The 128,757-nt window shown below is 50.3% G+C and overlaps 2 protein-coding genes across 2 annotated transcripts; both read right to left on the reverse strand.

Annotated features, from left to right (window-relative positions):
- Nucleotides 1-48,275: 48,275 nt before the first annotated feature.
- LOC133277463 (hydrocephalus-inducing protein homolog) lies at nucleotides 48,276-58,051 on the reverse strand. Its single transcript, XM_061469303.1, has 8 exons — nucleotides 57,865-58,051; nucleotides 56,937-57,099; nucleotides 56,071-56,218; nucleotides 52,587-52,721; nucleotides 51,836-52,035; nucleotides 50,634-50,758; nucleotides 49,326-49,527; nucleotides 48,276-48,556 (listed from the first exon to the last, which is right to left on the reverse strand). Exons 1-8 carry the CDS (start codon nucleotides 58,049-58,051, stop codon nucleotides 48,370-48,372), a joined length of 1,347 nt encoding a protein of 448 aa, XP_061325287.1. The 3' UTR covers nucleotides 48,276-48,369.
- A 9,919-nt stretch (nucleotides 58,052-67,970) lies between these two features.
- Nucleotides 67,971-119,976, reverse strand: LOC133277461 (hydrocephalus-inducing protein-like). The gene is made up of 44 exons (XM_061469302.1): nucleotides 119,790-119,976; nucleotides 118,862-119,024; nucleotides 117,996-118,143; nucleotides 114,512-114,646; nucleotides 113,761-113,960; nucleotides 112,559-112,683; nucleotides 110,877-111,082; nucleotides 110,731-110,738; nucleotides 109,940-110,111; nucleotides 106,592-106,691; nucleotides 105,371-105,489; nucleotides 104,779-105,002; nucleotides 103,273-103,340; nucleotides 101,655-101,890; nucleotides 100,971-101,071; nucleotides 99,678-99,813; nucleotides 99,054-99,218; nucleotides 96,331-96,483; nucleotides 93,318-93,556; nucleotides 91,545-91,785; nucleotides 90,319-90,462; nucleotides 88,533-88,676; nucleotides 87,437-87,750; nucleotides 85,365-85,404; nucleotides 81,838-82,047; nucleotides 80,819-80,956; nucleotides 79,808-79,985; nucleotides 79,204-79,334; nucleotides 78,357-78,490; nucleotides 77,338-77,474; nucleotides 76,306-76,517; nucleotides 76,111-76,263; nucleotides 75,563-75,712; nucleotides 74,598-74,825; nucleotides 74,325-74,435; nucleotides 74,001-74,159; nucleotides 73,154-73,434; nucleotides 72,584-72,803; nucleotides 71,621-71,833; nucleotides 70,731-70,894; nucleotides 70,281-70,431; nucleotides 69,802-70,032; nucleotides 68,966-69,190; nucleotides 67,971-68,499 (listed from the first exon to the last, which is right to left on the reverse strand). The coding sequence occupies exons 1-44, from the start codon at nucleotides 119,974-119,976 to the stop codon at nucleotides 68,041-68,043; spliced, it is 7,653 nt and encodes a 2,550-aa protein (XP_061325286.1). The 3' UTR covers nucleotides 67,971-68,040.
- Nucleotides 119,977-128,757: the final 8,781 nt, after the last annotated feature.

Raw genomic sequence — 128,757 nt, forward strand, 5'->3', positions numbered from 1 at the left:
TCACTCTTTTCATTTCTCACACTTTCCTTTTTAATTTGAATGCTACCACTAAGGACCCAGGATACTGATACCCAGCAGTAAAGAGATTTCTATCAAACTGTTGGTATATCAGCATTCAGAATGTACTACTTCTGGAAGTTCAAGTTTGCAAACAAGCCTGATTTATTGAGCTGATATTGATTTACCATGCCTTATATGCAACATTTTATACAGCTGTTCTGGGCTAATTACATACTCTGCCGATCCCCAAATGATTAATAAAGTTCCTGACTAATTTTCTGTCTCTTCTGAGCTGCCAGAGGGAGCACAGAAAACTCACGTATATTGTATAATACAGATTTTCACATTAATTAGTAAAACTTACAGCTAGGAGAGAAACTACAGTAGATTTTCAATCTGCTTTACTTTTACATTCTTAAAATAATACAAAAAGACCCACATATTAGGCTTTTCCTGTCCTCACATTTTCCACATAAGGTTGGAAATCTGTTTGTATTGGCCTTCGTTTACACAACACTACTACTATGTTAGTATTTGAAGATTAAAAAAAGTATGGCTTTCATTAAACAACTCAGAAGCTATCATCACAGTGCCTTTGTAGACATGCCATCTAGAGCTGAAAGAAGTCCCCCCAGTCCTTTCAGTCTCTGTTCTTTCCTAAGCACTGGGTAAGTGCAGTTAGCATCACTTTCCTTTGCTTTTCTCACAAATAAAAATCATGCTGAAGGTGACCTTGCTGGGTTTTGTGTTTTGTTTTGGATTTAATTTCATAATGAATCAAAAAAGTATCAGAAAAAAAAGATGCCCAGTGATCTAATTCTTTAGAGAGTGATTCAAATTCATTAGTCCCTTGTAACACCAAAAAGGGGGAGGGTGAGGGGGTGGAAGCAAGCCATTATTAATTAGGCAATTAAGAGCACTTTGAAAGGAATATCTAGTACATTACAAAACCTGTGTCTGGAGTGCTGCTTACTGACTATGAAAAGTTAATTTTAGAGCATTTCAAATGAAGAAAGGTCATTTTGTTGATGTGCTTTATAGAATATCATAATTTTTAAATTGAAGCCTAAATGAGAGGTGTTTTTTTTTGTAAATATGGAGTGAATCGTTAACAGGACTAGAAACAAAATTAAAGATGTATTACATTTATCATCTAATTTAAAATTAGATTATGTATAGCAATATTTGTAGTCTCTTCCTCTTACATATGAAAGAAGAATCCGTTTTTCTTCCTGAACATTACACAGAATAAAGTGCAGAAACAGAAACACTTAAGTGAAAACATAGCATTTACTGGTGGTATTGATTCTCTGATAGTACACATCGCATTAAGTGCAAAAGAAATGACATTATGTACAACTCTCCAAAGTTGTATCAAGAAATAGAGTCCAAGACAGACATAGTAGAGGCTTTTAAGCAAATTTCCCCCATAGCAAAATCAGAGAGATTATAATACAGTCACCAAGGCAAAGGGCTGTGCTTAAGGTTTCAAATTCTTTCAGCAATAGACTGACTATAAACAGTGCACAACCACACATTTACATTCCTCGGTGTCTCATTTATAAAAGAAGAGTAATCTTTTTCACACAAAGGTAGAAATGTATGTTGCTTTTAAAAAGAAGCTTCAGAAGCATATGAAATTTATCACAAAGTACAAAGCTGGTCCTCACAGTAGTGAACATGTTTATGTGTGATACTATTGCTCAGCAAATGCATTATTAAATGCACTGGCATAATCCTTGTGGAAGATAAGGTAATGCTGTGAGGTAATATTCTCTGACAAGGTAATATTCTCTGAGTTTTATACAAGTATTAAAAAAGAAAATATGATTGAGAAATTTCATGCATGTTCATTACAACACAGAAATAAAGAACTAGTACAGAATCCTTTCCAAGTTCACTCATACAAATAATGAAGCTAGATTAGATAAAAAGCACAGGATTTGTATGTGTTTTTATTCTGTATGTCTTCAACAATGCTCTAGGTCCCCACTCTGCTCTTGTGAGACCTCACTTGCAGTACTGTGTGCAGTTCTGGTGTCCTCAGCATAAAAAGGACATGGAACTGTTGGAACAAGTCCAGAGAAGGGCCACAAGGATGATCAGGGGACTGGAGCACCTCCCGTATGAAGACAGGCTAAGGAAGTTGGGGCTGTTCAGCCTGGAGAAGAGAAGGCTGCGTGGAGACCTCATAGCAGCCTTCCAGTATCTGAAGGGGGCCTATAGGGATGCTGGGGGGGGTACCCTTCATTAGAGACTGTAGTGATAGGACAAGGGGTAACAGGTTAAAACTTAAACAGGGGAAGGTTAGATTGGATCTAAGGAGGAAATTCTTTCCTGTTAGGGTGGTGAGGCACTGGAATGGGTTGCCAAGGGAGGTTGTGAATGCTCCATCCCTGGCAGTGTTCAAGACCAGGTTGGACAAGGCCTTGGGTGATATGGTTTAGCGTAAGGTGTTCCTGCCCATGGCAGGGGTTTGGAGCTGGATGATCTTAAGGTCCTTTCCAACCCTAACTATTCTACGATTCTATGATTCTATGATTTGAAGCCCCCTCTCAGACAATCATGGTAACCATAGAGAGTAATTATCACAAAACAGTCTTCAACGGAATAGGAAAACCATAGACAGAAATGCCAACATCTCAAAACGCTAACGTAGTACTCTAACCAAAATCACTTGACATTAAAAAAAAAAAAAAAAAGTGGAAGTTTGGAATAAAGATTTGTTTACAGGTATATGTAGTAAAACAGATTATCACATTCTTTCTACATAGAAAACAGTGACAGACTTCAATTTGATAAAGGAAAACTGTTTCATGGGACTAATTTTATATTTCATAGTAAAAAGTGTATCACCTTTGCAGAAATACACTAAGAGGTAATGGTCCCAGTGAACTGTATTTCCTATCTTGTCTGCCTATACTGGGGTAACAACAGTCCACTGACATTGTGCAAAAACTTTATGTGCAAGTTAGAAATTTCTTCCCCTCACACTCTCAAAAATATCAAGCAGGGCTTTGAGAACAGCTAGGCATTCAATGAAAGCATCACAGACTATTCCCTGAAATCGTTCTGACTTCTAGAAATCATAATTTAAAACATACACTACACACAGACAGATCGCCGCACAACCATGTGCACAGCTAACAGTGGGCCTTCACTGGTTACTTCGTAGAAGTGTGCCTGTCTTTAGAAGATAAGCCCAGTAAGACAGACAAAGAAGTTGCAAAGGAACAACTTGAACAAGTACTGTTTCCACCCAAGAAAAAGGCACACTTTTTCCCAGAGCAAGGATGTGGTGTTACAACCAACATCATGTTTGCTTCCTGATGTTCTCCACAGAATCTGCTTTTGTACAGTTTTTGTAAATAAACTGAACTGTATTAGAAATACTCTTTCTTCCTCTAACAGAAACAACAACCACCAATGGACAACACATTCAGAAGAAAGGGTCAGGATACATTTATTGGCAATAGGTAAGGACTAATAAGGTAACTTATTAAATGGCGAAGAAAAGCAGAAATGTAACGAAAGAATAAAATTAAAAACATAGGCTGAGAGGGCAGAACAGGGAACACATGGCTCAAGGGACTGGAAAAGCCTAGATCTGCAAATAAAATATGCTGAAATGGAAGACAGGTTGAAACTAAGGAATCTGAAGAATAAAACCTTGCTCAGCCACCCCTGACCTGCTGACAGTGCTCTTCTAAATGCAGCCAGGATGCCAGTGGCTGTATTTTGCTTCAAGGGTGCACTGCTGGCTCATGTTCCACTTTTTGTCCACCAGGACTTCCAGGTGGTTTTTGCAGAGCTGCTTTCCAGCTCATCAGGTCCCAGACTATACACCAATGAATGGCACTATTCCTCCCCATATGCAAGACTTTGCACTTCCCTTAGTTGCACTTGCGGAGATTTGTTCGTGCATTTCCACAACCTTTGGGGGTCACCTGTAATTCAGTACTAACACTGTGAATACTTTACCTTGAGTGACCATGCCAAAGACTATGGTAAAGCCCAGAATAAATCCACAGCAAAGTAGATCGTATATACTTTTACCAGCAATACCTCAGCAAAGGGCCACGGCAAGAGAATTGAGCTTTTTGTTGGCAACTTAAAAATAACAGGAAAATACTTCTGCACTCCTGAAGTGTTCTTGGAGTTAATTAGTTATTCACCTCTTACTTCTCTCTTGGTTGTATCTAAGACTTGTTCTCAGGCCTTTATCAAGAAGAGAATGCACCATTCCAGTAAACACAGCATGGGCAAGAGCTGGAAGTCATAGTTCCTTTTTTTTGTGACAGACACAGCTTGTAACATTATGCACTGGAGTGCCTCACAACATGTCTTTGTTTTAAAAGTAAACCATTTTGCCAGCCTTTGCCAGGAGTCATCAGAAGTATTCTCTATCTTGAGTAACAAAGGTTGAGTCAAATAATTGTTTTGTTTCATTTGGGCACTGCTAACTGCTTTAGTTCTTAGGCCACTGACTACAAAGCACATCACATTAGTCTGTCCTATGACACTGTGGTAAACCATAACAGTGCTTCATCTAAAACTAAGCAAACACTTTCTGTCTGTATCCTGGCTCTACTTCAGGTTAAGTACTACAACCTATGTCATCCATTTCCCTATACAACCTATGTGAGCACAGCACTACAGGATTAGTAATTTAAGAAAATGAAAAACAAGCAGCATTTGGCACACACATGCAGTCATGTTTGATTTGCTTTAAGCAGACATTCCAGTACAATCTTTTCCACCCAGTGAACATGGCTATAAATAACATTTAAAAAATAACCTTCTCCTGTAGGCACCATCTTTTCAAATACTTCAGTACACAAAGCATAAAAAAATCAGAATTAACAAAAGCCTCAGAGCTGTCCTAGACAACTAGTAGAAGCCAGCTCCTCTTAGGAGCATCTGCTGGAATTGTTGCTTAATAAAGATAAACCTGTTTTGCTAAAGTGCTTACCACACAAAAAAATGAGTCTGTCAACTTAAAGGTAATTTTCCCAAGTGTTGTTCTAGCCTTCCTTCTGTAACCTGGAGCATTACCACTGGTAACCAGCAAGGTCACCAACATTACCACTTTAAATAACTGACTTCAAATATGTTTGTTTATCAAGAAAGGAATCAGACATTTTCACAAAATAGTCTTGGTTCTTTCTGCTTCAGCGTAAAATTACCAAAGAGTATTGGAGGTAGACTACTTACTGCAGGAGCAAAAATATTTCCATTTCTGCAGTGAAGAAAATAAACTACAGCAAATGTAGGGGCTTGAACCTGCACTCATGTACCTGCACATGGAAATACAGAATCACAAAATTCTTACTCTCATTCAGTTGCAGATGAGTTTTATGTTTATGTGTCTGTTCAGGACGTAATATTCTTAATCCAATTTAATTTCACTGAATTCAATGGCGTTAACTGTTGAATTATGACAAATCACAACTGAAACTGTATTCAAGCTGGACACAGCTGTTTGCTTGCTTTTCCAGTAAAACCCATACTCAGCACACATTCTCTACATCAGAGAAAGTATTTGTGAAACTTTAATACACCACATGCTTTTGGTTCAGGCAAAGATTAAATACACCCACAAACTTGGAGGAAATGCCTTCTCCTCAACTGCTCAGTTTGAGATACCGGACATGAGTGGAGGAGCCCCTGAAAGACACATGACAGCAGTTCATCTGCTTGAGGGCCCCTGCTTCCCCAGTAACTTATACTAACAACTATCAGTGGGATTCTGCTGTGACCCAGATCAGGGAATGGGCTCAGATTAAATAAAATCCTTCTCAAGAAATTAATTTTTTTCCCCCTGTTGTTCAACAGGATGGTGAAACACTGGTATAGGTTGCCCAGAGAGGATGTTACATCCTCTGGAGACATTCAAGGCCAGGCTATATTTGGTTCTGAGCAATCTGATCAGGTTGATGATGTCTCTGCTCATTGCAGGGGGGTTGGACAAGAAAAACTTTATAAAGGTTCCTTCCAACCCAAACTTTTGTATGCTTCTATATCAGGCCAGTTACATTGCTGAAAAAAGGGCCCTAAGTAATCAAGAGAAGCAGAGCACCTATTGCAATGTTTAGAGATCATGTAGGCTTTACCAATTTCATGTCTTGAAACTGCAGTGCATCATAGAATCACAGAATCACAGAATAGTTAGGGCTGGAAAGGACCTTAAGATCATCCAGTTCCAACCCCCCTGCCATGGGCAGGGTCACCTTGCACTAAACCATGCCACCCAAGGCTCTGTCCAACCTGAACACTGCCAGGAATGGAGCACTTACAACTTCCCTGGGTATCCCATTCCAGTGCCTCACCACCCTAACATCCAGTTCATCTGAAACACTTTAAACTACTGATTAGCAAGGCTTCTAGAAATGGTTTAAAATAGGCACTGGCTTGTGCAAACCACAGTACTGAACCTCTCTTCTCACCATAGTTACAGTAGTGTGAAAGATAAGAACTCTTAAACTACCTCACCAATCTACACATGCAAAGAATTTATCACTTACCAAGTTGACTCAAAACTTACTTTTCTGTTTTTTTCCAAGTTTTCCAGTGTTCATATTCTCAAGTATCTTCTTAAAAATCTCCTAATATAGAAACTAAAATATGAGTTATTAACAGTAACAAACTTTTTTACCAAGTAAATAAAACAAGAAAAGGTAGGACTAAGGACAGTTTTAAAGCAAAGCGATTTACAAGACAAAATGAAAATAGGGATAGTTCTTTCTAGTGTATCTCTGAAGCCAGTGAAGCATAGGACTTGCTGACAACAGACTGGGATACATTTTTCTGCAAAATAAACAAGCAAGTCTTCTCCTTCCATGATATATTAAATAAAATGAAAAACAATCTGGATTAGAGCACTTGGATAACTGAAAAATCCAGAGCAGTTCTCTCAGAATGATAAAAAAACCCAGATGCTACTATTTTTCCTTTAAAATTTCTATAAAGCACTGAAAACTTCTGCCTTAGGTTCCTCTAAAAATCCAACTTTATTGCATGACAGACAGGTATCTGTAATATTTCATTTTCAGGAAGTTAACAACTTGGCTTTTAAAATCTTTGTTAATAGTAAGTACATGAAATGTACTATCTTCTGGTAACTTCGATTTAGACAGGAGGCTTCCTCCTTTCCTGAATAAATACACATATCAGGTTTTTCCACAGCTACTCATTAATCTATGAACTCAAATCACAGCGTTACCAGAATTTTTCTACGTATCTAAATAACTGCTCACAGATTTTTAGTATTGTCTTTTCCAAATATTGTATTGTAAAGGTATGCATAAGCCTAGGGACAATCCCAATAGGTTCTCCTTCAATCATTTTGGTTAGTTATGAGTTACAAGAAACATTTATAAAGGAAACCGTAGGACTGTTCATAAGGTGTTGGTTTCTGAAGTGAAAATTACACACACAAAGAAGTACAATCAATCACAAAAGATCACAGTAGCTAATTAGCCACCTGCAGTTTGTGGTATTTTGCCTCAGACCCCACTTAGATTTCACAATATGTTAAAAACAAGTTTGAATTTTTGACTTTCAGGATAAACTTGCATAAACCAAACCAAATCAAACCAAAACCAAAAGAACAGAGTACACTCCCCTGAAGGAAGTAACCTGTACTCTTCATTAACCCCATTATGTGCAAAATCATTTCATCACCCTCACACTCCCTGCAGCTGCAGCAGTCTGGCAAGTGCAAGTCACAAAAAAAAAAATCATTTACATACGGCTTCTGGCCTTGTTCACTAGAAAAATTTGCTACAACAAATTATAGTGCCAAAAAAAAGCTCATTAAATTTTTATATCAGATTGCTATGTTACCCTTCACTCCCTGGGCAACCATCCCTTTTCCTGTCGTTAGCTTTCAGTCCTTTAGGCTCAAATATTTTCAAGGGCAGAAGCAGACCAATTATAAAAAAGGAAATTATTTGCTTACTAGTATAAAATGAAGCATACAACCATCACTAATTCACATTTACCAAAAATATAGCTCAATTACCATGTCACACTAGACTGCTGAATAGCATGGTATTTCCACATGCATTTAATTTAGTACTGGTATTTGTGCTGAGGCAACAACAGCAATTAAATTTACTGAAAAGGGGTATTAAGCACATTTTCCACCATTTGTCCGTTTCTTTACAGAGATAATCCTTTTCCTTAAGAAAAGAAGGAACACCTAGCCCATGTATCTAGTGGTGTTGTTAATGTTTCAGAAGATTTAAAACTCCTTCGACCTCCACAAAGGTTAAAGCAGTTATTAGCTTCACCTACAGTTCTGTAGGGTATTTTCAAGGAACAGTCATTTGAAGAATTGAATAACAGGAAAGTCATATTCTCATACATTCATCAACAATGTGTTTAAAAGGTAGATAAAAAAATAGCTTTGTCTAAGAAGGGTAAACTAAATAGTGTTTACTGTTACCAAGAAAGAAAAAAACTAAGCAATTTAACACTTTCTTTTTCTAAACTCTGTTCCTGATTTTTTAATTGGGTTTGAAATATTTTATTTGTAAGCACTTCTAAATACCACCCATAACCAGTATTTCATCATGCACCTCAAGCAGCACTTTAGATATTACATATGCCTGGAACAAAATCAAGGGTAGAGTAACCTATTTCACATCTTCTTAGCTATAACTGCACAGCCTTTAATGCCGGAAATAGTTTGAAATTTAAAACTATTTGCTGCAGCCCAAAGACAATGCAGATGAACAAAATCAACAGCAGGTACTGCTTAAACACCTAAAGCTGTCTTCTAAATGTCCAAACACTAGCTACAGAATTACAATTTACTTTCTGCTGCTAGCTGAGTGAAGCGGCTCTTTTATCCAGAACCTGTCAGTCTCCTAAATCAATTAGTCAGTTCAATGGTCCATAACCAAGGCACTTTCCACAATCATTGACAACTGATTTCCGTCTCATTCACAATGGGCAAAGCTCTGGCCTTATGTAGGACCCAATACTCTTTCATTACCCATGTGTTACATGAGGGCTGAATTTCTATAAGGATTTCTAATCAGAAATCCATGTCATTGACATCTCAGCTTTCAACAAGCTAATTATGGTGTATTAACAAACAACATTTAGAGGGACTATTATGATGTGTTGTTTTGGGAAGGTTATTTTTGTTTTTTGTGAAGGTTCCTTTCCAAATTTATAACATTAATGAAGCAAAATTATCTGAATCATGCCATGTCACTTAAATAATGAATATTTAATCCATATGCACAAGTTCCATTGACTTTAATGAAAGCTCTACATAGTGGATGTGGCACAGAACACTAAAGAGCAGAGGAAACAAAACTTAAGTAGAACGATGATCTCTACTGCTATAATTTGACACAAAACGAATTCTTCATCATTATCCCACTGAACTGAGCTTTTACTCCCTCCTGAGTATCCGAAGCCTACTAATGTTTTTTTAAACATGTTCTTTTCAAACAATCCTGCTGATTTAGTGGAAAAACACAGTAGTTAACGCACAGCAGATGTCCCAACACTGACAGAAGCAAGATATTTTGAATCCCTGAAAAGAGAAGTACTCACTAGTCAAAGACAGGACAGAATATGGTTCAATTGAATAATGGGGCCTTTCTGTTGTATCCATTACACTTCTTATAACAAGCATCTTCATGGATCCTTCTGAAATTTCAGTCTAATTTATGAAAGCAGTGTTCACATGTCACGGTTTAAGCCCAGTCAGCCACGCAGCTTGCTCGTTCACCCCCCTCCCTTCCTCCCCCGTGGCTCCCGGAGGGATGGGGAGGAGAATCGAAAGAATGTAACTCCCATAGGTTGAGATAAGAACAGTCCACTGCAAACCACTGCTGCTACCACCAATAATAATAATGATAAGGGAAATAACAAGGGAAGAGAATACAACCGCTCACCACCCGCCAACTGATACCCAGCCCTACCGATCAGTGATATAACCCTTCCGGGTACCTGCTGGAAGGTTTATATAGTGGTCATGACATGCTGTGGTATGGAACACTTCTTAGGTCACTTTGGGTCAGGTGTCCTGTCTCTGCTTCCTCCTCGCTTCCCCTCCTCCCTGGCAGAGCATGGGACTCAGAAAGTCCTTGGTCAGGGTAAACATTACTAAGCAACAACTAAAAAACATCGGTGTTATCAGCGCTGTTCTGAGGCTGAAAGTAAAAAACACAGCACTGCACCACCTACTAAGGAGAAAAAAGTGACTGATACTTCTGAACCCAGGACACCAGAGAATAAGGTTAAAAGGGCTAAGATTTTAGCTTAAGATTGAAACATTATCTTGAACTACTGCCATCCTCCCCCCCACCACTAAAAAAAACATCATTTCTGAGGTACCACAGTGAAATAAAACATGACTCAAAGTAGCAACCACCTTACATTGCTGTGTTCCAATCTAAACTTGTCCTCATTCTTTCTGACAAACCATGCATCACATTTATTTCAAATGGCTAACTGACATGCTTCCAGAAAAGTTGTAGCATATACCCGTGATCCTCCATAGCCACTTAATCCACAAAATGTTCAACCTGCTACAGAATCAGATTCATTTGTAGAATGTAAGAGAGTCAACTGAGTCACATTTATCACTTGTAGCCCTGAAAGTCTTGAGTTTTATAGATCAAGACACCATGAATATTCCTTGGAATGTTAACGTATCAGTGTCAGCTCTACTCAAATAAGAGCAGTTCTCATTAGATTATTGAGTATTTTTTAAGAACACTTTAATACGGCATTGCTAGAAAGACTGGCAGTCTTCTGATTAAGATTAAAATGAGTTATTTTATTACTGAAACCTCATGAAACGCTGCATCTGAAAACATTTACTGTTTGTAACACTGGAAGCCTTTCATTCTAAAGAACAGCTTATTTGTGCATTACCTCTTAAACTGATTGCATGTTGCAAGCTTTTGTCTGTTTAAGAGCATGCCCACTGAAGAATTTCAACAACTTTGAGTTGCATGTTAGAATTCACAGCGCATCCACAGTTTGTCATGGGCGGTACCCTTGATACCATTTGATTTCAAAGCTGTTTGCTACAAATCCTCTGCAATCAGGTTGTGCTTGTTATTAATATCCTTAATCTGACCTCAGACAGGAAATCTAGTGCAGTGTGATTTTGCCAAATAGACTGAACAGCTATCAGCAACCATATCTGATGGATTATGTTCTTTATACACTATCTACAGTGAGCAAAGAACACAAAAACATGTACAGCCTCATGCCTGTGTGTTACTATGCATGCAGGCACTGGAGCTGAGTCCATTTGTGTTCTCACCATTATGTTCTTTGCAGCAAGATCAGCTGAAAAGAAACAGCGTTCTGGGAAAAGGGACATACTGCACCTCTAATGAAATTAAATATTCACAGGTTTTATTAGGTAAACATAAAACATGCTACTATTTGCATATACTATGCAGTAAACAGTAATCCTGAGCACTGTTACATGGACTGTTTTCTTTTGCATATTTGATTGAGTCCAGGGGCTTCCTGGATTATAGGAAAAATGGGAACAATTTCTACTCTCCTTCTGGAAAACGTCACTCCTCACTGCTACTCATCCCTTCAATTTAAGATTACTTCAATTAAGCCACCATTACAGTGGTAATTCTGAGACCATGTAACTGGAAGTCAGTACTGTAGTACTAACCTAAGTGAATTCCCCTTCCATGGAATTCATCCTGACAGCTGTTCCTCCCGACTCACCCTCCCCCCCCCCCTTTTTGTCTTTTTTTAATGTATAGCCAAAGGCAAGCTTCTATGTATACATGTGAGTCTTGTCTCTGGGGGACCCAGTGCCTATAAAATTCCTTTCCTTTGTGCACAAAGAGCACATTACTGGGGTTCTGATAGTACAGAGAACTCATCTGCTCTGCTAAACAGCACAAATTTATCACACACATCCCCCCAAGAAAACAAAATAAAACCCCACAAACTTTGTCATTAGAAGTTAAATGAAATTTCATAGCATGGACTTTTCAAACAATGTGAATCTGCTGAAAGCAATAGAACAATAAACTGAAATGTTGAAAAAGATAATAAAGAACACGTAAGATTCACTTTCCGCAAACACAGATTACTTAGACTACTTCCTCAAAATACAGGATATACTGGTGATGGATGAACTGGGAGACAGCTAAGCAGCCCCAGTTGTTTACAAAGCAGTAACTTCATGCATATACACCTTAGCAATTTTGGTTCACTATGAATCACTATCTCCAGCTGATTTTGCACAATTATTTTTCAGCTTCTACTTGAAGAAACTCTTACTAGAGACCATTACGTTTAATTCATAGCTACATAATATGTGAATAGAGTGCTGAGTTAGGAGTTGATTAACTACGCCCATTGAAAACTCTTAGCTTGAAGAATCAGAGAGGGAAAAAAGCCATGAATCAATGAAGTAGCACAGAGAAAACAAGTAAAACATTAGCTATTAAACAAAGCATGAGATTACACAGTGCAGGACTAGAATGTGTACCAAAGATCAAAATCAGGCTGAGGAATTTCACTGCACAGATCTGGTAGTATGGTGTATTACCCTGCCTGCATTTGGTGAATAAATATCTTGATCTTGTAATTCAAAAAACAAACTGGAAAGGGTCAATTATGTTGGTAGGATACAAGAAATTATTGTTAATCAACAACCACACCCTGAGATTAATGCAAGCAATCACATTCAAAATTTGTTTCAAAGCCCCTTTTCAGAAGAAGTTTTGCTTTCCACTGACACTCTGAAACATCTGTTAGTCGGGGACTTTAAAAACAAACACAGTAATTTTCATCTGTTGCCTATTGATTTTGTTCAACCACTTAAGCAGGTGTATTCAGCTGCATTTGATGTGTTCACTTCTACTGATCTCTGGAGGCCATGAAGTCAGGAGGGTAAAACAATAGCTCTTTTACTCTGTTGTTTAAATTTATTTAACAACAGGCTTTTACATGGTTCTTCTTGCTATTTCATCTAACTCTAATGGCTGTTTTCATGTTTTACTAGGGGAAAAGAAAATGGTTAAAAATAGCACTAGAAGGAACAGCAAATATTGGGAGAGAGGAAGGAAACTAATAATCTAATATGAATGCAAGTCTTAAAAATGCATACAGCTGCAAATACTATGTCCACCATGCTAATGGTACCAATAATTAAACACTGCATGGTAAAAAAGCAGTAGGTTCCCAGGCCTGACTCATGATCATTTAATCCAACTGCACGCATAACTTCAGACCAGAGATCCTGCAATTAATTCCTGCATCTACACTACTCCTTTTACTTGAGCTCTACAGAATGAAGAAGTTCATTATGGAAAACCAGAAACTTTTTTCTGTTTGTTTTTTTTTTTCCTAAATGTTGCATATGAGATGGAATTTTTTTCGTTAGTTTCTCACTATCGATCAGGCTTATGGTCACTTTTACAGCATGATCCCGTAAGAATCAGATTTATCATATATTTCAGGACAAATTATGTTTCATAAAGATGAAAAATACACAACTTGTTAAACATGCTGGAAGGATTATTGGATTTTTTTGTCAAAAATTAAGTCAGTAAATTTCTATTAATGCAAACGCAAACCAGTAAAAACGTCCATACATCTCATTTTTACTGGATACTGTTTCAATTAAAACTTTCCTAGCAAATTTAGCACACTGGCGTTTAACTTCTTGTCAGCTAACAGCAGGTTTTCACTTATGAACGAGCATCCTCACCATCAGAATTCTTTGTATTATGGAACTTGTTGTCATTTTCTGGTGTATTTTGAGGTTAGTTCAATTCCACAGAATTGTTAAAATGGAGGTGTACGCATTTACTTCATGGAAAGAGATATCTCGATCACCAAAGCTAATACAGACTGGATATAAGGAAGAAATTCTTTACTGTAAGGGTGGTTAGGCACTGGAACACATTGCCCAAGGAAGTTGTGAATGCTCCATCCCTGGTGGTTCAAGACCAGGTTGGACAGAGCCTTCAGTGACATGGTTTAGTGTGAGGTGTCCCTGCCCATGGCATGGGTTTGGAACTTGATGATCTTAAGGTCCTTTCCAACCCTAACTAATCTATGGTTCTACGATTTAGCACAAGACTAGTTAATATCAAAGCATGAGCATATTCTACATATTTGCCCTTTGCTTTACTCTGTTTTCCCCAAATTAATTGTCATCTGTAGTACAGAAATACCTGCTGAGAACTAGTAATACATGCCAGCAAATGAACTGGACCACAGTGATGACTATTTCAATCCTTTAAGCTAAACAGAAAAAAGTCCTTTTGAGTGGCAGGAGAAACAGAGACAGCTCAACCTCAGGAAGAGCAGCATGCCTGTGAAGCAAGGCCTTGAACCAAAAGGGTTCACACACAGTTACTGTGATATCAGAGTGTACGTGTTGAATATACGCGTATATTCAGATTTTCATTTACAATATATGCATACACATGCATCCAGGAAGCTAGGGACCAGGTTAGGAAAGCTAAGGCCCAGTTAGAATTAAACTTGGCTAGGGATGTGAAAGATAACAGGAAGGGACTCTATAGGCATGCAGCAAATAAAAGACAGACTAGGGACACCATGGGAGAACTGGCTACCCTGGATTTGGAGAAGGCTGAGGTTCTGAATGACTTCGCCTCAGTCTTCACTGGCAAAGGCTCTGACCACACCACACAAGCCTTGGAAGGCAGACACAGGGACTGTGAGAATGAAGACCTTGTGCTCACTGTAGGAGAGGAACTGGTTTGAGACCATCTTAAGAACCTGAACGTGCACAAGTGCATGGAACCTGATTGTCGAAATCCATCCGCGGGTCCTGAAGGAGCTGGCAAATGAAGCTGCTAAGCCACTGTCCATCATATTTGAAAAATGATGGCAGTCAGGTGAAGCTCCCAAAGACTGGAAAAAGGGAAATAGAAGCCCCATTTTCAAGAACGGGAAAATGGATGACCCAGGGACTTAGAACCCAGTCAGTCTCAGCTCTGTGCCTGGCAAATCTTGGAGCAGATTCTCCTGGAAGGCATGCTAAGGCACATGAAAAACAACAAGGTGCTTGGTGACAGCCAGCATAGCTTCACTGAGGGGAAATCCTGCCTGCCCAATTTGGTGGCCTTCTATAATGGGGCTATAGAACCAATGGACAGGGGTAGAGCAGTTGACGTCACCTACCTGGACTTGTGTAAAGCGTTCGACACTGTCCCACACGACATCCTTGTCTCTACATTGGAGAGACATCAATTTGATGGATGGACCACTCGGTGGATAAAAAACTGGCTGGATGGCCGCACACAAAGAATTGTGGTCAATGGCTCAGTGTCCAGCTGGAGACCAGTAACGAGTGGTGTCCCTCAGGGATCGGGGTTGGGACCACTCTTCTTCAACATCTTTATCACTGACATGGACAGTGGGATTGAGTGCTCCCTCAGCAAGTTTGCCAATCACACCAAGCTGTGTGGTTCAGTTGATACCCTGGAGGGAAGGAATGCCATCCAGAGGGACCTTCACAAGGTCCTTGATGCCAACCTCATGAAGTTTAACCATGCTAAGTGCAAGGCTCTGCACTTGGATGGGAGCAATCCCAGGCACAGCTCCAGGTTGGGCAGAGAAGAGATTCAGAGCAGCCCTGCGGAGAAGGACCTGGGGGTGTTGGTCCATGAGAAAATGAACATGAGGCAGCTTCAGTGTGCGCTCGCAGCCTAGAAAGCCAACCGCATCCTGGGCTGCATCGAAAGGAGCGTGACCAGCAGGTCAAAGGAGGTGATCCTGCCCCTCTACTCTGCTCCTGTAAGATCTCACTTGGAGTGTTGTGCACAGTTCTGGTGTCCTCAGCATAAAAAAGACATGGAACTGTTGGAACAACTCCAGAGGAGGGCCACAAGGATGATCAGGGGACTGGAGCACCTCCCATATGAAGACAGGCTGAGGAAGTTGGGGCTGTTCAGCCTGGAGAAGAGAAGGCTGCGTGGAGACCTCCTAGCAGACTTCCAGTGTCTGAAGGGGGGCTATAGGGATGCTGGGGAGGGACTCTTCATTACAGACTGTAGTGATAGGACAAGGGGTAATGGGTTAAAACTGAAACAGGGGAAGTTTAGATTGGATATAAGGAAGAAATTCTTTCCTGTTAGGGTGGTGAGGCACCGGAATGGGTTGCCAAGGGAGGTTGTGAATGCTCCATCCCTGGCAGTGCTCCAGACCAGGCTGGACGAGGACTTGGGTGATATGATTTAGCATTAAGGTGTCCCTGCCCATGGCAGGGGGTTTGGAACTAGATGGTCTTAAGGTCCTTTTCAACCCTAATTATTCTATGATTATATATATATATATGTTTCCTCTTTTAAGTGAATATTTTGAATTTAGACACACTTGTCAAAAGCCAACAGTAGTATTTAACTTTGTGAGTCTGAATAAGAACTACCAGATACATAAAAAACAAGTCTCTGTCATCATCATTTTATGCTGAAAACCATGCAACATCCCTTCAAAAATAAAAGATTTTGAAAAAAAAAAATCTCTAGTGTAAACGAATGGAAAATCGAAAACAAGCGTATGAACACTAATTCACAGAAAAAATAAACAGAAGCAAGTGTGCATTCCTACCTTCAGTGACTTGCAATATATCAACATCTATTACCCAATTAAAACCACAGTGATCCATACAAAGATTGGGTTTTTACCCTTACTCACAGTTGCTCAAGGTTTGTCTTCAAAACTGAAGGATTCTTTCATTCCTTCCTAAAATTATAATTCTAACAAAAGTTTGATTTTGTAAGTTTTTTTTCTGGTGTCTGAAAAACAACAGCAAAAATGCAAGCACATGTTGCATAGTACTTACAGGAGACGAACATGGTGAGGTTTTCCTAAAGATATCAGAGAAATGTGCAAAAACATAGTAAAAGCCAGGATTTGTGTTAATTTTGTACCCATGATAAGCCCAGGTGTTGTACCAGACCCTTTGACTAGAACTATCTACACAAAATTATATACAGCAAGATGGAAAAAATACTTATGCGAATTATTACATGACAGTGATGGTCCTTACTTAAAGTATTTCATATAGTTACAGCAGGGTGCAGACATGTTCCTCAAAGTGAAAGCATCACTTAAATCCAGTCTTCAGCAGCCCTGCAACCACAGGCCATATAGATGAAGAAATTCAAGCTCAACTTTTTTCTTAAATATTCATGTAATTATAAAAAGAATCCAATGATCTGGAAGTTGAAAGCCCAGGCATCTTCTCTAATGTCAGCTGCACTTACAGTATGGATTTTGAGAAATCATGGGTTTCTAGGTACCAGCTATCATGCACCTCTCAAGAGGCAAAGCATAAACTAGCCAGAGCAGAAGAATGGCATACTTGAATGACTGTGAATGCAAGCAGCTTGTATGATTTGGCTTTGAGGCCTAATGGAACTGCAACTCTCTTAACCCAACTGCCTAGAAAGTCTTAAATACCTGTTCCTAGGACTGTGCTTAAGAGACAGCGCCTGGCTGGACCCTCAGACTTTAGAAACAAACTCACCCACTGACTAAACTGTGACACGGTCCAGTTTCAAGCACTCAGTCAAAAGCACCTTGACTTCAAATAAATACATTTTGAGTGGCATTACCTGTAGCATGTGACAGAACCTCTTTCCTGATATTGACAAATACAAGAGTAACACACTCCTTGTAGTTCCCCAAGGAGGTGAATGGTATGGTACACTGCATGCTTGCAAGGTAGCAGATAGACAACATTGGTACACCTTTGATTCATCCTGCTGGTTAATAAAGCGTAACCTGATGTTCAAGTTACCACTCTATTTTCTAACCAGTTAATAGAGATCTCCAACATTAAAATTCTTTGGCTAGCAAGCACATTGTAGACTTATCACAATAAAAGAACTTATTTTTCTTAATTGGCTTTCATTTTCTTGGTAGAGTGCACAAATACAAGTTTGGGAGGCAGCAGAAGGATTCTTTACTGTTTCAAGTTATTGATCAGAAATAAGCACGGCTCAATATGATTCAGTCACAAAATCATGCATTATTTTGAACAGCTGACGAAGTTCTCTATAAAAAAAATAAAAATAATCAGTAATTGCATGACATCATACCTTAACTCTGATCTTATTTCCCCATTTACCTTCAACCATGTAGCATTCAAGACAGTAACAGTACCCCTTCTAACATTTACTCATCACTACAGCAATGTCAGACCACTCTGTATCATTTAAAATTGTAATGAAGCTCTAACAGTACTGCTAATTAAACTATTCACAGAAGTTTACTACAATTTTTCATTTTTGTTTCCATTGCAGTGTTTCTCTTCCACATTAATCATGTACATCATACAAATGGAAGATACTTTCATTAAAGTTCATTAGTAAACCAGGGTCTCTGTCACTTGCATCCTTACAGGTTGACTGTTCTCTCTTAAGGAGTCACTAGTCTCCCTGTATATTTTACCTGGTACCCTTTAAAAGCTGTCAGAGCATGAACGCAGATCAGTTACGACTACAGGAAACAGGAAAACCTTCTCTCATATCCCCCAGCCAACAGCTCTTTTTCAAAAACTGGTCAGTTGGCCTCATTCTCTTTTCTTCACTGCAAGACAATAATAAGTAATACCTTACTACTGGACAGAAAGGAAATTCCTTCATTCAAGTTAAAGCCTGGTCTACACACAGATTTTGCTCAACTGTAACTCATATAGAAATGAGAATAAGAAAAACCTCAAGCCTTAATACAAGTTTATCTTCACAACCTAACACCAGCACAAAGAGAGAAGAATGCCGACAGCCTCCATGCAAATGTATTTATAGTTGTCATTTTATCCACAGCATGCTTGTTCAGTAGAAGTAATAACATGACATGGAGACACACAGAACTTTATGTTCCTCTTAGATATAAACACAGCTACTACTTAAACACTATCAAAAAAGCAATTTCTGCATTCGTCCTGACACAGTAGTCTTCAACCACCACTGAAATAAGGTAACTTTCAACTGTCCTAGATTAGGGCTAGGTTTAGAGAGCTCTGCACTCCATAGAATTCCTTGTTCCTTCAACAAACAAGCAGATTTGGGTATCTTCATTGCTGAAACCTGGAAAGATGCTCAGGTTTTCCTACTAAGACACACTACAATGTCTGTCTTGACTTTTTTATTCTCCTGATTGATGACACCTTCAGGGAGACTCTTTCCAAAAAACTACACCAAATACAGTCTCTCCCATAGACACACCAGAGGACTTGCGTGAGCTGCTTATGCAAATGACTAAACTGGAGACAGTTCTATACAGACCACTAGTATCAGTTATAAACTGGAATTCAGAGAACTAAGACACAATAGGTACCCTTCTGTTTTCATGACATGTGATTTAAACTACTCCACTTGTACAGTACTTTCCACTGGCCTCTAATTCAGTAGACAATCTTACAGCCAAAATGTCTTACCAAAACTTATCACTGTTGTTCCTGCATGTCTTCTCACTAAATACTGGCAAGTATCAATTGCACTGTAAATGATTTCACAGAACACCTTTTAAAACATTGAGACTCAAAGTGATCCAGTATTGAATTCCAGAGGTCTGTTTTTTTTTTTTAACCCAATACACAACACTAGAAGATTCATCAACTACATATGACCAAAATAAAAAAAAAAAGGAAGTTGTATTAGTTTTAATAGTGTTTTAACTTGAAACTTGAAACCACTCACTGAACTGGAAATGTCTCATAACCTCACAAAAGACAAGCAATTTCCAAGTGTGACCATTCAGCATACAAATTTACTGTTCGTGTAGCAACATACTCATATTTCTAGAACTCTATTTCAACTGTGAATCCTAACACTGCACTAGTGCACTTTTACACAAATATAGAGTGTCGGAGTAACATCACTCCCACAGAAGGCAACAGAGAGGTTCAGTACAGAAAACGGTTTCACTGGTGTCATCAATGCGTTTAGTGTAGATGTGTACAGCCCAACCTCTTTCTGATTTCTAGGTGCTACATCATGAAACAGCAGTAATAATCAACACACTGATCACTATGCATACACATGCTTGCAGTACATGTGCATTTGAGCATAGCTCTGGTGAAACAGTAATTTGAAGGTTATCATCTCATACAACAGTGAACATAGCTATCTTTAGCAGAAAATTGCTTAACGCCAGTCATATTTCTTGTCCTTAGGTGCAGGTTTTGTTAGCTGTTAGTTTTATACCAGAGTGCCTTCTAGTGGTTAAGGAGCTACAAACCTCACCTTAAAATAGAAATCCTACTATGTATCGAGCAATTATTTAATAAATTAGTCTATATAAAAATATATTTATAGATGTCTTATTGGAAATATCTGTTGCATGTCAAAGCCACAGGTCTCCATGGTAATGATGTTTATAAAAATAGAAATGTAATTTAGGAATGGAAAAATACTACTTGCCAAACAAGTGAAGAAAAACAAATTCTGTAGACTGCTCAGCTTTGATAGTATACTTGACCTGGATTGCAGGTTTACTCCAAATGGTAAAAATAGCAATGTCATGAGTTAATTTCATTGAACAATTCTATCAGTATCAGAATGATTTAGCCATATGAGCCACACATGCAAAGTTTAAACATCAACCCATTAAAAAAAAAAAAATATATATACAGAACTGTACGTTTGGATCTGCTTAGGAATAGCTTTCAGCAGCCACCTATAAACACACCTGCTCAACATCTGGTAGACCAACACCACTGCATTGAACCCAACCACACAAATTTTAGATCAAAGAATCTCCACTGGTGAGGTACCCGTGTAATACTGGCTATTCATCTTACCTAAACAGCCACCTAAACTCCCGATCGTTCAGGTCTTTCCTAGGAAAAGGAAGTGTGAAGCAGTGAATGGATACTGTTGGCTCCTACTCAGAAACCCAGTGCAGGCAGATACTCATCGGGAAGGCGGTAACCACAGACCAGCACCCACTGCTCACAGTAACAAGTCCAGCCTGTGATGCTTCAAGCACACTACACAATGAGATTGCTCCTCCCCTCCCACGCTCGCCGCAGCGCAGGGGCACAGGCACACGGCGGGTGTCCGCTCCCTCCACGGCCTCACGCGTCCCACCACAACGCGCGCCTGGGGCCTGGAACCTTCTGGAAGCTGCCCCTGGCATGGACTCACGAGGGGCTGTGCCCTGAGCCAGCCCCGGGCACAGCGGCACCTGCAGCCACGCTGCCGCCTGGGCCACCACCAGTCCGCGGAGCTCCTCGTGCAGCGGTGCCTGGAACGGAACGGAACAGAACACGTTCACTTCACCAGCACACGGAGCCACAGGAGCCGTGCCTGGCAGGCCCCGTTTGTGAGCCCCGGTCTGCAGCACCAGTCCTGGAGACTCTGCTGTCCTTCCCCTCAGCAGCAGCTGCAGGGCAGGCCACGCATCTCACGGTCAAGCGAGCCCTGAGGGACCTGCCTGCACTCTGCTCCCCAGCACTGCAGAGGTGACAATGCCGTGCCTCATATGGGGCAGCAGAAACCCAGTGCAGGCCTCTTCTTCTTTAAAGACATTTTCACAGGCTAGGTCATCATGCCTGCGTTGGAAATGAATCCTAGGTCACACTGTCTTCTGTCTTATATTTCAGCAATACCTGTGTGTGTAGGCCTGGACCTCAGCAACATCTCCTTGCAGGAGCTGAACCATTTTTGTGGGGGTTGGAATGTATCGATACTGTCAGAGACCCAGAGACCATGGGAAGGAGGAACTACAGCAGGCAGTTAAGACTGACACATCCCTGACTGGTACTTGGAAGATGTTGAAACTGGCAAGGAACAAGGACATCGGAACTGGAAAGAGGATTTCTAGACCTTTCACCTGATGTAACCACAAGGCAAACACAGATGTGCTTATCTAATTGCTTGGAAGCATATAAATATCGTGTAACCTTTGCAATAAATGATACAGCTTGTACTCTACCTCTGGGTCTGTGCCTCCATCCTCACAAATGGCGCCCAAACAGGGACTTGCTGAAGAACTTGGTGACTCGGCGACCAGTGAGAATGCCCAGCCGAACTTCAAAAGGCTGCAGCAATTAACCGATACCTCTGACTGAGGTAAGTGGCTGGGAACAGGAACATGGAGAATTCAGTATCCCCTGAGCACAAATCGGTGTTCAGAGTGCTAGTAAAATTCCTACTGAAGAAGGTGGTTACTGTGAATGAAGACAGACTGAAAGACTTGTTAATATGGGTCTCGACCCATGCCCCTGAGGCGACATCAACTAATATTTATGAGAAGGGAGTGTGGGACAAAATTGGGGTCTACCTTTGGGACAGCCACAAGGGATGACGCGGCAGCACCCAAATTGCTGGGGGTATGGCGCTCAGTCTATGAGGCACTTGACGGGACAGTGCAGGAGGCATCGGCACTGTCAGCCCCTCCTGTCCCAACAAACAACATTCCGGACCCTCTCGACCCGTGGCCAGCAGACCCAGAAACTGAGCCGCCTGATCCTGGCATCGGTTGTCGTGAGGCGCAAGCTTTGCTGGTGCTCACACACCCTCCCGCGCGTATCGATCTGTGGGAAGATACCCGCCGGCAGGCTGCAACAGCAAACGAGCCAGGCAAAGATGACCCTTTTGATCCCGGACCAGTCGACCCTGACAGAGAACCCCACCTCTGCCCCCCTGACCCGCACGATACGTGGAAAAACATTAGAACAGAAGCGGAAAATCAAGGTGCTGTGAACCTGCCCCACAGCCTGAATGCTCCACATCCCGTCCGGCACGAGGCGAACCGCGGGCTGGACGGCGGGGAGGAAAACGGCGCTCCCGCGGGAGCCCAGCGGAGGCTGCGGCGGCGGCTCCCCTCCGGCCGAGGGGCTGCGCCCGGTGGCGGCGGGACAAGGAGCTGCGGAGCACGGGCGCGCCGCCTCCACCTCCCCGCTGCCGCGAGCTCCCTCACTCGCCCGGCGGCGGCAGCAGCAGGCTCCGGCGGGCTCCCCCCATTGCCTGCCCGCGGGCAGAGGGCTCTGATACTCGCCCTCCCCTCGCCTTTGTGTGCTCCGGCAGGCGCGGGTACGCGCTGCGCCCGCCAAGATGCGCGCTGCGGGGCGGCGGGGGCTCCACTCCTCCCGGTGAGAGGCGGGAAGAAACCCAGCTTCTGCCCGGAGGTTTTTCACCCCCAGCAATGGTCTGTTAACAGAGAACGATTCAGTCAAACATGCTACCCGTTATGAAATACGAATTCACTCCTTTAAACAAGATAACAAGGTTTTATTGAGGGACAAAGTCAATAAAGCAAAAGCAACAGCGCTGGGCGCATGACCGTAGCCAGAGGCGCGAGTGATAAGCATTTGTTACAAGTTTATATACTTTCACTATTACATTAGTTACATACATATTCATAATTCCCGCATATAGGCGGGGTATATCATAACTAGCTTCAAGAATTTTTTATCATAAGTGGTCAGGGGTCTTGAGGATGAAGTAAACAGTCTTCCTCTTGTGAGTAGGGGTCTTCAAGATGAAGTAAGCAGTTTTCCTCACAGTGTACTTTTCACCTTTGGCACAGTTGGACTCCCCAGTAATCACACAACCAGCTATACCTGTAATTATTCTGATAACTAGCAAAGATTTAAAACAGTGTGACCTTCCTGCAAAATTTATTGCAGGATGGGCAGACAAGGAGTATCCCATGATAGCAGATGCTTGGGAGGCTCTGTCTCTAACTGATAAGTAGAAGGATGGCGTGAAGTAACTCATTCATGTTTAGTGGGTATTATAAATTGGGACCACAACGGATCATAATCCAATTGAATTTTATTAATTATAGCAAGTAGAATATGAGCAAAGACAGCGCTGGACGACAGGGGAGTCTGTGCTCCGACAACTGCCGTGCTGAACAGTTCTAACAGTCCCTTTTTATCAGTCCTCCAGTTCCGCATTCGTATCTTCAACGGAGTACTCTGCGCATGCCCCAGTTGCTTGAGGCTGAAGGCTTGAAGTCCTCCTCGGTTACCTTTAGATATCCTTTTCCATATATGGTCTTCAACTTGCTGTGCAATAATTTTTAGAATTGTTTTGCAGAAGCCCTTAGTAAGCGTCTTGCGGTTTATAAGTAATTTTGGTGTCAACTTATGCAAGTAAAGCACTTAAGCAAAGCAATAGTTGCCCCCACCCATATGTCTGCCAGTTTTTTTAGAACATCTTGCAGATATTTCCTCAAAACTTGCAGATGTTTCCTCAAAACTTGCGCAAGCGGTGTCTGGTTTAATCTGCACAAGCGACCACGGTTATCTTTTCTTTTGTTGTCTAATCTTTACATCAGGCTTAGCATAAATCTTAATAAACAATACCATAGTCCCTAGTTTTTCACAATCCCCCCTTTTTCTTTTTATCCTATTATTGTTTATTACATGTTACTTTCATTTTCATTCTCAGTACTGTAAGCTAATTTGTTCCCACACTCCCAACACTTATCATAACATTCACAAGGTAATACCTCGCAGTTACATTCATAGCATTTTCGTGGTATAGTACATTCACAGTATTCTTCCTCTTCATTGATAGATACCTTCTTATACTTTGTTTCGAATTTTGTAGTTAGAATAAGCAATTTGGCTATGTCAAGCCTTTCCTTAATAAAATGTAAAATATAACGCAATATACAAGGTCCAAATACAAGTCCTAAGATTAGCATAATAAGCGGTCCTGCTAAAGTAGATAACAAAGTGGTTAGCCAGGGTGAAACATTAAACCAGTTCTCATACCATGACCTGCCCGTCTCACGATCTTTCTTACGTTGATCTAACCTTTTCCGGAGTTCAGACATGGTGTCCTGGACTACTCCCGTATGGTCAGCAAAAGAACAACATTCTTCATTGAGAGCTACACATAACCCTCCCTCCTTTAAGAACAACAGATCTAATCCTCTTCTATTTTGCAGTACTACTTCTGATAAAGACTTTACTGAAGTGGCTAAATTTTGGATAGATTGTTCTATTTTTGCTAAATCCTCATCTACAGCCATCTGCAAACTTTGTAATTCCTGACCTTTTACTAGGGAGGCTATGCCTGTGCCTGCTCCAACTCCGCCCGCTATCAGCAGTGTAGCTAAGGTTACCACTGTAATTGGCTCTCGTTTTTGTCTATTCAGGTCTCCTTCAAAATGGTGTAACACCTCCTCAGAGGTGTGATAGATCAGACGAGGAACAATAATCACCTGTACGCAAAACTGAGATTTATTAAACACCTTTAGGGATAGGCAAGGCGTTACTCCGATGTCTGAACAAACCCATTTAGCTCCTGGTGTCGGGATAGCCCATTTGTCATTTTTATTCTTGTGTTTCTCTATAGTGTGTTTTTCTATAGTGACTGTTCGGTTGCACAAAGGCTGATACTTTTTGGGCACTGTACCTATACATTTTCCTTGGCCTGTTACTAATTGAATAGTAATGCCTTGTGTATGGTTTCTCTGGTCATCCCATGGGCATTCTTGTGGGTTTGAACCACTAGACCATTGAATCTTCCCTACTTTTCCAATTGCCTCAAAATATGGTGGTCCAACATTGTAACATAACCAGCATTCCTTAGTTAGATCTGGTTTGCTTTCATTAAGGGCACGATAAGAGGCTTGCATTAAATCCCATAAAGGGTCTTTGAATTCTGACTTTCCTGAATCCCTAACTACAGAAGACTCAGTCACCGCGTCTGTTACTGATAGGGAGTTAACACTTCTGGGGACAATCTTTTCCTTAGGAAAAGTGGGTGGATTCAATACTTTATTCGGCCCAACAGGGAATGGATCATGTGGTATTTTAACTTTTCTTATGAGAAAGTGCCCTCCCCTGTCTTTAGGAATTCCTGCATGGATACGTATTCCCCATGTTCGTCCTATTAACCACTTGTCATCTTGGGGATTTAATACTTGAAATTTGATGTAGGTACAGATTTCCCTGTCACGTGAAGATACATATTTGTCATGTAGACCTGTAAGATCTACACCTGTGCCTTCAGGTACACATCCGTTAGGAGTCCAGGTTGCTTTTATATATTTATCAGGAGTATTTACTGACCAGCCTGAGGCTATTGTCTCACATCCCCAATACCCACAATAGTAATGTCCGGGATAATTACAGTAAGTTGGTCCAGAGGCCGGGCATATATAAAATGGAGGCCCCTTTTCACAAGGTATTGGTATTAATTCACAAAGTTCCACTATGAATTCAGGTGGCCCTGGGTCGCTAAAAGTGGCTATTGTTCTCGTTCCTTCCCAAGATACTAGTTCCCACTTAAATGGTTCATGTGGGTTTTCCCCTTTTGCCTGGGTTATTATCAATATCAAGACTAATGGTACACCAGGAAAAAGGGTGTTTGTCAATTTTGCCAATTTAAATATATTCTTACCAGTCCTGGGGAAGTTCGGCCATGGCTGCTTCTGCATCCCATTTTTCTGGCTCTTTTCTCCACGGTTTGTTTCTCTTCTGCCTCGCCCGTCGACTCGGTTGCTTCGAGCCACGGGGTGTACCACCTTCTCGGCAGCAAGGGAATTCTTCAGGAGAATAGCTGTTTCGGGCTTTTTGCCTGCTTACATAGGCTTCCCACTTTACAGCCTTAATTAATGGGGCCAAGCAAGACACGGTTAGTACTTCCCTCCGGCACTGGACATCCACGATTTCAGTCACAAAAGGGACTGGTTGATTTGAGTGGTAACAATAATATTGGGGGTGTATTCCCTTAGCAAAAATATCCCACCATTGGGGGGATCCTTTTACAATTTCTCGTCTTTGTTCAAATTGTTTTAATTTCCAATCGGTTAATGATCTTTCAAATTTATAGCACTGTTCACAGACTCCGTTCGGAGGGTACCCCTCATAACAGTGCACCCACCATTTGTCCTGGCATACCTTGCATTTAAAACATACAAATGGATAACAATCACACTGTGGGTTGCTACATCTTAATCGTAGGTTTTGTATATAATTGTTCCTTATTCCCGTGGGGTCTCTATAGTCTATATCAGGTTGCATGGGTATTTAACAATTTTTACGACCGCACCTGGTATGTTTCCACAGGTAATACACTATTAAAGACATTATAACAGCAATTGCAAAACAAATCACACACTTAACTCCAAAGGGTAAAGCTTTAAAATAATCAAACCAAGTCTCTATCATAACTTTATCTTCTTAATATTATCTTGGTATCACCTGGTGCACTGATTACTTTCCAGTGGGGTTTCGTCACTGGGCCTTTAATGCGACTGGCATGAGTCCATCCGCGCTCAGCAGTCCGGACAGCTGTTTCTGTTGTAAGTAAAACAAGATAGGGTCCCTCCCAGTTAGGTTTTAGGGTTTCTTCTTTCCACGTTTTAACCAATACCCAATCTCCAGGTTTAAGATTGTGAATTTTTAAGTCCAACGGCGGTCGTTGTACAATCAGTCCCCGTTCCCAAAGCTTATTACGATGTTCTGCTAATTGTAAAATATAGTCATTAATCGCACGGTCTCGAATTAAAATATTTGTCTGTGGGCTTTCAATTCTATAGGGCATTCCATACACCATTTCAAATGCTGATATTCCCACATCTGCTCGGGGTCGAGTTCTGAGAATCAATAGAGCCATGGGTAGGCACTTAATCCATGATAATTTGGTTTCTATCATTAATTTAGTTAGGATAGTTTTGATTTCCCCATTCATCCTTTCAACTTTTCCCGAACTCTGTGGATGCCATGGTGTATGGTATTCCCACTTAATACCCAAGCTTTCTGTTAGATCTCTAACAATTTTTGACACAAAGTGTGTTCCTCTGTCCGAGTCGATTACTTCAGGTACTCCATATCGAGGTATAATGTGTTCAAGTAACACTTTAGTAACTTGGTTAGCAGTAGCCCTGGAGGTAGGAAAAGCCTCAACATAATGTGTTAAATGATCCACCATAACTAATAAATATTTATAACGCCCTGCCCTAGGTAGTTCAGTAAAATCTACTTGTATGTGTGAGAAAGGTCTGTATGCTGGGGAACGTCCTCCAAGAGGTCTTTGTCTCATGTTGTTTCGATTAACCTTTTGACAGGTCTCGCAGGCTGCCATGACTGTCTTTGCTATATTATATACGCCTATACAGGCAAACTGTTGATTGAAATGATCAACTAACGCCTGTGTTCCCCAGTGTGTTTTACTGTGTATTTTTGAAAATATTTCGAGTGCTATGCCTTTCGGCAAGACTTCTCTCCCATCTGGCAATATGTACTTCCCATCTTGTTCCTTAGTTCCCATTTGTTCTAGTTTTTCCTTTTCTGCAGACTCAAAACTCAAATTCTTATTAACAGGTACTTGTTGCATAGTCAAAATCATACTATAATTGCCTGCCACTCGTTTTGCTTCTGTATCAGCTGCATTATTTCCCCTAACTTGATAACTTGTACCTCGCTGGTGTCCCTTTATATGTACAACTGCTATTTTATTTGGCATTTTCAATGCCCCCAGAACTCTCCGAATTAATTCCGGGTGTATTAGTTCTTTTCCCTGTGAGTTAACAAAACCTCTTTCCTCCCATATTTTTCCAAAAGTGTGCACTACTCCGAACGCATAGCGTGAGTCTGTATATATAGTTCCATCCTTTCCTTTTAGTGACACTAATGCTTTCCACAATGCATACAGCTCACAGGCTTAAGCCGACCAGCTAGCACTCAGGGGGCCTGATTCTATTGTCCTAAATTCCCCTTTTTCCAACTTAACAATGGCATATCCAGATAATCGTTTACCTTTCACTATTCGTGATGACCCGTCTATAAATAATACTTCTCCACATTGTAGTTCTTCTTCTTCTAAATCTGGCCTAATGCGTGTCTGTTGTTCAATTGTTTGAAAACAATTGTGCAATAATTCATTACCTTCTCCTGGGTACAAAAATTCAGCGGGGTTAACTGCTCCAATAGTTTTCAAAGATAGTTTAGGGGATTCTATAAGTATTCCCTCATATTTTAATAATCGGCTATCTGTAAGCCATTTTTCTGCTTTTTGTTGTAACACTCCCCGGATGTTATGAGGCGCATATAAGACAACCTCTCCATTAAAGGTAATGCGATTTGTTTCCTCAAGTAATAAGGCAGCGGCCACAATGATTTGTAAACAACTCGGCCAACCCCTGCTCACAGGATCCAACAGCTTTGATAGATATGCCACCGGTTTCTTTTGTCCGGCCCATTCCTGAGTTAATACTCCGAATGCCGTACCTTCATGTATGTTAACAAATAAATGGAATGGCCGCTTTAAATCTGGTAAGCTTAAAACTGGTGCTTGGCTTAGTTCCCTTTTGAGATTGGCAAACTGCTCTTGATCTTGTGGGGTCCATTTGGGTAGTTTGTCTTTAGACAGTTGTTCATATAAGAATTTAACTTTAAAGCTGTAGTTCTCTATCCACTGCCTACAATACCCAAATAGCCCTAATGCCTGCCTAATTTGCCTCTTAGTGACAGGCATAGGTAATTCCAGAATTCCTTTAATGCGTTCTGGATCCAATATCTTCTTGCCATTAAACAAATAATGTCCCAAATACTTCACCTTTTCCTCCACAAATTGTAACTTTTCCTGTGATACCTGTAGTCCTTTTTGTGCAAGAAAGTTTAGGAGTCGAATGCTTTCTTTTCTTACATCCTCCTTATTATTCCCTGCTATGAGTAGATCATCTACATATTGTAACAACACGTTTCCCGTTTGGACCTGGTATTCCTTTAAGAGCTCTTCCAGGGCTTGTCCAAACAAATTAGGGGACTCCGTAAACCCTTGGGGAAGCACGGTCCATCTCAATTGTTGTCTACGGCCTGTCTCTATGTCCTCCCATTCAAAAGCAAAATAATCACGACATTCCTCTGCCAGTGGACAGGCCCAAAAAGCATCCTTCAAATCAATTACACTATACCAGGAATTATGGGGTCCTAGTTTACTTAACAATGTGTATGGGTTTGCTACTACAGGGAACCGGGTAATAGTTCTTTTGTTTATTTCTCTTAAATCATGTACGAGCCGATACTTCCCATTTGGTTTCTTTACAGGCAGAATGGGAGTATTAAAGGGTGACATACAAGGCTCCAAGACTCCTTTTGCCAACAATCGATCAATTTCTGGTTTTAATCCTCTCCGTCCTTCTAGGGAGATGGGATATTGTTTCACCCTCACAGGTATGTGGGGTTCGGAAATCTGGATCTTAATTGGTGGGATTTCCAGTCTACTTATTGTATCCGGAGAGTACCAGACATCGGGGTTAATTTGTTTTTGATCATCCACGGTCAAAGGATAAGTAGACACTGTTAGTTCATTATTTTTTACTTTAATTTCTAATTGCAATTCAACAATTAAATCTCGTCCTAACAGATTAAATTCTGCTTCAGGGACGAGCAAGAGTTCACCTATTCCAAATTTATTTTCAGTTTCGAATACTACATTTTTGATTTTGCTTACTTTAAAGGGTTCTCCTTTTGCCCCAATTACTTGTACTTTTTCAGGGGAAACTTTACATCCCTCAGGTATTTGCTTAATAGTTGATTTTTCAGCCCCAGTGTCTACTAAAAAGGTGAACTCTTGTTTATGGGGACCTATTCTTAATTTTATCAAGGGCTCATGATGACTCCGGTCCCCTAAGATATAGAGCCCCTGACTCTCCTATTCTGTTTTCAACATTTCCTCATCCCTGATCCTTTGTCTGCAATTCTTCTTTATATGTCCCTTCTTTCCACAGTAAAAACAATATCTCTGTTCCTTCTCTACTACTACGTTCCCTTGTTTCGTTCCAGCAGATCTGTGTTCACCAGTTCGCCCTTTGCGATCCTCTCTGACCACTGCTACCATCATTTTTACTTGTCGCTTGCTGCTCTCTTCTTCCCGCCTTACATAAACTTTCTGAGCTTCTCTCAGTAATTCATCCAGCCCTCTATTCTGCCAGTCTTCTAACTTTTCAATCTTCTTTCTGATATCTTCCCATGATTTTGCCACAAACTGAGTTTTGAGGAGCGCTTGCCCTAAAGGGTCGTCTGGATTTACCCCAGAATACAGCTGAAGGGCTTTCCTCAGTCGTTCTAGCCACTCAGTAGGGCTTTCATCTTTCTTTTGCATTTCATTAAATGCTTTATTGATATTCTGGCCACGGGGTACTGCTTCTCTAATTCCCTGAATTACTATAGTTCTCAGATCCTGCATATGAGTTCTATGTACCGGATCTTGATTATCCCAATTAGGTCTTTGGAGTGGCCATTTAATATCTGCTTGGGGTCCCTGGACATGTTGAGCATCCCACAGTCTCATTCCTGCTCGTCTAATCATATCTCTTTCCTCAGTAGTAAATAATTGACCAAGGATAGATTGCATCTCATCCCAAGTATAAAGGTTTGGTCCCAAAAATTGATCTAATCTTTCTGCCACTCCGAGTGGGTCCTCAATTAAGTTTCCCATCTCGGTTCTTTTAAAATCTCGTAGGTCAGCCGAATTTAAAGGTACGGAAATATATCCGATCACAGGTTGAGGTCCCCCCATGGGTATTTCCCTTAGAGGGTACATCTGAGCTGCCCCTTTTTGACTTCTAGTTACGCGTCTAGGAGGAGGGGGAGACTCTTGTTCCGACTCTGGTGGGGGAGTGGATGCTCTGGGGGCCTCTGGAGGGGCTGTGGGAGCAGGAGGAGGAATATAAGGAGGGGGGGTCAGAAGGGTTTCATCCAATTCTTCCTTCTTTTTCTTTAATTTAGTTTTCAGTTCATTCAATGGATAAAGTCTAGTTCCTGGTTTTTCCAGCCAGACTTCTGCATATTGACTCTCCTCCGGGTTAAGGGGTTTTTTACTATTAACCCAGAGGTTTAATTGCTGTCTTACCCAATCTTCTTCTGACCCATAGACTGGCCAAAAGACATTTTTAAAAATCTTCTTCCCTCCCCATATCTTAGTACAATATTCTATCATCTTCTGCTTATCTTTCCCTTGGGTTCCAGGGAAATATCTCCAATTATCTAAGATATATGCCAGAGGGGTATTCTTAGGTACAGTAGGTACCCTTCCCATGGGAGCCGAAGGCTTGCTGCCCTTCGCCCCCATCTTCTGGAATATCCACAAACACACACTCAGTCACTCCCCTTGTTCCTGGCCCAGTCCCTCGCGGGAGATGGAAAACGCAGTACTTAAGGGTCCACACTCGCTTGGTTCAGTATATCAAACCTCTCATTTGTTATATTCCAGGAAACCCAATCCCGCCCGAACGGCAAACCCGCGAAAAATTTCGCAATATACTTACGCGTCCTGCGTCTTCGTCCGGACTCCTGTGCACAGAATTTTATGGGATTTTACCGGTTTCTCCTTTGCTCATTATTCTAGAATTTAGGTTCGTCGGTAAGGTTGGGGTGAGCTGTTGGTCGCGGGGCCGCGAAATGTCGCGGGGCGCCTCCCCGGAGGACCAAAGCCCACCGTTCCTTATCCGAGTCACGGCACCAAGAAATTATTATAAATTGGGACCACAACGGATCATAATCCAATTGAATTTTATTAATTATAGCAAGTAGAATATGAGCAAAGACAGCGCTGGACGACAGGGGAGTCTGTGCTCCGACAACTGCCGTGCTGAACAGTTCTAACAGTCCCTTTTTATCAGTCCTCCAGTTCCGCATTCGTATCTTCAACGGAGTACTCTGCGCATGCCCCAGTTGCTTGAGGCTGAAGGCTTGAAGTCCTCCTCGGTTACCTTTAGATATCCTTTTCCATATATGGTCTTCAACTTGCTGTGCAATAATTTTTAGAATTGTTTTGCAGAAGCCCTTAGTAAGCGTCTTGCGGTTTATAAGTAATTTTGGTGTCAACTTATGCAAGTAAAGCACTTAAGCAAAGCAATAGTTGCCCCCACCCATATGTCTGCCAGTTTTTTTAGAACATCTTGCAGATATTTCCTCAAAACTTGCAGATATTTCCTCAAAACTTGCAGATGTTTCCTCAAAACTTGCGCAAGCGGTGTCTGGTTTAATCTGCACAAGCGACCACGGTTATCTTTTCTTTTGTTGTCTAATCTTTACATCAGGCTTAGCATAAATCTTAATAAACAATACCATAGTCCCTAGTTTTTCACAGTGGGGCCACTAAATCCTGTTATCTCACCACAGACTTACAACACAAACATTGCTCTTTAAAACTACTTTAGAAGACTAGTGTGAAACAATTAATTCATGTTTAGTGGGGCCACTACATCCCACAGACTTACAACATAAACATTGTTCTCTTTCTACAACCTAAGTTAAGCTAAAAAAGTACTTTAACTCTATGTTTTCCAGGCACTAGCTTTCCTTATATCAAGCTTCACACCCCCCCCTTCTTTTACCTTTACAAATTCTTTTGCTATGTCACTCCATTTTGATCAAGAGATCTGAACCTTTTTAACTTGTTGTCTAGTCTTGTGTCTTTAGTGTGTTTTGTTTCTGTTACTGTAAACTCGTACAGTTATATCCACATAAGCACACCTATGATTTCCAAAAGCCAATACATTTATGTGTTTATCACACCTTCAAAATAGAGCTGCCACAGATTTTTTGCTATCAGCTCAAGGACATGGCTGTACAGACTTTGATGAGATGCGTTGCATGAACCTATATGATCATTCTGAGTCTGTCCATGGTACCATTCAGAACCTAAAGGAGTTCAGAAGTTGTGAGTGGACAGTAGCTGGAATTGGCTAGAAAGTTTGCTGTCAGAATAGGGCATCAGTGCATGCTTGAAAAACATTATTAAAATCGCACTAACCTGTGTAAAAATCTCTATGTATTTTAATCAAACTCCCTTGTTTAATTGCTTCTGTAAATCGTTCCATCACTACATCCATTAACAATGTTTTGTTAGTTTATAAAGAAGGGGGAGATGTGGGGAATGCTGCACAAGAAGCTGCTCCAGTAGACCTGGACAAGAGCCCAGACATTTGGACTTCTATCAGCCACAAACCTTGGAAGAAGTCAACAGGACAAGTCAGGAAGAACTGGAGAAAGAACTGGAGAAAGAACATCAGGTGGAATTGAAGAAAGAGCACCAGGATAATTTCTGAGGACTGTAAATTTGGAAATAGTAATGTGATTGGCTGGAAGACTGCGTGATCAATAAGATTGTTTTGTGATGCAAAAGTACCAAAGGAACTAACTGCTACTAACTGCTAGGCAGAATACTATGAAAGCCTGTAAACTCAGTCAATAAGGGATTTCGTTTGTAGCCAGAAACGGAGTCCATGCCTCAGTTGCCACAAAATTGGGCCTGACAGGCTGTGCCATCTCATACAAAGGGCAGCCCATGTGCAGTGGGGACCTTAGGCATGTTTATCCCTAATAACACTATGATAATAAATAAGCGAGGATTGCATTCTCGAAGGCCAACACATGCTTTTCAACTGAGCTGTGATGACAAAGTAGACTTCTGGAACCCAGTCTGCCTCAAATTTAGCTCCCAGAGTAGCTAGCGCTCAAGCTTTAGCAACATTGAGTAAGTTAGGATGTTGGCTTGCTAAACAAACTTAGGCTACACCATCCGCTCTCTCTGCGTTGCTCACTGATGTTGACTGTATTAGACATGCGACTTTGCAAAATAGGGCAGCAATCGATTTTCTCCTCTTAGCACATGGATATGTGTGTGAAATTTTGGAAGGAATGTGTTGCATGAATTTGTCAGACCATTCAGAATCCATACATGAAAGAATCTGCAAGTTACAACTGACAGTGTGACAAAGTTAGGGAAGGATGATACAGATTGGTTATCATCACTTTTCTCTGGTCGACATATAACTGGGGGGCTATTAACTTTGTTTAAGGGAGGAATGATCTTTTTGCTTGCTCTCTTTGCCATCATATGCGTTGTACCTTGCTTGTTACAATTTATGCAGCGAATGTTAACCCAAGATTTGAAAGACGTGTATACTGCACTGCAAAAACAAGAAGGGGGAACTGTGGGGGTTGGAATGTATTGAAACTGTCAGAGACCATGGGAAGGAGGAACTACAGCAGGCAATTAAGAGTGACCCGTCCCTGACTGGTACTTGGAAGATGTTGGAACTGGCAAGGAACAAGGACGTTGAAGTAACGAGTGGTGTCCCTCCAGGATTGGTGTTGGGACCGCTCTCGTTCAACATCTTTGTCGCTGACATGGACAGTGGGATTGAGTGCGCCCTCAGCAAGTTTGCCAATCACACCAAACTGTGTGGTTCAGTTTATCCGCTGCAGGGAAGGAATGCCACCCAGAGGGATCTCGACACGCTTGTGACGTGGGCTGATGCCAACCTCATGAAGTTTAACCATGACAAGTGCAAGGTCCTACACCTGGGTCAGAGCAATCCCAGGCACAGCTCCAGGTTGGGCAGAGAAGAGATTCAGTGCAGCCCTGCGGAGAAGGACCTGGGGGTGTTGGTCCATGAGAAAATGAACATGAGGCAGCTTCAGTGTGCGCTCGCAGCCTAGAAAGCCAACCGCATCCTGGGCTGCATCGAAAGGAGCGTGACCAGCAGGTCAAAGGAGGTGATCCTGCCCCTCTTCTCTTGTAAGACCTCACTTGGAGTATTGTGTGCAGTTCTGGTGTCCTCAGCATAAAAAAGACATGGAACTGTTGGAACAACTCCAGAGGAGGGCCACGAGGATGATCAGGGGACTGGAGCACCTCCTGTATGAAGACAGGCTGAGGCAGTTGGGGCTGTTCAGCCTGGAGAAGAGAAGGCTGCATGGAGACCTCATAGCAACCTTCCAATATCTGAAGTGGGCCTATAGAGATGCTGGGGAGGAACTCTTCATTACAGACTGTAGTGACAGGACAAGGGGTAACGGGTTCAAACTGAAACAGGGGAAGTTTGGATTGGATCTAAGGAGGAAATTCTTTCTGTTAGGGTGGTGAGGCACTGGAATGGGTTGCCAAGGGAGGTTGTGAATGCTCCATCCCTGGCAGTGTTCAAGACCAGGTTGGATGAAGCCTTGGGTGATATGGTTTAGTGTGAGGTGTCCCTGCCCATGGCAGGGGTTTGGAACTAGATGATCTTAAGGTCCTTTCCAACCATAACTATTCTATGATTCTATGAACTGGAAAGAGGATATCAATAGGAAAATTAGATAGACCTTTCACCTGATGTAACCTCAAGGCAAACACAGATGTGCTTGGCTAATTGCTTGGAAGCATATAAATATTGTGTAACCTTTGCAATAAATGATACAGCTTGTATTCGACCTCTGGGTCCATGCCTTCCATCCTCACACACTACAGTAGTCAAGGGGGCTTACACTTCCCTCACTTCCCAGTCCTTGCTGCCAAATCATGCTGGGAACACATTTCCTGGGTCAGACACACCAGAGCCAGGTAAGATACACTTGTTTTTCATGTCCTGCCTCAGTAACTTCTTGTGCAAGGACTGCACAGTTAAAATCAGGTTTGTGGCACGGGATGTCCCACCTGGGCACACAGTCAGGTCAGCAGCAGAGGCTATTCCCCAATTCCAGAGCTGTGCTTGCCCTGAGCAGGTATCAGAAAACAAGCATCACAGTAGCATAAAAGGGACAATTCCATGCCCCAGCATGAGTTCAGATGAAGACTCCCCTCTGCAGGAGCAGCGCTGCTCACACTGCAAGCTTCCTTCCCTAAGTTTTAAGGATAGAGGACCTCCACCTTCATCCAGCCCCAGCCCACCCAGGAGCTGTACTGCCCTGTTCAGCTGCTCTCTCTGCTACGGAGCAGTCTCAGTATCGAGGCACAAAACCTGAGACCACATCTATGCACGCAATCCTGGGTGCAAGGCATCCAGACCTACTATTCCATCAAAGCTGCAGAGCAAGAAAGTCTGCCTTACCCTCAGAGAGCTTCCAATAAGCATTAAGAACAGGTGTGCTGCCACTTTCCCTGCTTAGAGGAATCCTTTCCATCCCCACTGCCTAGGTCACTAAGAAAATACCTGCCCTGCAGCAACCCCTCCTTATTACCTTCCTTCTCCAGCACTGCCAGGTCCAGGTTGGACATTGTTTCTCTCCAGTCAGGACTTGTTGTTTTCTTTTACTTTTTACATTCTCTACTTGCTGTGGTACTCTCTGCTTTTAGGCTGCTGTTTTCAAATTCTTCCCAGCACTCACAGGCACTAAGTAGAAGAAAAACCAAACCAAACAGGTCCTTTAATTGTAACACAAACAGCCAGGAAAAGTCCAGTGCTGAAAACAAGTGAGGAAGATTTCAAAGGCTGCTCTTCTGCAATGCAGGCAGATTCCTCAAAAATAGCACAGCACAACTGTGGAGGGTGGGTCCCAATGAAACATGCAAAACCCTAATTCATGCCTTGCTTCTTTTTAACTCTCAGCTTCACAGGAAGACCAGAGTCCATCTCCATGCCCACCACACCTCCTCAACAGAAGCGTTCAGATACGTGTACCTCTTCCACTTGGTTTGCCAGCAAGGCCCTAGGTAAGCAGCGTCACTGCACACTACTCTGCTACACTGGGTCAGACGTTACCAAACTCATCTATCCATGTTTGTAAGCCCATTCTATATCACAGGGACCTGGGAAGGTTTCCTGGTACAGACAGAGTTCCTCTGCAATTAATCCATCCTGCATCAACATAGGCTAGGCCTTAACATTTCAGTAGAACCAAGATTTCACATGTTGGCCCCAGTCCAGAACCTTCTGCTTCCTACCTCACATGCACCGGAACCCAGCAAAGCAGTATGGTTCAGTTCATTTTCTCTGCTCCATGTATCTCCTCAGGCAAAAGAAACAAGCTCCTGAAGTTTCTGCAGAGCTTCACTTCCCAAAAAGACAGTATTTATAGCCACTAGCACTTGCTGCCTCTTTTCTCCTCCATTTCATTGCCAGATGCATTTTGGTACATCTGCTCTATTAATGAAAACTGATTTACATGAGACAAAAAAGAATCCATAATACAACACTTCAGTGGAAACCAGTGACATCTAAAATTGCAGTAACACCTCCCAAAATTCTCATATCCCATTTTCTTACCTTTGCTGCTTGAAAAGTGTTTTGCTCTGTTCAGATCCGCAGGGCATTTCTATAGCTGAAAACAAGACACAATTCAGCCCAACCTGACTCTCCTGACTCGCTCCTGGCTCCTGCCATCCATGAGGAACACAGTGGGGCTGAGTGGAAGGCAGATGCTCTTTGGCTGTTTCCATGATTTGACCATCCCTCAGGCTCTTCTTCACAAGAGCAAGGAGTGGTGATGGAGCTCGGCTTCTGACCTCAGCTCCCCTTCCAGTGCTCAGCAAGGCATGAACCAGCACATGATCGGTAAAGCAAAGCACCACAACAGGTCTGGGGACAAAGCATCTTTGCCCCTGTGCACCACCGTCACCACCACCAGCACCACAGGCATCCTCTTCCAGCAGAGAGTTACTGGCCTCTGGCTCTGGGCTTTGCCTGCTGCTGGTAAGCCAGTGGCAACTTCAGCTCACAGAGTTACTCAGCAATCCTTGCCTTCCATTATCCCAGTATTGGAAAGAACTTGGCATCTTCCAGACACAGCCCAGAAGCGCTTGGGGTGGGAAGGGGAGGGAAGAGAAGAGAATACAGAGAGAACAGCCTCAATCTGTACTCCCTCTGCAAAGAAGAAAAAAACCCTCTGCAAACTACAGAGGAGGTTCTGTCCATGTTTTTCCCAGTTCCTCCCGTATCCCAACACCTCTCTGAGACCTTGCTGCCTATTGTGCCTAAACCTTGCCCTCCCAGTCTCTGCAGGATACACCTGCCACAAAGGTTGTCTCAGTCCCCATATCTTAATGCCAGCTTCAGTTTAATCTCGGTGGTGAAAAGCCACAGAAGCAGATTCCTTAAAACGTCATCTGCCTCCAGGGAGGGAAAAGAAGTGTACAAGTTGCTCTAAGAGCAGATGGTGTCTGAAGAAAATGATGCTAAGTAAGCTTCAGAGTTGCAGCTTCCCAAGGGACTGCTTCACCCCAGCAGCGGACCTCTAGGCCAATGCACCAGTTAGTAAAATTCTAAGTTCCATCACCTTTCATTAGTTGCTACTTACCAAATCACTACTTCCACTCATGCTCCTGAGACTGTATTTTACTACAGAACTTCCACAAAACTAGTCACAAAATCACCAGCCAAACCACTCATATGAATATAAACTTATGGGCCTCTAACCCCCTGTTGTGGAATGGAAACAGCCTATTTGGGGTTTATTCAGTGCCAGTGCTATTAACTGTGCCTCTTAGGCATAAGTGGACCTCTCTATAAATCTAAATTTCATTAATTGCCCCAAATCCATTCCTTTGCTTTATAGTTAAGGCCACAGCACTGACAGTTGCTAACACCCAGTCTACCTTGGTATTTCAGTGCAAAGTGCAAGCTCAGCCTAGTTGAGGACTGGCCTCCCCAGTGCTCCCACACAGCAAAGCTTAAGTTTTTGAACCAGCTCCCCTCTGGCTCCTGGTGTGTTAGCTGCCTCCAGTCCCATCCAGTCTGTGCTAACACCCAAAGCCAGGGGTCTTTCCAGGTGTGACAGCAAGCCTCTGCTGCTGAACATCACCATTTCCACCAGCCAGAATCCTACAGCCCTGCCAGTCCCAGCTGCGTCAATCCCAAACATTTCCTGTGCCACTGATGGATGCCACACAGAGCTCTCCACACTGTCTGCGCAGCTTGCAGCCTGGTGTCCTCAGGCTATATAGCTGGGTACCACCAGTGCTGAGGCAGTAACGCAGGCTGGGAGCCCCAGAAGGCTCCTGTGGTTCAGATGTCCTCAGCAGTCCTGCCCCATACCCGCGCTCCTCCACTGAACACTCATCTCCCAGAGAGCATCATTATCGGAGGGAGCGTGTAGCTACTCAGCAGCCACCCTGGGGTTCAGTTGAATTGTGACCCCAAGACAGATTTCATTACATTTCCACTCAAGGGCGTCGAGTTGTGCTCTGTCATCTGGGGCACTCAACAGATTCTAAAGCAAGGATTTAACCACCTTAACTCTCTAGAGACCTACATTAAGGCACTTCACCACAGTCCCTTTGTACCTTAGTCTTAACTGAGGTTCCATTACCAACTGGCTACTGGGTCATCATTTTGATGCAGAGGTATCTTACAGCTTAGGACCTTGGGGTACCTCTGCATGAGCTTTCATGGGTATGGGGCAGCACTTGTCCAGTCACTTCTTCACTACACAGACCATGACCTCTGCCTGCAGCAACAACTAAGATTTGAATATCGAGTCTCTTTCTCCCTGCTGTCTCTCAGTCTAGACAAATCAACTCGCCAACAAGTAACAGTCCTCCCTAGTCTCCCTCAGTTGAGGCAAATCAGTTCTTTGCCAAGCAACAGTCACCCTCATTTAGTAAAGCTCTACGAAGAGGCACTTTCATAAACATGTTCGAGCTGCCATATGGCAGAAAAACAGTGTTTCAACAAACAGTTTCATATGATCTTTGTAATAAAAGGGGCCAGTAGCTGTGATGCACTAGCTCAAGTGGGAGTTGCATTATGGGTTAAACTTCACTTCCTCAGTCTTGCTGGGGGACACTAAGGACGTGACACAACCCAGAACAAAAGGATTTGCCAAATATCTGTTCAGGCGGGGAGAGATGGTTTGCTTTGCGCCCAGGGACTTGGCTTAGCTTTCAACACCACCTACTTCAACTCAGAAACTGGCAGCCACACCAGAGCATATTAAGCTCCATCCAAATTCAGGTATGATACACAACCAACATCATGCCACGTCTAAATTGACTTTAAGGCCTGAAGAAGCTATATACACAGTTTGTCAAAGTCTGTAGCAGCAAAATGAAGACACCCACGTTTCCTCTTTTTCATCTGTCGTATCATGTTTTCAGATAAAAGAAACTCTTTTGATACTGTTCTACTGGAAATGCAAATATGTCATTGACCCTTTTAGGAGTCTGAATACAATCCCAAGCATTTAGATTTCCCTGTAATTCAGTAAAACGACATTAAACAATATTTCCACCAAAATCAAACTGACAATTCTTCTAATGGGCTCTTCCATCCCTGCCCCCCATTCCAAAGACCATTCGCTTCCAAAGCCCTCCTGTCCCCTAAAGTACGTTTGGACATTAACAACCAAAGCTTAGTCCAAAGCTCCACTAAAAGCAAGGGAGACAACACCATCCCACATTTCAGCCCACATTCCACACCACTTCTGGTTTAAACATGTCCTCACCAAACACGCACTGCTATAAGGGTCAGTAAGAAACGTTTCTTGTGTCATTGCTTACCTCTCAGACACAGAATGGTCTTCCCCAGCTCTGTAATTTGGAGTTCACTTCCATAAACAAAGGCAATGAAAAAAACCGCAACCAAAATCATTTAGCAGTCTCAACACAAATGGGAGAGCCAAGCCAAAGACAACCAGCTGGAACCCTTGTCAGTACAGCAGAGCCAACCCTGAGGAATAAGGCTCACTTATTCTTGTCTTCAAGCTTATTCTCAGCTTTTTCTTAATCACACTATTCAGAGAAGGCAAGCTCTTAGTATAAAAAAACATTTGGATAAGGATTAAGAACAGACTTGGTGACAAAAGGACAGTGTATAACAGCCGTGTCCTACCAGAGTGCCTGTCACAGCCAGGAGAAACTGAAGATCCTTAGGACAAAAATCTTTGCTGGTCAAGGAGGCCACAGCAACCACACAAGGGGACACAGACTGCAAGGCTCAGTGACAAGGCCAAGGGCACTGTGTGCAGGCTTCCGACACACTGCTGTGACCATGTTTGCATCTGAAGTCTCTCTGTGAGCTGGTAAAGTGCAAAGGGAAAGACAGTTAAAGCAAGTGAGAACCAAACACCATCCGCACTGAGCGGGCTGCGCCTGTGCCCCTCTGTCCTTCACTCGGGAAGGATGGAGCAAAAGCGGAAGATGAGGAAACCCTAGCACAAAAATACAACAACGACAAAAATTAAACCTCCCCAGATTTCTCTCTGCTGTGCTTCATTGTCTTGTTCCATGTTTGGTACAGAAATGTGCAAATGGCAACATTTAAAACTTTAAAGATAAGACTTTATTTCTTCCAAATAATATTTATTTTCCTTTCTTTTCAAAAAAGGATCTTCCATTACTCACTTGCAGAATAAATGAAAATAAGCAATAGCCACATAATCCAGCATCCTTCATCTTCTTAGAAAAACTTCTCCGTCTTTCAAAACAAAAGCACACAAGGATTAGCTACAGAGCAAAAGCTTCCATGCTCTACAACAAGGGGATTCCATGCATAGAAACATGAACATACCCGTCTATACAGGAAAAGCAGCACACAGCTGGTGAACATTGTTTGGGTCCTTATGCCTCAAAGCCTATTTTTAAGGAATTTTTAGCAAGGAAAGGCTGGCCAATCCCATCAACTGCACGTTACATGAGCGTCTCCTGGCTGGTGGAAAAGCTTCCTGCATTTAAATGTCTACTACAGGTTCTGCTTGTTCTGAGTGTCTACAGGCAGTGGCTAATTCTTTGAGCAAATGTCCTTTTGAAGACTTCGGAGCCACAAGGAGTCACAAGAGAGGGCTCGATGGCAATCTGAAGCATGGCCTAAAGAGTAACAGCACCAGGCTGAGCATTCTTCTGGCATCAACAGCTCCACCTGCTCTGTGGAGTGACTGAAGTGCACAAAGAGCTGCAACTGAGGAGATCGGCACAGAATTCATGAAAAGAGTTGCACGAAGGAGATGGAACAACCAGTACCACATTTTGGCAAGAAGTTTCCATCTCAATCACTGCCCATCAAAGTGCTAAAGAAACAGACTGAGATTCAAAGGCTACGAGGTGAAATTCAGAGGCGCTTGTTTAAAAATGAGGAATGGGGACAAGTGCTGATAAACACCATTTCATACCACCCAAAATGGTTAAGACCAATTGCACAAGATTCCCTCAGCTTCACCATTAAGAAATAAATCTACTGTAAATTAAAGGGATGCCAAAAGGCAGCTTTGAGGGATGGTAACAGAAGGCTCAGAGGCTTCAGCCTACTGATCAAAACTTACTTCCAGTGAATAAGGGGTTCAGTGCTCTTCTGCATCCTAAAGCACCCAGTTCAGTGGTCAGAAATCAAGCTGGGGTTTTCTTTTCTGCTGCCTTCGCTGTGGGCAATATTAATCCCTTCCCATTAAGTCCCAAGTTGGTTTCCCAACAGAATACAATTCTGCTACATATTCTACATTTACAACTAGTAATTTGATAGATCCAGCTTAAATCAAGACGAAGAGACACCAATTAGTGCCGTCTTAACAGACGACCGGATTTCATAGGACGAATCTCTATGTTTTGTAGAAATTCAACTGGAAAGCCAGTTGAATTTTGGAAAGAGCACAAACAATCTGCACACAGCCAATGTATCTAAACCGCCACAAAATCAGTGAAAATAAGCAACACATCCCTTAGCATAAATGGAACTCAGAACAGCATTTTCACTCAGAGGTGTACCCAATTCATTCAAGCCTCAGGCAACTGAGTTCAAAATGTTACGCTGGCTCCAAAAAAACTTCTGGTTTCAGAAAAATCATGTCGCTCACAGCTAATCACCGGGCCTACATATCTGTCCTTCACTGGAAACCTGCAACAGCAGGGCTGCAAAACTAAACTGACCTCAAGTTTGCACGACTCTCGGGCACATCACAACCGACTTATACTGAGACACTTCATCAGCTTTCACCCCAAACCACATTTGCCAAAACCTGGCAGCCTCAGCGAAGGTGGGAGTCATCAGACGATCACCCCAAAGTTAAATACGCTCTTCCTGTGCTTCCTTACATATGCCAAAAGTCACAACAGAAATTAAGTGCCACTTCTCTCTGAAACCTGGGCTCAAAAGAGAGACAGGACAATGCAGCATTCTCACCGTTAAAAGGACAAGTGCCATTCCTAACTTTGAAACTCCTGCCATTAAGGCAGTAGGCATAATAATAACAATAATAATAACAGATGTGCCAAACCACATCCTTTATTGTTAACAGAAGGAGCAGCTGCTATCAAAACATCCTTTCTCCCACCATCTCCCTGTGTCTGCCAAGAAAAAAGCTCCAGCCTATATCGGGCATCAGGACCCACAGGACATGCATTTCCTTCAGCTTAGAGACCTGCCTTTGCACAGAAGGGCTTGCACACATTTTTGGGGGGATACTTCCAAACAGCTGGATTGCAGTTCCCCACCAACTCAGTCCACGGGATCTTGAAGTACACAGTCAGAGAATCAGAGAACCATAGAATAGTAAGGGTTGGAAAGGACCTTAAGATCATTTAGTTCCAACCCCCCTGCCATGGGCAGGGACACCTGGCACTAAACCATGTCACCCAAGGCTCCGTCCAGCCTGGCCTTGAACACTGCCAGAGATGGAGCATTCACAATTTCCATGGGCAACCCAAGGAGATGCTCCAGTCCCCTGATCATCCTCGTGGCGCGCCTCTGGACTTGCTCCAACCGTTCCGTGTCCTCTTTATGCTGAGAACACCAGAACTGCACACAATGCTCCAAGTGAGGTCTCGCGAGAGCAGAGTAGAGGGGCAGGATCACCTCCTTTGACCTGCTGTCATGCTCCTTTTGAGGCAGCCCAGGATGCGCTTGGCTTTCTGGGCAGCGAGCGCACACTGAAGACGGCTCATGTTCATTTTCTCATCGACCAACACCCCCGAGTCCCAATCCCACTGTCCGTGTCAGCGACAAAGATGTTGAACAAGAGAGGTCCCAGCACCGATCGCTGAGGAACACCACCCGTTACTGGTCTCCAGCTGGACACCGACCCATTGACCACAACCCTTTGCGTGCGGCCATCCAGCCAGCTCTTTATCCACCGAGTGGTCCACCTATGAAATTGATGTCTCTCCAGTTTAGAGACAAGGATGTCATGTGGGACAGTGTCAAACGCTTTGCACAAGTCCAGGTAGGTGCCATCAACTGCTCTACCCCTGTCCGTTGGTTCCGTAGCCCCATCACAGAAGGCCACCAAATTGGTCAGGCAGGATTTCCCCTCAATGAACCCATGCTGGCTGTCACCAAGCACCTTGTTGTTTTTCATGTGCCTTAGCATGCCTTCCAGGAGAACCTGCTCCAAGATTTTGCCAGGCACAGAGCTGAGACTGACTGGGCTCTAAGTCTCTGGGTCATCCATTTTCCCGTTCTTGAAAATGGGGCTTCTATTTCCCTTTTTCCAGTCTTTGGGAGCTTCACCTGACTGCCATCATTTTTCAAATATGATGGACAGTGGCTTAGCAGCTTCATTTGCCAGCTCCTTCAGGACCCGCGGATGGATTTCAACAATCAGGCTCCATGCACTTGTGCATGTTCAGGTTCTTAAGATGGTCTCGAACCAGATCCTCTCCTACAGTGGGCCTACGGTCTTCATTCTTAAATTTTTACCATTAAGGGGAACTGACTGAAGTCTTAAGCATGCTTTCCCAAAGAATCGTAGAGAATTATAGAATCATAGAATGCTTTGGATTGGAAAGGACCTTAAGATCATCTAGTCCCAACACCCTGCCACAGGCAGGGACACCTAACACAAGACCATGGTGCTCGAGCCCCGTCCTACCTGGCCTTGAACACTGCCAGGGATGGAGCAGTCACCACTGCTTTGGGCAACCTGTGCCAGGGCCTCACCACCCGCACAGTGAAGAATTTCTTCCTTCTAGCTAACCTGAACTTCCTCTGGTTCACTTTAAGCCCATCACCCCTTGTCCTGTCTCTACCGTCCCTGACCAAGAGTCCCTCCGCAGCATCCTTGTAGGCCCCCTTCACGTACTGGAAGGCTGCTATGAGCTCTCCACGCAGCCTTCCCTTCTCCAGGCTGAAGAGCCTCGACTTTCTCAGCCTGTCTTTGTACAGGAGCTGCTCCATCCCCCTTAGCAGCATGGCGGCCCTCCTCTGGATTTGCTCCAACAGCTCTATGTCCTTCTGTTCAGGACACCGGAAGTGTACACAGTGCTCCACGCGAGCGTCTCATGAGAGCAGAGGAGAGGAACAGGATCACCTCCCTTGACCTGCTGCTCATGCTGTTGGTGACACAGCCCAGGACACAGGCGGTTTCGGGGCTCAAGCGCACGCTGAAGCCGGCTCATGTTCCCACCCCCAGGTCCTTCTCCTCAGGCTGCTCTGAATCACTTCTCTGCGCAGCCTGCAGCTGTGCCTGGGATTGCCCTGACCCAGGGGCAGGAGCCTGCACTCGGCCTTGTTGAACTTGATGAGGCTGGACACCTCTCCAGCATGTCCGGGTCCCTCTGGATGCCATCCCTTCCCTCCAGCGCATCGACTGCACTACACCGCTCGGTGGCGTCAGCAAACTTGCTGAGGGTGCTCGATCCCACTGTCTGTGTCGCCGACAAAGACGTTGAACAGGGTCTGCCCCAACACCGACCCCTGAGGGACTCCATGCGTCACAGGTCTCCAGCTGGACATTCAGCCATTGACCGCGACTCTCTGCGCGCAGTCATCCAGCCAATTCCTTGTCCACCGGCTGTCCATCCAGCAAATTCATGTCTCTCCCGTTTAGAGACAAGGACGTCGTGTGGGAGGGATTTAAATGAAATTTATTTGCTCCAGAGAGCACGAACGTGGCGGGAAGGGCCGCGGGCAGCTGGTCACTTGAGGGTGGAGGGCAGGCCCCGGAGGTGGTAGATCCAGGAGCCCCCAGGGCAAGAGACCACCAGCCTGCTGGTGACAGGAGCCCGGCCGCCCCTGAAGGAGACGGTGATGGTGGCGCTGCTCTTGGCGCGCAGCATCTCGGGGGCCCTGACTTTGAAGGCTGGGCGCTTTACTGCAGCACCTCCCTAATGGCAGCACCTTGAAGCCACAGGGCGCAGACTTCATCTCCTCGAGCAGCTTCTGATGCTCGCTCGCCGGCAGATGTTTGTTCACCTGTGCACAGAAACCACTCGCGTGAGGTCTCCTTGGTCTGGGAGGACAGAGCCTCGGCTCCTGCAGTGCTCCGACATGCTGGCACAGTGCAGGGAGCACCCTCATCCCACCCAGACGTGGCCACCACTGCCTAGAACTGGATGGTTTGACTCCAATGACGGAAGGCCAGGAGAAATCATCACTTTATCCTACTATTATTATTATCCTATTTATCCTACTAGTCCATGGCCAAACCCCATTCTTTAAAGACAGAACTATGATGGGAAACCCTTCGTCACTTCTCCCTTCATTCCTGCTCTATGGCAGGCTATAAAAGCAGAACGTTATTTCTCTCGGGAAATTCCAATAGGCTGTTGAAGAGGTTCTTCACGTGCCTGCTACTCCCCAGGAAAAAGAACTGCTGCATAAAAGGATGTCATAACACTGCACAAGACAGCAGGGGAGAGACTCGTGTAGGAGCCTGCTTTGATTCAGCCCTAGAGCAAACTGTGTCACAGAAACACGGCCATTTAGGAAAGGTTTCCACTCCCAGCTTGGGGCTTCATGTCGCTACATCATCACATCTTGATGTGGACAGGACTCGGCCAGAATTCCAGAGCTCCCCTTAATGCACCTCAGGAGCTCAAGAGCAGGTGAAGCTCATTGTGGAGACATAGTGACCGTAATGAAGCAGGAGCCCTGGGGCACACTCCAGAACCAGCTCTGACACACCACAGGATGCTCTGAATGCTCAGCTCAGCAGCTCCCACTCTCCCCGATATCCTTGCTGCTCTGACACACTGGTGGCTCTCAGCCTTACATGGGTTGCAGGAGCAACCGAGAAGAGAACAGCAGCCCCTTCCTCGGAAAACAAAATAAAACAAATAAACTAGTTTCACCCACTGTAAAAGAAAGAAGAGGTTGGGATTATTCCAGGCTTTACTCCAAGATGAGAAGGGATGTTGCACTGCTCAGACAGCAGGCATTCTTCATCCCAGACCATGCAACTATTCAGAACGACGGCTCTGGCTGATTGAAGGACATGGGCGTTTTGCTTGCATCACCAGGAAAGGGAGCACTTTTCTCTACCTATCTGCAGTAGAACTCAAAAAGCCTGTTTAAATCTGAGAGCCTCGTGTCCAGGCTCACAGACGACACTGGAAGGGAGACTCAGATGTGGTATACATCCAGGTTTTAGGAAGGGATTGCTGTTCCCGTGATTAAACCTGGGCTCAATGGGGGCTCCTTTCCACAGGGGACCATTTCATTCTGCAGGTCAGTATGTGAACCAACAGTGCACCAGTGTCCTTTCTTCAGCCCCATGCGCTACGTGGAAACGTGTCCTTACAGAGAATAACTGATAACCTCTGGCCACTGTGAAGACACTCACAAAGTGCCCTTAATTCACAGCCCTTGCAGCAGAGCCCAGCCTGGGGGCGGCTCTTGCTGCTGTTCAGAAAGGCTTTTTGCAACAAGCGCCCCCAGCCTCACCAGAAACCTGAGGTCTCCTCTCTTGGCACATCAAGCAGCTGACGTGGGATCTGCCAACGGACCTCATTCAGAGATGACAAGGAGGAGGAGCAGGAAGGGAGGTTCTCAGCCATCACTCACCATGGGCACAATGGTGAAAATATCATTGCAGAAAGGCACGGAGTCTCCCTGCACCTCTGTCCCCTGGTTCTGGGAGGTGCAGATGGGAAGGGAAGGCTGTTCTCCGAGAGGGCGCACCACCCCGTGCTCCTTAGGAACATCAACCAGCTTGTCCTCTTCCTGCCTCTGCAGCCTGTGCCATGGGAGAGACGAGCCAAACAGATAACTGAAGAAGCAGCACATTTGCAGAGCCTGTGCATGAGCAGCAAAGCACCTGGGGAGGAAGAGCAGCAGCTCTGCATGGGGCTGCCCTGAGACAGGGGCTCCCACATGGATCCCATTATTCCCCTCGTTCCCAGCACAGCAGGGCCTTTTACTCCTCACTGACAAGCTAACAAGAGGTTTCTTAAAGCTGGCAGCCCTCAAGAAAAAGCCTCCTGCACTGGGAGGAGGGGCCACAAACCAGGACACTGAAAGGCAATTCCCCAGCCTACAGCAGGTCGGCCTCCACCTTCTGGGCCAACTAAGCACTCTACCCTGCGTGTGACTGCAAAAGGAGCCTGCCAGCTTATCAAAGAAGAAACCGCTTGACTATCACAATAGTTGTGCCACCTGCAGCTCTTCAGTGCTACTGCTCAGTGCAGTCCCAGGTACCGAGTGCCGACACCTTCCTCAGCCTCACGGACCCTCCGTAGTGCACGGAGCTCTGAACTCAATAGTCTGCGGCTCCCAAATGTGAATTTGCCCTCTGAGGCAATCCAGGGATTGCAATCAACCTTCTCTCCCCAGAACATCATCCTCAGCTGTAGCACGGGTGGCACTGGAATGGCAAGGGTTAAGCTCCACGCTGTGCATGGCTTCATGGGCCCTAATCCGTTCAAAAGCCCCAACAGCCCTCTGAGGCTGTGCGTTAGTTTTCCCCTGGGGCATCTATCTTTCTGAGGTGAATCTCTCAAACAAACCTCAGCTTCTGCCGCTCCTCCTCTTCCTGATCAACAGAACGCTTCCACTGGAAGTGAGCCGTGATGGCACTCTGATTGTGGATGACCACGCATCTTTGGTTTGACAGCGTGACGGAAGTCTTCTCAACCGTCAAGGAGCTCTTGTCAAGCCTGATGTTGACATTTACAGCTCTTCCACAAAGGCTTTTGTGAACATCTTCACCTGGAACAAAGCAAAGGCAAGACTCAGCTCATCTCACTCGCTGATGGAAGTACAAGGAACAGAGCAATCTGCAGGCAACGGAAGAAAGAGCTGCAGCTTTGAGCTGCATCAGCAGTTCCCCGCACCTGGACATACATCATATCCTGACAGCTGCACACGGTACAGCATGAGGATGTCCTAGCACCACCTTAGGCACCTTATTCTGGGGGGGTGTTCGTGGAGGTTTATCCCCAAGGTGACAGCATTTACAGTGAGACTTTTCACTTCTGCCCAGCTGCCTTTGGGCCGCCATCCCACTCAGCTCACAGGGAATTCTACATCCAAGTCACTCAGTGACGCTGAGGACCCTCACCTCAGTCAACCCTTGCCCACGCTCTCCTGCAGGCAGGAGATGCCCCCGTGTCGTCTCATCCTCATCTCCTGGTCCTGAAAGATTGGGCAGAGCTCTCATCTCAGAATCCGAGCGGGAGCATTTGAAATGAAATGGAGAAGGGAAGAAGGAACAATGGAAAGCACAGAGCAGCTTCTGTGCTGAGCTCTGCACTTAAAAGGGTGCTACTGGGCCCTCAGATCCACCTGCCAACTCCTTCTTTTGCTCCTGCTACTCTCACAGCCGAGTGCCTCACCACTGCCAGCACGTCCTTCCTTGTCAAACGTGCTGCTGTTACCACTTCACCACAAGAAGAGGGTCTCTACCTCAAAGGCCTTGCCAGGAACTGTAACACAACAGATCGGGATGAAAAGCAATGACCAGTCAGGAGAGCTCTACGGGACAGGTTGCAGGCTCTTCAGACAGCTCTCCTGCACGTTAAAAGCCATCTCCTTTTCAATCAGGCTCCTTGCTATGCACCCTTCTGCAATGGAGCACTCAGAATATTCACCGTCGCCCCCTGTGCACCGTGCTTAGGAAGATCTGCCGGCCTTGTTACAGGCTGAAATAGTCCAGCCCAGGAATATCTGGCAGCCAGCATGGAAGCTTTGCTCTACCCAGTGTGAAGGAGCCTTGCAGAAGGGATTCAACGGACAATGAAGCCATCAGATGATGACAGACAGCGCAGACACCGCTCTGTTTGGAAGGACACACAGAGGGTGCACCACGCACTTACCTGTGTCATAGTGAACTATCATGGGACTGGAATAAACACCGGTCTTTGGCGGGTGAAATTCCACCGTGACTTGCATCGCTTCTCCAACGCCAAGAGTCCCAATGGAGGGATCCACAGAGAACGGGCTGCAAGGCAAAGAGAGAGATCAGGACTGTACGGGAGATCTGGGCCCTCCGTTAATTTTGCAGTCCACCTCACTTCAGCTCACTTGTGCAAGCAAGGAGCAAGCAAACCACCGTCGGTACAACAAAACCAGAACATCCAGGATCAGAAACAGAGCGGGTGACTCTCCCTGCTGAAGAGAACCAGACCTCAGAAGATCCCGGGGCATAACATGACCTCAGGCCCCCATACTCTGCACCCAGTTCTCAGTTCTCAGCTCTCCACCTCTGCACACGTGCAATCCAGTTACTCAGAATTCCACTTTTTTGTGGAGTTCACTTCAAACTTCTGTAATGCTTCCCATTTCTTTATTGCAAATCGGGACTGAAATAGTTCATTGCTGAAGTTGGGGAACTCCTAAAACCCTTGTCAAGGAGCTCTCGACACACGCTCTAGCACCCAAGCGAGTAGTTGGCAAGTGCATTGCAAATAGCAGGTCTTGGAGTATCTTTCACCTGCACCCTCCCTAGCTTTCTGGTTTGGGCTGTAGTCCAGTTCTGAAGGCACTGCCTGCTCCTCTCCACTTCAGAGCTCCTTCTGCTTAGGCATATTTGGTCCCAGGCATCAGACCAAGCCCACGGGAAAACAAAGTCCCCGCACCACACACTCGTATTGCCAGGGCCTCCACAGCAATTGCTTTCATCTATGATCTCTGCTTGCTAATGTAGACACAGCTGCTGATGAACTCTTCAGTGCCTCTCACCAGCTCATTGCTCGCCCATTTCTTGATGCTGCGTTTGGCCTCCGTGACCTGAGCCCCTCGAGCTCTCCTCTGCCACGCAGCACCTTCTTCAGCAGTCAAGCTGCCTTCCTACCTTGGCTCTTCCAATCTAACAGCATCAGACCTGCAAGATGCTGCCTTGGAGACACCACTGCACTGTAAAACTTGCTTGCAGAGCTTTCTCAAAACACTCTAAGCAATGGCAAACCCCACGGATCCTGCCCATGTCCAGCACCTCAGATACTCTGCCTCCTTTTTCTCACTGTTTACAACTCCATGACCACGCAACAGCGTCTGCACAAGACATGAGCTCCTTTACCTCAGAGTGGTGATGCTGTAGCAAGCCTCCCGATTCCCCACGTTGCGCACCAGCAGAGTTTTCTGGGTGCTGAACCTGACTGGACAGTTGGAGAAGTTCAGCTGCTCAGGGAAGTCCAGGCTGGCTCGGGCACCTATGGCTCGGATAGGCACAAAGAACTTCTCCCTCTCTGTGATGATGATAAGCTCGTCGAAATAATCCTGCAGGGAAAGAAACAATCTCAGCACAGTGCCTTTAGCACCATGCCCATGGCAGAAGAAGAGCTGCTGCTTTCTGGGACTCTCGCAGTAGCATTCCATAATGCACTCGCACTTTTTACCTTCATGGCCTTTCATGACACATTATTGCACAAGCAGGGGCAGCCAGGGACCATGGGGCAGGTCCTCTTTAGTTTTCTATAGGCATGCTGCTTGAGGATTGCACAGAGTATTCAACTACATTTAAGCAGCAAACAGAAGATGAGTAAAAGGCCATGCACAGACAGCAGACTCTCGGCCCTGAAGCCAACAGACATTACCTTAGATATTCCACCACGGAAGGAGAAAACAGCCTGAAACTGGCAAGAGCCTCCAGCCTACGGGAGCACAACCTTCACCACCAGGAAAGAGTCTCCCCCACGTCTAGATCCAGTGCAACCCTACTGAACCCAGCACCAGTTCTTCAAAACACACACCAGATGCCTGCTTTGGAATCCAGCCCTGCAGGTTCCCCTTCCCCTCAAGGCGCCATCTCTCGAGACCTTCAGTCTCACCTTGTTCTCATCAGGTCTGAAAAGGATGCGGTAGGTTGAAGACATGCCCGGTGCTACCTTATAGTCCTCATCACTCGGGCTGATCAACTCGAAGTAAGGAGAGTTCCCCAGGATGACGTTCAGCAGACGAGGAACCTGCAGGAAAGACACAGAACTATGATTTTGTCGCTTGTGGAAACATGAGAAGGGACCAGGACGGGCCACGTGCCATCCTTCCTTACCACCTTTCCAAAACACTTTTAGCTCTGCGTAACGCACAAGGGTGGACTTGAATCCCTTCTGCTTAGCTACATAGCTGCAGGACAGAGGCCGTAGGAACAACATGCCCTGCTGTGAAGGAAGCAGGAAGGAGATGCAGTACCTCAAGTCATTCAACAAGCCCAGAGAACATGCCTGCTTCTGCCTGCACACACCCGTGCAATCATGCCTCTGGAGGCGGAATGTATTATCTGAAGGCAACCCAGCGTGGGTTATACGGGGGGGGGGGGGGAGGGGGCGGGAAGGAAGTCACTTCTGACACACCAGCGTGGAGTGCGGCGGTCAAGCTGCGGTGCTACTCATGGGGGTGGACCAGCAAGAGAAGGAGACCACAAACACTCTGGCCTTCCTGAGAATAAAAGCTTACCTCAAGAGCAACCATCCCCAGGAGGAAGCAGATGGCAAAGAGAATTTAAAGGGGGCTGCAAAGCAGCAAGGGAGATCCATAACAAAAGGAAAGGCTGGTGCAGAGATGAGAACTAACGTGCCTGTATGAACCCCCACAGGCCGTGCCTACCAATGATGGTCCTCAAAGGCACTTTCTGCTTTGAGATAGGTGGCCAGCACTGCCTCACACTGTGGTGGCTTCATCACCGAAAGCCACCCTGAGCTCTCTGGAGGCTCTTGCTGCCTGGGGACTGCAGCCAGGCCTCTGCCAGTGCAGGAGAGCCACATTTCTGGGTATCCCTCCTCAGAGCCAGCCTTTCCTGCAGGCATCCTGCTGCAAGTGTCTGTCCTCTGCGATACCACAGGCACGGGGACAGCAAACAGGCATTCTCTAGCACACAGGCAGCAACCCCCCAGCACCCAATCCCAGCTCATAAAGTATAACAAGGAGACTTTGAATGACAGGCAGCTCCACTGATGAACACACGAGGCTTGGAAAAAAGGGAGGCTCATTCTGCACCCCCGACCCAAGCCTCATAACCCATGGCCAAGGCAGCCCTGGACGCTCTAAACACCCTTTGCTCCCAGCAATGCCCTGGGGCAGACAGCTCCAGGAGCCCATTTCCCACTGCAGCCACACGTTCCGGTCGCCAAATCCCTTGGCACGTGAGCCCAGGTGGCAAAGATCTTCAGCAGGAGCCACCCAGGGCACCTCTTGAGGGTGGGGAGGAGCAGCCTGAAGACAGGAAAGCAATTCCACAGCAAGTAGGCAAGAGCACTGAGCAGAGAGCGAAGCACTTCCGTACTGGAGTGATTACAGAGCACCTACTGGGCTCCATTACACTTTGCCTCTCCTACACTTTGCTGCTAGCTGCAGTTCTAGGGAGCAGACAACCTCAGCACCAGGCAGGATACATCAGTAGGACTCAGAGGAGTCTGGGGAACTCCTGAGACAGAGCGCAATGGTCCTTTTCTCCAGGACATGACCAAAACCCAGCAAAATTAGAACATGATACGCTCTCTTGGCATTATCATCTCTAGCTTTGCGCATTTAAAGATGACAAGGCTTTTCCTTAGAGCTGATCTTCCTTTTACACCAGGGCCGTCCAATGCCTGAGGTCGTACTAGCTTCACAACTAATACATTTGGGCTAAAATCAACAGTTCACACACTGCCTCCCCTTCACAGGGCATAGAAATCCCAAGCTGCAGCTGTACCCGCCTATTACGTTTTATTGGGAATGGCACCAACATCAGTGCAGATGTTGTTTTCCACTTGGGAAGCACGAATAGAGCAAATTCACTGCTTGCCTCTTCGCTGCTACTTGGCAAAGGCAAACATTCTGCGGTGCTGCATGGATGAGGGAGCAGCTGAAGCCAAAAGACACAGTGGGAATGAAGCAGAGCAGTAGGAAAAGAGAAACTGAGGCCCATTTTAATAAGCAAAGGCTACACCTACAGCAAAGATTGCCCAAAGTCACTGTGAAACACACCACTGGTGTCCCTTGGGCATAGGTAGCCACGCTGCAACTTCCCAGTATTCCCAAGCTATACCAGGAACGATACACAACTCTCTGGGGGTAACTGAGCGACCATACCTTCATCCTTTCTTGCCAAAGGGTCTTCCATGCTCCACCACGTCCCTGTAAAACCTGTTCTCTCAGGAGATAACTTTGACTTCTCTTGCTCTTCCTCCCCCTACATTAAGCCCTGACAGTGTCACTCCTTTTGTCCCCCTCTTTGTTTCTCCCAACAGGGGGATTTGAGGAGGGGGTTAATTCACCTGCACACTTCCACCTCCCCCGTGCCCTCCTCTCACACACACATCTTGCTCTTTCTTACGCAACAGGAGCTTGAATTACGCCTGTTTCTGACCTTTCTCTGCTTCCAGCACACTTCCTGTTACGTACCGAGAGAATCCCTGTGTGGAAGAAAGTGCTCCGGGACAGGACACTCAACTCAGCCCCTTTCCTCCCTCCTGTCTTTTCCCACCAGCTTGCTCTTGGCACATGCCTCTCTGGAGCAAATGTTTCCCCAACTGAAATTCAAAAGCTCTCCATTTCCCCCTTTACAGCAGAGCAGAACAAAATTGCTGACATTTCTCAACTTTTCCCTGCTCAAGTTTCTCAGGACATCTCCAAAGGATCACAATCTTTCCAGCTCAAGTTGGAGACCTTCTGGAGCACATTACCCTGCCCGTGCTGGGATTCTCCAAAGAGAACGCACAGCCACGCTGCCTTAGAAACACCTGAGCAGAACTGAGCTAAGCTTAGCAGGAGCCTCAAGTGGCACCTCAAGTCCTCCCCTTTAACTGCTCCTGCTAAGCCAGCCTCTTTCCACTGCTCTTCTGAAACACCCGGCCTGGAGTGCTAATGCCAGCAGTTACAACTTACTCCAGCACAAAGTGGAGAAGACTCAACCCCTGTGCTGTGACAGGGAGCTGCACACACGTGGCTGAACAGGCTGAGAGAGGGAAACATGCCCTGCCAGAAACCAACATTAACCAAGGAGCCAGCGGGATACGCTGCGCACTCGAGGTAAAGCATGACAGCAGGCAAGAACTGCACAGCCCTCGACATTCCCATCAGAGCAGGGCTTTCAAGGGCAAGCACGCTGGCTCAAAAAACTCCTTTGGCTTAGATACCACCAGTGCACGGCCAAAACCAGCGGCAGAACCCCCAGCACGGGAACATTTCCCCCATTTGCAGAATAACGCTGGTGAGACACTGGATTCTGCATGCGATGTGCTGCAGCAGGTAACTTGCTCTGCTGCACACCGTGTGAATTCCACTGCTCTCCTCCTCCAGCCCAGTGCTCAACCTCCACAGCCCAGCACTTACCCTGTCCGTGTTCCTCAGAGCTAGCGCCGCTATGTAGAACTGCTGGGGAACGTAGTTCTCAAACACCACCTCGGATGGGAAAGGCTGGAACAACCTCTGGTCCACGTCAACTGCTGACAACTGCAGACGCAAGACAGAGCAGAGAGAGCTTCAGCTGCTGGCAGAAACATCGACGAATGAAGATCCCACACTGATCTCCGGTAAATACAATCTCTTGGCGAGTACATCTGCCCAGCTCACACTAGGAGATGGCAGCTCACCCACCTCTGCTCTCAGCTGAGCAAAGCTTTCTGGACCAGCTTGAGCAGCCTCAAGCTAAGAAGCTCTTTTGGAGGCTGTTTCTCCACGTTGCCTTCTCCAAAAGGAAAAGCAGCGCTCACCTCCAGCAGAGCCCTCTGCTAAGGTGCTCACTCAGCTCCAGACACTTCCTGGAACAGCCACGAGCACTCGGGGAGCAAGCAAAACCCACGAGTTTCCATGGGCCTCCACAGGAAACAATTTGCGGGTGAACTTCCCCCTGACGCAGCAAGACTGAGTCCCACGCATCCCAAGTATCTTTTTTTTGATGTAGAGCCCAGAAACCAGTTGCAAGACACCAGTACCAGGGAGGAAAGGCCAACAAGAAAGTAACAGGGCAGTCGGGAAACAGACAAATGAGGTGAATGCTGGATGGGGATGAAGTTCAGCTCTTTCCCCAGCATTACTGGGCAACTGGAGCTAGACTGTAATTCGTATCCCCTTTCCCCGTGAGCTTGAAGTTGATGCTTCTCTGTATTCTATTACTGCTGGTTTATTTAATACTGCTGCAGAAGCAGCTCTGAAAAAATACACACAAAGACCAAACGCTGACCCAGCAGAGGCATTACTTGCAGATAATTCCTCCCTGCTTGCTCTCCCCTCTCCCAGCTGCACTGCTGCCACTCGAGAGACACAGGCAGGTCTCCTGCTTCTCCACGGTCAGGCTGAGGCCAGTAGCTGTAGCACTGCCAGTCATTTGGGCGCCCGTCTTACGTGTTCCCACCTCGTGCGCTGTCTGGGGCAACCCTTAACTGATGTGATACAGGTCTCTTGCTGGCAACTTTCTGCTCAACAGCCTACCTCAGTCATGCACCCACCTGGACTGTGTGTTAGAATGAGCAGTCCTGCAAGAAAAGCAGCTTTAAACATCCATCTAGGAGAGCACTGAGCCAGGTAAAGCGCATCCACTCTCCTCTGCCCAGGGCGATTCCCCTGGGTAGCCAGCAGACTGAAAACTCAAACACCCTGGAAGGGTTCCACGCCTTCTTACAAACCAAAGCATTAATGCAATTGGGTTTGTTACGGCTTAAGTAATTGCCACAGGCCCTCAGCCTTCAAAGGCCACTACTGCCACCATTGAGGGAGTCCTGTCACCCCATGCACGGGGCACTTGACTACACCAAAGCAAGAGGTGGCTGTTTGAAGAGCAGGATGAGGAACAGCAGCTCCTGCCCTTGTCTCCTGCCCCAGCCCTCCCCCACTAGCATGCTTTAGCGACGGTAGCTCAACTCCAGCAAAACCCACCAACTGCAGGAGAGCTTCCACTGGCTTCGTGCAGATAAGGACTTCAATGGCTCACTGGAGAAACACGGTTTGCTTTTCCCCCAGCAGAAAGAACTCCACCACCACCAGTTGGAAATGACAACAGGACCTAATCACCAAGCTGCTCGGGTGAGCTGGAGGCAAGCCTGCCCCAAGCACGTGCCCTCTTCAAATGTCACATCAAACAGCAAGGAAAAGGGCAGGGAAAGGCTACCTTTTGATGGGAGACGTCACCCACGTCCCGAAGCTGGAGAGGCCGGCGCCGCCTCATCTCCCGAGGGCTGGCCAGCCTCTGCTTGCTGCTGAGAGACTCTTCTGCCTCTCTGACCACCTTTGGATTACGAGATGCTACCACTCTGCTCTGGAATCCATCCGCCCTTCTGGAGGACCTCAGGGGCCGCGGGGTCTTGCCACTGGCCATGTCGCAGAGGTCACCTGGAAGAAGCAACAGTTGGACAATCCACAACCCCAGAACCTTAAAACCCTGGACCCGTGGAACCCCGCAACCTTAGGGAAGGGCCCTTAAAACTCACCCAGTTCCAACCCCCTGCCACGGGCAGGGACACCTTCCACTAGACCAGCTTGCTCCAAGCCCCTGTGTCCAACCTGCTCTTGAACGTTGCCAGGGATGGGGCAGCCACAGCTTCTCTGGGTAACCTGTGCCAGGGCCTCGCCATTCCTCGCACACCCAAAGGACTCAGCTGTGTCTCCAGCCTCTGGCATCCTTCCTAAGCAGAGAACACGGGGCCTCCCCACCCTCACTCATCATTAGACCATATTTAGGCTCCAGTCATAGACGGAAAACCCCCACAACAAACAGCCCCTGAGCCAAAACAGCCTTTTGCTCTGGGGGCACTCCCACCAGCCACAGAGACACTCCAGGGGCTGCTGGCACTTCTCACCCTTTCTGCAAGGAGCCTGCTCCTGTTTCTAACTAACGCAGCACACAGCTCAAGACCCTGATTAAGAACTAGAGTTTCTCAAGGCTACTTTGCCTGCTTGAAGGTACAAAGGTTATCTGGCAAAAAACGCCTCCTTCCAGGCATCAAATCACCCCACTGCCCAAGAGCATTTCTCTGTGTCAAAGGACGCCCTCATTTCCGCTTCTTAACACCCAAACTCGAGGCTTCCTACAGGCATTCCAGGCTGTCACAGCAGGAAAAAAGCAGGAAACCATCAAAGGCACATGAGCAATTAGCTCAAATCTAAGTAAAATCCAGGATGATATTCCCTCCCGCTTCCCTGTGTTCCACATCACCTCTCTTGCGTGCACTTACTGCGCACACACAGCAAGACAGCATCTAGGCAAAGATGGCCATTCCCTGCCCCTCGACTGTTCCCCACGCTCTGCAAGGCAATGCAATCACCTCATTCCTTTACTCCCAAGGCAGCTACAGCACTGCACGTGTTTGTGGTGCTGGGCCCTTCCCAGCTTCAGGAAACAAGGCTACCGTTCCCTTTTGTTCTTGCAAGAAACACCAGAGCTCTGCACCGCCCTATGGACAGGAGGCCCTGCTGCAGCAAGAGCTGGGATTTAGAGGTGGAAATAACTCCTTTTCAGGGGAGAAACCTAACGGGGATGATCCAACATTGATCTGGATTTGAGTGGTTTCTTACCGGGTCTTGAGAGTAACGGGCTCATTCGTTCCAATTCTCCAAACTGTGATTTCACTTCACTTGAAAGGAAACCTGTCGTCACCCCCACAACGCTTATTTCCAGAGGGCTTCCAACCTCCACATCCCAGCCAGCCCAGCAGCTTCCCCCCGAGCCCTGGAGCAAGGCTCTTCCACAGCCGCAGAGCCCGCAGGGACCAACCTCCCAGAGGAGCAGGAAAGGAGCACAACGGAGCAACGGGGCACATCTCCGTGCAGGGGCAGGACAAAGCAGCAACCAGGACACAGCACCCCTCCAGCCCCCCCCGCCCCCTGCCGTGGCTCCCTGCTCCCCACCTCAGACAGCCAAGGCTCCCTTTGCTGCAGGACCTACAGCCTAGCTCCAAGTCTCTACCATCACTGCAAGCTGCACGGCAATTGCAGAGCCCCTCCAAGCCCTTCTACTTGCCCAGCCCTGCTCTTAGCCCAGGGACATTTAAATCCTGCCGGCTATCACACAACTGCCCCATCCCTGCTGCCAACGGAGCCGCCTCCTCCCTGCTGCCCAGGGCCAGACGCTACCTGAGGACGGGTGATTCACGCTTCTCCTGGAGGATTCCTCCGGGCAGGGCCCAGCCTTGGCTCCTGAATGCCCTCGCGCTGCTCGGCAGCTGTGGGCAGCTGGAGGGACAGGAGCTGCCCAGGGACGCCTCGGGGTGGCTGTTGCCCACCAGCACAGAAGATAACTGCTGCTGGGCTGCCAACAGCCAGGGGAACCTGGGCAGCAAAGGACAGGGCGTGGACCTGGGCTGCCCAGCCCCTCTCCTCAATGCTCTGCCTTTGCCACCTAGGGCAGGCTTTCACCAGCGCCTCGAGGAAGCAGAGCTCAGAGCCTCACAGTAGCTCAAGCCTGCTCCTGTCTCAGCGGCTGAGCAACTCCTGCTCTGACTGCGCCACGGCTGCTGCTCGCATTTAACAGCAGCAGCTCCCCTCTACGTCACAATAGGCGAGCTCCACACGCCCTGTCAAGAAGGTGCTCACCCCCCCGCACCGCTTCCACACCAAGGCCGCCACCACTTGTGGCTCTGGCATTTCTCCAGCTCCAGCCTGGAGTGGGGACCGTGCTTCCTGCCTCCAGCTCTCTCGCTATCACTCTCGGCCACCTTGTCTCTCCTCTGCTGGCTTGCTTCCACGGCCACTGCAGGGCCTTGCTAAAGTTACAGCCTCGCAGATCCCTGCAGCGCCCCCCTACGCCTTCAAGGTCTCCCCGCAGTGAAGGCCTGCAGCAGGATTCAAGTGCACCTCACAGCAGCATTTCTTCACGCTCCGTCAGCGTCAGATCACTTGGTTTATACACTGCAGAGGAGACAATCATTTCTCTGCTTCAGGAGGAAAGAAAAAAGCCTCCACACTAACTACAAAGCAACGATTTCATTCCGACTTCGCTGGCCCTGCTGAGCACCCATCGATGACTTTGGACCCATTAAGCCTGCGCACACGGGCACACGCACCAGCCAAGGCCACCCAACTTCCCGGGGCATCTCAGCTGCCAGGAGCTTCACACGTTTGCCGCACAGCGTTTGCCGGAAACAAAAGCTATCCGTGAGACTCTCGGCCACACGCAAAGCAAATCCTCACATCGGCTTGGCGGGGAACGTGGAGCCCTCAGTTTGAAACCAACACGCACCAGCTGGGGCTTTACAACCCACTCAGGGAGGATAGGAGCCCCGAGTGCTAACTGGCTCTCCAGGCAGCCAGCCTCTGGAAACACTCCAAAACATGTCCCGCATGAACGTGTCCAGCCACGAATCCAGGTGGAAACTGGAGAGCTCAGGCAAAGACACCTCAGGTGTGGCACCCTTGTGTGCTGAAGGCACCAAGACAGAAGCTCTCTAAGGAAAGGAAACCTGTGACAAAAGCTCTACCACAGCTGAGATAATGAACAGGAGACCAGTAGTAGAGCTTCCTGCTATTTCTTTGATAACCTTCAACTGCCAGCCGACACTGAGACAGCCCAAGCTCCCTTCAAGGCTCTGCTGGAGGCTCCCCCGCTCCACATGCCACCATTCACAACTGCGCCTCCTGCCTTCAGTCCTTACACTACTACTGTCCCTTCCCACCTGCCTCTCCCGGCGTCTGCTCTCCGGATCCTGACTTTGCAGCTCCCTTTTAACCTCTTTTGTCCTGGCACCTGGATGTCATTTCAGAGACTCAAAGAGTCATTTAGCTTGGAAAAGACCCTTACGAGCAAGTCTAACCCAGTGTTGTGCTTTAAGGCCAGACGCTAAGTCAGACCCATGCAGCCGCTCACTCACTGCCCCCCATCCCAGCTCAGGCTCCCCCGAACACCAGCTCCTTCGCACCCAGCACTGCCAAGTCCACCACTAAACCCTGGAGCACCGCATCTACGGGTCATTTGAATGCCCCCAGGGATGGTGACTCCACCACAGCCTTGGGCAGCCTGTTCAGGGCTTGACAGCCCTTTCTGGGAAGGAATTTCCCCTAATAGCCAACCCAAGGTTTTCTTTTCCCTTCACACTAGGAAACCATTTAACCCAGCAGCTGCAACCCTTTGTGTAAATTTCAGAACATTCAAGAAGTTACTCCCAGTTCGGGGGGAATCTCTGACACGAGCAGGGCAGCAGCCGAGGCTGTGACTGCCAGCAGACAGTGCACACAAAGATGGGTGCATTCGGGACGGAGGTTCAGGCCCAATTCCGCAAGGTACCACGTCTCACTTTAAACAAGAAAGGGGACAGATGTCAGGGGCACTGAGAACTCTGCACTTACAGAATGGTTCGACAGTCGCTCCTGGGGCTGACACTGCCTTCACCCTAACTGCCTTGGCCTCGTGTCTCCACTGGCAGCTAAAAACCATCTAAGTCACCACGATACTGAGGACAGAAACATCCTTCAGTACCCCCACACTGCAGGACCAGGGCTTAGTCAAAGTCACACAGGCAGAGCAGGGCTCAGCCTCTCTTCCCTCACACCCAGCTCTTCTCCCCCTCCTGCCAGGGCCTTCTCCATGCCACCCAGCACCACAGGACACTACAGGCTAGGGAGTACAGGGTCCTCCTCTCCTCCTCCCGAGATACAGAGCTTCCTTCAGAGCCTGAGCAGCAGCACCTACAGCCCAGCAAGATCCTCCCATGGTCAGCTCCAAGGGCCACACTAAGTGCCACAGGCGCTCCTTCCCTCCACCTTCTCCTGACCAAGAGAAAAAACAGCAAGCACGGCCTTTACCTGCTCCATCACAGCTTGCTTGGCATTTGCAGCTTCAGACATCCCCTGGCAGCTCCATTTGCAGCAGGACTGCTCTCCTTGGCTCCTGCCTTCACAGCAAGCTGCTCATCCACAGCAGGGCTACCACTTCTGCTGCGAGGCACCTTCAAACACCAGCATGTGCTTCTGTGATTGGAAGCAAGGGAGAGAAAGATCAGACCAGGAGACACAGGGAGGGGACAAGCCCAGCCCATGACGGGCCTTTCAACCTGAGCCCACAGGAGCACTGGGCACAAGCCCAGCAGCTACCAAGCCCCACAGGCTCTTCAGAAGCTGTGAAAGGAGCAGCTTGCCTTATTTCTCACTTGTGAAGCACTGCAGGGACAGGCCTATCTCTTGCTGCTCCCAGGCAGCTAGGGCAGCTCCCTGCAGCACACACGCTGTGCTGAGAGCTGCTGGGCAGGCTGCAGGCACCAGCCCTGCTGTGCAAGGAGCTTCCAAACTGAAGCAGGCACCAAGAAATAAAAGCAAAGCTGAATGTGGCTTTACCTGCTCCAGGCAGGTGCCTTCACAGGCCCATTACAACCATGCAACAGCCACAACCCTCTCAACTCAAGCCAAACCCCAAAGCAATCGCTGCTCGCTGAAGAAGGGACCACTGCATTGCCTTTTGCTTAGCCAGCTCTTTGACTGCATTTGTACCTGAAAGTCTTTTGCCAAAAAGACTGGGAGTTTTGTCAAAGAACAGCCCTGCAGAGGCTCTCCTGGGCTGCAACCCGAGCCAGGGCTTTGATTTTAGAAGACAAGACAGCAGCCACACCCAAAACCACACAAACAAACAAACCAAAGAAAGAGGATAAAAAGATGAAAAGACAGGCACCCAGTGGGTCAGGAGCAGCCACCTTGGCAACTGTGACCATCGACACAAGCATCTCTGACTTTCAAGGCTCAGAGCTGCAGGACAGACCCACTCGATCTGGAGCCGTCAGCCTCACTGCAGGGGTTTTGTTTCCCATTACAAGGTCTGTTACAGGAGCAGCTCAAGGGGGTGCAGGTTTCATTTGAGCAGCCTCTCCCTGCCAAGGATGAAAGCAAGGACCCCAGTACCCCATTGGTGACTTCCTCTCACACTGGGAAGTCTTCTCATTAAAAGGGAAGAGAGGGGATGGATGGAAACGGAAAAGGAAGCCGGAGGCTGCCAGCCACTGGCCCATCCTGACTCCATCCCTCTCCCCACTGCAGCAGGAGCACAACTGGCTGCTCTTGGAAGGACAACAAGGCCATCGGGAGACAAGGAGGATTTCAGGTGGGCAACAGACAGCAGGAGCAGACGAAATCTTGGTCAAGAAGAGCTCCTTTTGTCAGGAAAGGACAGTCCTTTCCTGTCTGCCATCAGGAAAGACGACACATGAGGACTGTCTGGAAGCCTCCCGTCCCTGCAAACAGCAAGGGGTGCTTGTGCTGGCCCAAAGAGCCACGATGCCCAAAGCCTTTCTTTCCAGCATGCCTCTGCCTCCCAGCACCAGCAAACCCTGGAGCAAAGTCCCTGTATGGGAGCTGAGATCCCCAGCAGGGCCTGCAGGAATCTCACGCTCCCAGCTCCCAGCCTGTAGCTCGGGTATTCCAGCATTCCAGGAAGCCTCAGCACACCCAGGTGATGTCCTAATCCCAAGAACATAAGAGAAGCTTCACAGAGCCACCACCCTTCCTGTGGGGGTGGGCCTTTGCTTCATTCCTGTCCCCAGGGCAGCCCTGCAAAACTCTCCCTTACAAAGCAGCACAGGGACTCCAAGAGCAGGGGAGGTGGATGGACCAAGGGTGACACAGCAGGTGACAAATTTGCGCTTGTCTAATTACAGCTCTGCCAGGCACCAGGCAAGGGGGTTGATCTCACAGGGAACCAACTTTCCTACCTGTGAGGCAAGGCCAGCCCTACCTGCTTGGGAGCAGCAGAGTCACAAGGGCTGGCAAACAACTCGCACCTAACACAGTGCTGTGGGTACTACGGAGAGCCTGATCTACCCCCTCTCTCTGTAATCAGCCTCTCTAACACCTCAAACAACATACGCAATGAGCTTTCGTAGCAGAAAACGGTATCTTTTACCAGACTAACTCACTGGGAGCAACAAGCATGGCTGACAAACCTTAACTTACCTTTCAGCACGCTGCCTGGACCAACATGTCTTTAAAACAGGTGCCTGCAGCAGTCCTGAAGGCAGACAGAAAAGCACCTCAGCTTGGCGGGTAGAACAGACGATAATGCGCAGGAAAACTAACGTCTACCTTTATGACACATCAGCTTTTCTCCAGCAACTGCCTACAAGCAAGGTCTTGTCCCACGGGGGACACAAGGTTTCACAGTCCAGATCTGCTGTGGGCTTCGATGCCCATCACATCTGCAGTCAGGTTACAGCTGCTGCCTCCTGCCTCGGTCACCCACCTAAACACCTTCAAGAAGGACGTGGAAGGGCACCGAGCATCCAGCTGGTGTCTTCAGCGCCCTCTATTGATGAAGAAAACCAGAACAGGGCAAGGAAAATCAGCCGCATCAGGGCAGCCCTTTCTCCAGCCTCCCTGGCAAAGGGAGCTGAAATGCAGCTGGGGAGGAGCATCCACTTGGCAGAGAAGGATTTCTCCTCCCCAGCGAGCAGCACTTGCACGGCAGCAGACAAACTGGCTGACATCTACAGAGAGCTCTGAAGGCACAGAATCCTCTAGAAATGCCAATCCTTAGTCCTGCTCTTCCTGGCCCACCAGGCTTCTTTGTCTCCCACAAAAGCTACGAGACACCACAACTTACACACCTCCTGTCTCCCTGAGAACTGATCCTGCGCTCGTCCTCCTTGACTTCACTGTCCATTTGAGCCCACAGCACAATTTCAAGGCCTAGAAACACCAGGCACAAAGTGAAAACAAAGGGCAGGCATAGTGCACCCCTCCTGGGGACGTAGGCCCAACAAAACCCCTCTCTCGTTACCGTCATCATCCAGGTAAGCCTGAAACAGCTGCTCCTGAAGAGAGAAGCAACACAAGCACCTCCCGCCACATCCCTCCAAAGCCCTGCTCGGTCCCTGCTGCCACCATGGGCTCCCTCTGCCTTCCCAAATTCCCCCCATGACATCCCCGCTGCCCCAAGTCTACCTACAGGTCCATCTGGCAGCTTCACAGCACAGCAGTTGTCTTGCCAGTGAAAGTCATTCGTCTAGAAGAGAAAAGGCAACCAGCATCTGCTTCCCCAGCAGCGCTTGCAGCCGACAGGAATACTGCCACATTTCTACATGCTTTAGAATGCTTCTTTCCTCTCCCTTTCACTCCTCAAAGCACACCACATGGGTCATCGGCAGGATCAAGCACAGAACCACGCCAAAATTCAGGTGAAAGAGACTTTGCGTGTCCCCGGCCTAACGCCTCCGCACAAACGGACTGTGCAGGGATGTGTCCAGCAATGTGAAATCTCTCCTAGCATGGACATTCCCTGCTTCCCGGAATCACGTAAAACTTTCATCTCCCTTTACAGTTACCACACAGTCACGGTCGTCCTCAACCTTAGCACAGCCAAACGACTCTAAACATGGCACAAAATCAGTGAAAACAAGCAGCACATCTCTCAGCTTTAATGCAACTCAGAACAAAATCCCCACAGCATTTTCACTCAGAGGAGTACCCAATTCATCCAAGCCTCAGGCAACTGATTTCAAAATGTTACGCTGGCTCCAAAAAAACTTCTGGTTTCAGAAAAATCATGTCGCTCACAGCTAATCACCGGGCCTACATATCTGTCCTTCACTGGAAACCTGCAACAGCAGGGCTGCAAAACTAAACTGACCTCAAGTTTGCACGACTCTCGGGCACATCACAACCGACTTATACTGAGACACTTCATCAGCTTTCACCCCAAACCACATTTGCCAAAACCTGGCAGCCTCAGCGAAGGTGGGAGTCATCAGACGATCTCCCCAAAGTTAAACACGTTCCTCCTGTGCTTCCTTACATATGCCAAAAGTCACAACAGAAATTAAGTGTCACTTCTCTCCGAAACCTGGGCTCAAAAGAGAGACAGGACAAAGCAGCATTCTCACCATTAAAAGGACAAGTGCCATTCCTAACTTTGAAACTCCTGCCATTAAGCAGTAGGCATAATAATAACAATAATCATAACAGACGCGCCAAACCGCATCCTTTATTGTTAACAGAAGGAGCAGCTGCTATCAAAGCATCCTTTCTCCCATCACCTCCCTGTGTCTGCCAAGAAAAAAGCTCCAGCCTATATGGGGCATCAGGACCCACCGGACATGCATTTCCTTCAGTTTAGAGACCTGCCTTTGCGCGGAAGGGTGCGCACACATTTTTGGGGGGATACTTCCAAACAGCTGGATTCCAGTTCCCCACCAACTCAGTCCACGGGATCTTGATGTACACAGTCAGAGAATCGGAGAATCAGAGAATAGTTAGGGTTGGAAAGGACCTTAAGATCATTTAGTTCCAACCCCCTTGCCACAGGCAGGGACACCTGGCACTAAACCGTGTCACCCAAGGCTCCGTCCAGCCTGGCCTTGAACACTGCCAGGGATGGAGCATTCACCACTGCTTTGGGCAACCTGTGCCAGGGCCTCACCACCCGCACAGTGAAGAATTTCTTCCTTCTAGCTGACCTGAACTTCCTCCAGTTCACTTTAAGCCCATCACCCCTCGTCCTGTCGCTACCGTCCCTGACCAAGAGTCCCTCCGCAGCATCCTTGTAGGCCCCCTTCACGTACTGGAAGGCTGCTATGAGCTCTCCACGCAGCCTTCCCTTCTCCAGGCTGAAGAGCCTCGACTTTCTCAGCCTGTCTTTGTACAGGAGCTGCTCCATCCCCCTTAGCAGCATGGCGGCCCTCCTCTGGATTTGCTCCAACAGCTCTATGTCCTTCTGTTCAGGACACCGGAAGTGTACACAGTGCTCCGCGCGGGGTTCTCATGAGAGCAGAGGAGAGGAGCAGGATCACCTCCCTTGACCTGCTGCTCATGCTGTTGGTGATACAGCCCAGGACACAGGCGGTTTCGGGGCTCAAGCGCACGCTGAAGCCGGCTCATGTTCCCACCCCCAGGTCCTTCTCCTCAGGCTGCTCTGAATCACTTCTCTGCGCAGCCTGCAGCTGTGCCTGGGATTGCCCTGACCCAGGGGCAGGAGCCTGCACTCGGCCTTGTTGAACTTGATGAGGCTGGACACCTCTCCAGCATGTCCGGGTCCCTCTGGATGCCATCCCTTCCCTCCAGCGCATCGACTGCACTACACCGCTCGGTGGCGTCAGCAAACTTGCTGAGGGTGCTCGATCCCACTGTCTGTGTCGCCGACAAAGACGTTGAACAGGGTCTGCCCCAACACCGACCCCTGAGGGACTCCATTCGTCACAGGTCTCCAGCTGGACATTCAGCCATTGACCGCGACTCTCTGTGCGCAGCCATCCAGCCAATTCCTTGTCCACCGGCTGTCCATCCAGCAAATTCATGTCTCTCCCGTTTAGAGACAAGGACGTCGTGTGGGAGGGATTTAAATGAAATTTATTTGCTCCAGAGAGCACGAACGTGGCGGGAAGGGCCGCGGGCAGCTGGTCACTTGAGGGTGGAGGGCAGGCCCCGGAGGTGGTAGATCCAGGAGCCCCCAGGGCAAGAGACCACCAGCCTGCTGGTGACAGGAGCCCGGCCGCCCCTGAAGGAGACGGTGATGGTGGTGCTGCTCTTGGCGCGCAGCATCTCGGGGGCCCTGACGGTGAAGGCCGGGTGCTTTACTGCATACTGGAACGCCGTGGCCTTCGGGAAGACGTTCCTGAAGGAGATGGAGGTGGAGCCGCCGGCTGGGATGAGGAAGGGGCCCTGGGCTTCAGGGGGCAGTGCAAGGCCGATGAGTGGGATGCGGTACTGCCCGCCCAATGCGGAGCTGAGCTGCAGCGTGGCCTTGGCTTCGCCCAGCTGGCAGGGCTCAAAGGTCACTTCCACGCTCAGGTCCGAGCCCCCAGCGCCAGCAGGTGCCGCACTGATGGATTTTGCCGTCTGGAAGTCGGCACAGTCGGTCTGCGCAGGGGAGACAAGAGACCATGGAGGGCGGGTCACAACAGCAGAGCCAGCACCTCGGGAAGAACACGATGGTCCCCTGGCCCTGGCCTCTCCCACCCACACCACACCCCTGGTGAGTGCCTGCCCTGAATGGGCATGACAACTGTGCAAACGTGCCCATCAGGGACAACCCTGCACCCAAGCCCCAAGACCCCTGACTGCCAGACCTGGGCTGCAAGGGGGAAGCAAGCCCAGGCACCACAGGGCCTGCAAAAGCAGCTCCGACCAGGGCAGCAGACACGCGCCCACACGGGAGGACAGTGCAGCTGGCAACAAGCCCACACGAGTGGCAAGACCCCTGGGCTCACGTGGCCACCTTGGCTCTGCCAGGCCAAGCCAGAGGCACTTGGACCCCTTGGTGGAGAGGGCTGGTGCTGGCCAGAGGAGCTGCCTGCCAGCCAGAGCCCCGGCAGCCCGGGCTCACCTGCAGCAGGTACTCGGTCTTCTGCTGGGCAAAATTCCGTATTTTGGTGGTGATGGTCTGACGGGAGCCCAGCGTGGCGCGGAAATACACGGGCTTCTCTGGCCTCTGCGAGATGGCTTTCAGCTGCAGGTTGTAAGACAGAGAGCCCAAGTCGCTGCTCTGGAGCACCAGGTGCCCGGTGCTCTCACCCGTTTTCAGGGGCTGATACTCCAAGACAAGATCCGCCTGGGAGGAAGGAAGGAAGGAAAAAGCCACTGCGTCAGGCAGAGGCAGGGAACACGCCAGCCTGAGAAGGGGGCAGCTGGTCCCTGCTGTGCTCAGGCAGTGCTGGAAGGCTGTGCCGCCTTCCCTGCTCTGATTCCCTCTCTCTCGGGCACAGCCTTGCTCCTTCTGGGAGACGGTTCACTTAGGGACAGATCCCAACAGCTCAGAGCCCTCCAGCATCATGCTAGAAGCTTCCCACCCTAGAAAGCCCCAGGGCACACACCGCCTCCTGTCAATCCAGGCTGCAGACAACCCGGCCGTGGGCTGAGGCTTGTCCTGCAGCCACTCACAGCTAGAAGCACCACACTGAACGAGGGGCACGTGGCACAAGGACCTGCCACGTGAGGCCCAGTGGCAGCGTGTTACAGGGGGCAGCAGGGCAGACTCCACCAGCGCAGGAGGATTCCCACTGGGGATATTCTCGCACCCTGCTCCCTCTCTAGATCATCGGCAGGGAGCTGCCACCACGGAAAGAAGCCCCAGAGGGCTCCTTTCAGGCATCACCCTTCAAGAGCACCCCCTCTAGCCAGGAGCAGGGAGAGCAGAGTGAGCCGGAGGAGCTTTGCTCCTACCTTCGACTGTGCAGGAACAGTAAAGTGCTGTGGAGCGCTGACGTCGGGCACTTCGCAGGTGACGTCAAACGTCACCGGGACAGGCAGAGGGTTGTCCACCTTGACGGTGGAGGACACCCTCTGCCGAACAGCGGTGCTCATTTTCACAGTGCCGATGGGTCCCGAAGCCGTCACCTTGAAAGTCACCACGTGGAACAAGTACTCTCCGGTTGTCTCGTTGAGGAAGGTCACCTGAATCAGACAGAAAGGCAAGTGCTGCTCACTGCACACATGAAAATAGACCCAAAAGAGCCCAGTGAGCTCAGCGCCCTGCTTCCAGGAATGGCTATGAGCACCCACCGAGGAAGAGTGCCAGACCAGAGAAAGCACGTGTGCTATTTCATAGGACCCGTGCACACGGAGGTATGAAAAGAGGCGTGTAGCTTCTCGGTGAGCCAACAGCTCCTTGAAGGGCCCTGCAGACCAGTGTCCTCACTCACCTTTGCCCTGAAGACTCCTTCTTTGTAGGAGAAGAAGGTGAGCTGGTAGTCCTTCTTTGCAGAGCTTGGCACGTCAATGTAGGAACACCCCTGCAGCACAGAACTGCTTTCCACGTTCTCTGGTTTCAGCATGTCAATAACCACCAGGAGCCTGTGGGTGAGAAGGATGCAGTGAAGGTCAACAGGAAGGACTCGCCTAGGATACTCATCCTGTGGGGGTACAATACAGCCCCTCTCATCCTCAGTGCCTCAGGCACAGGGCGCCAGCTCTCATCCCCCTTGGAGGAAAGCCCTCCAGGATGGCTCTGCACAGGCAGAACGTGGGGATGGCCAGACATGGCCAAGGAGAGGGAAAAGCTTCCAGGAAGGCGCTTCCAGGCACTGGAAGCTTCCTTCCTTGTGCTGCTGCAGGGATTGCTGATGGGACCAGACTTCCTGGGCTGGACTCACCTCTGTGGGCTGTGCAGCCAGTTGGACACAGGGATGAGCTCCGTGTGGGAACTCCTGCATGGAACCTGCCGGGAAATGGCCCCTGAACACCGGGGGGCTTCAGCAGTTCCTTCCAGGTGGTAGCGTAAGCCTGTCCCGTCCGGCAGGGGGAAGAAGATGGAGCCCTACAGACAACGAATAGGACAAGTCGGCTCTGCAGCACCCCGGGACAGTTCCATGCCTGAGGCTCTCACTGGAGCAGCTCCAGCACCCCAGAGCCCTTCTCAACTGACCCCTTTCATTTAGGAGCTTGTCGCTGGCGTGGCACAGAAAACATTGCAGAGGGGCTAGTCACCCCCATGTGCCCAGCCTGAGACCTGCAGGAAGGGCTCCTCCCAAAGCTCCTGCATGACTGTCAAGAGATCTCTCTCGTTTCCCACCTGCCTGCTCACGGCCAGGGGGGCACTGAGAAACTGCAGGGCACCTTTGCCCTTCTTGCTCCCTGCAAGCTGCAGGACACCAGCCAGGTGGTGCTGGCAGAAGTGGTCGTGCCCAGGGCTTGGAGAGCCTGTGCAGCCTGTGCACTGAGCATGGGGGTCTCTGAGCCCCCTGGGCTGCCACAAGCAGCAACCAGGAGCTGCGCAGAACAAACTTCATTTCTTGCCCTTCAGAAAGCCTGCCTTGTTAGCTTAGCTGCTCCAACACCTGTGGGGTCACTCCCCAGTTCCCGTCTGCCCTTTGCCCGGGCCTGGCCTCCAGCCACCACAAAACCCAGCTTCCAACAGAGAGCACAGGACACCTTCAGCTTGGACAGGACCTCTGAAGGTCATCTCCTCCAGCCTCCTGCCCAAAGCAGGGGGAGCTACGAGGGTCGTGCCACCAGGCTCAGCACGCTGGCACAGCTCACGTACCTGATGCTTCTTGTTCTCAGAGCTCATGCTTAGGGGTCTGTAGGTGACCTGGTAGGCCTTTTCTTTTTGCCTGGCCTCCAGATGGATAAATTCAGGCCCTTTCCAGTACTTCCCCTCAATGATGGGCTGCAGGGTCCAGGCCTCGTTGCTTGGGTTGGAAAGGAGGATGGTCTGGCTCTGCCTCTCACGCACACTGCAGCTGAAAGTCAGGGTCTGGAACAGAGGAGCACAGAGGCTGCTGGCTCGCACCCACAACCCTTCCCACTCTTCTCACGCTGGCTCTACACCAGCACCTGGAGCACAGGGAGCAGCTTTCCCTTGTCACGTGCAAAAATTACACTTTGGCCATAGCTTTTGGAGTAAATCCAGCTGCTTGTTGTTGAAGAAGGGAGCAGAACAAGCCTTTCGCATGCTGGCTGAAAGGAAACGGGGAGTCCTGAAAGGAAACTCCAGTGCAAGGACAAGATCTGCAGCCACACAGCCCCTTCCTTCATGGGCAGGACGAAGAGGACCTCCACGCTCTCTTTGGGAGCAAGAGCCAACAGCTGCCAAGTTGCCCGCTCCCAGGGGCTGGATGCAGATGCCTTGCCCCTTCCTACTGCTGAATGCCCTAGCCCTGGCCCGGCAGGGGGGAGAAGTGTGGCTGCGGGTGCAGTGCCGGCATCCAGCGGGGTGGCTCTGTGGGGAGGGTCTCAGAAGAGCCCGGCAGGGTGTTCCCATGGCACGGATGCTGCAGTGCAGAGCCACGACAGCCCAGCTGCTCACTGCAGGAGCAGCACCTTGAACAGGGGAGAAAGGCAATGAGAGGGCTCAGGAATTCTGGCAATCCTGCCCAGCACTTTCTCTCTGGGATACTCTGGCACGAGCAAGTCTGTGCTCACAAGTGTCCTTCAGTTCCTGCCCTGCGAGAGATGTGGTGCAAATGCTGGGCTCCAGGGGCCCATCCTGTCCCTGCTGCGTTACCTCTTTGGGGCCAGGGGCCTCCACGCAGGATCCTGACAGCGTAAGCCGCAGCGCCTCACTGCCCTGGATGAAGCACCGCAGCCCCTCGTACTGGACAGCCTGGCTCAGCTTCGAGGGGCGGAAGGTCACAACGAAGGGGACATCCCTCCCTGGGCTGATGTAACCCTTCGTGGGGCTGATGGAAAAGTCCGGCTTGAAGCTCTCCACGTCCCACGTAAACCTTGCCCAGGAAAGCACAAGCACAGGAAAGAAGGATTAGCCACGGGGAGCTCTGAAGGCAGGGTAAGTCTGAGTGTGAGGCTCTAAGTCTCTTGTGGGTTTTCCCACCACATCTCAGGCCTGATGCTGAGCCACCTGGCAATAAGGCTTCAGGCTGGGCAGGACCCACTGCACCCACAGGCAAGGGGGCTTGTACCCTTTTGCTAACTTCTAGGGCCTGACTGCACGGCCATGGCTGCACAACTCTCCACCGGGATGGAGAAGCACAGGGGAACTATCTGGGCACACTACGGCCCCACACAACCCTCATCCAAGCTCTCAGCCCTCAGAGGGGGCGGGCTTCTGCTTTACCTGACTCCTGTGACGCCCGCGTTCCGCATGACCACGCGCCGCCACGTGTAGCTCTGCTGCACCACGGCTCCAAAGCTGAGCTGCTCCTGGTCCAAGCTCACGAGGCTGCCCTGGCAGGAGCCCCGCACCACAAAGAGGGAGCGCGCCAGCCCGCCGCACTCCAGCAGCACTTCCCCGCTGAACGGCTGGATGGGGCGCTTCGGGGAGAAGGTCACCTCCACTTTGCCTCTGTCTCCTCTGGGCTTCAGCTTTAGCTCCTTGCTGGGCTTCAAGCACAGAACCTACCCCAAGAAATGAAGGCAGACTATTTCATCTGGCAAGCGAGCTGTGGAGCCTCCCTCATCAGACTCACGGAAGAGGCTTCCAATTCCTCTTCTGTCCCCACCAACACTGCCCCACTCCCACTCATTCCCTCCTAGGCATTCCTAGCTAATACCAAAGGTGTTTCTGCCACGTGTCCACCTGGTCACGCTGAGCTCAGCTCTGTCTTCTAAAGCTTTCAGGGAAGTTCAAACAGAGCTGTAAATCTCCCTCTTGCAAGATTCACCTCCCTCACCTTTCCACACCTAAAATACATGGCTGCATCCTGATGTATGTGTCTAAAACAGCTTAGAGGAATTGTGCCGCCTTCTCCCTTCTGGCTCTCCGGGTCTCCTGGCACCCAGCTCAGCTGAAGCATTCACACTGCAAGCATCTGCTGGCAGAGCAGTGCCAGCAGGGAGGACAGGGCAGGCACAGGCAGCCAGGGCAGCCCACAGTTCTCATTGGCTACTAGCTCCCACCCACAGCGCCTCATCGCCCCCTGCAGGCACACCAAAGTGCTCTGCGGAGAAGGAAAGGGCCTTACCCCAGCTTCCTGCAACTCTGGCGCGGTGGATGTGACTCTGAGCTGAAAGGCCAGAGGGGCTGCACTCTTGTTGGCTATGGTGACGATCTTCTTCACCGTCTGCCCAATGCAGACGTTTCCTAGCTTCACCACCTTTCCCGGTGGATCCACAACGTCAACCTGAGGCGGCAGGGACCGATATCAAGCAAAAGGAAAGAAGGAGAAAAGGTTTTCTGCCACTCTCCTGGCAGAAACCCAAACCATGGTAGGCTGGGGAAGAGATGAGGAAATGAGTAAAACATGCTGCTTGCCACCTGGAGTTTTAGCGTTTAGATTTCATCTCACCTTCACTTTTATGCCCCTTCCTTGGGCCTCACCGGTCAGCTTCCCGGCCGGGGCACAGGGAGGCAGCAACAAGCTGTTGTGGCTGTTGTCACCTTGCGGTGTCCGTAGGAGCTGCGCAGAGAGGGAAGAGAAACCATAGACAGGATGAGTTTCTTGACCCTCACTACGTGAACAGACTCCCCAGCCAAGCCATCCCCCCGTCTCCCTGGCACAAGCCTGGGAATGCTGGAGCGCTGGGAATCTACAGGAGTGTGCACAGACCTTCCCTCTCACCTGCTCCTCAGCAAGGCGCTGCTGGTCAAACTCCAGCGAGTAAACCTCACAGGGGGTCTTCACCACCACTGTCCCCTCTTCCCCATGGCTCTGTGGCAGCAGCGGTCCCAGCTCGAGCTCCGCGGGGCTGAACTCCAGCCGTGGCTCCAGACCACGTCCCAAGACCGGCACCTGGAGGCGTTGGCTGCTCTGGCAAATCTGGATGTGCAGCTCGCCCCGGTAGCACTTCTGCAAAGAAGCAGCACAGAAAGCTCCTCCGTGAAGCCCCAGGTGACAGCGCCTCCAAGTCAACAGTCGCCCCAGGCTCAGGGGTCTTGTCAGCACCTCTAAGCTGAACCCAAAAGAGGTATTTACTTAGAGCAGGGGCTACAGCATCTGCATGGCTCTGAGTAACTGCGGTGAGTCCTGCTGTGGACTGTAACTGGAGAGTTGGCTACCAGGTGGATCTAAAATGCGCTGTCAGAGGTTTTCACCTAGTCATGGGGGAGCGCAACGCTCATCAGAAAGGTCTGCTTTCTCAGACACAGTCTTGGCACTGCAGCACCAGGCAAACATCAGTTGTGTGAAAGAGGCAGCTGCGCTCTCACTGGACACAAATAAGGATCGTCTTCTCTGCTCAGTGCTCGGCTCTGGTCAAAGCCAGACACGAGACGGTGAAATCTCCACGAGCAATTCAAAGATCCCTGGGACTGTCCCCTGCCATGGAAGCACTTGCGTCCATCCTGTCACACGCTGCCAGTTTCCAAGTCACGGTGTCCACATGCAAACTGCCTTTGGCAATGCTCCATCATTTAAGGTGACTCCCGAACTGCGTGGGAATGTGCAGGGGAAACTGAGGCACGGTGGGCACAGGGCTGGCAGAAAGCTCCATGTGGAGGCAGAGCTCATCCCCCGCTCCCTCTGCTGGCCTCCCCTTACCACACTGCCCTGCCACACCTCCTGGGGGTGACACCCTCCAATCTCACCTCTTCCGTGGGTGAAAAACGGACTTGGACATGGCACTGCTGTCCTGGAGCGAGCGTTCCAGCTGACGGCAGCACCTCGAAGCCACAGGGCGCAGACTTCATCTCCTCGAGCAGCTTCTGATGCTCGCTCGCCGGCAGATGTTTGTTCACCTGTGCACAGAAACCACTCGCGTGAGGTCTCCTTGGTCTGGGAGGACAGAGCCTCGGCTCCTGCAGTGCTTCGACATGCTGGCACGGTGCAGGGAGCACCCTCATCCCACCCAGACGTGGCCACCACTGCCTAGAACTGGAGGGCAAACGTGTTGGCAGGGCAGGTAGATGGGGAGGCAGTGTCCTCAGAGGAGGAAGAGGAATGGGTGAAGATGGCAGGCAAGTGAAGCATCAGCTAGTCAACAGGCCCAGGTGAACCAGCCTTGCTCTGTACCCTCAAAAGCTCCCTCAAGCCAGCTGCAGCCCAAGTGCTCAGGCAGCCAGAGGGGCAGGAAAGGCAAGAGAGGCAAAGACAACCCACCCGAGAAGCTGCGTGTTACACCTTGTCTGCGCTTTACCTCCTTAACAGGCTCATTCACGCTGATGGACCATTGACAGGGGACCTGGAACGTGTTGTGGAGCTGGATGGTTTCTTCCTGGCACTGCCCACACTGGACAGCGGAGAACTCCAGCCTGTCCCTGGAGAGGCTGAGGGACGGCTCAGCCACGATGGTACGGAGGCGGACCTGCGATGTGGGGCCTCCTCTGACCTAGAGAAGGACAGAGCATCCAGTTGAGAGCCCGGCTGACACTCGCTGCTGTGCCCAACCTGCTGCCTGCCCCAGAAGCTGGAGTACCTTGATGGGCAGGAGCACATCCACCTTTCCCAGAGGCCGGCTGGCACTTTGTGGGTCGAAGCACACTTCAAATGTCTTGCTCTCACAGGAGGGCAGGCGCTTCACACGGTCCAGGCACACGCTGAAGCCTGAACACAGGAAAATAAAGCAGCTGAGATACACAAGCAACAGGAAGCAACATCAGAAGCACGGTAAGGCCACAGGGCTGTCCTGGCTGGCAGCTCCGTGAAAGACTCCTTTGCACCTCCAGAGAAGCTGCTCTTCTCCCCTTGTCACTGCCCAAAGCAAAAGGATTTTCACAGCCAGAACCCAGGGCTTGCGTGGTAGAAATGAACCACATTGGTTGAGGAGCTCCAGCAATTTCTTCAGCGGGCATCTCAGGGAAGGATGCACAGACCTCTCCAAAGGAGAATTTCCAACTAAGATACCGAATGCTCTGCTGTTCCCTGGACAGCGGCTTAGGACAGATGCCTGACCACCCCTCAGAGACAGCAGTCACCACGTGACGGAGCTGCAGCCTTACCTCAAGGCCTCTTTGGGAAGCCTGTTTCGATACAGCAGAAGATCCCACAGAAGATGGGGGATCCCTTCAGGAAAGGCTGAGCACTATGAACTCTAAGCAAAGCACTTCCGAACCACAGAGGGGCCTTCTCCTTGCAACATAAACCCTCAGAGTGCACAAAGAAACTCAGAAGAGGCCGAGAGGCGGTCGAGGGCATCAGCCCTTCTGGCCCCTGCAATGAGTTTTTAGGGCAGCCACACGCGGACCAGGTCTCTGGGCACTGATCGCCACAACTCAGGCTCTTAACAGGGCACCCAGCAGGGGGGCACTAAGGAGGAAAAAGCTATCCAAGGAAGTACTCAAATCTCCCCATGTCCAATGGCTTCAGCTGATGTGTCAGAGACAGCTCCTTCAAGCCCCTGTGAAGCCTCTCCACCACTGGTTACCTGTGTTATCTAGGACATATCCATCAACATGGAAAGATGCAGGGAAGTGCCCGGTGTTGGTGACCTTCACGATGCGTGTGTGGATGTCACCGGGAACAACATAGCCAAGGTCCAGGACGTATTCGGGCAGCTCAGCTCTGAAAGGAGGAGTAAGAACACTCAGTAAAGCCCAGCATGGCGTGGGGTGGAGAAGCAAACGGAGTGGATAATTGCGTATTCACTGCTGTGAAAGCTCAACCCAAGCTCAGGAAACCCAAGGCCTGAGCACCCAGTAATAAGACTTGGCTAAATCATGGGGAGTGCAGGGCCTAGGATTTATCAGCCACCAGTGGGATCTTCGGCTGAGTTTCAAGTGGGTACTGGACACAGTTCCTATGCTGTGAAAAGCCATTGCAGAGAAGTGCACTGCATCTCCACTGGTCTCAGTGAAACCACTAAACGGGTGTTCGGCCCAAGCCTGAAACTGCTTCAGGACCTTGTCATAGGATTTCCTTGCAGAGGATACCTCCACTGCTCTGCAACCACATCTGTCCCCAAAGCAGCACCTGACACTATCGCATGCAGTAACCAACGCTTACAAGACTGCTGAGAGGGTCTTTTTGCAGGCAATCCCACTTGGAAAAGCACATAAGGGATCTGGACCATTCCCTGCTCTTCCTGCTTAGCACAGACCCCTCTTGGCGCAACGACGCCAGCTTTGAGATGCCCCTTTCAGAGCTGGTCAGCTGGGGCGGTGCCTGTGCTGTCTGGAAGGGCTTGCTGCTCTGCACCCCCTCAGCTCTGAGAACAGAACCCAGCAACTGTGGGGAGTGGAGCACCTCCAGAGCTCAGGGTAGCACTGTGCAAGTGAGAACACCGAGCTGCCCACAGGGAGCACATCGTAGCTCCCAGCATCAGGCCCTTTCTCAAGTCTTCAGCTATTTCCAGCTCTGAGACACAAGAGCTCTCAGGAGCAGGGCTGCACTGCTGGCTGTTACCCTCGGGGCCCCTGGAGACAGGCCACAGGAGTCCCTACTAACTTGAGAAGCCTCCGATGTACACGCTGGTGAAAGGCAGTGTCCTCCGCAGGACGGGACGTGAGAGCTTTCTGCTGCTCCAAGGCATGCTCCTCAATAAGCATCTCCTCCATCTGCATCTGCAGCTCAGCATCCCACTGAGGAAAGTAAACACAGGGGCTGGTTAGCAGAGGTCCTTCCCAAGGCACAAGCTTGTCTCACGTGCAGGATCCCACCCTGCTCTTGTTGAGAGGGGTGACGGAGTCATTCTGTCTCACTGCTCAGTGTCTGTGACACTCCCTGCTCTCTCAGGCAGGATCGTATCTCCAAAGAAATGAACTCAAGCACCTGTGCCTGCCCACTTATCAAAGCTGATCTGGACAGACGGACAGGCAAGCCAGAAACCTTCCAAAGCTCCAAGTATGGCCCTGCCTCCAGTCAGTGCCAAAGCAGCTTGCACAAAAGCTCTCCTGCAAAGGGAACCATGAGAGAGCTGGAGCCTCTTGGAGATGACAGAACACAGCACAGCCTCAGGGGGCATTCAGGCTGCCGCTTTACGCTCAGTAAACCTGGCAGGGCTTGGCCGGTGAGCAACAAACCCCCCTGCACCGACCTGTGTGTCCTTCAGAGCCCCATAAACCCAACTGCTTGAGCACAGCCTTTAGCATCTCCCTGGGGTAGTCAGGAGCTGGGGACAACTCCCAGAGGCGGGCAGCCCACGGGGCACGCTGAGCTGACACAGTCCGTTGCCAGGGCTGTGCAGGGAGGCCCCCAGTGCCAGCAGGGCCCTGGGCAGGTGCCGTGGGGCGCAGGGGCTCCAGTGACACGCAGCAGGGTGGCACGTGCGGGACAGGGCAGCAGCTCTACTCACCACGGTGCCCGAGTCGTCCATGCGGGGCTCGCCTGCCACAGCCTCCCCCAGAGCAATGGCCTCCTCTCTCTGTCTGCCTTTGTCCACCTTTTCTTTGGCCTTTTGGAGGATCTTCTCATATTTGGCATTGCCTGAAAGCGCAGAACACCACCAATAGCAGTGGGGCAGCACAAATCCCACGCAAGACGAGAAGCCCCGTTCCCCCGACACCCGGACACAAACTGCTCCAGCAATGCAGGGAAAGGAGATCCTGCTGCTTCTCACCCCCACCCGTCTTTCTCGCCACACAGGTGCATCTCAGCCACCAAACGGGATGCAAACCCAACCCTGTCAAAATCCCTGCCGGCCTCTCTTACAGCTTTCCCAAGCTTTTCTGCCCAGCCATCATCTTCCCAGACCTCTGGCAAGCTGTGCAGGATGGTTCCTGCGGCAAAGCCCACATGGGCTTGTCTGCCAGAGACTAAGGAAGCAACCAGAGGGCTGAGTTTGCCTGACAGCCCTGAAACCTCCAGGCCTGCTGGAAGTGCCTGTGAGCTGCCCTATGGGCATATGGCACGAGGGAAAGCCAGGGCACCTTCCTGGCGAGCACACAGGCAGTGCTCACCTTTGATGTTCCTGGGCAGGTCCAAGTGGATCCTGGGAAAGGTCCCTTCTCCTTTCAGCGTGATTTTCTCTGGCTCCAGGTGACCCACTTGGATCTGGAAAGCCCTGCAGAAGACTCCAGGCACTCCTGGCAGGTAATAGACTTTGAGCACTTGCTGCTTGCCAGGTTCAGCGTAACCCTGCAGGGCACAGAAGAGGGAGGGAGGGAGTGTACCAAAGAGGATTCAGTGGGGGGATGGCTCACATGACAGACACGCTGAGAAGGCAAGACAGGTTCTCATACATAAGGAAACTGATATCAGACATCACTACCTCCAGCTTTCTTGGATCCAAACGCCCCAGTCTCCTACACCAAGATGCAGTATGTCTTTCAGAGGCCTCGCAAGGCTGCCCTCTGCTCAGCATGAGCACAGCTCTTCTGCTGACAGGGTTTACCCTCTGCTAGCCAGAGCCAGGCACAACAAACCAAAGCTTTGCACCAGCTGCTCTGGAAGAGCAGCGAAGGGCCTGTGCTTCCAGCAGGGCCAGCAGCTCCTGGCAGCAGCTTGCAGGACAGGACATCAGCGTCTCATCCCTCAGACGCACAGGCGCTGAGGAAGGTGGAAGCCACTTGGCCCTTTGGCTTCCTCTTCCCGTTGTAAAAGGGCACCAAGGCAGGAACACTGCTCCAGCTCTGAGACACCCAGGCAGGACGACAAGCTGGAATGGAGTGATGCTCCAGTGATGGCACAACCCAGGAGCTCAGCACTCAGCTCCAAAGAGCTCCCGGAGCACTCGTGCCTCCCACTGGTGGTTGCTGTAGGACAGCAGAGCCAGCGGCGGCCAAGGCCACTCAGCGGCTCCATTAGGATTGGGCTCGATGGACCTCCTCTGCATCTGCAGCAATCGCTCACAGCCCTGTCTCTCCTGGCTGGTTTTGGACGGGGCTTGTGTCTTCATTCCCCCTGTTTTCCCCCAGAACTCTCTCCTGGGCAGCCTGACACAGGCCGGCTGAAGCCCTTGTGCTACTCACCGTGCTAGGCACGACCAGGGGCACGCCAGGCAGAGGGCTGGCTGCAGTGCCTGTGCCGGGGCTCAGCACCACAAAGGCAAATCCCAGCTTCCCGCTGTTCTGCAGGGTCACCGCTGCTTCCGTGACTTTGTTAAACACCTGAGGAGAGGACAGAAGAGCAGGAAGTTACAGGCACACGTCTGCTGCTGAGAATGTCATTCCTCTTCCATTGCGTTGAAAGCAAAGGAGCACAGCCCAGAAGCAGGCAGCGCACAGGAGAGATGGGCACTGGGCTCTCTGCGTTAACCTGGGCAACCCGCGGCCACAGGGTACCTCTGAGCCCTGCACGGGAACAGCTATTTGTGGCAGAGGTGCGATAACAACCGTGGAAAGATCAGAAACAAACCAAGTAGGGGACACAAGCCCTCTGCACTTGAAGGTGTCACCCAACAGCGAGCTGAAACACAGGAGGAGGCATTGAAGCACTTCAGGAGAAAAGGCACCTGCACGCAAGTATTTGCGGGCACAACACAAGCCGAAAGGGAGGGAGACAGGGCAACGCGCACAGGGCCAACAGCTGGAAACAGCTGTGGGGGTCGTAACTGGAAAGACGTACAGTGGGGGCTATTCTGGGACATTCTCTGCAGCTACAGCGACTGGAAGCCCAAGTCAGCTGCCTCCTGGCTTCATGAATCAGGAGCATTAAAAGAGAGAGCACCTCCTTGGACCTCTGGCTTTAGGAGCAGATCAGCGGATGGATGTCTGAGGGACACGTCCCTCTGGAGATCACCACTGGGATCCTGCCTGCCCCAGGAGGCAGCGTTACTTACCTCCAAGAGGAGGGATTCCCAGCTTTGGGCTGGGCTGGGCTGGAGATGGCCATTAAACACCAGCTTGGAGGTATCACCCAAATGTTGGACTTCCAAGCCACAGAGCCAGCAAAGCAGCTGGGAAGGGGGGAGAGCCCTCGCCCCGGGTGGGCAGCAACCCACCGGTCATGGGTGGAGACAAGGAGCTCTGACAAGAGCAGCGTGCGGTACCTGCAGCCCGCAGTCGATCTCGGTGGTGTCCAGGAGGTAGCTGATGCGCGAGGCCTCCCCACGCAGAGCCACCTCATAGCTCGGGCCTCCCTCCACCCTGCACAGCGCCGTGACCTGGGTGACGGTGTTGGCGTGGCCGAAGAAGGAGAAGGTGACACGCTGGCTCTGGCCCGGCTGCAGCTCACCGTGCAGCGGCAGGATATCGAAAACCTGCAGGCAGGGAGGAGAGATCCACACGTGGAGCACGGCAATTGATGCAGAAGAGCAGCCTCGGCTTGGCCCAAAGGACAGACGGGGCTGCAGGGGCCTCTTCCTCAAACACCGGCAACATCAGCCTCATCTCACCCTGCAGCCATTCCACTTACCAACGGGGTAAGAGACCATGGGGAAAACCTTCTCCCACACTCCTAATTAATGCAGGAGTGCTACGCTACATTCATTTCTGGTGTCTCCTGGCAGCAAGAAATGCTCTCTGCTGCAGAATTTGCCTTCAAAAACACCTTTTCCTGCCCTCACAAGAACACGAGACTGGGAGCTGAGAGCCCGGGGGCAGGATCCAGCCCAGCTCCTCGCACTCCTGGTGCTTTTCCCTGGCTCTGATTCACATCCTGCTCTCTCCAGATGCTGCAGCAAATGCTGCTGCAGGAATTTCCTACCCACCACCTGATCAGGACCAAGATGGAGAATGGACTCCATAGGTGCCGCACAAGGAGTGCTCTTGACCAGCCCTACAGCACCTCCCATGTGGCCTCTCCAGTGACCAGCCATGCGCTTGTGTTGTGGTTTAAACCCAGTCAGGTAACTCGTTCACTCACTCCCCCACTTCTTTCCCTCCCCCTGCCCCCGGAGGGACGGAGAGGAGAGGCAAAAAGAATGCAACTCCCACGGGTTGAGATAAGAACAGTTTAGGAACTAAGGTATAACACAAATCACTACTGCTACCACCAATGATAATAATGATAAAGGAAAATAACAAGGGAAGAGAATACAACACCTCACCACCAGCCAACCGATAACTTGCCACCCCCCCAGCCCGACCAAGCTGCGACCGATACCTCCTCCAACCCTGCAGTCTCCCAGCCCTTCCGGCTAACTCCCACTTACATCCTGGGCATGATGTGCTGTGGTATGGAATACCTCTTTGGTCAGTTTGGGTCAGGTGTCCTGTCTCTGCCTCCCCCCGGCCTCCCCTCCTCCCTGGCAGAGCACGAGGCTCACAAAGTCCTTGGCCAAACCAAAACATCGCTATCAGCTCTGTTCCCAGGCCGAAAGCCAAAACACCGCACTGCACCAGCTACCAAGAAGGAGAAAAATGACTGCTACTGCTGAACCCAGGACATTATCCACCCCTTATCCCATACCATCCACGTCATGCTCAGATCCCACATTTTCAATATACCATCACTCTTATCTAAGTGCATGGACCAGTAGCTATAAAGCTGCTGCGTCCATCTGGTCCATGATGCCAGGCTCCATCTCTTTTAACAGTCTTTCAGAGCAGGAGAGACTGTGTGCAGTGTTCACACTTGTGAATAACCTGGGCAATAGTGTCCATTGCTAAGTCCACCCCTCGATCATGAGTCCATCTCTATGTTGCATCTCTGCCCTGATGGCCTGAAGTGCCATGGGCCCACCAGGCTCAAAATAATTCACTGTCCCCTTCAGCAGTTTCTGCAGCTTGTTGCTGGGGACTCCATACGGCTGCCTTCCATCTCCGATGCTTCCAAAGCACTGGAGGGGCCCAGTGGACTAGATACTTGCCCATACTGTCCCACACACCCTGCCACTCATGACTGTCCAGCCTTGGGGAAAATCTCTTGGTCCCCCTGCATCGTCGTCTAACCCCAGACAAGACCCAAACCTCACTCTGCTTAACTTTTGAGATCAGACAAAATGGTGGTGGGTAGAAGACAGTCTGTGTGTGTGCCAACATACTAATCCCCATCACAATCAGCAGGCAGGTCCCAAGGATACCCAAAGGCCATTCAAAACCTTCAGAACTCTCAAACGATGCTGCTGCACTTGTCACTGGGGCTGGTGCAGCTGCTGGGCTTGCCGGCTCTCCCACCGCCAGCTTCTCTTTTCCTGAGTCCAGCTCTTCCTCCTCTGCCTTGCTGGGAAATGCTGCGTGGTCTCCTGCACCCTCCTGGGGCTCTGCGGGCGGCTGCCGGGGAATGCTCTCGGCCGTCGCAGGGCTGGGCTCCTCCGCGGGCCTGGGCTCGGCCGCGGGGCTGGGCTCCGCCGCGGGCCTGGGCTCGGCCGCGGGCGCCTCCGCGGGGCTGGGCTCCTCCGCGGGGCTCGGCTCCGCCGCCGCCGCCTTTTCCCGCTGCTCAGCAGCCGCCTCCTTCCGCTCCTCGACCGCCCCAACCTCCTCCACCCGCAGCCGTCCCCTCGCGGCCTCCGGCCCCGCTCCCGCCGCCGTTTGGTCCCAGGAGCCGCTCTCCCGGGCCGCTTCAGCAGCCGCCGGCTCCCGGGGCCGCTCCCCCTCGGCTCCCCGCGGCCTCACGAAGATGGAGGCGAGGGCGAGGGCCAGGCCGGTGAAGAGCAGCGGGACGGGCAGGTACAAGTCCACGGCCACGTCCGTCCCGCCCTGCTGCTGGAGCCCGCCCGTATTACAAGTCATTGCCATAAAGCACAGTGAGACAAGAACCTTAGCCCAAGCAACACACTTGATAAACACTAACACAGCAAATACCGGCTCTAAGTAATGTACTGCATTCTGAAGCTGTGAGATCAACAAGAACAACTCTGAGAGCCAATAAATCAGCATTGTGACAGATGACTATTAATCCGATCAGATCTGTCGTTATCTCAACCCCTCGTGCCCCACGTTGGGCGCCAAAAACAATTGTCGTGGTTTAAACCCAGTCAGGTAACTCGTTCACTCACTCCCCCCCTTCTCTCCCTCCCCCTGCCCCCGGAGGGACGGAGAGGAGAGGCAAAAAGAATGCAACTCCCACGGGTTGAGATAAGAACAGTTTAGGAACTAAGGTATAACACAAATCACTACTGCTACCACCAATGATAATAATGATAAAGGAAAATAACAAGGGAAGAGAATACAACACCTCACCACCAGCCAACCGATAACTTGCCACCCCCCCAGCCCGACCAAGCTGCGACCGATACCTCTTCCAACCCTGCAGTCTCCCAGCCCTTCCGGCTAACTCCCACTTACATCCTGGGCATGACGTGCTGTGGTATGGAATACCTCTTTGGTCAGTTTGGGTCAGGTGTCCTGTCTCTGCCTTCCCCCGGCCTCCCCTCCTCCCTGGCAGAGCACGAGGCTCACAAAGTCCTTGGCCAAACCAAAACATCGCTATCAGCTCTGTTCCCAGGCCAAAAGCCAAAACACCGCACTGCACCAGCTACCAAGAAGGAGAAAAATGACTGCTACTGCTGAACCCAGGACAGCTTGTTAGGACATGAGGCCACTCTGGGAGCAGCACCCAGGACCGCAGTGACAGTGGCAGTACGTAACTGCTTGCTACACAGGAAACGTGGAAGTGAGACACACTGCCACTTACCTCCTCCACACCCAAGGCGAGGGGCTCTGTCTCCAGGAACCTGCAAAAAGAACAGAACTTTGCTCAGGGACCTTGCAGTGGAGGGAGGGAGGGAGGGAGGGAAGTCTGCACAGCAGCTCCTCGGCAGGATGGGGCCCCTGGGTGGGCATCAGTGGTGTGAGCTCAGTAATGAGCTCCAAAACCGGGATGGAGCAGGTCGACGCTTCGCGTTGACACTGCTAGAGCAGTGGTGCAGGCAGCTGGCCACTGCTTGACTCCACATCTGCTCTCTCCTGCTGCGTGATTCTGAAGATCCATTCTGGCACGGGAGGAAACAGCTTGGTGCAAAGGCTTAGCTCAGCTTTGAGCTCTCAGAGGTCCAAGGGGTGAGGGTTAGGGTGTCTCTAACCACGTGGGTCTAGAACAAGAGTAACCATGAGAGATTCATGGCTCAGAAGTCAGAGAAGGGGCACAGGTTGGTGTACGCTGCCTATGTCCAACCACACAGCAACCGTCGGATTGTCTTGCTCAGGTGATCACTCTGCCCCAGGTAGCAGCAATGACCAAAGAGTAGGGAGGAAAGAAGGGGTTGGACAATTAGAAGGATAAAAATGTAAGCACACAAAGTCTTGTTGAGGCAGAGAAACAGCATTTTTCTCTCCGGACCAAAATAAATGTGCGTGACTGATCCTGGGAGTCTCTGATGACCAGCTCCAGCAAGGTTCGAGGTAGGGAAAGTCCCAATCTTTGATCTCACCTTCATGAGACCTGATGTTTGATTCCCTCCATGTCAGACTGAGTTAGAGCTGATAATTTAGAATACCAACAGTGCTTAGTGTGGACCAGAAATAACATCTGACACGCTGCCCGTCTGCAGGCTCCTAATGAGCACCTTGGAGACCACCTTCGTTTCCAGCTCTGGCACAGAGCATCCCACGGTGTCTGCTGAGCGCCCCAGAGGGGTCACAACACTGCTTAAGGACCATGCAGAGCAGCAGAGGAGCTCTCGTCACGTCCACAGCACTAAGGAGCAGCCAAGGGGCTGTGCAAACCCTCTGGAGAGGTGGACACCCCTCGGCAGGGGCAGGACAGAGGCCGTGTCCTGCCGAGGTGCTCAGCACCCTCTGCTGCCAACAACGCAACCACTCAGCACCCACCACTGATCTAAGTTACGGGAGAGGGCAGGGGGCTCCCAGCAGAGCTGACAGCCCTGCTCACCTCCCTCCAGCTGCTTTTTCAGACTTGCCTCTGCATTTTAGGGTCTGCTCTTGAAGGTGTCGTGCATCAAGCAGGGCCCCACTAAAGACTTGGTGTTACTTGGGAAGACTCAGCTGAGAATGGGCCACCCCAGTGCCCTGCTCATCTCCCCCAAGCCCTCCTAGTAGCCACAGCTCATCGCCAGTTCCCACGAGGTCACCTCCTGCGAGTCAGATCCCAATTCCCTTCACACAACTGCTTCTTGATCAGCTCTCTTGTTTGGAATAGCAGCACTGCAGTGCGCCACGGTGAACTTTGCTGGCTTTCCTAGGGCATTACAGAAAACCGTTTGCTACTGTCCTTCAAACTGCCTACACCAGACTTTTGTACCATGCAGAGAAGCCACAGCAGGAGGACCACTAGGAATGTGCTTCTAGATGGGCTTCAGCACCACTACAAGATTGCTCTTGGGCTTGGAAACCACAGACCACCACTGGATGGTCCTCCTCCCCAGGGATGTCCATACAAGGGCTCCCTCCAGCATCTACAGCTGGACCTAAAGCCACAGCAGAACCTGCCATTCCTCTCTAAAACTCTAAATAGCTCTTCTGTGAATGTGACGTGCAGTTCAACAGATGAACACTCGCTTCGAGGGGCTGTTTGCCTCAGGCCCAGAAGCTCTGAGAAAGCAGCTTTCTACATCAGCCTTCCCAGCATCAAACTGGCGCAGATCACCTATTCCCTGAGCACCTTGGCTGAGCACAGCTGAGAGGTGGGATTTCCTCAAGGCAAGGTTGAAAACAATTTGGCAGATCAGACAAACGGCCTCGGCCTTTGCAAACCACAAACAGGACATCAGGAAGAAGAGCTTCCAGGAGAGGGAAAGGTGCACATACCTCACTGGGTTCACCTGGCTGTCCTTCAGGAATGACCAGTGGTACTGGACAACCAGCGGGCTGCAGTTGCTCATCTCCATGTAACGCACATCCTTGGTGTCATTCAAGATGCAGCCAAAGTCCAGGGCCGTGGTCTGGAGCTGGAGATTCGGGAAGTAGACTTCTCCCCGAACAGTGACCTGCTCTTCATGAGGATGCTCCAGGAACCTGATCTTCAGAGCCTTCTCTGCTGCCCGGATAAGCAAGTCCTCCTCGTAAGCAGGGTTAAATGCGATGCAGAGTTGAAGTTCCTCCCCTCTCCTCAGCTTCGTGGGCTGCAAGGAGATGAAGAGAAAATGTTCCACGTGTGACCCCAACATGAGCTTCTCGCTTCATCCTCCGTTTTCTTCACAGCGTCTGACCAAGCACCACACTTCTGTCTGAAGCTAGCTGAGGCTCACGCTTCTGTGCTCTGCACCAATACAAGAGGAAATCCACACTGGTCTCCTCAATTCTGGATCCCCAGAAGCCACGTGCTAAACACAACCAAAGCAGCACTCTGGCATCCAGGCCTCCGCCCTGACTCTGGAGGAACTCCTTCATCCTGCAGCACAAGCACAGTGGCTTTGCAGCCTCACCCATGCAGGCGCTGATCACTGGCAGGCACAGAAACGGTGGCTGGACCTATGACAACACGTGCCTCACAGAGCCCATGCCCAGCACCTTCCGCAAACACCAGGGCAGGAGCCAGACAGCAGCTGGAGAAGCCTACCTCAGCCTTCCCAAAAGCAGGGCTGCCCTCAAAGACAGCAAGCTGCTCCCCACGTTATCTGAGGATGGCTGCTAGAGAGCTGGCATGCTTTCCAGGAGGCACCTTTCCTACAGCTTGCCCAGACCTGCTCCCTCCTCCTCCTCTCTTCAAGCCAGGAGGTCTCCTCCCGATTCAGATGGCATTCTGTTTCCTTCAGCAGCTCATTTTACATCTGATTTAGCTCGGCCCAGTTTACTGCAGACTCTACAGAACACACTTCCCTGCTGGAAGACCTCCCAACAGAGACACACCACCACGTTCATCCCTCTTCAAAGCTCAGCAGCAAGAAGGTCCAGGGCTGCTCACCTGAGCATCTGCAGGGAGAGGCTGCTGGTCCGCACCGCAGATGGAGAAGGGCTGCTCTAAGGCAAGGACCACAGTGAGGGGCAGGCAGCAGATGTTCTTTAAAGAGAGAGGCTTGTACTGAAGAGTCAGGACATCACTGGGGTGCTACAGAAACAGGAAACAAGAAAAAAGGACCTTGAAGCGGCCATGGACTTCCTCCCCAACCCCAAAAGCGCATCCATCTCTATTTACTCTTTTGATTGGTTTCTACCCCTCTGGAAAGTTTGTCCTCCAACTGTATCAGACGCTTTCATGTTTAGAACCCACAGCATCCCCCAGGGGACAGGCAAACAGGCTCGCCTACAGATGAAGGAGCAGGCCCCCAGAGGAGGCAGCTGCTTCAGCAAGATCCAAACCAGAAAGTGAACCCAGTCTGGCTCCACTTGCGTGTCCTCTCCTGGGCAGAGAGGACACACAGGCACAAGGCCATTTCCACTCACATACAGTACTTTCTTACCACCTTATCAGCTCTGCCAGGCCCGTAAAGCAGTGACGCTGCTCACAGGAGACAAGGCCTGCAGCGGAGAGCCTGCAGCAGCCCGAGGTCAGCTTTGAACAATTACGGGCACACGCAGACAGCTCCAAACCTCAACAGTCTGGCCGCAACCTGCTGCCCCTGCTCCAGTGACAAGATGTTGCAGTCTCAAAGCTAAGCCCAGCCGAAGCCTTTTCCTCCTGTCCGTGCATTGCTCCGGGCTTCCGGCAGGGTTTAGCTAACCTAGACAGTGGTTGGGAAACTAATTCTGGATGTATTGACATCCAACTCCTGCAGTGTCGTAGCACTCAATACATGGGAGCATGTGGCATCAAGCAGACCCCAGGCAGACAGCAGGGGGAGCTGAAAAGCTTCTGATTAGATGTGAACTGCCTGCTCGCAGGATCTGGGCTTCTCCGGAAGCCTGGGAACCGGAGGAGGGACCTGAAACCACAGAAACTAAATCAAGAGCTATCTGCTCTTTTTCAGACACCTGGCACGAGGGGGAAAGATGATGCAGGAGTCGGGATCCAGACACTAAAGGGCACACACTTTGCACTGGTGCTCTCGTCACTGCAGCTGAAGGGCACCCGTGGGTCCTTTGAAGAAGGTGAGGCTTGGGAAAGGCAAAGAGGCAGCATCCACAGCGACAGCAGGGAAGGCAAAGAGGCACAAGAGACGCCAGTTTTTCCTCATCAGCTTGAGGAGTTGACAGGAATGGCAGGTTTTCTCAGCTTCCCTACACGATCGCTGCTCAGACATCACCACGCCTTGGAAGATCCTCAAAACCCTGAGTACAGACACTGGTGTCTCTCGAGAAGGGGCCATGCTCCCCCTCGGCAGAGCAGCTGCAATCTCAGTTTTACCTGGGTGAAGTTAGAGAACAGCCTCATCTCTAGCAGCATCCTCACTCCTTTCACCACCAGCTCAGGGAGAGTGAGCAGGGATCTGCTCTCCACCTGCAGCCCCAGCACACGAGGTGGCTCTTCCAAAGCCCACGCTGCTCTCACGGCTCCCACACCTCGGCCCGTGCCCTTGGCTCAGCAGCTCAATTCCCTCTCCACATCAAGAAGGGCAGAATAGAGCCGTGGAGACTGTCCCCAGCCCCAGAGGGGTGAAAGAACGAGCTCGCCATTCATGACAAAAGCTTGGCCTGGCTTAAATCAACAGCCAAAGCTCTGTGGACTTGGAGAAGCTGTTGAGCTTCCTCCTTTGGACACAGGCACACCCCAGCCACACCAGTCAGTGCCAGCATGCAATCCAGAGACTCACCTTCTCCACCCGGAAAGGGATTTCTCTGCTGGATATTTGCAGGGCGGGAGCAATGAACTCGCACGTGACGTCCACCTGCATGATCAGATTCTTCACTCCCTCCTTGCCCACGATGGCGTGACACAGCAGCTTCTCCTTCACCACCTGCATGCGAGTCACACGGCACCCAGGGGGTGTTATCAGGGTGTCCAGAAAACATACTGCAGCTGTGAGCCACCCACCCACAGACCCCATTACTGCAGGAAGTTACAGCCACTGGTCTCCTCAGGAGCTCTCTCTTCTTTAGATGCTGCATCCTCTTCCTTCTGCACTCACATGTCCCTGATGTTACAACCCAACCGCCACAAAAGGCCCTCGGGAGTCTTGTGCTGCCTACAGCTGTCACAAGAATCCCTGCCACAAATGATTATTGGTTTGATTTGTCCCACTGACAAGCAAAATGCTTACTGAGAGCTCTAGGAACTCATTCAAAAAACCAAACCAGACGGTATGAAGGGAAACAGGTGATAGAAGGATCAATGCCAGCAAATCCTCCCTTGGAAGTTTAGTGGAAAGGATCCGTGGGAAAACCCCAAACAGCCAGCCTGCCTTCCTAGGATGTACTGTGTCCTCCGAGAGCTGGCTTTAAACCAAACCTCCCCAGGAAACAGACGTCTTCCACTTGGCATGAAAACCCTTTCCTTAAGCTGGATGCCCTTACATCCAAGACTTTTCCTCATTCCTCATGGTTTCACTTCCCCACATTCCTCCCTTTATTCCTCTCCCTTCCCTCTGACACACCACCACAACCCAACTCCTCCTCAGAGCCTACACACTTCAGAATCACCTGTGCTGCACGTGCAACGCAGGGTCTTGGGCTTCTAACCAACCTCAAGAGTGTGAAGTTCTCAAGACCCAGGGAAGGTGGAAAACCCAGTCCCAGGGTCTTGGCTTGGACTGCAGGAGCCAGGTAGCCACGGCTGAGCTCACAGATGCCCATTTGGCTTTCCAGGTAGGACACCCTCACCAGTGGCCTGACCACTTCATTCCCTTTCCGGTACCTTCTTCCCCCTTCAGCAAAGCCTTACGGGCTCAGGACTGCACAGGGACAGTCCCGTCGGAGTCAACCAGCTGAGAAATCAAGTCTTCCTCAAGCTACCACTGAGGCAATCCTTTAAAACACCTCTCAAACTCTAGGAGCAAATGTCAAGGGGCTGCAGAAATGCCCTGATGCGGACGGAACTCACCTGGGGGGTGCTGCAGGAGCCTTCCAGCACCATCTCCGCTGTCTGGCCAGGCATCAGCTCCGTCCTCAGCGGCTGAAGCTTAAACACGGGGCCGCAGGAGGAAACCTTGCCCTTGGTGTTCCTGACGGGAGGGAGATGCTTGCGCTGCTCAAGTGTGGTGCCACCTTCTGTGGTCCAATAGAGCAGATGGGTGCGTTGTCCTTTGTTTGTCATCTTGAAGCGGTAACAGCAGGGATCCAGGCTAGAGGAGAAGCAGAAACACAAAATGGCAGGGGAGCTGCTATTTGCCAGGGGTCACCCAGCGTCAGCACCCTGAGGGCACGACCTGATTGCACACTCGGCAACAAAACCACCTCCAAGAAGGCTGACCGAGCGTAAAGCTTCACCAAAAGGCAGACCTTGGCTGCCCCTAGGTTTGTCACCATCCACCAGCTGCTCTGCTTGCAGCCAGCAAGGAAGAGCTTCGTACACAGCCTGCCCCAGATGCAAGTGGGGGCAGGAACAGCCTCGCTGCCGTTCCACCTTCCCCTTGGCACCTGTTGTTCATGCCTCTGAGGCGTCTCTTAGGGAGCATCCAACCCTCATTGCCCCCAGCGTACCACCCTCTGGGGGCAGCCGACAGCAATGGCAACAGCTCCAAACTCAGCCCGCAGGCAAAGGCATGAAGGGCGGCAGAAGACGTGAATCACATGGACGCTGTCCCCTCCCTTGTGCAGCCACCCTGTGCAACCACACTGAGCGCAGCAAACTCCGGACAAGCACCAACCTCCCTGCAATGGCCCTGCTTACGTGGACGGCTCGTGGCTGCCTATTTTACCTCTCCAAATCTGTCCCAAGTGCTTAAGGTAGGATTAACCTGCTCTTTCTGCCCCAAGAATTCAGGTATCGGAGCACCACGGACCCCCTCTGCAGCCAGAGAAAGGAAGAGGCACCCCAAGAAGACAGTTCTTCTTGCCTGAGGAGGTCTCCAACACAAGGCAAACAGCACTTTTTTCCTCCCGTCTTTAAGAACATGCCTGCTTTCAGACACACACGTTGGGACCAGTGAATCCTCTCCTGCCAGCTCAGCGATTTCAAGTCAGACTCTTTGTTCATCCCACTCCACCTCAGCAGACTTCCACACTTCCTTCCCCTTCCAGGGCTGGTCCTGCACCCACCCTCGCTTGCCCGTGCCTCGCAAAGCAGGCAGGAGAAACCAGGAAAGAGCCACCACGCCTAATAAAGAGCAACCGGGCACGGAGTGCGGTAGAGGAGCCAACTGGGGAGTGACACAGGGCAAAGAAATTCTGCTGCTCCTCCAGGGCTCCCCGGCAGAGGTAGAAATAAACCAGCACCATTCATTCAGTCGAGGAGCTGCTAACAAGCTACTGCCCAGGCTTGCTGCTGCTCTGAGATGATACTCCAGAGCGAATGGGAAAGCAAGCAATATCACTGCAAAGAGAAACCTGGTTACACTTGCAAGGCAGCATTTCCCAGCTGGAGGCTTCCAGGACCTGCTCTTTTCCTCCAAATCTTTCTTCCATAAAGTGAGGAAATAAATGGATTAGGACTAAAGATATAATTTAGCAGCAACAATTTAGCAACTGGTCTGCAGCTGGGTGGCTTTTCAGAGTACCTAACGACTTTCAGATGGCCATCAAATGTTTCTAAAGGAACCCCTGTGGCTTCAGGGAAGCAGAGCCAGGACCTTGAGCACTGAAGAAGCTTGAGGGACTGCAGCAGAACTCCTCCTTGCTGAGCCCATGGGGAAGTGGGAGCCGAGAGATTCCCTACCTGAAGCAGGGGCCCAGCTTGAGCTCCGGGCCAAAGGGTTTGTCAACGACAATCGTGGTGCCAACGCCAACAGCCTGGACGGGGATGACGCAGGCATGACTGTTCTCAATGAACAGCACCACCTCGTCCTTGAATTGCTCCGTGTCATCCAAATTCGCAGTGACAACCACAGACACCTCGGCCTTGGCAGGGATCACTCCTTGACTGGGTCCAATACTCCACCACGCGTTTTCGCCAGCCTGCAAGACAACCAAACACTCATTTAGGATGCAAACCACGGACCTGGCTGCCACCAGCCAAGGGCTGCCCAGACAACACGGTCACACCAAGCCAGTGGCTGGGAAGATTCCACTGACATTCACGTACGACTTCTCGGGTTCATGCTGACACAGGGCAGCTCGCTTGGAAAGGAGCCCTGAGAGCACTGCTCCAAAGGTGAATCTGCGAGTCTGCTCCCTCACAAAGCTCATTTATCAAAGCTTGGCAACAAGCCCGCCAGAAAATTGTACCCCAGAAACTATTCCTGAGGAGTGAGGATGGGCGTCTCGACGGAGCCAGACCTTCAACTCCCTGGGGTGACCCGGCACAGCCCTGCTGTCCCAGCCAGGCCAACAGCCCGTGTCAGGGGAGGAGGATTTGCAGCCTGCCCTCATTCTTTCAGTCAGCATCTGCTCTGGCTCCAAGGGGCAGCACAGCGCAGTGCTGAACAGGAGACCTGCCAGGGCCACAAGGCTCTGCCGAGACACTTTCTCTTGGCTTTCTAGGTCAGCTTGCCTGCCCCCAATCCAGCCTGTGTCCCACAGACAAGAAATCTCTTGGAACCACGCTACAAAATCCCCCCACTTTCCAGACAAATACCCAACCTCTGATAACATCTCTGCTACTTGCTTATCCTTGAGTGTGCCGGAAAACGATGCCACAGCTGCATGCATTCGATGCACAAAGGCAGTGGCTATTTCTGACCCTGTAGGAGTTTCTTATACTATTGGACATCAGAGTTCCTGAGGAACCAGTAAGGGTTGGGATCCATCACTTCAGAACTTCACCACAACAGTCAGAATCTTATCCCAGCACAGACGTCCATCGTGAACAAAAGCTTCCACAGTCTGCTTACAATGGACACCAGTGCGCAGCTGATGGATAGAGGGAGGGAGGGAAGGAGAGAGGGAGGAAGGGATGGAGAGCTGCCCTAAGGGACGACTGAGGAGACACCAGTCAGTTCTCTTGAAGCTACTTACAGCTGATTCACTGAAGTGATCTGGTCACTCTGGCCTTGCACAAGTGACAGAGGAAGCAGAACACCGCATTACAAATGCAGCTGCGCTTGATCAAGCCGTGGCTCTAGCAAGAGCCATAGCTCTAACAACAGCATTCCCACTTTGTCAGGCTGACCCACTGGCCTCGTAGGGCTGCTCATGAAGGGGAAATAAACCCCGTCCTGCACCGGCTGGGTGCAGAGCCTTGTCCTGGGTGGTTCAGCATTCCTGGTGGCGGGGGACCCTCTGTTCTTCATTTCAAAGCTGCTCCTTATCCACACAAACAGCCAGCGCCAGGAAACAGCCCAAAAGCACCCCGAGCCCTGCACGAGGAGGAGATCAGAGCCTGAGGCTGGCTACCTGCTCCCACCACCAACCGGCCTCCTCCTGGCTCCTCAGCATCAGCATCTCCTCAGCACAAGCGTGGGGACCACTGCGGTTTAGCCTCTGCCCCGAGCACCAGCAAGGGGATGTTTCACAGAATCAAGGGGCAGAGCTTGTCTCCGTTTGTGTTCCCTGTCCACAGCTCACCCCTCCAGGATCGCATCTGCCCTCCCTGCCAGGCTGGGGAGGTCAGGGACACCACTCTGACCATCGCGGTTCTCCAGGACACGGCTACGGCTTGGCCAGCTGTTGCCACGCACAACGTTTCATAACCAAACTGCCCCTGCTTTTCCTCTGGGAAAAGCTCTCAGCTTGCTTCTAGAAGCACAGCCGTCTTGAAGACTTCTAAGCCTCTGTAATTCAGCTGCCAACAGGCACAGCACAACAGGACATGTTTGCTTTCCCCTGACGAGCAGAGTAACAAGTGCTTTGGTTACCAGCAAGTCAGAAAGGGCACTCAAGGAGGCAGCTGCTGAGGGCACTGGGGTGCTTGCTCTTTGCAGAGATGGAAAGCAGATTTTTATGGTGCGGACAAAGAAACCTGCCTGGGAATCTCCCACTTTGAGGGTCTCTTGAACCCCCAAACAGCTGCAAAAGCAGCAGGAGGGAAATTCAGCCCCCTCCCCCTTGCCCAGGGGGCTGAGCCTCTGCTCTCACACACTGCTGCCTGCTCCATGCGCGGACACAACCAAGTCCCCAGCGACAGGCCTGGGTGAAGCAGCTCCACAGCTTCAACAACCCAGCCTGCACCAGAACAAACCTCCTCTGAAGCCCCTCACAGACTCCCCTCCGCTGGGAAGCACCCCCCAGCCCCAGCACACTAGCCCTTCCCGCCCGCATCAGCCCATCAGAGGATCCCACAACCTTCTTCTGCTCCGCAGCCTGTTCCACCACGCGGCTTCCAGGAATTAAACAGCCTTCTTCTGCAGCCACACGCTCTACAACGCTACAGAGCCCACAGGCTCTGCAGGTACACAGACCTTACGAGTCTACTTCTGGCCAACAACCCAGCTGGTTTCACCCCCAGGGAGGTGTGAAACCCACTTCACCGTAAGCACCTTGAGGACAGACCTCTCAGTTCCAAAAACAAAGACTCCCACAGCTAAACGCCTTCCACAGAATAAAGGGAGAACTTGCAGAAATGAGCTCCTTTCTGCTCAAACATCTCTGCAAACTCTGCTTTACTGACGGGTGCCCCAGCTACAACTGCCCCCAGAGCCAGGCTTCTCTTGCTCCACTGGGATGGAACATCTTGCTTTCTCTCTCAAGACACGTCTCAGGGATGTGGAAATGTTGCACAGAAATAAAGAATTCAGTCACAGGCTGCTATGGGCCAGTCACTTGCACTGGAAAACAGCCCCAGCGACACTTACCATCTTTGCCGAGAAGGATGCAGGGATGACAGACTGATTGCAGAGGTGGAGGCTTCGGGAAGCATCTTGTAGAACTTGGATGCAGCCAAAATTTATCTCACTTGGGTGCACGTGGACAACTGGTCCTTCGCCAGTGCTCAGTAAATGGATTTTCTGCTCCAGGAGGCAGGCAGGAAAAAGAACAAAACAACAGGGAAAGTCTACAATGACTGGACAGCTCTAAGGGTGCTCGTAGGCTGGGGGAATTCTGACTCTTTGAAGCTCTCAGGGTTGGGAGGCTGAAACAGGAAGGCTGGAGCAAAGGTGGCACCTGGAGTGATCCCTGCGGATCGGAAAGCCACAAGATCCCATCATGAGGGGATACAGAACCCCCATCTCCCATGCATGCTTTTCACACCTCCTCCACGCTGTCAGCTCTCCTTCCTCTACCCTGTGCCTACGCCTGCTCCTTCTACTGCTCCATCACGCCATAAACCACCCTCCCTGACTGCTGCGGCTGCACGGCCACACTGCACAGCAACTTCTTCAACCTTCCGAAAGCTTCTCCTGTCAAAACCAGCACAGCCTGGAAGCAAAGCTCCTCTGCACAGTAGAGATCATGCAAGCTAGCTGCCTCTCATTTCTGCTTGTGTGCATTCCTGGGATTAGTTCTTTCTTGCATTGAGACATTCATTATTAATTGCATCATTCCAGCAGTATTTTTTCTGGTGACAGCCTGAGACCCAAAAGTTTCTTCCTGCAGAAGGGGCACAAACTAGTGGAGGAGGAATGGGGATCCTTTTGATAAGCCCCCTTCTCACGTCACTAAAACCAATGAGAATTCATTCAGTCTGGCTGGATCTCCCCAGCTCCAAACACCCCAAGCCTTAACCAGGCTTGTAGAGCCTCAAGAAAGCAAGGCTCTAGGGAGACCTTAAAGCAGCTTCCAGTGCCTAAAGGGGCCAACAAGAAACCTGGAGAGGGGCTTTGGATAAGGGCCTGTGGGGACAGAACAAGGAAGAATGGCTCTAAATTGACGGGGGGGGTGGGGTTGTGTGTGATCAAGATGGGATCCCGGGAAGAAGTTCTTCCCTGTGAGGGGTGGTGAGGCTCCGGCACAGATTGCCCAGAGGAGCTATGGCTGGCACAGGCTGCCCCATCCCTGGTACTGTTCAAAGCCAGTCTGGATGTGGCTTGGAGCTACCAGGTTTAGTGGAAGGTGTCCCTGCCTGTGGCAGGGAGTTTGAACTGGAGGAGCTTTGAGGTCCCTTCCAACACAAACCACTCTGAGACGCTGCAATATCTTGCGTTCTGGAATAAAAACCAGCCACTCCCCTGAGCTCAGGTTTGCATCAGATGATGCACAGGATGCGTAACAGGACAGCGGTGGTTCTGCTGGCCCTGAAAGCTCTGCAGCAGTCAGCTACCAGGGAACTCCTGAAGCTGCACTCAAGCCATAAGGCAGAGCCAGAGAAAATGACACCCAGAAACTCCCATTTGCGCAGGCAACAGCCAGCCAGGTTTTGACCGGCATTTGCTGGCTGCGAGCAGCAGCCCAGCACGAGCGCAGCGCCTTGAGGATGGACTGACCGGGCACAGGGTCACTCAGTCCCATGTGTCGTGTCTTTAGGGACAGCCACGATCCTCCGACTGAAATGCTCACCCTTTGGGCAAAAGATTGACACGTTCACCTCCACGTCCAAAAGATTAAGTTAGGGCGAACTTTGAAACTAAAAACTGTTAGCCCAAGGGCAAAAGCTGTGCAAGAAACCAGTACTTAAAAAGCAGCTCACAGTTAAACAACTGGTTATTCTAGTGGGGAGAAACCTTCCTCTTCAAGGGAAATATTCCTTCTATATAAAGAGAAGTTGCTCCTAAGAGCAGCTGTGGTCAAACTTCAGACCTCCAGCACTGCCTGGCCTTCCTCTTCACTCTTTACACGCATATCCACAACAGGGTGGAGTGGAGATACTTGGTGGCACCCAGGGGATTTAGGAGCAGCATTTCTGTTCACTTTCAGAAAAGTCTGAATGCCTGCAAGTACTTTCAAAATGTCAGCCTTATTTGTCGTTGCAGAAAGCATCAGGTTCCCAGCAACCCTCTGACATCCTCTTTCATGCCCCAAGGTTTGACAAGACTTTTTAATACAGCTGCTTCAAAAGTTAGTACCATTTTAAAGTTTCATTAACTAGATTCATTCTCAGTTTCAGCCAGATGAAGCCAGGAGACTACAGACACCACCCCCTTGTCTACATTTTGTTGTCATTGCTGCTGTTGCGAACTACATCTTTTAGCAGGCTTCAGCCCACGAAGGCTTTGCCTCATCCGCTTCCAAGCTTGGTGGACAAAGAAAGACTGTGCTCCAGATGCAAGCCCTGTGGAGACTCTGGTGTCCTTGGTGGGGCTTTTGGCAAGGACATCTGATGGATGGCTGTTGCTCACACATGACGGACCTGACTTTCAGCAAAGCTCGGGGTTTCAGGTTAAGCTCGTTATCCTGTCTCACATCCCCGTAATTAAATGCTGTGTCAGACACTTCCACACAGACACACGCAAGTGTCAGACACACCACCTAAGGGGATACCAGCCTCCCTCTCCTCCAGGCATTAGTGTTGCTTATGCCACGAATCCCTTCTTTCCTTGTAGACAACAGCCGTAGATCATTTTCTCTGGAAGATCCCCTACACGCTTTACACGCCACCAAGATGAGAGGCACAAAGCTGCAGGTCTGCCCCAGCACTCACCAGTGGGGATTCTTTACTCCCAAACACCGCAACATGAGCAACGGTGTCCTGCTCTCCTGTCACCTGGACTTCCAGTGTGAACGGGATCTCCACCGAGCTGTGAGGCTGGATAATCCCACGGGGCTCAGGGCTGGAGTACCACACAGCAGCAGCATCCTTGTTCTCCTGTAAGGGACAGAATCAAGCACGACTTCAGAGCGACCTTTGAGGAAACTTTCAACTCTTCAACATCTACCACAACGGCAACTCGCACACGGGCCTAAAAATCCCTAGGAGGAAGCAGAAAGGCACAACTCAAGATGCAAGACATGTATGGGTTCAGCATCCTGAGGGGGTTCAAAGCTGCTGCCTCCACAACCCCCGTCCCGTGCCGACAGCCTCCTTGCAGCAGCTTTTCACAACCCTGCAAGCTCTCCTGCATTGAAAGCATCCTGAAGACTAGAATATAATCTGCTTCCTGGAGAGTTTAAGCTGCTTCCTCAAGCTGATATTCAGGTAGCTTCCTGTTCCCAGCAAACCTTTAGGCTTGAATACAAACCAGCAACATCTTAACCAAGCCTGTTGTTTCCCTAACAACAAACCCCTAGGTGACATTGGAGCCAAGAGGCGGATGCGATGGCAAACCTGAGGAAGAGCCCAGTAGCAGCCTGGCAGGTTGCTGTCGTTCACAAGGGTCAGCATCTGCTGATAAGGGACTTTGAGAGAGCATCGTCCAAATGTCACAGCTGGGTGGAGCACTCGCAGCAGGGGAATGCCACATCTAGGCAGAGAGATGAGCAAAAGGGAATTAGGTTCTGAGACAGTGTTGCTTGCTTGTTTACTTCTCAATGAGCACCAAATGGAGCAGACACATTTGTCACCGTCAAGTAGACATCTGATACCCCTACAGTGACAAACAGCCTTTAATTTCTTTTCACCCAACAACCTCTTGCAAAAGAGGGGCAGACCCCGAGTCTCAGCATCACAAAAGCTGCTCAGTGCCCAGGCAGAGCACGTTGCCCTGTCCCAGGTCAGCTTTGCCCCTCCTTTGCCCCAGGAGGCTTGCAAGGACCCTCTCAGTGGCCCCAGCAAGGTGTGAGCTCTGAGGGAGCTTTCCCACTGAGGAGCAGCGCCCTGTGCCGTCAGCCGTAACCCTCTCCCACGCCCTGTGGCTGCCTTGGTCCTTTCCCCACGGGTCCACACACCAGCTGCTCCCATTTGCACTTGTTCTACTCAACTGCAGCCCAGGCACTGACTGCGCAACTCTGCCTGGGAGAGGGAACAGCACCGCTGAGCTGCATCCCTCTTGCCATTGAACTGACGCCCACCGCAGCACAACAGGCCTGAATCTGCCTGAAGCAAGAACAACTTTTAGCTTAACTCTGAGAACATCAATGCTCAACAGAGCCAGAGGGAAGCACAAAAACCTGAGCTCACCTTCCACACCAAGGACTACTTTGTCTTTCAGAAGATCTCACCTTTACTTTTCCCTCACCACTCCTGCCCTAAGCCCCTCACCCATCTGCACGCCCCCTCCTTAACTGAGACAGACAACACCTTGCAGCAGCTGCTCGCTGTAGCCCAAACCAGCGTTGCATTCTGGTCACAACCCAGCACAAGTCCAACGCTTGCAGGAAGGAGGAGAGGCGGCCCTTTGGAAACATTACACCTCAAGCCCCCAGAGCAGGCCAATAGGGAATAGAATCACAGTTTCCTGTAGGAAAAGGCTCTGGGCCGTGCCTGTGGCTGAGCACAAGTGCTGCTCATCATGGACTGCTTTCCATGCGCTGCTCTTCTCCTGTCTAGCTGGGCACAGCTAGCTCATTGAGCAATGCTCCTCGTTTGGAGCTGGAGCCAGCCAGCTCTGTGCAAGGCACCACCACTTGCTCGTGGCAGATGCACAGCGAAAGAAGACGGGCTGCAAGGAAGCGCTGGTACCTGGCTCTGATGGGCAGTGATAACACCTCTCTGCCAACACCATCCACATCGACCACCAGGGCCAGCTTGTATCTCTTCACGGTGTTGGAGCACAGGGTGACCTGGGAGACAAGAGCATCAAATACTTCATCACTCCCCAAACCCATCGTCCATACGCAGAGCCCTCCAGATCTCGTTCCACGGCAAGGAAAGGGAGGATTTAGTAGATATTAGGAAAATGAGGTATCAGGAAGAAGTTCTTCCCTGTGAGGGTGCTGAGGCCCTGGCACAGGTTGCCGAGAGAAGCTGCGGCTGCCCCATCCCTGGCGCTGTTCAAGTCTAGCTTGGACGTGGCTTGGAGCAACCTCATCTGGTGGAAGGTGTCCCTGCCCATGGCAGGGGGTTGCAACTGGATGAGCTGTAAGGTCCCTTCCGACCCAAAACAGCCTAGGGTTCTCTGATGTTTGCCTTTAACTCTTCTGCTGGTTCACGTGTAGAGCACAGTCTCTGGCAGTAACAGAAGTCTTTGGACAATATCTGAATTACTGAATACGCTTTGCGGTTGCCAGGGCAGATGTAGAGCCCAACACTAGCGCACATCTCTTACTCGCATGATGCTCAGAGCCAGCAGTGCTAAAGCCCCCTCAACATCACTGAAGCTCCAGCTCCACCTCTGAAGCACGCAGGGCTGGACTCTTCCCGTACCTGGATATCCAAGTGTCCCTTGGAGCAGACGGTCCCTGTCAAGGGCCTGATAGTAAATTCAGCTGGCTTCTTGGCACCTCGCGCTGGCTTTCTCCACGACGGACCAGTGCTGTCTGACACCTGAGCAAAACTGGTCACGCTGGGTGCTCCTGAGCCGTCCCCAGGAATGCGAAGGTTGAAGTTGAAGGGCACCGGGGAAGTGTTAGTGAGGCGGCAGCACAGGGTGCGAGGAAAGCCTGGGAAAAGAACACAACAGCAGTTTATTACCCCCTGATTCCTGGGGTGGACATCCTGCTGTGATGAAACTGCGCTTGGAGTTTGCCTCCTTTCAACGGCAATTACAGCCGATTGAGAAGCTCTGTGGGGAAGTCGTCCTCAATTAAGTTCCCTTCTACGCTTGTCACACAGAAATGCCCACTCTGTGTGACGCTGAACACCGCAAGTGTCTCTCTCTAACTGTGAGGAGCTCTCACCTCCCCCAAACCAGCACCAACTCCTTCTCAACCATGACGGTGCATCCAGAACATTTACTCTGAAAAGTCAATCCGGAAAAGTCCCTGTGAACTCCACAAACACTCCCACAGTTTTCAAGAGATAAAAGCAGTATGTTGGCATCAAAGGGATGACCCAGGAAAGGAAAGGAAAGGAAGGATGAACTTGGGAGCCACAGCATGATGCAGAGCACTCTAAAGCACCTTCTCCAGACAGGAACCCCGATGCATCTCCTGGTTTGGGACAACCAAGACTGAGCCCGTGACAGCTCACAGCCCACTTCACTGGAGGCAAACCTGATGCTTGCTCAAGAACAAGCAGGACCTGTGTCTCACCCTCCCAAAGGAGTGGGGTCACACAGCCACGCTGCACGCTGGCTTTCATTACCCCACAAAGGCTGACATGGCTTCAGCTTTGCTACTTGCTTTCCATAATGGAAGCCACTGACACAACCACAGCTCATCTGGGGGGTTGAGTTCACATTTAAACTTTAGACCATCTCAGAGACAAGTCCTTTGTGAGACTGAGATGGAGAACCAGAATCTGCATCTCAGCGGACATGCTCTGCGTGCACAGCCACCAGCTCTGCCAGCAGAGCTGGCCTTTTGGTGGGGAAGGAGGAGCCCACGTCTGAAGACATGGCTGCCCCATGCAGAGCTACTGCTTGGCCATGTTACCCGGGAGCTGACAACGAGTTGGCCTCGCAGCACTAATTGATTTCTCACGCTAACGGTCAGGTGGGGAAATGGTGCCCTTGCCTCACAACAGCAAAATTCACCCAGGGCACCTACAACGGGCCTTCAGCTCCCGGGAGAAAGACTTTCACAGTCATTCTGTTGCCAGGGACTGGGAGACTGGGGCTGGACTGACTGTGAGGGACACCAGAGAACACTGACTTTCTACTCCTTAGGTTCTATTTGAACCATTCAATTGGCTCCGTGCCGTTCTATCTGGTAATGTTTGAGCTCACCACGGCAAAATACTGCCTAGCAGCTGGCAGTCCTGCTTTTGACACGCTGAAGGTGGCTACGGAGGAACACAAGTGACAATGCTGTCCTGGCCAAGTGCTCCATTTGGGTAAGGCTCAGACCTCCCACCCTGCAGCCCAAGCCCAGGGCACACTCACCAAAGGAGACTTCACCGAAGCTGAGGGACGACACATTGAAATGAAATGCCGGCCCGATGACACAGCCGCTGTGAGGACAAAGGCAGACGAGACATTGCCTTGGTTAAAGAGAACTGCAAAGCCTTCAGCTTTCCTTGCCGTTGCGGTGGGTAAAAGCCGGCCTGAGAACCTCAGCGCCTTTCAAATCAACCCCTCACCCTCATGCTCAGCACAGCATCCAGGTGGACAGGAGGCAGCCAAAGCAAAGTGGTCAGCAGCCCATAGCTGCTGGTGGGGCTTGGGGCACAGTGTCGTGCAGGGTATGCCCCCAAGTTGGTGATGGCCTGAGGAAGGACACCAAACGAGTGACGGCTGCGTGCCTCACTTTCCCCATCTGGAACGTGTTGGACGCAGGGGTGTCCCCACTCAAAGAGGGTCAAGGTAACTACCCTTGCCAGCCACAGGTTTCCTGCTTTGGCATTTCTTAGCTGGAACTGCTCTTCCCATGGAGTACACGAGCACCTTTCTAAGAAGATCTTGATCCACGCAATCGTTACGGGGGCAGGACTTTGAGACATGAAGCCAGGGGAGCCCCAAACATCCCTTGACAACAGCAGCAACAATTCAACACAGTGGACAGTTGAAGCTGGGACGAAAGCATCAGCTTATCACCAGGGCACCAGCTGACACATCCAAGAGCAACACGTCTTAAACCACCCAACACAGAAGCGTCAAATCATCTACGGTGCAAAAGATTTTTAGGATCATCAAGTCCAACTGTCACCCCAGCACTGCCAAGGCCACCACTAAAGGGTGGTGTCACCATGTCACTAAGGGCCTCATCTACACGGTTTGGGAACACTTCCAGGGATGGTGACTCCACCACTGCCCGGGGCAGCCTCTTCCAATGCCTGACCACCCTTTCGGGGAGAAACTCTTCCTAACATCCAGTCTAAAACTGCCCTGCGCAGATTGAGGCCGTTTCCTCTTGTCCTTTCCCTTCTTACCTGGGAGAAGAGACCAGCCACCTCCTGGCTCCATCATCCTTTCAAGTAGTTGCAGGGATAATGAAACCTGAACCCACCACACCACCTCACCTGCCCTTAAATTCATCAGACTTTGAGGCTCCAAATTCCAGAACTCACCAACATCCACCTGAATCACCACGTGAAGCTGCACAACACCCATTCATATATTTCATGGCTCATGCCAACCAATGCCAGCTCTGCCTCTCAGTTCAAAATCAAGGACCACAGCAAATGGTGCCTTCAACCCAAACTATTCCATGGCTCCCTCTTGCTGACAATTACACTGCATTTGCTGCTGCCGCTGTTGCAAGGAGTCAGGGTCAAACTGGAGTCGAGGTTAGCATGGGCTCTTAGTGTGGGGATGCCAGGATGACAGCCAAGATCAAGACCTCAGACAGGCCTTTTCTTTCTCTGCTCCGTCAGCAAATGAGGGAGGTGGGACATGATTACCCAGAGAGAGCTACAAAGGTGACCACCAAGCTCTTAGAACCCGCCTCACCTCACAGTCAGCGTCAGAGGCTCAGGGGATCCCTTCACCCTGAACTGGAATTCTTCTGTGAACTGCCCCAGGACAGTAGCATTGAAGGAGATCCAGATGACCTGATGCTCGAAAGGCAAAAGCACGCCCTCCCGGGGGGCAAAGGTGAAGCAGGAGCCCAGAGCTCTCTCCGCATAGACCACGCCGAAGGGAGCCTCAAGAACTCCTCTGTTGAGCAGGATCACCTGCAGCAGCAGCAAGAAAGCAACACGGAAATACATGAGGAATCCTCCTTGCTTACAGAAGGCTCACTTCTTTCCTAATTTTGCAATTAACGTCTGTAAAAGGCAGAAGATGCTGAGCACTGCTGCCAAATACAAGAGGCCAAGTTCTGCCTCGGGGGGGGGGTTCATGCAAAGCAGGGATAACTTCACACAAATAGAGCCACTCTGGGCTTATTCCCCTGACACAGAGCAGTCCACTTGCCCTGCAGTGCCAAGGACCTGCTCAGCACCACCAAGTTCATTCAGACCCATCCCACAGCTCCATGAGGCTCACTGCTGCCCAGGAGCCATCCGCATCCACCCCATGCCCTGCGACCCGTCCTGCTCACCCTGTAGCTGTGGCTTGAGCCCACAGACACCTCCCCGATGCTCAGCTGCTCACAGCTGAGTTCCACCTGGGGCCCGACGCCTTCCCCGCTGATGCACAGGGGCAGCCTGCTCTCACAGCCTGTGGAGGGAAATCTCTGTGAGTGCAATTCCCTCTGCTACCCGGCAGTTCCCAGCTTGTCTCAGTGCTGCTGCCGGTCCCTGGGCTGCATGGAACCAGCTCTACGTCCTCCAGGAGAAGATAGGGGACCCATCTCATCCCTCAGGAGATACGGCTTGGGGCTGGGTTCTCCTTTCTAACCAACGGCCTGGGCTGGTGTCTCAGAGAAACACAGACTGCTTTGCGTTAGAAAGGACCTCAAGATCATCCACTTCCAATTCCTTGCCATGGACAGGGACACCTTCCACTAGACCAGGTTGCTCCAAGTCCCGACCAGCCTGAACTTGAACATTGCCACGGATGGAGCAACTTCCTTGGCCAGCCTGTTCCAGCGCCTCACCACTCTCACAGGAAAGAATTCCTTCTGTATATCAAAACTAAATCTCCCCTGTTTTAGCTCGAACCCACCACCCCCCTTGTCTTATCTCTCCAGTCCCCGATGAAGGGTCTCTCTCCAGTCGTGGAAAACCAGCCTCCTCATTGAGCAGATCACATAAGCCATACCCGTACTGCTAACGTACACATCCCTCGGTGCAAAGGCAAGCGAGACCTCGACGCTTACAGCCAAACTCCAAGGTGGGTCCTTTCCCTTAAATTTGCTACAGATGACAGAGCACAAGATCTTCAGGCTGAAAGCTGCTCTCAGCCACTGAAGCAGCCTAAGGTGCCTGAATCCTGGCTCAAACTTTGGATGAGGTCTCACTGCCATCCCATTCTACTCTGCACACAAAGCGAGCAGCACGAGGAGGAGGAGAGAGCCACGCAACAAAGACTCATCTTGGACGTAAATGGTCTACAGGGGCCTGGTGCTCCTTCACTAAAGCTGTGTTGCAAATGCTGCCAAACCCATGGCAGGAAAGCTTATTCCTTCACTGCTTTGTCTCTTCTGGCATCAGGAAGCCAGAGCCCTGCTCTCGGACAGGAGACCACCAGGAACCACAGGGACAGCGGCATGTGCCAGCACTGCTCTCTTGAGCCCTCCAGAACTACATGAGATCCGAGTGGGCTGGAAGAGTGTTTGTATCTCCTCTGTGGCAACAGGAGCAGGAGGAAGGAGCTGTACCTGAGATGTCACAGTAGACTGTCTCTTGGTAGACTCCGGCTTCTTTGGGCTTAAAGATCACGCTGATTTCAAGTGAAGAATTTGGCAAGATATCTCCCTCCTGAAACAGAAGTGACAGCAAACCATTTATCTTCAAACATCACATTCTTGTTTCCACTACAGCCCTGTAAGCCTTTCTTTACAGCACCAGCAAAGAGCAAGGAGCAAGCGACACTTGTCAACAGAATTTATAGGAGAGCTTGCAAGCAGCTGTAGAAACACCTTCCAAAGTCCCTCGCCTTTACTGGCACCCGCAAGGGGCATTTTGTTACCCTCAGAAGAGATTGAGCTCTTGCTCAGGGATTTAAGTCTGGGCCACGCTACCACTTTCTGCAACTGTCTGCTGCTTCCTCAGGGTCTTCTCTCTCCGCTGCTCTCCCAGAGGATCCTGGCACTGGTGCTCAGTCCCAGGAAGCCTTGTCACACATTTCAGGAGGCATCCCTGGTTTCTATAGGCTCTCGCTTCCTGCAACTGGTTTAAGCAAAGGCACCTCTTACAGCCCTTCAGCCCTTAGCATTACAAAGACAGCTGACCTAAGTAGCTACACCTCTGGCAACTGTAATACTGCCCTACAAGAATTAAATATTTAGTTTACAGAAGCAGATAAAAAGAACAGAGTCGCTTTTCTAGCAGCACAGCCAGGCTTTGATTCTGCTCTGCCGTTGGGTATTCTCAGGAATTTGCCCAGAACGGCCTTGAACTGAGTGGAGCCTCCAGCACTCCTGCAGCATAAATATTCACTAGCTACGGTTCTTCCCACTGACACAGCACTTACAGCTTAGAGGACAGCCCCCACAAAAATTAAAGAGCTAGAGCATGGGAAGTTATTGGCCTCCAGCTGTAAAAAAATCCCCAATGCACAACCTGCTCTGAGTCAGGAGAACACGGCGAAGGACAGGTAGAGAAGAACCCTTTCAAACACCAACCGACCAGTAACTGGAAAAGTCTGAAAGAAGAAAGTCACTTGCAATCTTCTCAAAACCTAGAGAAACTCTCCGTGTGGGGCAGGAGACACTGCCCGTGACACAAAGCCCTTGCTCTCCCGGCCTCCTCCCATTCCTGCCTCCCCGTTCCTCTTGCCAGGGCAACTGGAGCTGGCTCAGTGCCTCAAGGCATCTGTCTGACTCTGCATTTGATCCTAGCCCCACATAACTCAAACTCAACATCACGACGGTGAGCTGCCACTGCACCAAAAAGTACAGTTTCAGCAAGAACCTGGAGAACACCGCAAAGGTGCATCTCAAACAGTGAGGACTCTAAAGGAGTTTCTCAGAGTGGTCAAGTCCCTAGGGGCATGATTTGCTCCATACTAAGACCACACCGATTGCTGGGATCATTCTGTACGCACTCGTTAACTAGTGCAGGAGGCAGCTTTGAGCTTTGGGCACGTGCCATTTCTTCCTTTACAAGCTAATCAGAGGAGGGTGAAGCACACAAACCCCCTTGCCAGGGATGATGTCTTGCCATCCGCCAAGCACCAGGAAGCCATCCACTCACGCATCACGATCCTCACAAGGGACACATCTCCATACATCCAAGGTGCTGCTGGGTCCCAAGGCACAGCAGATGAAACTCCTCTAAGGCACCCGAGGAACAAGCTTATGGACTAGCATTAAGGCCTCTCCTTTTCCAGGGATCAGCACAGCTCTCAGGAACAATGCTAATACAGCACCCCTACTGGAGCCTTGCATTCGTATCCTCGCTCCCAAGAGAACCGGCCCAGCAGTTAACAGGCTCAGGTCTCTTGAGCTCCTGACAGGAAATCACCATCCAGCGGGATTCAGCGTATCGGGGTGGAAACTTCTGGCAGTCCATCCACAGAGATGTTCCCTGCATTGGCAGTGAAGCTGTAAGCCAGAGCGTTTGACTCCAATGACGGAAGGCCAGGAGAAATCATCACTTTATCCTACTATTATTATTATCCTATTTATCCTACTAGTCCATGGCCAAACCCCATTCTTTAAAGACAGAACTATGATGGCAAACCCTTCGTCACTTCTCCCTTCATTCCTGCTCTATGGCAGGCTATAAAAGCAGAACGTTATTTCTCTCGGGAAATTCCAATAGGCTGTTGAAGAGGTTCTTCACGTGCCTGCTACTCCCCAGGAAAAAGAACTGCTGCATAAAAGGATGTCATAACACTGCACAAGACAGCAGGGGAGAGACTCGTGTAGGAGCCTGCTTTGATTCAGCCCTAGAGCAAACTGTGTCACAGAAACACGGCCATTTAGGAAAGGTTTCCACTCCCAGCTTGGGGCTTCATGTCGCTACATCATCACATCTTGATGTGGACAGGACTCGGCCAGAATTCCAGAGCTCCCCTTAATGCACCTCAGGAGCTCAAGAGCAGGTGAAGCTCATTGTGGAGACATAGTGACCGTAATGAAGCAGGAGCCCTGGGGCACACTCCAGAACCAGCTCTGACACACCACAGGATGCTCTGAATGCTCAGCTCAGCAGCTCCCACTCTCCCCGATATCCTTGCTGCTCTGACACACTGGTGGCTCTCAGCCTTACATGGGTTGCAGGAGCAACCGAGAAGAGAACAGCAGCCCCTTCCTCGGAAAACAAAATAAAACAAATAAACTAGTTTCACCCACTGTAAAAGAAAGAAGAGGTTGGGATTATTCCAGGCTTTACTCCAAGATGAGAAGGGATGTTGCACTGCTCAGACAGCAGGCATTCTTCATCCCAGACCATGCAACTATTCAGAACGACGGCTCTGGCTGATTGAAGGACATGGGCGTTTTGCTTGCATCACCAGGTAAGGGAGCACTTTTCTCTACCTATCTGCAGTAGAACTCAAAAAGCCTGTTTAAATCTGAGAGCCTCGTGTCCAGGCTCACAGACGACACTGGAAGGGAGACTCAGATGTGGTATACATCCAGGTTTTAGGAAGGGATTGCTGTTCCCGTGATTAAACCTGGGCTCAATGGGGGCTCCTTTCCACAGGGGACCATTTCATTCTGCAGGTCAGTATGTGAACCAACAGTGCACCAGTGTCCTTTCTTCAGCCCCATGCGCTACGTGGAAACGTGTCCTTACAGAGAATAACTGATAACCTCTGGCCACTGTGAAGACACTCACAAAGTGCCCTTAATTCACAGCCCTTGCAGCAGAGCCCAGCCTGGGGGCGGCTCTTGCTGCTGTTCAGAAAGGCTTTTTGCAACAAGCGCCCCCAGCCTCACCAGAAACCTGAGGTCTCCTCTCTTGGCACATCAAGCAGCTGACGTGGGATCTGCCAACGGACCTCATTCAGAGATGACAAGGAGGAGGAGCAGGAAGGGAGGTTCTCAGCCATCACTCACCATGGGCACAATGGTGAAAATATCATTGCAGAAAGGCACGGAGTCTCCCTGCACCTCTGTCCCCTGGTTCTGGGAGGTGCAGATGGGAAGGGAAGGCTGTTCTCCGAGAGGGCGCACCACCCCGTGCTCCTTAGGAACATCAACCAGCTTGTCCTCTTCCTGCCTCTGCAGCCTGTGCCATGGGAGAGACGAGCCAAACAGATAACTGAAGAAGCAGCACATTTGCAGAGCCTGTGCATGAGCAGCAAAGCACCTGGGGAGGAAGAGCAGCAGCTCTGCATGGGGCTGCCCTGAGACAGGGGCTCCCACATGGATCCCATTATTCCCCTCGTTCCCAGCACAGCAGGGCCTTTTACTCCTCACTGACAAGCTAACAAGAGGTTTCTTAAAGCTGGCAGCCCTCAAGAAAAAGCCTCCTGCACTGGGAGGAGGGGCCACAAACCAGGACACTGAAAGGCAATTCCCCAGCCTACAGCAGGTCGGCCTCCACCTTCTGGGCCAACTAAGCACTCTACCCTGCGTGTGACTGCAAAAGGAGCCTGCCAGCTTATCAAAGAAGAAACCGCTTGACTATCACAATAGTTGTGCCACCTGCAGCTCTTCAGTGCTACTGCTCAGTGCAGTCCCAGGTACCGAGTGCCGACACCTTCCTCAGCCTCACGGACCCTCCGTAGTGCACGGAGCTCTGAACTCAATAGTCTGCGGCTCCCAAATGTGAATTTGCCCTCTGAGGCAATCCAGGGATTGCAATCAACCTTCTCTCCCCAGAACATCATCCTCAGCTGTAGCACGGGTGGCACTGGAATGGCAAGGGTTAAGCTCCACGCTGTGCATGGCTTCATGGGCCCTAATCCGTTCAAAAGCCCCAACAGCCCTCTGAGGCTGTGCGTTAGTTTTCCCCTGGGGCATCTATCTTTCTGAGGTGAATCTCTCAAACAAACCTCAGCTTCTGCCGCTCCTCCTCTTCCTGATCAACAGAACGCTTCCACTGGAAGTGAGCCGTGATGGCACTCTGATTGTGGATGACCACGCATCTTTGGTTTGACAGCGTGACGGAAGTCTTCTCAACCGTCAAGGAGCTCTTGTCAAGCCTGATGTTGACATTTACAGCTCTTCCACAAAGGCTTTTGTGAACATCTTCACCTGGAACAAAGCAAAGGCAAGACTCAGCTCATCTCACTCGCTGATGGAAGTACAAGGAACAGAGCAATCTGCAGGCAACGGAAGAAAGAGCTGCAGCTTTGAGCTGCATCAGCAGTTCCCCGCACCTGGACATACATCATATCCTGACAGCTGCACACGGTACAGCATGAGGATGTCCTAGCACCACCTTAGGCACCTTATTCTGGGGGGGTGTTCGTGGAGGTTTATCCCCAAGGTGACAGCATTTACAGTGAGACTTTTCACTTCTGCCCAGCTGCCTTTGGGCCGCCATCCCACTCAGCTCACAGGGAATTCTACATCCAAGTCACTCAGTGACGCTGAGGACCCTCACCTCAGTCAACCCTTGCCCACGCTCTCCTGCAGGCAGGAGATGCCCCCGTGTCGTCTCATCCTCATCTCCTGGTCCTGAAAGATTGGGCAGAGCTCTCATCTCAGAATCCGAGCGGGAGCATTTGAAATGAAATGGAGAAGGGAAGAAGGAACAATGGAAAGCACAGAGCAGCTTCTGTGCTGAGCTCTGCACTTAAAAGGGTGCTACTGGGCCCTCAGATCCACCTGCCAACTCCTTCTTTTGCTCCTGCTACTCTCACAGCCGAGTGCCTCACCACTGCCAGCACGTCCTTCCTTGTCAAACGTGCTGCTGTTACCACTTCACCACTGGAGAAGTGAGTCCCTTCACTAGGGTAAGTGTCCTCTGGAAAGCTGGAGACTTCCAGCACCAGAGCAACACGCACAGCAGCACAGCCATTTCAAAGTGTTTCTCCAAGGTGGTCTTCACAACCTACCTTCAGACATCATTACCCCCCTCACATTACTGACTCCAGCCCTAGCAGCAGCTTGTTCATAAACCCCACCATTAAATAACTGCTGCTAACATGGGGGTTTCTACAGAATCATTCCCAGGCTACAGCAAAGCTCAGAGCACCCTAATGGCTACCGCTGCCACAGTTACTGCTCCTCACGGTCACAAGTCCTCAGCATGGCCCAGCTCTCAGCACAGCACCCACTGCACCCACGCGGCACATCACAAGAAGAGGGTCTCTACCTCAAAGGCCTTGCCAGGAACTGTAACACAACAGATCGGGATGAAAAGCAATGACCAGTCAGGAGAGCTCTACGGGACAGGTTGCAGGCTCTTCAGACAGCTCTCCTGCACGTTAAAAGCCATCTCCTTTTCAATCAGGCTCCTTGCTATGCACCCTTCTGCAATGGAGCACTCAGAATATTCACCGTCGCCCCCTGTGCACCGTGCTTAGGAAGATCTGCCGGCCTTGTTACAGGCTGAAATAGTCCAGCCCAGGAATATCTGGCAGCCAGCATGGAAGCTTTGCTCTACCCAGTGTGAAGGAGCCTTGCAGAAGGGATTCAACGGACAATGAAGCCATCAGATGATGACAGACAGCGCAGACACCGCTCTGTTTGGAAGGACACACAGAGGGTGCACCACGCACTTACCTGTGTCATAATGAACTATCATGGGACTGGAATAAACACCGGTCTTTGGCGGGTGAAATTCCACCGTGACTTGCATCGCTTCTCCAACGCCAAGAGTCCCAATGGAGGGATCCACAGAGAACGGGCTGCAAGGCAAAGAGAGAGATCAGGACTGTACGGGAGATCTGGGCCCTCCGTTAATTTTGCAGTCCACCTCACTTCAGCTCACTTGTGCAAGCAAGGAGCAAGCAAACCACCGTCGGTACAACAAAACCAGAACATCCAGGATCAGAAACAGAGCGGGTGACTCTCCCTGCTGAAGAGAACCAGACCTCAGAAGATCCCGGGGCATAACATGACCTCAGGCCCCCATACTCTGCACCCAGTTCTCAGTTCTCAGCTCTCCACCTCTGCACACGTGCAATCCAGTTACTCAGAATTCCACTTTTTTGTGGAGTTCACTTCAAACTTCTGTAATGCTTCCCATTTCTTTATTGCAAATCGGGACTGAAATAGTTCATTGCTGAAGTTGGGGAACTCCTAAAACCCTTGTCAAGGAGCTCTCGACACACGCTCTAGCACCCAAGCGAGTAGTTGGCAAGTGCATTGCAAATAGCAGGTCTTGGAGTATCTTTCACCTGCACCCTCCCTAGCTTTCTGGTTTGGGCTGTAGTCCAGTTCTGAAGGCACTGCCTGCTCCTCTCCACTTCAGAGCTCCTTCTGCTTAGGCATATTTGGTCCCAGGCATCAGACCAAGCCCACGGGAAAACAAAGTCCCCGCACCACACACTCGTATTGCCAGGGCCTCCACAGCAATTGCTTTCATCTATGATCTCTGCTTGCTAATGTAGACACAGCTGCTGATGAACTCTTCAGTGCCTCTCACCAGCTCATTGCTCGCCCATTTCTTGATGCTGCGTTTGGCCTCCGTGACCTGAGCCCCTCGAGCTCTCCTCTGCCACGCAGCACCTTCTTCAGCAGTCAAGCTGCCTTCCTACCTTGGCTCTTCCAATCTAACAGCATCAGACCTGCAAGATGCTGCCTTGGAGACACCACTGCACTGTAAAACTTGCTTGCAGAGCTTTCTCAAAACACTCTAAGCAATGGCAAACCCCACGGATCCTGCCCATGTCCAGCACCTCAGATACTCTGCCTCCTTTTTCTCACTGTTTACAACTCCATGACCACGCAACAGCGTCTGCACAAGACATGAGCTCCTTTACCTCAGAGTGGTGATGCTGTAGCAAGCCTCCCGATTCCCCACGTTGCGCACCAGCAGAGTTTTCTGGGTGCTGAACCTGACTGGACAGTTGGAGAAGTTCAGCTGCTCAGGGAAGTCCAGGCTGGCTCGGGCACCTATGGCTCGGATAGGCACAAAGAACTTCTCCCTCTCTGTGATGATGATAAGCTCGTCGAAATAATCCTGCAGGGAAAGAAACAATCTCAGCACAGTGCCTTTAGCACCATGCCCATGGCAGAAGAAGAGCTGCTGCTTTCTGGGACTCTCGCAGTAGCATTCCATAATGCACTCGCACTTTTTACCTTCATGGCCTTTCATGACACATTATTGCACAAGCAGGGGCAGCCAGGGACCATGGGGCAGGTCCTCTTTAGTTTTCTATAGGCATGCTGCTTGAGGATTGCACAGAGTATTCAACTACATTTAAGCAGCAAACAGAAGATGAGTAAAAGGCCATGCACAGACAGCAGACTCTCGGCCCTGAAGCCAACAGACATTACCTTAGATATTCCACCACGGAAGGAGAAAACAGCCTGAAACTGGCAAGAGCCTCCAGCCTACGGGAGCACAACCTTCACCACCAGGAAAGAGTCTCCCCCACGTCTAGATCCAGTGCAACCCTACTGAACCCAGCACCAGTTCTTCAAAACACACACCAGATGCCTGCTTTGGAATCCAGCCCTGCAGGTTCCCCTTCCCCTCAAGGCGCCATCTCTCGAGACCTTCAGTCTCACCTTGTTCTCATCAGGTCTGAAAAGGATGCGGTAGGTTGAAGACATGCCCGGTGCTACCTTATAGTCCTCATCACTCGGGCTGATCAACTCGAAGTAAGGAGAGTTCCCCAGGATGACGTTCAGCAGACGAGGAACCTGCAGGAAAGACACAGAACTATGATTTTGTCGCTTGTGGAAACATGAGAAGGGACCAGGACGGGCCACGTGCCATCCTTCCTTACCACCTTTCCAAAACACTTTTAGCTCTGCGTAACGCACAAGGGTGGACTTGAATCCCTTCTGCTTAGCTACATAGCTGCAGGACAGAGGCCGTAGGAACAACATGCCCTGCTGTGAAGGAAGCAGGAAGGAGATGCAGTACCTCAAGTCATTCAACAAGCCCAGAGAACATGCCTGCTTCTGCCTGCACACACCCGTGCAATCATGCCTCTGGAGGCGGAATGTATTATCTGAAGGCAACCCAGCGTGGGTTATACGGGGGGGGGGGGGGAGGGGGCGGGAAGGAAGTCACTTCTGACACACCAGCGTGGAGTGCGGCGGTCAAGCTGCGGTGCTACTCATGGGGGTGGACCAGCAAGAGAAGGAGACCACAAACACTCTGGCCTTCCTGAGAATAAAAGCTTACCTCAAGAGCAACCATCCCCAGGAGGAAGCAGATGGCAAAGAGAATTTAAAGGGGGCTGCAAAGCAGCAAGGGAGATCCATAACAAAAGGAAAGGCTGGTGCAGAGATGAGAACTAACGTGCCTGTATGAACCCCCACAGGCCGTGCCTACCAATGATGGTCCTCAAAGGCACTTTCTGCTTTGAGATAGGTGGCCAGCACTGCCTCACACTGTGGTGGCTTCATCACCGAAAGCCACCCTGAGCTCTCTGGAGGCTCTTGCTGCCTGGGGACTGCAGCCAGGCCTCTGCCAGTGCAGGAGAGCCACATTTCTGGGTATCCCTCCTCAGAGCCAGCCTTTCCTGCAGGCATCCTGCTGCAAGTGTCTGTCCTCTGCGATACCACAGGCACGGGGACAGCAAACAGGCATTCTCTAGCACACAGGCAGCAACCCCCCAGCACCCAATCCCAGCTCATAAAGTATAACAAGGAGACTTTGAATGACAGGCAGCTCCACTGATGAACACACGAGGCTTGGAAAAAAGGGAGGCTCATTCTGCACCCCCGACCCAAGCCTCATAACCCATGGCCAAGGCAGCCCTGGACGCTCTAAACACCCTTTGCTCCCAGCAATGCCCTGGGGCAGACAGCTCCAGGAGCCCATTTCCCACTGCAGCCACACGTTCCGGTCGCCAAATCCCTTGGCACGTGAGCCCAGGTGGCAAAGATCTTCAGCAGGAGCCACCCAGGGCACCTCTTGAGGGTGGGGAGGAGCAGCCTGAAGACAGGAAAGCAATTCCACAGCAAGTAGGCAAGAGCACTGAGCAGAGAGCGAAGCACTTCCGTACTGGAGTGATTACAGAGCACCTACTGGGCTCCATTACACTTTGCCTCTCCTACACTTTGCTGCTAGCTGCAGTTCTAGGGAGCAGACAACCTCAGCACCAGGCAGGATACATCAGTAGGACTCAGAGGAGTCTGGGGAACTCCTGAGACAGAGCGCAATGGTCCTTTTCTCCAGGACATGACCAAAACCCAGCAAAATTAGAACATGATACGCTCTCTTGGCATTATCATCTCTAGCTTTGCGCATTTAAAGATGACAAGGCTTTTCCTTAGAGCTGATCTTCCTTTTACACCAGGGCCGTCCAATGCCTGAGGTCGTACTAGCTTCACAACTAATACATTTGGGCTAAAATCAACAGTTCACACACTGCCTCCCCTTCACAGGGCATAGAAATCCCAAGCTGCAGCTGTACCCGCCTATTACGTTTTATTGGGAATGGCACCAACATCAGTGCAGATGTTGTTTTCCACTTGGGAAGCACGAATAGAGCAAATTCACTGCTTGCCTCTTCGCTGCTACTTGGCAAAGGCAAACATTCTGCGGTGCTGCATGGATGAGGGAGCAGCTGAAGCCAAAAGACACAGTGGGAATGAAGCAGAGCAGTAGGAAAAGAGAAACTGAGGCCCATTTTAATAAGCAAAGGCTACACCTACAGCAAAGATTGCCCAAAGTCACTGTGAAACACACCACTGGTGTCCCTTGGGCATAGGTAGCCACGCTGCAACTTCCCAGTATTCCCAAGCTATACCAGGAACGATACACAACTCTCTGGGGGTAACTGAGCGACCATACCTTCATCCTTTCTTGCCAAAGGGTCTTCCATGCTCCACCACGTCCCTGTAAAACCTGTTCTCTCAGGAGATAACTTTGACTTCTCTTGCTCTTCCTCCCCCTACATTAAGCCCTGACAGTGTCACTCCTTTTGTCCCCCTCTTTGTTTCTCCCAACAGGGGGATTTGAGGAGGGGGTTAATTCACCTGCACACTTCCACCTCCCCCGTGCCCTCCTCTCACGCACACATCTTGCTCTTTCTTACGCAACAGGAGCTTGAATTACGCCTGTTTCTGACCTTTCTCTGCTTCCAGCACACTTCCTGTTACGTACCGAGAGAATCCCTGTGTGGAAGAAAGTGCTCCGGGACAGGACACTCAACTCAGCCCCTTTCCTCCCTCCTGTCTTTTCCCATCAGCTTGCTCTTGGCACATGCCTCTCTGGAGCAAATGTTTCCCCAACTGAAATTCAAAAGCTCTCCATTTCCCCCTTTACAGCAGAGCAGAACAAAATTGCTGACATTTCTCAACTTTTCCCTGCTCAAGTTTCTCAGGACATCTCCAAAGGATCACAATCTTTCCAGCTCAAGTTGGAGACCTTCTGGAGCACATTACCCTGCCCGTGCTGGGATTCTCCAAAGAGAACGCACAGCCACGCTGCCTTAGAAACACCTGAGCAGAACTGAGCTAAGCTTAGCAGGAGCCTCAAGTGGCACCTCAAGTCCTCCCCTTTAACTGCTCCTGCTAAGCCAGCCTCTTTCCACTGCTCTTCTGAAACACCCGGCCTGGAGTGCTAATGCCAGCAGTTACAACTTACTCCAGCACAAAGTGGAGAAGACTCAACCCCTGTGCTGTGACAGGGAGCTGCACACACGTGGCTGAACAGGCTGAGAGAGGGAAACATGCCCTGCCAGAAACCAACATTAACCAAGGAGCCAGCGGGATACGCTGCGCACTCGAGGTAAAGCATGACAGCAGGCAAGAACTGCACAGCCCTCGACATTCCCATCAGAGCAGGGCTTTCAAGGGCAAGCACGCTGGCTCAAAAAACTCCTTTGGCTTAGATACCACCAGTGCACGGCCAAAACCAGCGGCAGAACCCCCAGCACGGGAACATTTCCCCCATTTGCAGAATAACGCTGGTGAGACACTGGATTCTGCATGCGATGTGCTGCAGCAGGTAACTTGCTCTGCTGCACACCGTGTGAATTCCACTGCTCTCCTCCTCCAGCCCAGTGCTCAACCTCCACAGCCCAGCACTTACCCTGTCCGTGTTCCTCAGAGCTAGCGCCGCTATGTAGAACTGCTGGGGAACGTAGTTCTCAAACACCACCTCGGATGGGAAAGGCTGGAACAACCTCTGGTCCACGTCAACTGCTGACAACTGCAGACGCAAGACAGAGCAGAGAGAGCTTCAGCTGCTGGCAGAAACATCGACGAATGAAGATCCCACACTGATCTCCGGTAAATACAATCTCTTGGCGAGTACATCTGCCCAGCTCACACTAGGAGATGGCAGCTCACCCACCTCTGCTCTCAGCTGAGCAAAGCTTTCTGGACCAGCTTGAGCAGCCTCAAGCTAAGAAGCTCTTTTGGAGGCTGTTTCTCCACGTTGCCTTCTCCAAAAGGAAAAGCAGCGCTCACCTCCAGCAGAGCCCTCTGCTAAGGTGCTCACTCAGCTCCAGACACTTCCTGGAACAGCCACGAGCACTCGGGGAGCAAGCAAAACCCACGAGTTTCCATGGGCCTCCACAGGAAACAATTTGCGGGTGAACTTCCCCCTGACGCAGCAAGACTGAGTCCCACGCATCCCAAGTATCTTTTTTTTGATGTAGAGCCCAGAAACCAGTTGCAAGACACCAGTACCAGGGAGGAAAGGCCAACAAGAAAGTAACAGGGCAGTCGGGAAACAGACAAATGAGGTGAATGCTGGATGGGGATGAAGTTCAGCTCTTTCCCCAGCATTACTGGGCAACTGGAGCTAGACTGTAATTCGTATCCCCTTTCCCCGTGAGCTTGAAGTTGATGCTTCTCTGTATTCTATTACTGCTGGTTTATTTAATACTGCTGCAGAAGCAGCTCTGAAAAAATACACACAAAGACCAAACGCTGACCCAGCAGAGGCATTACTTGCAGATAATTCCTCCCTGCTTGCTCTCCCCTCTCCCAGCTGCACTGCTGCCACTCGAGAGACACAGGCAGGTCTCCTGCTTCTCCACGGTCAGGCTGAGGCCAGTAGCTGTAGCACTGCCAGTCATTTGGGCGCCCGTCTTACGTGTTCCCACCTCGTGCGCTGTCTGGGGCAACCCTTAACTGATGTGATACAGGTCTCTTGCTGGCAACTTTCTGCTCAACAGCCTACCTCAGTCATGCACCCACCTGGACTGTGTGTTAGAATGAGCAGTCCTGCAAGAAAAGCAGCTTTAAACATCCATCTAGGAGAGCACTGAGCCAGGTAAAGCGCATCCACTCTCCTCTGCCCAGGGCGATTCCCCTGGGTAGCCAGCAGACTGAAAACTCAAACACCCTGGAAGGGTTCCACGCCTTCTTACAAACCAAAGCATTAATGCAATTGGGTTTGTTACGGCTTAAGTAATTGCCACAGGCCCTCAGCCTTCAAAGGCCACTACTGCCACCATTGAGGGAGTCCTGTCACCCCATGCACGGGGCACTTGACTACACCAAAGCAAGAGGTGGCTGTTTGAAGAGCAGGATGAGGAACAGCAGCTCCTGCCCTTGTCTCCTGCCCCAGCCCTCCCCCACTAGCATGCTTTAGCGACGGTAGCTCAACTCCAGCAAAACCCACCAACTGCAGGAGAGCTTCCACTGGCTTCGTGCAGATAAGGACTTCAATGGCTCACTGGAGAAACACGGTTTGCTTTTCCCCCAGCAGAAAGAACTCCACCACCACCAGTTGGAAATGACAACAGGACCTAATCACCAAGCTGCTCGGGTGAGCTGGAGGCAAGCCTGCCCCAAGCACGTGCCCTCTTCAAATGTCACATCAAACAGCAAGGAAAAGGGCAGGGAAAGGCTACCTTTTGATGGGAGACGTCACCCACGTCCCGAAGCTGGAGAGGCCGGCGCCGCCTCATCTCCCGAGGGCTGGCCAGCCTCTGCTTGCTGCTGAGAGACTCTTCTGCCTCTCTGACCACCTTTGGATTACGAGATGCTACCACTCTGCTCTGGAATCCATCCGCCCTTCTGGAGGACCTCAGGGGCCGCGGGGTCTTGCCACTGGCCATGTCGCAGAGGTCACCTGGAAGAAGCAACAGTTGGACAATCCACAACCCCAGAACCTTAAAACCCTGGACCCGTGGAACCCCGCAACCTTAGGGAAGGGCCCTTAAAACTCACCCAGTTCCAACCCCCTGCCACGGGCAGGGACACCTTCCACTAGACCAGCTTGCTCCAAGCCCCTGTGTCCAACCTGCTCTTGAACGTTGCCAGGGATGGGGCAGCCACAGCTTCTCTGGGCAACCTGTGCCAGGGCCTCGCCATTCCTCGCACACCCAAAGGACTCAGCTGTGTCTCCAGCCTCTGGCATCCTTCCTAAGCAGAGAACACGGGGCCTCCCCACCCTCACTCATCATTAGACCATATTTAGGCTCCAGTCATAGACGGAAAACCCCACAACAAACAGCCCCTGAGCCAAAACAGCCTTTTGCTCTGGGGGCACTCCCACCAGCCACAGAGACACTCCAGGGGCTGCTGGCACTTCTCACCCTTTCTGCAAGGAGCCTGCTCCTGTTTCTAACTAACGCAGCACACAGCTCAAGACCCTGATTAAGAACTAGAGTTTCTCAAGGCTACTTTGCCTGCTTGAAGGTACAAAGGTTATCTGGCAAAAAACACCTCCTTCCAGGCATCAAATCACCCCACTGCCCAAGAGCATTTCTCTGTGTCAAAGGACGCCCTCATTTCCGCTTCTTAACACCCAAACTCGAGGCTTCCTACAGGCATTCCAGGCTGTCACAGCAGGAAAAAAGCAGGAAACCATCAAAGGCACATGAGCAATTAGCTCAAATCTAAGTAAAATCCAGGATGATATTCCCTCCCGCTTCCCTGTGTTCCACATCACCTCTCTTGCGTGCACTTACTGCGCACACACAGCAAGACAGCATCTAGGCAAAGATGGCCATTCCCTGCCCCTCGACTGTTCCCCACGCTCTGCAAGGCAATGCAATCACCTCATTCCTTTACTCCCAAGGCAGCTACAGCACTGCACGTGTTTGTGGTGCTGGGCCCTTCCCAGCTTCAGGAAACAAGGCTACCGTTCCCTTTTGTTCTTGCAAGAAACACCAGAGCTCTGCACCGCCCTATGGACAGGAGGCCCTGCTGCAGCAAGAGCTGGGATTTAGAGGTGGAAATAACTCCTTTTCAGGGGAGAAACCTAACGGGGATGATCCAACATTGATCTGGATTTGAGTGGTTTCTTACCGGGTCTTGAGAGTAACGGGCTCATTCGTTCCAATTCTCCAAACTGTGATTTCACTTCACTTGAAAGGAAACCTGTCGTCACCCCCACAACGCTTATTTCCAGAGGGCTTCCAACCTCCACATCCCAGCCAGCCCAGCAGCTTCCCCCCGAGCCCTGGAGCAAGGCTCTTCCACAGCTGCAGAGCCCGCAGGGACCAACCTCCCAGAGGAGCAGGAAAGGAGCACAACGGAGCAACGGGGCACATCTCCGTGCAGGGGCAGGACAAAGCAGCAACCAGGACACAGCACCCCTCCAGCCCCCCCCGCCCCCTGCCGTGGCTCCCTGCTCCCCACCTCAGACAGCCAAGGCTCCCTTTGCTGCAGGACCTACAGCCTAGCTCCAAGTCTCTACCATCACTGCAAGCTGCACGGCAATTGCAGAGCCCCTCCAAGCCCTTCTACTTGCCCAGCCCTGCTCTTAGCCCAGGGACATTTAAATCCTGCCGGCTATCACACAACTGCCCCATCCCTGCTGCCAACGGAGCCGCCTTCTCCCTGCTGCCCAGGGCCAGACGCTACCTGAGGACGGGTGATTCACGCTTCTCCTGGAGGATTCCTCCGGGCAGGGCCCAGCCTTGGCTCCTGAATGCCCTCGCGCTGCTCGGCAGCTGTGGGCAGCTGGAGGGACAGGAGCTGCCCAGGGACGCCTCGGGGTGGCTGTTGCCCACCAGCACAGAAGATAACTGCTGCTGGGCTGCCAACAGCCAGGGGAACCTGGGCAGCAAAGGACAGGGCGTGGACCTGGGCTGCCCAGCCCCTCTCCTCAATGCTCTGCCTTTGCCACCTAGGGCAGGCTTTCACCAGCGCCTCGAGGAAGCAGAGCTCAGAGCCTCACAGTAGCTCAAGCCTGCTCCTGTCTCAGCGGCTGAGCAACTCCTGCTCTGACTGCGCCACGGCTGCTGCTCGCATTTAACAGCAGCAGCTCCCCTCTACGTCACAATAGGCGAGCTCCACACGCCCTGTCAAGAAGGTGCTCACCCCCCCGCACCGCTTCCACACCAAGGCCGCCACCACTTGTGGCTCTGGCATTTCTCCAGCTCCAGCCTGGAGTGGGGACCGTGCTTCCTGCCTCCAGCTCTCTCGCTATCACTCTCGGCCACCTTGTCTCTCCTCTGCTGGCTTGCTTCCACGGCCACTGCAGGGCCTTGCTAAAGTTACAGCCTCGCAGATCCCTGCAGCGCCCCCCTACGCCTTCAAGGTCTCCCCGCAGTGAAGGCCTGCAGCAGGATTCAAGTGCACCTCACAGCAGCATTTCTTCACGCTCCGTCAGCGTCAGATCACTTGGTTTATACACTGCAGAGGAGACAATCATTTCTCTGCTTCAGGAGGAAAGAAAAAAGCCTCCACACTAACTACAAAGCAACGATTTCATTCCGACTTCGCTGGCCCTGCTGAGCACCCATCGATGACTTTGGACCCATTAAGCCTGCGCACACGGGCACACGCACCAGCCAAGGCCACCCAACTTCCCGGGGCATCTCAGCTGCCAGGAGCTTCACACGTTTGCCGCACAGCGTTTGCCGGAAACAAAAGCTATCCGTGAGACTCTCGGCCACACGCAAAGCAAATCCTCACATCGGCTTGGCGGGGAACGTGGAGCCCTCAGTTTGAAACCAACACGCACCAGCTGGGGCTTTACAACCCACTCAGGGAGGATAGGAGCCCCGAGTGCTAACTGGCTCTCCAGGCAGCCAGCCTCTGGAAACACTCCAAAACATGTCCCGCATGAACGTGTCCAGCCACGAATCCAGGTGGAAACTGGAGAGCTCAGGCAAAGACACCTCAGGTGTGGCACCCTTGTGTGCTGAAGGCACCAAGACAGAAGCTCTCTAAGGAAAGGAAACCTGTGACAAAAGCTCTACCACAGCTGAGATAATGAACAGGAGACCAGTAGTAGAGCTTCCTGCTATTTCTTTGATAACCTTCAACTGCCAGCCGACACTGAGACAGCCCAAGCTCCCTTCAAGGCTCTGCTGGAGGCTCCCCCGCTCCACATGCCACCATTCACAACTGCGCCTCCTGCCTTCAGTCCTTACACTACTACTGTCCCTTCCCACCTGCCTCTCCCGGCGTCTGCTCTCCGGATCCTGACTTTGCAGCTCCCTTTTAACCTCTTTTGTCCTGGCACCTGGATGTCATTTCAGAGACTCAAAGAGTCATTTAGCTTGGAAAAGACCCTTACGAGCAAGTCTAACCCAGTGTTGTGCTTTAAGGCCAGACGCTAAGTCAGACCCATGCAGCCGCTCACTCACTGCCCCCCATCCCAGCTCAGGCTCCCCCGAACACCAGCTCCTTCGCACCCAGCACTGCCAAGTCCACCACTAAACCCTGGAGCACCGCATCTACGGGTCATTTGAATGCCCCCAGGGATGGTGACTCCACCACAGCCTTGGGCAGCCTGTTCAGGGCTTGACAGCCCTTTCTGGGAAGGAATTTCCCCTAATAGCCAACCCAAGGTTTTCTTTTCCCTTCACACTAGGAAACCATTTAACCCAGCAGCTGCAACCCTTTGTGTAAATTTCAGAACATTCAAGAAGTTACTCCCAGTTCGGGGGGAATCTCTGACACGAGCAGGGCAGCAGCCGAGGCTGTGACTGCCAGCAGACAGTGCACACAAAGATGGGTGCATTCGGGACGGAGGTTCAGGCCCAATTCCGCAAGGTACCACGTCTCACTTTAAACAAGAAAGGGGACAGATGTCAGGGGCACTGAGAACTCTGCACTTACAGAATGGTTCGACAGTCGCTCCTGGGGCTGACACTGCCTTCACCCTAACTGCCTTGGCCTCGTGTCTCCACTGGCAGCTAAAAACCATCTAAGTCACCACGATACTGAGGACAGAAACATCCTTCAGTACCCCCACACTGCAGGACCAGGGCTTAGTCAAAGTCACACAGGCAGAGCAGGGCTCAGCCTCTCTTCCCTCACACCCAGCTCTTCTCCCCCTCCTGCCAGGGCCTTCTCCATGCCACCCAGCACCACAGGACACTACAGGCTAGGGAGTACAGGGTCCTCCTCTCCTCCTCCCGAGATACAGAGCTTCCTTCAGAGCCTGAGCAGCAGCACCTACAGCCCAGCAAGATCCTCCCATGGTCAGCTCCAAGGGCCACACTAAGTGCCACAGGCGCTCCTTCCCTCCACCTTCTCCTGACCAAGAGAAAAAACAGCAAGCACGGCCTTTACCTGCTCCATCACAGCTTGCTTGGCATTTGCAGCTTCAGACATCCCCTGGCAGCTCCATTTGCAGCAGGACTGCTCTCCTTGGCTCCTGCCTTCACAGCAAGCTGCTCATCCACAGCAGGGCTACCACTTCTGCTGCGAGGCACCTTCAAACACCAGCATGTGCTTCTGTGATTGGAAGCAAGGGAGAGAAAGATCAGACCAGGAGACACAGGGAGGGGACAAGCCCAGCCCATGACGGGCCTTTCAACCTGAGCCCACAGGAGCACTGGGCACAAGCCCAGCAGCTACCAAGCCCCACAGGCTCTTCAGAAGCTGTGAAAGGAGCAGCTTGCCTTATTTCTCACTTGTGAAGCACTGCAGGGACAGGCCTATCTCTTGCTGCTCCCAGGCAGCTAGGGCAGCTCCCTGCAGCACACACGCTGTGCTGAGAGCTGCTGGGCAGGCTGCAGGCACCAGCCCTGCTGTGCAAGGAGCTTCCAAACTGAAGCAGGCACCAAGAAATAAAAGCAAAGCTGAATGTGGCTTTACCTGCTCCAGGCAGGTGCCTTCACAGGCCCATTACAACCATGCAACAGCCACAACCCTCTCAACTCAAGCCAAACCCCAAAGCAATCGCTGCTCGCTGAAGAAGGGACCACTGCATTGCCTTTTGCTTAGCCAGCTCTTTGACTGCATTTGTACCTGAAAGTCTTTTGCCAAAAAGACTGGGAGTTTTGTCAAAGAACAGCCCTGCAGAGGCTCTCCTGGGCTGCAACCCGAGCCAGGGCTTTGATTTTAGAAGACAAGACAGCAGCCACACCCAAAACCACACAAACAAACAAACCAAAGAAAGAGGATAAAAAGATGAAAAGACAGGCACCCAGTGGGTCAGGAGCAGCCACCTTGGCAACTGTGACCATCGACACAAGCATCTCTGACTTTCAAGGCTCAGAGCTGCAGGACAGACCCACTCGATCTGGAGCCGTCAGCCTCACTGCAGGGGTTTTGTTTCCCATTACAAGGTCTGTTACAGGAGCAGCTCAAGGGGGTGCAGGTTTCATTTGAGCAGCCTCTCCCTGCCAAGGATGAAAGCAAGGACCCCAGTACCCCATTGGTGACTTCCTCTCACACTGGGAAGTCTTCTCATTAAAAGGGAAGAGAGGGGATGGATGGAAACGGAAAAGGAAGCCGGAGGCTGCCAGCCACTGGCCCATCCTGACTCCATCCCTCTCCCCACTGCAGCAGGAGCACAACTGGCTGCTCTTGGAAGGACAACAAGGCCATCGGGAGACAAGGAGGATTTCAGGTGGGCAACAGACAGCAGGAGCAGACGAAATCTTGGTCAAGAAGAGCTCCTTTTGTCAGGAAAGGACAGTCCTTTCCTGTCTGCCATCAGGAAAGACGACACATGAGGACTGTCTGGAAGCCTCCCGTCCCTGCAAACAGCAAGGGGTGCTTGTGCTGGCCCAAAGAGCCACGATGCCCAAAGCCTTTCTTTCCAGCATGCCTCTGCCTCCCAGCACCAGCAAACCCTGGAGCAAAGTCCCTGTATGGGAGCTGAGATCCCCAGCAGGGCCTGCAGGAATCTCACGCTCCCAGCTCCCAGCCTGTAGCTCGGGTATTCCAGCATTCCAGGAAGCCTCAGCACACCCAGGTGATGTCCTAATCCCAAGAACATAAGAGAAGCTTCACAGAGCCACCACCCTTCCTGTGGGGGTGGGCCTTTGCTTCATTCCTGTCCCCAGGGCAGCCCTGCAAAACTCTCCCTTACAAAGCAGCACAGGGACTCCAAGAGCAGGGGAGGTGGATGGACCAAGGGTGACACAGCAGGTGACAAATTTGCGCTTGTCTAATTACAGCTCTGCCAGGCACCAGGCAAGGGGGTTGATCTCACAGGGAACCAACTTTCCTACCTGTGAGGCAAGGCCAGCCCTACCTGCTTGGGAGCAGCAGAGTCACAAGGGCTGGCAAACAACTCGCACCCAACACAGTGCTGTGGGTACTACGGAGAGCCTGATCTACCCCCTCTCTCTGTAATCAGCCTCTCTAACACCTCAAACAACATACGCAATGAGCTTTCGTAGCAGAAAACGGTATCTTTTACCAGACTAACTCACTGGGAGCAACAAGCATGGCTGACAAACCTTAACTTACCTTTCAGCACGCTGCCTGGACCAACATGTCTTTAAAACAGGTGCCTGCAGCAGTCCTGAAGGCAGACAGAAAAGCACCTCAGCTTGGCGGGTAGAACAGACGATAATGCGCAGGAAAACTAACGTCTACCTTTATGACACATCAGCTTTTCTCCAGCAACTGCCTACAAGCAAGGTCTTGTCCCACGGGGGACACAAGGTTTCACAGTCCAGATCTGCTGTGGGCTTCGATGCCCATCACATCTGCAGTCAGGTTACAGCTGCTGCCTCCTGCCTCGGTCACCCACCTAAACACCTTCAAGAGGGACGTGGAAGGGCACCGAGCATCCAGCTGGTGTCTTCAGCGCCCTCTATTGATGAAGAAAACCAGAACAGGGCAAGGAAAATCAGCCGCATCAGGGCAGCCCTTTCTCCAGCCTCCCTGGCAAAGGGAGCTGAAATGCAGCTGGGGAGGAGCATCCACTTGGCAGAGAAGGATTTCTCCTCCCCAGCGAGCAGCACTTGCACGGCAGCAGACAAACTGGCTGACATCTACAGAGAGCTCTGAAGGCACAGAATCCTCTAGAAATGCCAATCCTTAGTCCTGCTCTTCCTGGCCCACCAGGCTTCTTTGTCTCCCACAAAAGCTACGAGACACCACAACTTACACACCTCCTGTCTCCCTGAGAACTGATCCTGCGCTCGTCCTCCTTGACTTCACTGTCCATTTGAGCCCACAGCACAATTTCAAGGCCTAGAAACACCAGGCACAAAGTGAAAACAAAGGGCAGGCATAGTGCACCCCTCCTGGGGACGTAGGCCCAACAAAACCCCTCTCTCGTTACCGTCATCATCCAGGTAAGCCTGAAACAGCTGCTCCTGAAGAGAGAAGCAACACAAGCACCTCCCGCCACATCCCTCCAAAGCCCTGCTCGGTCCCTGCTGCCACCATGGGCTCCCTCTGCCTTCCCAAATTCCCCCCATGACATCCCCGCTGCCCCAAGTCTACCTACAGGTCCATCTGGCAGCTTCACAGCACAGCAGTTGTCTTGCCAGTGAAAGTCATTCGTCTAGAAGAGAAAAGGCAACCAGCATCTGCTTCCCCAGCAGCGCTTGCAGCCGACAGGAATACTGCCACATTTCTACATGCTTTAGAATGCTTCTTTCCTCTCCCTTTCACTCCTCAAAGCACACCACATGGGTCATCGGCAGGATCAAGCACAGAACCACGCCAAAATTCAGGTGAAAGAGACTTTGCGTGTCCCCGGCCTAACGCCTCCGCACAAACGGACTGTGCAGGGATGTGTCCAGCAATGTGAAATCTCTCCTAGCATGGACATTCCCTGCTTCCCGGAATCACGTAAAACTTTCATCTCCCTTTACAGTTACCACACAGTCACGGTCGTCCTCAACCTTAGCACAGCCAAACGACTCTAAACATGGCACAAAATCAGTGAAAACAAGCAGCACATCTCTCAGCTTTAATGCAACTCAGAACAAAATCCCCACAGCATTTTCACTCAGAGGAGTACCCAATTCATCCAAGCCTCAGGCAACTGATTTCAAAATGTTACGCTGGCTCCAAAAAAACTTCTGGTTTCAGAAAAATCATGTCGCTCACAGCTAATCACCGGGCCTACATATCTGTCCTTCACTGGAAACCTGCAACAGCAGGGCTGCAAAACTAAACTGACCTCAAGTTTGCACGACTCTCGGGCACATCACAACCGACTTATACTGAGACACTTCATCAGCTTTCACCCCAAACCACATTTGCCAAAACCTGGCAGCCTCAGCGAAGGTGGGAGTCATCAGACGATCTCCCCAAAGTTAAACACGTTCCTCCTGTGCTTCCTTACATATGCCAAAAGTCACAACAGAAATTAAGTGTCACTTCTCTCCGAAACCTGGGCTCAAAAGAGAGACAGGACAAAGCAGCATTCTCACCATTAAAAGGACAAGTGCCATTCCTAACTTTGAAACTCCTGCCATTAAGCAGTAGGCATAATAATAACAATAATCATAACAGACGCGCCAAACCGCATCCTTTATTGTTAACAGAAGGAGCAGCTGCTATCAAAGCATCCTTTCTCCCATCACCTCCCTGTGTCTGCCAAGAAAAAAGCTCCAGCCTATATGGGGCATCAGGACCCACCGGACATGCATTTCCTTCAGTTTAGAGACCTGCCTTTGCGCGGAAGGGTGCGCACACATTTTTGGGGGGATACTTCCAAACAGCTGGATTCCAGTTCC

The sequence above is a fragment of the Pezoporus flaviventris genome, unplaced genomic scaffold (assembly GCF_033815535.1).
Source record: "Pezoporus flaviventris isolate CSIRO_AGI_PZ_B2104156 unplaced genomic scaffold, CSIRO_AGI_Pfla_v1 ptg000056l, whole genome shotgun sequence".
Lineage (NCBI taxonomy): Eukaryota > Metazoa > Chordata > Aves > Psittaciformes > Psittacidae > Pezoporus > Pezoporus flaviventris.

Excerpts from the sequence above, each read along its gene's own strand:
- LOC133277461 (XM_061469302.1), bottom strand. The coding sequence starts at position 119,976 with ATGGCCAGTGGCAAGACCCCGCGGCCCCTGAGGTCCTCCAGAAGGGCG. Across the intron at positions 106,692-109,939 it reads TTTTCACCATTGTGCCCATG|GAGGGAGATATCTTGCCAAA; the intron begins GTGAGTGATGGC and ends CTTCTGTTTCAG. Across the intron at positions 76,264-76,305 it reads CTGGATGCTCTGTCCTTCTC|ATCGTGGCTGAGCCGTCCCT; the intron begins TAGGTCAGAGGA and ends CGCCTCCGTACC.
- LOC133277463 (XM_061469303.1), bottom strand. The coding sequence starts at position 58,051 with ATGGCCAGTGGCAAGACCCCGCGGCCCCTGAGGTCCTCCAGAAGGGCG. Across the intron at positions 56,219-56,936 it reads CAGGGAGGAATTATCTGCAA|CTCTCTCTGCTCTGTCTTGC; the intron begins GTAATGCCTCTG and ends CAGCAGCTGAAG. Across the intron at positions 48,557-49,325 it reads GAGGAGCGGCAGAAGCTGAG|GCTGCAGAGGCAGGAAGAGG; the intron begins GTTTGTTTGAGA and ends CCCATGGCACAG.